The following is a 142,473-nucleotide window of genomic DNA, read 5'->3' on the forward strand; positions in this document are numbered from 1 at the left end:
GTTCTTTTGAGCTGAATTAAATTGCCAAAGCTGAGAAGTATAAGAAATCACTGCATATCAGCAGGATCTGGAAATAGCTTGGAATGGTTAGAATTTGAGATATATGTGAGGAGTGGGGAAAAGGAGGTTTCAGAGGCAAGGGTCAGATCATGAAAGGCCTAAGATGCCAAACCAAGGAGTTTACAGCTTACTCTATTGCAGCAAGCTGGAGATATTGTAGCAAACTTGAAGGTTTCAAGGAAAGGAGTGACACATCAGATTTGTATTTTACAAGATCCTGTTGGCTGCCGTTACAAGGGGGAGGAGGCCACACAGGAGGCCAGGAGATTGTCTGGTTAGGACAAGGGCTTGGAGTAATGGTGGCACATGAGTGCCAACGGACACGAGGGACAGATTCAGAGACAGTGAACTTGAGAGTGATGAGAAAGGATCTGTCTCATATTCCAAGGAGTGAATAGGGAGATTTCGGGGTGTTGTGTGACATACCCAAAGAGTTATCCAACGATTCAGGAAGAGTCAGACCTGGACATAAGGTCTTATTTTTTTTTTTCCTTCTTTTTTTTGTTTTGTTAATCCTCACCTGAGGGTATTTTGTCATTGCCTTTCAGAGAGAGTGGAAATGGAAGGGATAGGGGAGGAGAGAGAGAGAGGAAGAGAGAGAGAGAGAAACATCGATGTAAAAGAGACTCATCAACTGGTTGCCTGCCCTGACTGGGAGCAGGGAGCAAACCCACAACCCAAGCACATGCTCTTGACTGGTTATTGAACCCCCGACCCTTCAGTGTGTGGGCTGACACTCTAACCACTGAGCAACACAGGCCAGGGCCATAAATCTTCCCATCAATGCTCTGTTCTGAGGATTTAAGCATTTCTTTGTCTTTATGTTGGAAGTATTACAGATGTCCCCTTTGTTTTCTGTTTCTTCATTGACTCCTTACACCCTGCACCCGCCCCTCCCACCCTTCACCACGTTACTGTCTGTGTCCAGGGGCTATGCATCCAAGTTCCCCGGTTCTCTCTGTTCTGAGGAATTCTGAAGGGAAAGGAAACAGGTGGGTTGGATAGTTACTTGGCAGTCTTTTATCCAAGAGGCTTGGGTCTGCATTTTCAGGGAAACCCTTTTGCCCCTTTCTCCCCAGTACCGCCTATACACAACCATCTTTCCACCTGAGCAGAGCCACCTCCCAGCTCTAACCGCTCTCGAGCCCCCCATCTCTCTGAGGACAGGGAGGCAGTCACATTGTCTGGGGCCCCTCACCGTGCATCCTGCCGGGCTCTTCGGCCACTCCTCAGTGAGAATTAACAGGCCCCCAACCTTCGAGGCGGAGACGTAGTGAAAGGCGAGCAGGGCCCCTCAGCCACCAGCCTCTTTCCCTCTTTTCTATTTGCTTGTGGATTGAGATTCCTTTGAGGCTGTTGAGAGGGGACTGGCATGTTTCAAGCTATTGTACGCCTTGAGCGTCCGTAGACGCAAGCGGCGGACCTTCCCCACCCGCCACGTGCATCTATTTATAAAAATAAAATATATGTTTTCCCTAAGTGGCAGCCCTGACCAACTTTAAACTCATTTTTTCGTGAGAATTTTCAGCTGAAAATATTCAAGAACACCCGAATTGTGAGTAATATATTTATTTTCATAATATTCACTGCAAATTGATTTTTTTAAAATTGAATTCAAAATATCGTGGCGTGTGGGGATGGTTTCCGTCTTGGACGCGTGGCAGGTAACTGGTGAAGCAGTTTTAATTACTCCGCGATATTAAATGTCCTCTGTGCCAGGCACAGTGCGGGGCACACGCTGGTGTTCTCTCATCTGAGGGCAGGGGTGCAGGGGGAGGAGCGGCTGTGCGCGTTTCTCTCCGCCAGCCCCCTACACCGTGCCTTCCCCACGGTGCCTGAGCACACGTGCAGTCGTATGGAACCCGTGTCTCCACGCCGGACACATCCAGTCACTCTGCTTAAAACAAACGGCGCCGATGTTCTTGGATAAGACCAAGTTCAAGAGGGGGCTGGGATCACAGAATTCCCATGAAAAACCCTTCGACCTGTTCCTATTATTAACCCCCTGACACCCCTCTCCCACCCGCTAAGGAAAAGGAACACGTGGCCAGGGTCCATTTTGAACAACTTTTATTATATGTTTAGTGTTCTCTATACAAAAGAAATCAGTTTTTTTACAGTGATTCAAAAAAAATTCCGATAATTTTGGCCTTTTCGTTGCTCATGCAGTCAGTTTATAAGTCCGTGTATTAGATGGCCCTCCATGGCCCAGACGCCTTCCCTGCTGAAGGTCGTGCGTGACACCCTCCGTCGCATCTGTCGCTGACAGAGGTGGTTAATGCAAAGTAACTCACAAAAAGGAAAGGACACGGTGTGAGAGGGGTTAAAACAAGGTCTGCCATGGCGAGTTAAATCTTTAACCCATGGGAAAAAAAGACCAGGCAATTGGTGGGCGTGTGCATGTGAGAAGGGATGGAGACATGGGGGAAACGTTTTCCCGCCGAAAGGAACAAACTGGGATGGTCCAGCGCGGGTCGGAGGTGGGACCGGGACCCTGGCGACTGATGCTCAGCTCAGAGGGGTGTGAGGTTGGCAGAGAGCTGGAAGCCGGGTGGAGGGACAACACTGACTGGAGATGTTGCATTTGAGGATCAGAAAGAAAGAGTGGGGCAGGGTCATCTGATCTGCATCATTTTGGGGGAGAGAAAAGAGAGTGCACAAAATCCTGGATTCCTTTTCCCAGATTTTTGTGTTTATTGCTTCGCTGAAGTCTTCACATGTGCTGCAGCCCAGCCAATCCCAGGGCGGCAGAGCTCCCCAGGGCCCCGCTGCCCCGTGGCACCTCGGGGCCAGGGGTGGGGTGGACAGAGCCCTTGACACCCTCGCTTCCGAGGGACACAGCGTGCTGGGGGTCGATGTGCTACGAGCAAGAGGCAAGTCCGGGCTTCACAGTGACAAACGCCAGTCACCTCGTCCCCCTTCTCCCGGCCTGGGTCCGCCCTCACCACCACAGGCTGGCACACACGGCCTGGTCTTGGACTCAGAAAAATCCTTTGCGTCTTTCACTGTGGGGGGTGTGGGAGAACAGGAAAGGGGTACAGAGGGTGACTAGCAGGGCGGAGCTAAGTAACACCCCCGTTTCCAAGGAGGCAGCTGGCGGGGAGATGCAAGAACACTGGACAGGGAGTTCGAGGGCCCGAGCTCAAGCCCTAACCTCCCCATGGATTACTGGCTGTGTGGTCCCGGGCAAACCCCTCCACCTCCCCGGATGTTAGTGTCCTTGGCTGTACGACGAGTCATTTCATTGAGATCAGCTCTGATGCCTTCACACTCGGAGATCTGAGCCCCATCCTGCACCTATTTCACGTCCACCCTTATTTCGAAACACCATTTAATACTAATTTACTGACGGAGGAGCACTGGTTTGGGGTGTGTCTTGAGACACTGGTTGGTGGGGGCTGTGGCTTCCCTGGAGGGTGGCATCTCCCTCGGACCGGCCTCTGACCCTGTCTCAGAGAAGCCTGCTTATGAGGGGAGGGGACGGAGGTGCTGCTCAGGCTGCGGGCGGCCCAGGAGCGGGGCTCTGCCCAGAACCCCGCGTCTCCTGTCATTTCAAACTGTTTCACTTGTTTGACTCTGATTAAAAAAACCCCCCACAAAACCCAGACACCTCCTACACGCTACTCCCAAGTCACCGTGCGAAGCCCAGCCGGGATCTGTGGGGCGTTTTCTTTCTAGTGGACCCGTGCTTGGCAGGGCCCCCCCGGATTCGTGATCACGGTGTCACGAGTGGGGAGCGCTCTGTGCCTATACTGCGGGCACTTGCCACCCTCGCCCTGAGGAGTGGTTCCTTGGCACCAGCCCCTGCAGGGCAAGTCCCCCCTCCGTCCGTCACCGCTGTTTGCTACGCTCTGTGACTTTGGCTCTGACCTTGCGAAGGGCTCCCGGCGCCTTAAAGGGCCACTGCCTGCGCTGTGCCTGGGGCTGGCTCACTCTCCTTTGCATCAGACTTGTTCTCGCTTGGTTTTGCCCTCTGCAGTGGCCCAGAGGGGGCCCGGGCCGGGCAGCCTTTCTTCTGCCCCAGATCGCACACTGCACCCCACACAGCCCTTCACATCTCATCTCACGCGAGCCTGGGTCTGGACCCAGCCTCTCCGAGACGATGTCATAAACTGCATTCTTCCTCCCGAGGAGCTGCCCGCCATGTGGCCTCGGTCTGCCGTTTGTGTCCGTGTGAGGGTGCTGGGTGGGGATGGGGGAGCAGTCCCTTAGCTGGGAAACCCACAGATACTCCTGGGTCTGTTTCCACCCCTTTGCTAAGGCCAGCTGCTCAGGGAAACGATGAACTATTTGCCGGCAGCGGACACCCCTCGCAGGGCGAGCAGTATTGGCACTGGCTGCCGCGCAGGCAGGTGGAATCTGCTCTGGACCTTGGGGCTCGGGGGAAGGGAGTGGACCCGATATTTCCAACCTCGCAGGCAAAGGCAGTGGACAAGGGAAGGAGCCAGTCTGATCTTTGGCTTAAACTCAGCCCTCTCCTCAAAAGCCAGGCAAGAGAGAACCGGTCCCATTCTCCGGAAGCTAGGCAGGGTGGGGGGCAGCTGTCCCCTGGCCCTACAGCGGGTGCTCCTCCGACACGGGCCTCCTTGCTCCCCAGGTGGGCCCACGCCCCCCATGTAGGGGGAGGTATTCAACAGGGGACTGACTAGGGGAGACCGAGGCACCAAAATACACTTGCCCGAGGGGCAGGGCTCAGGAGGCGGGCTGCTCCTCAGCTCCCCCGGGGGTGTGGATGCCCTGTCTTGCCCAGCCTTGCAGACCAAGGTCTCTCTCTAAAGCTTCTCCCTTCGAGCCTGGGCCACTGGCAGCTCACACGCTCAGAGGGCTCCCAATCAATGCCATTCTGTCCCAAGCGAGGCCAGGCGGGGGGGCAGCTGTCTCCTGGCCCTACAGCAGGATGCTCACCGGACACTGGCCGGCAGCCCCGAGAAGGCAGGGGCCATACCTGACTTCACCATGGTATTCACGGCTCAGAGCCCGGCTCACAGTCGATGTTCAAGAGGCGATGCCAGTGTGGCTCAGCTGGTTGAGCGTTGGCCCATGCACCGAGAGTTGCCGGTTCGATTCCCGGTCAGGGCACATGCCCAGGTTGTAGGCTAGATCCCCAGTGGGGGATGTGCAGGAGGCAGCTGATTGATGGATCTCTCTCTCTCTCTAAATCAATAAAAACATAAAAGAGTAGATGCTGAGCGATCATCGCAGCACAGGCAATAAACTTGTAGTCACGGTGAGATGACCTACACTTCTCCCCACTCCGGGCCCCCCAGCCAGACAGGCCGAAGCACCAATGGTATCGCCCTCTCCCGGCATGGTTGTTGGGTGTTTTGGGGTGACTGTTTGAGAGCCCTGGCTGGCAGGGAGTGGGGACAATACTTTTCTCCTGAGCTGGGTGGGTTCTGGCACCGTGCCATGAAAAATGGACGTTCTTCTCCCTGGAAGGGCTGCCTCCCTAACCTTGACCCTGACCCTGACCCACATCTCTCTCTAAGCACCTGCCACCTGTGCTTGGGGAAAACTTGGTTCTTCAGGCCCAGGTTTGCTCTTGCCTGCCATGATGGCATGGTGGTGTGGGCGAGGGGGTAGGATAGAGCCGAGCAGGGCGTAAACGGGGAGTGAAGACAGGCTGAGGAACCACTGCTCCCCAAGACCCAGTGGTAGCGGGGCCCTCCCCTGGCCACCAGCTGTGCAGCAGACTCTGTAGAAGTAGGGGGATGGGCCCGATGACTTCTCACAGTCCTGCTTGCCCTAAGAGACTGTTTCCGGTGCAGTAAGTTCATCAGTGTGTGTGGTGCAACATGGACGCAGGGCCTGAGAAACGATCTTGCTCAGACAGAGTGTTTTCTGAAAAGGCCGGTCCTTTCATTCAGGCCACAGGCTCTCTTCCCTGGCACTCCCTTCAGGGGCCCGGGGTCCAGGCTGCAGGAATACCCGGCTGTGTCCGGGCAGATGTCAGAGGAAGGCCAGGGGAGGGGACCCCTGAGCTCACTCCCCAGCCCCCTGCTATCCACCCTGTCCCTGTCCCCATGAGAGAGCTGCCCCTTGGGCTTCTAGGTAGCAAACCTGCCCGTGATTCCCAGGTTCAAACAAACAACTGGCTCAGCTCTGGGCTATGGTTTCTTACCTACAGACAGAGAATGTGTATCTGTGGGCTTGGCCTTCACCGACTGGTCACTAAGTGATGCAGGCAGAGCTAATACCTTTGCGGCTTATACACGTGGCAAATGCTGCTTCCATAAAGTCTCTGAAGGACACAGCCCCGTTCCTGCCCAGGTCCCTGTCCAGCAGCTGGAGGCTCAACTCAGAGGCTGTGTCTGTGGCAGGTGGCCCATCACAGGGTCAGCGTCCCCCTCCTGAACCCGACGCTAGCTGCAGCGACAGCTAAAGATTCCTCTCGGGCTCAAGCTCTCTCCTCGGAGACTAGGTACCTTTGGTTTTGAGAGCGGGTTAGTGGGGTGGACGAAGGCAGGGCCTTGGGTCTCGGAGCCCTGCAGGCAGGTCTGCGAATGTCTCCTCTGGGCCACGGGCCGCAGGGCATGTGTGAAGTGGTTGCTTCTGGTTCTGCTGTGATGCTTGCATAGGCCGCCCGCTCTCCTTGAGACAGACCTTGCTGGAGGCTTGCAGGGAGGGCTGGCGCCCGGGACCGCAGGGACACGGCAGAGTTGCGTAAGGCATACGAAGAGAGGCGCCCCGAGTCCTCCAGCCAGGCTCCACAGCATGGCTCGGGTGCTGTCCCGCGGGGTGCCGACAGGGAAACCCCCTACGGGAAGGACACCCCATCTGTACAGTTGCAATGTTATAGAGAACCGACCGAAGAGATGACAGCTTCAGAGGTGAAGGGGGAGCAGTGCTTTACACCCACCGCCCCACCAGCCAAGCTTCTGCACCACAAGGCCCCATCTCCTGGAGGGCACGGCGCAGACCCTGGCCCGGTGGGGGGCACCCTCTCCTCTGGGAGACAGTGGGCGTGGCCCTCACGCCTAGTCCGGGGTGTCCCTGATGGGGAGGAAGGAGTCCAAACCCAGTCTTTTTCTCCTCTCTCGAGGTGAGCACGGCTCCCCAGGGACCGGGGGCCTGGTTTTCTGCTGCTTGAGGTCCCCAGTCACTGGAGTGGAAGTTCTTTCCATCAGGGCCCGCGCCTGCTCCTCACACGCCTCCATCAGTCAGGGCAGCTCTTGTCCCGGACACTCTGGAGGATCGGGCAGGGTAACAGGGAGGAGCAGGAGGTAGCCCACCTCCCGGCTGAGCCAGAGCCAGGCAAGCAGCCCTGTCCGCCCTCTCCCTGCCAACAATACTGTCATTTTTCCGGAAAGGAGCCAAGCCCAGCTCAGCAACTGACAAGGCCGAGGCGATGGGTTGCGGGCACGGGGAGGCATACGGAGAGAAAGGCATCTCTCGAAATCACTGGCCCGCGCGGTTGGAATACTACGGCTTTTCTGTATGTTCCTTTATGGACCAAAGCTTTTTTACCCATCGTTGCAGTTTTTTGGGGGGGTTGGAGGGGCGGGGAGAGCATCCACCTATTCTTTCTTTTCCCAGGGATACTTCAGAAGGAAAGAAAAGTGGAGACATTGGGTCTGAAGGGGAAGATGCATAAAGCAAAATAAAGGCAATGAAAAGTACCAGAACCGACAGGGAGTGGTGAGTGTATGCCGAGGTCAAGGGCAGGCAGTGCGGGGGGAAGGCTCAGGGCGGCTGTGAGGCTGAGCAGGGGCCCGGGTGCCCTCCAGCTGAGCTCGGCCGTGGCTCGAGCTCTCCCCGACCGATGGCACCTGGTGTGTGGGTCATTGGGAGGGGGCTTATGGTTGGCTGGGTGGTCAGTAGTCCTCACAGCTTGGCAGACCCCCACATGGTTGTACCCTTGTCCATGAGGGTAGCGGCGGCTCTGTCGCCCCCGCGCCTCTCCCCCCACTTGGAAAGCAGTGGCTGTGCCTGGGCTCCGCTAGGCCAGAGAGTAGATGGCGTTGACGGGCGACGTGGCCTCCGAGCTCTCGTTGCCTTCGGTCTCCTCCTTGTCCTTTTTGACCGTGTACTGGCCGATGAAGGAGCCGTCCTCGTTGAACTGGCCCTCGCCGCCCTCGCCATAGTCCACCAGGCTGTCGTCACTCTCCTGCTGCTTGATGGTGCCGTCCAGCGACGTCTGGCTCCCCTGCAGGGGCTTGTTGTCCTCGTCACTGGCCGGAGAGAGACGGGGAATCAGAGCTGGCCCAGCCCAGTCTGCCCACACCCTGGGGCGGGGCAGGGCTGGCCTCTTGCCACGCACAGGCACTATGGGCTACACAGCGCCGAGAGGACCGGTCCTCAGGGACCACCCAGTCCAGACAGTTCCACAGACGGGAAACTATGGCCCGGAGGCCAAGCAGCTTCTCCCAGTGAGGGGGAAAGCTGGTGCAGAGCTGGCTCAGGAGCCCACACTTGACTCCTGGTCTGGGGTCCTCTCCATGGGGCTGGGCCACTCTCTGGGATGGGAGGGAGCAGGCAGAGGACTGTCACCCTGGATGAGGCAGAGCCAGCTGCTGGGAGACCAGGCGGATGGGGAGTCAGGATGGGCGAGCCCTTCTCTTAGCCCAGTGGTCGGCAAACTCATTAGTCAACAGAGCCAAATATCAACAGTACAACGATTGAAATTTCTTTTGAGAGCCAAATTTTTTAAACTTACTACTATAGTTACCTACTATATAGGTAGGTAACTTAATTAGGGGACTCCTAAGCTGGCCTTTGCTAAAAACTCAAGGGGCCAAAGAGCTGCATGTGGCTCGCGAGCCGCAGTTTGCCGACCACTGCTCTAACTGAGCTACCGGCCAGGGCTGATGTGTGACTTTGGAAAGGCTCTGCCCTTGACAGAAAGCCAGGGTCTGGGCCTTAAAGAAACAAACCTCTGCCCTGCCCCTCCCCTTCTCAGCCCAGGTGTTGTTTCTCTCCCCCCGCCTCTCTCCTCTCTCTTGTTTATCTACAAACAGATGCTGTTGTTTCAGGCTAGCAAGTGAAAGAGGGCGTGACATGCTGATTAACAGGTGAGACCAGAAACACCGCTCAAAGGATCCTGTAGCTCCGAGGCCCCTCTGTGCAGGGCGGGCTGGGAGGCTGGTGGTGAGAGTGGCAGCTGCCCACTGTGCCTGCGGTCCCCCAGCAGGTGAGGCACCCGAGTGGGCCAGCATCTGCTCAGGCACCACATCCCCTCTCGCGGCTGGGAAACTGCCCTTTAGGTTCAGAGGGTGGCTGGGTGCTGCTGGCTGCGCTTCAGAGGGGAACCAGCTCCCAGGCAGGAGGCAGTGGGACCAGCAATGAGGATCTGGGTCCCGGTAGGCGGGACCATAGCGATGCCAGGTGGTCTGAGCAGACACACACCCTCCCCTCCCTCCGCAGATCCCAAGCCACACTCAACACTCCTTCCTGGGTGGGCGGGGAAACAGGCCGAGTGGCCATTATCCTGGGGAGTGCGGTCTGGCCTCTAACAGCAGTGCTGGGCGAAGGCAGCTGTCGGGAAGGCGCGAGTGAAAGCGGAGGTGCTGGGCATTGGCAGATGGAAGGCTATCAGCCCACTCCCCCCACGCTACGAGTGATCGCGGCCCCATTCACAGCCCCACTGTGTTCTCTGAGGCTGAGCTGCGGGAGAGGGGCCGAGTGAGGGAAGCGGGGCTCACCTTTTGAGACCTAGCAGAGTTTTTTAAAATTCGAAGATCTAAATTGGTTTTATTAAGCGATTCATAAATTGGGCTGCATCCCATCTAGCAACTAGATTCTAACTACCTGGCCCCTTTCCCCGCCGGCCAGGCTCTTTCACAGGCATTCCCTCCCCAGAGCTCTCCCCCACCCGCAGAAACACGAGGCTGCGTCTGTGACGAGGGAATTGCAGGCACCGAAGGAACACGTGACCACTGGACAGGAAAGGGAGGCCCTCTCCGGGGGGGAGGCAGGGAAGAGGACCCAGGTCTGGAAGGGACAGACCTCTCGGAGGGAAGATGAGGGAAGCCAGAATGACGGGGGACCCTGCTCTAGCCTCTGTCAGCCTTCCTTCCAAGAACCCTTCGAGGGCAGGTAGACAAGGGAGGAGGAGGCAGAGGGAGCCCCAGCGAGAGGTGCTCCCCTTGGGCATTAGCAGATGGGCCTGTGCGCCTAGAAACTTGTCTTTTCCTCTGATGTATTCATTTCGGCCCTTGGTCCGTTTAGGACTCTTGGACTCATCCCAGTAGGGGCTCTAGGATGAATGCTGCAGACCCCACCCCCTCCCCAGCCAAAGCTGAGGGGGGTGTGTGTGCACGTGGGGGTGCATGGTCCGTGCATGCGGCAGGAGTGGGTGGGGAGGAGGCAGGGGTTTTGCCCACCAGCTTTGGCGTCTGGGGGAGGAGAGGTGCCTGTGCAAACACGTGTTCCCAAACACATTCTCCCAGCACAGGCTGCCTGGTCCGGTGTCTGGGGGCCTCACCCCCCCTCGGTGGCTACACTGAGGGTCTGGGGGAGAGAACGCCCCACAGCCTTGGGAACTGATGACCAGGGAACAGCTTATGGAGGAGCCGGGCCCCACCCGGGTCCTGAGGACCGTCGGGAGGGGCCTCTCCTGCCTGCCCCCTTGGGAGGCTTGCGGGGATGTTGGATGGACGTGGTCCTTAAGCCGCCAGACAGGCTCCAGTGTGGGCAGTGACTCTGCTGCCCATTGATCTGCTCTGCTTGCCAGGCTGCTGACGGGCAGAGTGGCGGAGGCCCAGGAAGGGATAAGGAGGTCAGAGGAGGACAGGGATGACCTGGCCCCAGAGAGGGACTGGCTGGGGTGGGGAAGGAGGGCTCTGATGAGAGCATGTCCTCCTGCCCCCACTTGGTCTGGGAATGACCCACCAACACACTGTTCCTCAACTCAAAATACACTCGCCGTCAAAACAGGCAGATTGCCACTCTGCTAAGCCAGATACGAAGGCCTGGGGACAGTCACTGGGCCAGATGCTTCTCTAAGGCCTATTTCAGCCTCCAGCCCAGATATATTGTTCAAGTTCATGAGGAAAAGGCCTAGGACACCCCGCCCCACTACCACCCGTGCCCTTTCCCCCTCACCTAGCCCACCCTTCAGGACAATCCAGCTTCCCCGGGGCATTGTCTTCAGGGTTGGAATGGGGTGTAGGCAGCGAGGAAGCCGAGAGCCCAGCTCACTTCATAGCACAGAGGATCCCGGGCTTGTTTTCGGAGTAAAAAGCTGGGAACACGTGTAAAGAGCCCGATCGATCTTAGCTGCGCAGCTGACCGATAAGGGGCCGTGCACGTGTGTCGGGCAGCGTGGGGGCAGCCGTGTTCGGCACAATCAGGACGAGCAGGTGCTGCTGGGGACAGAGGTGACCGCCCAGTGGGCGATGGGGGAGGACCTAGGTCCAGTGGCCGTCAGCCAGGCCCCGCTGCCGAGGGGAGGGCCCTGCTCAGGGCAGCGAGGACAGCCACCCGACAGGGGCCACTGCGTGCCTACAGGAGCCAAGGAGACCACCCACCTGTAGTCGAATGAGCCATCCTCTTCTTTGGGGTCTTCGGGGCCAAGGGGAACATCCTTCTTTTCTCGCACTTGGTCAGCAAGAGAAGCAAAGACACAGACATGAGGACCGAGTGTGTCTCTCTCTGCAGGGCCCTGACCGCCGAGCCAGGAGACACCACCTTTGGGTTCATTCTCCCTTTCAACAGGGCGTCAGCGATGCCTCCCTTGTTCTTGCTTCCACATTGAATCAGCTGCCAAGTTGATTCTGTCTCCTCCTCCTCCTTCCCCCCCCCGCCCCGCCTGCCTCCCCAGGGTAGTGGTCGGCAAACTCATTAGTCCACAGAGCCAAAAATCAACAGTACAACGATTGAAATTTCTTTTGAGAGCCAAATTTTTTAAACTTCTTCTAACGTCACTTCTTCAAAATAGACTCGCCCAGGCCGTGGTATTCTGTGGAAGAGCCACACTCAAGGGGCCAAAGAGCCACATGTGGCTCACGAGCCGCAGTTTGCCGACCACTGCCCCGGGGGCTTCTTACATCTCCACCCACAACTAAATGCTCCTCCCCACTGGCCCCCACACCTCTCCCCAAGGTCTTCCCTAAACACCAAATGGGTGAAATCCTCTCTTTGGCACCTTCCTTACTATGTGTTGTAGTTGAGTGTGTGTTTCTTACGCCGGTGACAGAATGCCAGTTCTGTCCCTGAGCGTGGGGCACCATGTGCTTCTCCAAAGCTCCTCGCCACGTGCTGTGGCCTCAGGTGTTTGCATGGCTCCCTCCCCCCACCTCTGCGATTTGAAAACATCCACCAAGGCCCTGTCTTGTGCTGTGCTCCTCCTGTGCCCGCTGACATGTCCTTGAGGGGGAGATGTCTTTCCTTCTAGAATCCTTAGCACCCAGCAGGTCATGAAGGAATGACTCTTTATGTATCCTTTTTGGGGCATAAAGAAGGATAATCACCCCCATTTTAGGGGAGGAAAACAGGCGTTAAGAGGTGAGGAACATGTCACATAAATTGGCAACAAACTGAGTCTAGAGTGAAGACGAGGGCCCAGATGTCATGGCTCCTGGTGCCCTCAGCTTTCTAAGGGGGCCCCTTTCTCATGGACAAAGGAAGGCTCGGCATCCGCCTGAGGCGTTCTTCAGGGGGTCCAGTTCCATTTGGACCAGGGACGTGAACTCAGTAAGGCCGCCCACCTCCCTAACTCTGGCTTTCTCTCTTACAGAAGAAAAACAGTCCCAACACAGCACAACAGCGTGAAAGAAGCATCCTTCACTGGAACAAGAATGAGGATTTCCTGCCCTGCCTCACTTCAAGGAGGGACACAACTCTTCAGAGTCCTAGGGTCTGCGGGTAAGGGGGCAGGGGAAGGAGGAAGTCTCCGCTCTCTGAGTCTGGAGGAGGATGTGTTCCCCAGGATGGAGACAAGCAGGCACTGGGAGCATGGGGCGTGTGTGGCCACCGGGGCTATGGGGGCAAGGGACAGTTTCACTCTGCAACTGGGCAGGGTTTTCACTCTCACGGTCATCCATTACCCTGACTCCTGTCACCCTGCCCAATCCATCGCAGACAGAGGGCTGTCTTGCCCATTTGAAAACAGTATTTCCAGAAACAAGAAAGCCAGAGGTCCTTGTTCTTTGACCTTGGTTTGTCTGGGCTGGAGGATCTTGAGGCCCACAGAAGAGAAATGCCCCCTTGGACTCTAGGGAAGCCCAAAGCCCTTGAAGGGCCAGGAGGGACCCTGTCAGTGCGCCCTGCCCCTCAGCCTCTGCCTGCTCCTCACGTGGGAGCTGCTGTCCTGTTAGGGTGTCTGCCATGGCGTCCTAACTGTGCTGAGAGCCCAACGCTGCAGCCTCTCTCCTGGCTATGCTGCTTCTGTCCAGACCCTCCTCACTACACTCTCTCTCACGATTGGAGCATATACCTCTCTTCCTTCTTCTTGGACACAGGGTTCTAATGAGATTCGGTCTGAAAAAAGCCCATTTACTGAGCAGATGGATGGTGAGTCAAGGGAAGGAGGGTCATGCTTAACAGAGACCAGGGCTCCTCCCATGCCCTCTCTGGAGCTGCCTGGACCGCTCCATCCGCCCAACTCAAGCAACTTAATTAACTCAAGAGCTTTCCGGCAGGTCTAAGATGCACAGAACAGGCAAGAGGATTGTTTCTTGGCTAGCGTTAGGCTCACTGAGAACAGAGCCCCCCGATTTGGCAGGGGACCTGGTGACGCACAGGAAAGCTTGCTGGCCAGTCCCCAAGCCCCCTCCTCTGACACATCCTACCTGGGTACTTGCCACCACGGCTCCTCTTGATGAAACAGACGATGAGCAGGATCAGCACCAGGAGGGCTATGGCGCACATGAGCCCAATGAACCAGCCCTGGGTGGCGATGTCGGCCCGGTTGTTGGTGTAAGCTGCGGGGAGGCCAGAAGCAAACACATGAAGGACTTTGCATGGGCGAAGGTGAGGAGGGAGAGGTGAGGAAAGAACTTCAGCTATTTCACATCGGTGTCATTCCTAGAGCCTCATGCTACCATCTAGCAGCCCTCTGGCCCGAACTATGCGATACAGAGACAACGAAAAAATAATTAAGGAGCCAAGGTCAAAAGGTTGGAAAAGAGGCCAAGGAAGGGGGAGCAGGGAGCAGAATAAGCGGCAGAAGGCTGGCAGGCCCTTTAGGAAGGAAGGTTTCCTAAGGAGGAAGCATGGCATTTGTGCAAACCACATGCTGGTCACAGCCTGGCAGGGGTTGAGGGAGGCCAGGGATGGGCCCGGACAGGCCACAGAGGTACGATTCCCATGAGTGAGCCTGGGGGAGGAAACGAAGCCTGGGTGCCACCCATCAGGGAACAGGGCGTGGTCACGATGCAAACCCCCCTTATACGAACACAGGCCCAGAGCAGCGGGTCGGGCAGGGTGCAGTGCCAGGACACCCTTGCTTTCTCAGGTCTCCCCAACTGGATCGCGTGCTCCCTGACAGCAAAGACCGTCCTGCATCGGTACCCCAGATGGCTGGCGGCGAGGTTGGGGCCATGCGTTCAGCGCACTCCAAACTACTTCCACACGTGAAGACCGCCCCCCCCACCCCACTAGCTGTGACTTGCCCCCTGCCTTCCCCTGTGACAGGGAGTCTCCCTCTGTCCCTGCCTGGAGTACGGAGAGACCTGTCTCCAGGTGGACAGACTCCTGTGTGATTGGAGGCCCATGTGGTTGATAGGCGTTGAGGCAGGTGATGGTGTCCTGAGGGCCCCATGGCTACGGCTAGGAGGGGGTATGGGTTGGGCAGGAGCCACTGGCCATTCTCCTTTCTATGGAATGGAGAGCAAAAGCGACCCCTCCTGAGATGCAGCCTACATGGAAACCAAGATGCAGAGGAGAGGAAGGATCTGAGAGCCTGCGGAGTCAGAGCCCAGGCTTGGGGCCTCCTGGCGAGGAGCACAGGGAGCAGGGAGAGTGCTCCAAAATCTATCAAGTGCTCTTCTGTGCAGCAGGCACCTGGATGCAATCGCACCCTTTGCTCCTCTTGGGCTGAGAACTGTCTTCTCAGCACCGTGCCAAGGACATTGTGCCAAGAGGGTCTCAACCAATGGTGAAGACCTATAATCGACTGCTGCCATGCCCTCTGAGCCCTGGCTGCCGGGGGAGAAGCAGGTGAGTGCCGTCGAACATGGCTCATTACCCTGACCTATGCACACTGTGGGGGAAACTCCCATCCCTGCTTCCACTCCTATCCTACAGGCCAACCCCACAGTGTCAGAGAGACCTAGACCTTCCCCATGTCCCCATAGGACCAAATCACCTCCTGCTTAGCCTCCAATACGTCTCATTCCTGGGGAAAGTCCCATTCCTTATCCGGACCCGTCAGGTCCCATCCAGCTGGCCCTGGCCGCCTCTCTAGACCTAGTTCCTACCACGCTCTCCTCACTCTATACTCCAGCCACACCGGGCGCTCTCATTCCTGCCCAGGGCCTTTGCTCGGTCTTCAGATCTATCTGTGCCAATGTCATCTTCTCAGAAAGGCCTTCCTGCATCTTCCAGCTAAAGCAAGTCCCTCCGCCTGACCCAGGCACGCGGAGCACTCTAACTTACCTCCTTCGTAGCACTTATAACCGTTTGATAGTCACACACAAGTCCCTCTTATCAGCAGGAGATACGTTCCAAGACCCCCAGTGGATGCCCGAAACGATGGATAGAACCAAACCCTACGGTCTTTCCTATCTATACATAACCTATGATAAAGCTTAATTTATAAATTATACACAATAAGACATTGACAACAACTAATAAATAGAACAATTATAACATACTATTATAAAAGTTATGTGAGTGTGGTCTCTCTCAAAGTATCTTATTGTATTGCACTCACCTTTTTCGTGATGATGTGAGATGATAAATGCCTCCTTGAGACGGAGGGGAACGTCGTAGGCATCGTGACTTAACGTCAGGCTCTACTGACCTTCTGACAACATGTCAGGAGGAGGATCATCTACTCTGGGCGATCCTGGAGCATCGAGCCATGATGCTGTGGATGGTGGGATGTCAGGAGCAGGTGTTGCCGATGGTTGGGGAAATTTAATATTTCCAGATTGCAGTTGACTTCACATAAGGGGGGACTACTATATTACTACCACTCACAGCTTTCACTTGTAAGCACTTCCCGTGGGCTAAGCTCTACGTACTTTCCCAGACACACTCTGCTATAACCCTCACAACAACCCATAAAGTGGGTTTGCATTATTATCCCTACTTTATAGGTGAGGACTGAGGCCCCGAGGTTAGTGATTTACTCAAGGTCACGGAGCTAGTAAGTGGTAGAGTTGAGAAGTGACCCCAGTCTGTGCTCTTTCCCGCTCTAGTCCTTCCCCCCCCCCAGAAGGTAAGCTCCTTGCAGGAGGGACTGTCAGGTTCAGTGCTGTCTCCCCAGTGCTAGGACAGAGCCTTACACACAGGAGGCATGCGATTCACCACCCACCTCCACTTCTTCCCTGCATTCAGCCCACTCACCCTCTCTGGGCCTGTGCTAACCTTAAACTCCTCTATCCTTCCTTTTGCCACCCATTCTAGCACCAACTCAATTCCAGATGTGGGTCTCCTTGGTCATTTCTGCATTTTTTCTGCTCCTGCCATGCACCCTGCTGGAGAAAGAGGCAGGCCCAAGTCCATCTCAGATTCACTGTGTCATGTTTCAACGGGGCCTTCACTGCTGCCTGGCAATCCCTTTACTCATCTCCCACTGCTCCTCCCAAGCTGTTCCCCTGACATCACCCCCCAACCCGGTCAGCGTTGACCCCACTTACTCCACCCTGGAGGCCGGTGAAATCTCCCAGCCTCCACCACCGTCCCTGCTCCTGTGTCAGACAGGGCTCTCTCTCTTTCCTCTGAAGCTACTCCCCCGTCAGCTGTGGGACCCATGCCTCACTTCCTTGGCAGCTCAATCCTGAAAGGATTGCTGAAAACTCTGACATTTTCAATTTCCTCTTCTTTGCTCTCTCTCTCTCCTCCCTTCTGCTGTTACCAGTAAGTACGTTGAAGCTTCCTGTATCTTAAAATAAAAAACCCTGAGGGACCTGCCAAGCCTTTCAGCTCATGCACTGCCCTTTTATAGGTAAACTCAATCCTCCCTTGTCTCCAGTTCCTGCCAACTCCTTTTCCCACCCCCAACAAGCTAACTTCAAGTCCCTCTATGCTCGGCGCTTCATCTGCCACCGTGGAGTGGCTCTTTCCCAAACCTACCTCTCCATCCTTGACTTGTACCTTCACTGGCAATCCTTCTATTCATCTCTCTCATTGTCCCTCCAGCCAGTTCCACCCCATAAACCCAGCACTTCCTCCTAACAGCTCCTTGAATGGTCCATCTGCTTGAAATTCAGCATGTCTCCTGCCCCTCCCTGCTCCTTGCTTCTGCCAGTGGCTTCACTATTCTCCCTATCTCTACGGGCTATCATTTCTCCTTCCAGTGTCTCTCATATTCCCCTCACTGCTCCATTCCAGAGGGTCCCCTCACCCTCTGCCTGTCAGATCCCGAGGATCTGATGACGATTATGTTGTATGTTCCTAGGACACTCCCATGAGGCCTGGCCTTCCAAGTGCTCTGGTCTTCCCTCCCTGCATCTTTCCCACCCTGCCCAAGTGCATCTGCACTGCCATCCCTCTTGCTCTCCTTCATTCTACCCTCCTTCCAGCTAACGCCAGTCTCTGAACTCCATTTACTTCGGGCATTTAACATTTAATTGCCCTATTTCCTGGGTCCTGCTTTCCAAGGATACTATGAAAAGTTTGGGAACAGAGGGGTTCTTTGAGCCCCCTAATACTTAGCATGATGCTGCTCATATAACAAGTAGTCAGTGACTACTTATTGATTAATGACCCATTTAACCCTAATATGACATGATGAACGGCTTTCGTTTCTGCCCTGATACCGCCAGGGGTCACAGGGATATTGGCTGGACCGAGAGCCACACCTGGGCGCTGGGATGAAGGAATCACGTCTGCCTGCGTTTGGATGAAGTCCCCACCTTCTGCAGGGAAGCTGGTTTGCATGTCTGCAGTGGCCTGTTTGCTCCGCCATCGTCCTGATGCTTGTTTGGATACAAGCTGAGAGCCGTCTCTACAAGACCCCCTTTCCATGGGGAGAAAAAGTCACCGTTCCAGGGCAAGTGGCCATATGGGCAAGGTGGAAAGCAAATGCAGCTTTTCATTCCTGACTTCACCTTGCAAAGCTCAAATGTTACCTTTAGTCCTTACGAAAACGGTCAAAGAATTTTCTATGAAGTTTGGACACAGAAGGCTGTTCAAAACTAAGTGGGTTTTGTAACTATGTGTGGTGATGGATGTTAATTAAACACTGCGGTAGTCATTATGCAATATATACATGTAACAGATCATTATGTTGTACACCTAAAACTAAGTAATCAATGTTATGTGCCAATGACATCTCCATTAGAAAAAACAAACCCAAGCCAAGTGGGATCTGGGGTGAGGTGGGCTTCACCCGGCCAACACAGGCCCCAATGCCCCTTACCGTGGACCAGAGACCATATGCTGTGTCTTCCACACCACACCCTGCAACCCCACTCAGAACGAGCACGTCAGCTGCAAGGTAGACCATTCCCATGACTCCCAACAGACCGGGAGGAGTTTGGTTTGGCCACGGAAGAGAGGGCAGCCACTCAAGGACGGCAGGAGAATTGAGTTTCAGAAATAAGGATAGATGAACAAATATGATAGGGATGGACTGTCTTCAAATGCAATTTCGCTTGGCTGCTTTCACTGAAACATCGGCTTACACCTCTCCATTCCCACCTCGTCCTGTCCTGGGTCTCTCCCAAACACAGCAGAGATGAGGAAGACTACAGTTAGGGCCCCTAATGTCCCTCCTTCCCTGACATCAGCGGTGGATGCTGTCTGTCCTGCTGACCCAGCATCAGCATCCACCGCGCTGCTGCCTCACCCCATGCCCGCCCCCGCCGCCCCCCATGATGGAAGAGCTGACTGGCCTCTTAGAGTCCAGGGCTGTGTGTCGGTAGCCCCTCGGGCCTCTTTGACTTCAAGAGCTCCAAGGAGGTGACTGACTTCCCACGTGGGATCTTGTGGTGAGGCTCAGGGAGCCTGTCACACCCAAGGGGTCTTCCTCCACCTCCTTCCTGAACCACCAGAGCATGTTTGAATCTGTGGACGAAAGTGATGGCCTGCGGTTGCCTAAGTGACCAGTGGTCAGGTCCAGAGATGCGCACAAACTGTCGCTGTGATGAGACACAGGCGCCTGGGGGACTGTGTGGACGGGGCTCTGGAGTCCACCCACAGGAAACACTATATTTTCAAAGGACCTGGACACACAGGCACACACAAACTTCAGAAAGTGACAGTATTCTCCTCCCATGTAATTTCCACATAGTGACTCCCAGCCGGCCAGGGAGGTACATGAGCACTCTGCTCAGAGCTAGGGTCCTGCATTTCCGACTCCAGCTAAAAGGGAGCCACTGGGGAAACGTGTAGGGGCCGAGTTTCTCACTCGCTCTGAAAGCAAGCTATCGGGACCAGCCTCTTCCGGCCAACCGCAGGAAAAGAGAAACGAACATCCGAGTCAATGCTCAGAAGTGGATTATCAATCATCTTTTTTTTCTGTCCTATGAGTTTAATACCCCAAAGCCAGACTGGGACATCCCTGAGGACAGAGCCTGGTCCTTTTCCCTGCTCTCCCAACCCTCCCCCACAGCACGGAGAGCCTCACTCTGAAGCAGGCTGTGCAGGTGTCTGCAGCATCCCCAGGACAGAACCCAATCCTCGAGTCTCATCTTTGCTTCCTGCCTCTGTGCGGGACTCAATTTCATAATGAAGCCACATCAATGCATGCACTGGTGGGCAACAGCTTGGGACCCCGACTGGGCCAGAGTCCAGCCACCTGCTCCACTTGGTCAACTGTCCAGTTCCCTGGTCTGTCTCCAGGACAGCCTGGCCGCTCCCAGACATCCTGCCTGAGTTGGCCTGACAAACTTCAAGCGGACAGCTGGACTCTCAGACTCCCTGGATCTTTTTTTTTTTTTTTTAATATATTTTCATTGATGAGAGAGAGAGAGAGAGAGAGAGAGAGAGAGAGAGAGAGAGAGAGAGAAACACTGATGTGAGAGAGAAACATCAATTGGTTGTCTCCCATATGCACCCCAACCAGGGATCGAACCCACAACCTGAGTATATGCTCTGACTGGGAATGGAACCGTCAACCTTCTGGTGCTGGGATGATGCTCAACCAAATGAGCCACATGGGCCAGGATGACTCTCTGAGTCTTGATGGCACAAACATATGCAGGACAGGCGGAGACACAGGGAGGATGACAGGACACCCAGACCAGAAGGGACCGGGCTGGAAAGGGTGGAGCCAGACATTGATACAGATCGGCAATGACCCACAGACGCAAGCTGCCAGGAACAGCCTCACCAGCCAGGCCCGGGAAGAGTAATGAATATTTAAGTCAACGTGCAGAGTTCATATAAATCATCGTGGCATCTTTTCCTCTGTCCTCGTGTCTACTAACCTGCATCTGATTAGGGCATCCCTGGGGGCAGAGACGGGTCCTTTCATCTCTGTCTCCCCACCCCCACGCACCTTGCCCCAGCAGGGCTTAGCATACCACCTGCCTGTCTGGTTTTAAAGATATACACAGACAAGCAAGTGCCCTCACGACTCCAGACTGCAGCTACCTGCCTCGCAGAGATGTCTGAGCCTCCGGCCCTTTCCTGAGCCCCGCCAGCCTGCTCATGGGCCCAATGAAGACACTTCTCCATCCCCGGCTGACTGACGCCCCTTTACAGCCAGGAGGATCCTAATCCTGGGAAGCGTCTTCCCTGCCCCCAGCAGGACAAACGGCCAATCGCTTTTAAGCCACAACAAACTTAGGACCAAAATTAAACCAAAACGAACCCAAACAACCTGGGTCACCAACACATTTTGGAATTTTTAACAACAGATGACAGTGGCAGGGCGATAACACACATGCTCAGCCTTGGTTCGGTTCTTGGAGAGATTTCTGGGTCAAGGCCGCTGGATGACCCTGTCCCCTAATCCCACGGGCAGGAAGCAAGCCCGTGCCCACGGGACAGGGTCTAGCACGCTCCAGCAGCCCCACACCCACCGCGGAGACCAAGTGTGCACACCCCCCGGCCCTTTTGTTTGGAGCACAGGGAAACAAAGGTGGCGCCTCGTCCCTCAGGCTGTTTCCTGGACTCCCCACTGGTCCCCACAGGGTCCGAAGCGCGGCTGCCTCTCCACTGTGCATGCACTTCTGGCTCCTCCTGTCTTGCTGGGAGCTGCAAAGTGTAAGAGCTGAGACACGCCATGCAAGGTGGGGGATGGTGGGGAGGGTCTTCTTCCCGAGAGAGGAGAGGATGAGAATGAAATGCCCATGCTGGCAGGGGACGGCCGGGCCAGATCCCCTCTCACCTGTCACAAAGGTGATGATGGTACTGCTGATGCCCTCGTTGTCCCGGGAATAAACTCGCAATGTGTATGTCATCCCGGGATAGAGGTCTGTCAGCTGTATAGGCTGGGCCTGGGCCTTAACAGGGACAGTTTTTTTCGTATGGTTGCCTGGGGAACAGAAACCTCAGTCAGCCTAGGGCCAGGCATGAGGAGCTGGGGAGGCAGTGCTAGGCACCTGCCACCTCTCGAAGGTAGAAGCCTGGGAAGGGGCCAGGGGCCAGCAGGGCCAGGCCATTGTGCAGACCGGGAGGTCCCCAGGCAGCTCCGATGCCAGCCTTCCACACAGTGCTGACTCCTACATGACGGCCCTTCGGCAGGGAACCCTGTCCCCTCTCCTGGGGTTTTCCTTCTTCACAGCCTACACACTAAAAATATCTGACCTACTTCTGAAGAGGGTCAGAGGGCCAGATAGCATCTCACCGTGTGGAGAATTCAGGAGAAGTGAGTGCCGGGTACCTGGGGTGTAGGGTGGAATGTGGTGGTAGGAAGCTGAAAAAATATGGACCGAACGCGGGATCCTGGATCCTGTGAATGTGAATCCCCTCCGACCACAGAGAAGTCAGGGTTGCTTGTTTTCCCCTCAGAGATCTTTACGTGGCCAGCCCAGTGGGTTAGTTGGCTTACGTGCTTGAAGCACATGCCATAGAAGCCTACATGGTGGGCTGACCCTCCCCCACCCCCCAAACAGGGGACTTCACTCAGAGGCGGCAGATATTCTGATCGCTCTGCAGTTTAACAGATCTGCACATGGTCTCCAGTGGGAACACCTCGGCTCAGGCCACCAGCTCCCTGAGACTAATGACCCTGGTCTGTGTCTGACTATGGCCACTGGCATCCGTCTGAGCAAAGCACAGCTGTACCCCAAGTCTGAACCGGCCCCACCTGTCTCGTGGAGACACCAAGAAACATGGATTCGGAGCTAAGGAGACCCATGCAGAGGTGAGGCCTTAGAGGCTCTTCAGAACCCTCATCCTGGACGGGAGGCGGATCGAGGGCCCCATTACCCAGAGCCTCCCCAGCACATGCAACCCTAGACCTCACTAATGACTGCAGAAGCCCCTTCTCTCTCCTCAGCCTGCTCCTCCCACCTCATTGCCATCTGAGCACAAATCAACTTCATTGTCACAATTAAGCCAGGCTGAAAGGCCTCCGGGCCTGGGGAGTTCCCAGGACCTCTGTAACGGCATCTACACTCCCCGCCACCACCACCCGCACAGCAATGCTTACTGTCAATGTACTCAACCACAAAGTCAGTTCCGGGCCCGAGATTGTGCTTCCAGGTGACGTTGGCCCATTTACTGTTGGGGAGCACCGTGATGTTCCATATGGACTGCTCAGCGGGGGCTGAAGGGCGGGTTAGAAGAGGAGTTAGTGGTGAGGAGGGAGGCAGCGCTGGAGATAGAGAGACAAACAGACAGACAGACATGAGCAGCCAGGAAAGGACAGAGTCAGAGTGGCTGTGCACAGGGCCTGACTGAGCTCTTAGCTGCAGCCTTGGTGGCCAGGCCAGAGGACGCCATCCAGGTACGAGCAGTGCAGTCGGAAGGACCCATATGCAAGGAGGGCTGGAAACTGTGTCCGCATAGAGGGGGCAGCTCACTCCCTTTTCAGGTCACCGCCGTGGATGTGAGCGGTGCAGAGAAAGGGGCCAGGAAAATGCAAGTTGACATTGAGTGCAGACAGAGGGTCAGAAGGGTGCCCATCTCTTTCCCTCCAGCTCTGACGCTCTATAGGAAGGAGAGAGGGTATCTTTTAAAGTCACTCAAGAGTTATGGTGAGATTTGCAGGAAGGACAGGACCAAGAATGGGAAAACCTTTACGGGCTCCTAAAACTGGAGGAGAGTGGGAACCAGACAGGTGACTCTGGTCTGAGGAGCCCCCTGGCGTCATTCTTAGTCACCAAATCCCTGGACCATGTGGAGAATGGCCTCAGGTTGACTCAGGGGGCTTGGGGTTTCAAGTAGAGATAGTCTGAACCCTTCCTCTTCTCTCGTGGGCAAGGTGGGACCAAGAAAAGATAACTCCTTCACCCCCAACCCACAGTGGTCGACACCAGAAGAATCCTGTTCTGTTGGCTTCTCAGCACCACAGTCTTGGAAGCTCGATCTCCATGCAACACAGAGACATTAATTATCTAGTTCCTGTGAGTTACTTTATCAAAGCCATCGTGCTGTCTGAAACCATAGCCTGTGGACAGGAGAAGGGTGCTAATCTTCACACATAATCATTTTTCAGGAGTCCCAGCAGTGTGATTACCCCATTTCAGAGCAAAGATTTAACAGTGGAGTAACTAGCATGAGGCCTTGTATTTCAAAGACTTTACAAGTGTGTCTGCTGTATATTTTATTAGCAGGCAAGGGGGCCCTGTCACCAGCTCACTTGTCAAAAGGAAATGCATAGAGCACATGGGTGATGCATTTATTCATTATCTGTGTGACACGTGACTGAGTCTGCAGGGCTGGGAAGTGATAAAAGGTCTGGTCTTCAAAGAAGTGCCTTCTCCACTACAAGCTTGTCAGCCGCCAGCTGTCCCAGGTAAATAGGATTCATGTCAGGTGAGAGACCAAGAAAGAGATTTCACTGATGGTCCCATTGGGCATTCTCCATGGGGGGAGGGCAGAAGGTAGGCTGCTTTATTATCTTCCAGATGTTTCCTTTGTACTGGCTGCTATAGGCCACCCCAACCCCAGCTCCGTGGAATCTCACGGCTCTTGCTAGTGGGAATGAATTATGATTAGGGGACTTGAATTTCCTCCTCCTCAACTCTGGGCCCTGGAAATAGCCAGAGAATTGGGTTTAACAGCTTGGCCACCGATACAACATTGACACAAACCTCACGGCCTTAAAGGTCAATTAGACTGGAGCACTATTGGAGAAGGCCAAGGGATGGGAAACCAACACAATTTAGAGGTGGGAGCTAGAGGAAGGCATGGCCATATAGAGAGAACAAGATGGTGACCCCTGAAGAACTGAAAAGCTCAGAGAGAAAGACCAAGAAGGAGAGCGATCCATTGCTAACGAAACAAGAAGGTAAGGGAGGTGGAGCATGGATTGTTCTGCCGATGCCCAGAATGTGAGAATGAGGGAGAATCCCTTGAAATCTGAAGGAGACGATACAAAGTCCCATGTTAGCCTGAAAAAAGTAAGCGCCTGGTCCTAAGATGAAAGACTTGATAAGGATGAGAATTTATTTTACAAATCCTGGACATCGGAGCCACTCTGCTGCATTAAGGGAAGTGAGGACGCTGGAGGGCTGTCCCCAAGCTCCAAGGATAAGATCGGGGGCATGGCCAGGCCCTCCGCGGCGTCCCTGGCAGTTAGAAGTCGGGCAGTAGGAGTCCCAGAGGCAAGGTTCTGCTGGACAATGAGACCCACTCCCCTTCCTCATCCTTATCTACCGATTCTGTGAACGCAAAGCTTTCAAGTGGGACACGAAGCCCCACTTTAATGCAAAAGACACCTCATTGTGGGGCCCCAAAGAATATCCATCACCAAACGCTGCTGGCAGCTTCTAACAGTCTAGCAGGTTTCTCCTCAGCCAACTACTTCCTAAAGTGTATGTCTGTTGCTTAAATTCTGGGTCCTGCGCCTTTAAAGTCAGTGTTTTCAAGGTCTGGGGGCATGTCAGCTACGAACCGCTTGCCTCCCCTTACAGTTCACATCACTCCCTGTAATTGAATTAAAGAAAACATACATGGGTGAGGCCCCCAGCTCACACTAAGAGAAGTGGGCAAGGTGGGAGGCAGGCCTCAGCAGGGGAAGGGAACTGCCCAGGAAACAGCTGCTGGGAAGGGTCTGGGTGCTTCCCGCCAGCCCTCCGGCGGCATCACATGACTTTACAGTGGCCCAAGGGCTCTGCAAGCTAGAGGCCCTCCCCTCCGTGGTAAGAAGAGTGTTTGATGCTCGGTTCTTAGAAATATTGCCGGATTCCCAAGGGGTCTCCTCGTGTGGGAAGAACAGAGCTGCCGGCCTGGCTCTGTGATGCGGGAACAGCACATATCCGGGCCCAGCAGGCCAGCCTGGGATCGATCCTTACCGGGGCCCCTGGAGAGGCTGTTCTCCCCTCCCCCTGCCCCATATGTGTCTGTGGAGGCACCGGGAGTGTGAGTGGGAAGAGCAGAGCACCTTGCGGCAATACCGTTTCCTGGAAGCTCTGACGTTTTAGGAGAAGAGTGTGTAAGTGTGACCTGGGGGTAGAGGGGCCAGGCAGGAGCAGGGCTGTGGGAACAGCTCCCTGGCATGGCCAGCCACTGCCCGCTCCTTGGCCCTCGCTGCTGCAAGGCTGGCTGCGACACGGCCAGGGCAGGGAGCCTTTTTGGGACAGCTGTCCAGTGTCAGGCCCCTGTCCTTCCCCACACTCTCTCCCTCCTGGAGCGGCTCAGCCCTGAGCTGACTGCTTGGCATATGGTTGGAGGGACCCCGACCATTTGGGACCCGGGGGTCCTGCCTGAGAAGTGTGGCCCTCTGTTCGAGGACAGGGATCGGAGGCTAGGGCGAGGGGTACCCTGTGCCACTAGGCTACCAGACTGACAATCCGGCTGTGTGTGTTTTCAAAGGAGAAACCAAGGGAGGTGCTGGCCACCACATCCCAGACCCCACCTGTCCGGGAGGCCTGTGGGCAGAGGAACGGGAGCATGGACAACGGGCAGTACCGGATTCATGTGTCTTAATCCCGGTGGTGGGAGGACTCTCCATGGTGGCGGCGGCAGTGGTGGTGGTAGTTGTGGCGACGGTGGTGGCGATGGTGGTAGGTGCGACAGTTGGGATGATGGGGACTGTTGTGGCTTCGGTGGCGGCAGCAGTGGCAGTAGCATCGGTACTGCTCACGGCGCCCGTGGCACCCACCGTGGTCGGGGGCAACGTGGGAGGAGCTGAGAGGAAAATGTAAAACAGCCGAGTCTGGTTGGTTTGGCCGTCGCCGCCTGGACACACGGCCCCCGCGTGCAAGGCAGGCAGCCCCGCGACGGGATGGAGCTCAGGGATCAGCGTGCGCACGGACCGGGTCACCCGGGTCCCAGGGGAAGGACACAGCCATGTGGCAGGAAGAGAATGAAGCCCCGTGCGTTTCATTTTCTTCTCATGGTCTGTGTGGCTCAAAGCATCCAGCATGCATCCAGCCAAGGGCAGGGAAGAGGATGGGAAGGGACACGTACGAATCGCTCAGACCTCAAGGACGACGGCATGGGGTCCCAGGCCGGCGCCACCCATAACAGGCCAAGCAGCACCATGTCGATCCAGACCCGGAGCCTGGCCTTGGAGCGGGGCAGACGGCTGGTTCCTGTCCTACAGGAGCACCGGAAGCCGGCCATTCCCAACCACTCACCCCAAATTACCTGTGTCCCCCCCCCCCCCACACACACCTGCTGAGTTCCAATGCCGCCAGAGGATACACTCCCCTCTGCGAAGCCTGCGCCGTGCCTCTCCCCGTCTCCGCTGTTGACCCTCCCGGCCTCTCCTCCCTCCTCCGCCAGTGACTGTCCCCCCTGCAGTTACCCCATTCCACCCTGGACGGCAATAACTGCCTTTCTCTCTAGGACATTTGGGGTCCAGGCACCCCAAGTCCTTTCCCTTTGCATTAGAACAAGAGAAAGGGCACGGATGGAAGCACCTCCCCCCAGCCCACAGCAGACACAAATAGAATCGCAAGCGAGATACATGCTGTGTCTTCTTTTTTGCACAAGTCGTCAGGGGCTTTCCATCTGTGCTAACTCATCCTCTCATCTTCCATCCAAAGCTAACCTTCCCTGGAGGTCAGCCCTTGGGGCTCAGTGTATGTGTGGCCACATTTCCAAAAGCCCTCTCCCTCTACGAAGGGTCCTGGAAGCTAACAGAGGACCGCCCTACTGCCCTTTAGGTCCAATCCTGCTATGGCTTGAGGGTCTGAGAAGACGGATGGGGCAAGTCAGAGACAGAGCCGCACCTCCATCTCTGTGGTCTGATCACAGTCCACCTGCTGGTGTGGATGCTAATGGGGCAGGAGGCCGGAAGTTAAGACATTAGTAGGTAGCTCTAACTCCCAAAGCATAGAGGTCCTGCCGCAAATCTCCATACTATCCCCACCCCTGTAAAAGGGGGCCAGGCCAGGGAGGGAGCCAGAAAGAAAACGGCCAGAGTGCTTTTCTCGGGGGGAGAATGGAGATCCTAAGCTTTCTCAGCGAGAGCCCACCAACAAGAGCCCTTTCATGCCCTGGGCCTCCAATATTACAAGCGCCCCACAGAGGAGGGATTGTTCCTGAATCCCTTGTCACTTCCCTATTTGTAGCATCAGAGGCATTGCTGGGCCCCGAGGGTGCTGACCACAGAAGCCACACTGGGCAGCTGACTCTAACACATTCCGGGGATTCCTGGGCAGAGGCCAGGCTGACGGTGGGATGTCCCTCAAGCCCCGCTCAACCCACAGACATCAGGAAGGTGTGTGTGTGGGTGGGTGGGTGGGTGGGGTCATCTCCCTCTCACAGGCATTATTCAAGGATATATTCAGTGCCAGGTAGCCCCAGGGCTGGAAGGCTCAGTGCTATAAAAGCTCAGCAGAAGGGATTTCATCTACCCCACCCACCAAGACAGACAGACACATCCATGGAAGAGCCTGAGACCCACCAGGCAAAGGTCGGCTCTCTCCCAGGCGGGGTCCTGGCAGCTCCCACGGCCATGGAAACCCAGGGGCCACGGACACACAACCGCTCCTGCTGTTGGGAGGGGCCTCGAGAGGCATGGACTGCCCTGGCCAGGACTGCTCTAATTTGGTTCCTTAATAGTGTATTTTCTAAAAGTTTCTGGCAAATACAATGTTCACAGGCCTCCCTTTTCTATAATTATTTAAAAGGTGTCATTAAATGACTCCCTTTTAACTTAAATCATCCCACTCTGTGTAGCTCAGAGACCTGGGCCTCCCTGCCCACCCACAGTGGAGTTACATTTCCCACGCTCTCCATACTCTCACGTGCCCCTTGGTCCTCGTGCGAGCAGAGTACACACGCTCACACTCACACAGCCAGGCTCACGCATGCGGCCCTGTGTGCCCCCGGGAGCGGCCTTAGGGGTGGAGAGGCTGAGAGAGGCGGGTTAGAGCGAGTTCTCCCTGGGCCTGCTGGTCAGAGACAAGAATGACAAAGGGCTTGAGGGTGCTTCCACATGGTCCTGCCCCTCCGTCTGATGGTCCCTTTGCCAAGAGGGACGGAAAGGAAGTGACTCCCTCTGATGATGGTTACCTGGTTGCCTTTGCTGGGCTCAGCGGCAACAGTCTCAGTATCAGTGAGAGGGGACCCCGAGGGGCGTGAGAGGAAAGGAATGATGTGTTTCCCAGGCATCACGGGAGTCACCTTGGCGGTTGCAACCTTAGCTGTCTGAGGTCACAACTGGCAAATAAGCACTCTGACCACCCACTAGCTGTGTCTCCGTTCCCATGGCTGGACAGGCCGGAGAGACAGGGAGCACAGAGGCAAGGAGGGGCTCTGAGGGAAGGGCCGGAGGGTTAGGTGAGTTTAGAGGAGTGACAGAGGGTCAGGTGAGTGAGTTTAGAGGAGTGACAGAGGGTCAGGTGAGTGAGTTTAGAGGAACAACAGAGGGTCAGGTGAGTGAGTTTAGAGGAGTGACAGAGGGTCAGGTGAGTGAGTTTAGAGGAGTGACAGAGGGTCAGGTGAGAAAGTTTAGGGGTGTGTACAGGGGAAAGGAGAAGGAGGGAGGAGAAGGAAGAAGGTTTCCCCTGGGGAACATGTCCAGTGCTCAGGTCAACGGGGGTTCAGGTGGTGCCATGCCCTGGGGCAGGGGCGGGGTAGAGGACAGAAGGGAAATAAAGCCCAGGAGCGGGGCTTAAGGACAGAGTGGCCCCCAGTCTGGACAGACTAGTTGCTAGGATGTCACCTCCGGCCACAGCGGGCACTATGGGCCGGAGAACCACCTGGTCAGTGCTCAGTGGCGACCACCGGCCTGGCAACTGAGAAGAAGGGGGATGGAGAACTGGGAGCCCAGGACCCCGACCTGAAGGCAGTGTCTACCTAACGGGGGGCCTGATGCACCCTGGAGGCAGCTCAGCCGTGGCCGAAGGTTTTCCTCCAGGTTCGGGAACAAACACCACGTAGGAGACGGAGAAAACTGAGCCCAGGCCCCAGGCCTGTCATGGCCGCCTACCCAACAATTACAGATCTCAGCTGAGTCAGAGATGAGGACAGCAGTTTCCAGACATTTCCAGGTGGAAGGTGCAGTCCAAAAATGCCCACATGGTGCACGGCCCGCCTGGCCAAACCACAGATGGCCAGGACCGATGGGCAGCAGTCCTGAGGGGCAGCAGGTAGGGGGGAACGAGAGGGATCATCTTCACCGGGTGGGACACCAACAGATCCGTTTGGGGAAAACCACCCAGGTTTGGGGAGGATGAGAGGAAGGGAACAGTGGGCTGGGAATCAGGTCCGCGTCAGAAACATGGACTGGGCTCCATTGCCTGCCGCCTGCAGGTTATGCAGAGGTCCTCACGCATGGAAAGCGGCGAACAGCTGGAGAGCCCAGCACGGCTCCTTACAAAGGGCAGGGTCTCTCCGACCACGTCCCACAGAAGCTGGAGCCTGGAAACACACTGACTGACGGACAGAGACCCTGCACCCACTCTGCACACCAGGAGCGTGGACCTTCTCTAGACAGAAGTGCAAAATGGGGCGTTTGGAACGCACCCATCCTCCTTGCAACTGCCACTCTGGACAGGGGCAGCACAGGCTGGCATGGATGCCCTGTGAGCAAGGCAGACGCCCTGCCGCCAGGCCCACCTGCCTCGGGTCCCCGGGTGCCAGAGTGGGGTAGATGGGCCAGGAGCTGCTTGACCAATGAGCTTCTAGCTGGTTCTCCGGGCGCCCTCCCTGTCTCAGCCTCACTCAGCCTGCTCAGGCTGCCCTGTGCACCTGCCGAAACAGGCCCAGAAGACTCCTCTGCAACTGTGAATTGAGAAGTCAGAGCAACCCCCAGAGAACTGCAGGCGGGGAGCGGGGTGGGGTGGGAGCACACCACCCCCAGATCTGGCTGACAAAACAAAGGCAAACTGAAGGAAGCAGGGTGTGCAACAGAAATAGAATCAACCTAAAATGGAGGCGGGGGGAAAGGCGTGAAGGTGGGCAGGAAACCAAATCGGGCAAGGTGGCAGTCTCTTCATAAACCAACCCTCAGATTCCTCACGTTCTCAGCTCTCCCTGCTGCCCGGAGCCTGAGGAGGCTCTGGCAAGCCCTTTGCTCTGCCAGGTGAGCCTTGTTCTCAGCCTCAGAGGCAGGGGAACGCACCTGGGTCCCTGCCTAGTGTCTCCAGCTGAGGGGAGGCCTTCTGCGCTGAAGCCCCCTCTGATGTGCCTCAAGCCCACACAGGAGGACGGGAGAGGAGGAACTTGGTTAGCAGGTCAGCTTCTAAGCTGGGACCTGCCTGCCCAGCGCCTCACTTGTGCGCACCAGCCTCCCAGGACGAGAGTGGAGGCTGTTCTTAACGCTGAACACTCCTGGAAGCTGGGTTGTGAAGGGTGAGGGCACCGTCAGCCCATGGCGCCCAGAGACTCCAGATCCTGGAGCACCTGCCTCTGTCCAAAGATACGCTCACTTGGTTCTCACTGACCAGAACCCACGGGAGGTGGCCGAGCTGGTGCCGGGCCCCCATGCAGCATGCAAGGCCAGCATGCACAGTGTCACCCTTTCAGGGCATGCAGCCTGACCAGAGGACAGGAGCTAGCTGTGCGCACCCGGGGTGCAGCATGCCTTCTCGGGGCACAGGGGCCCCCTGGAGACCGTGACCCTCTCTCTGGGCTCTGAGATGTCAAGGGCCCAGGCGGTGCAAGGAAGCCGTCACTCAGCTTCAGAGAAGGCTGCGGCCCAGAGAACAGGTCTGGGGCCCATGTGTGGGGGGCGGGGGGGGGCCTGGCCTTCTAAGTCATCCCCCTTCGCAATAGGGGGCAGATAAACAGTAAGTGGAGGGATGAGGATGTGTTTGACTCCGGCTCCATCCTCTACACACATCCTCCTTGACAGTCTGGCTGCCCGACCCCGAAAGGGTGAGTCTGGAGCATGCTTTCTTCCGAGCCTCTCCCTCCTCCTCCGCCTTGGCTGGCCTCCACCTGCGACACCCCTGCCATGCCCATTACCTCCGCGGCTGGTACGGTACCTGCGGTTGGAGTAGCTTCAGAGCACAGCGCCCAAGATGGCCAGAGAGAGGGAGAAAGGATAAGAGAGGGAAGAGAAAACAGAATACAGGTGAAACCACAGGACAACAGGCAGAGAAGGCTCTGGCTCAAACCTGACCAGACAGCGTGGTCAGGTGCTGGCCACTGCCCTGCGGAGGCCGGCTAGTGTTCGGGGCTCATGTTCAACTCCAATGGGCTCTGGTTCGTTTCTACAGAAAACGTTCCACCTGGCTTTTGGAGGCTTTTCCAATACACTCCGGTTCTACCTCTTCTCAAGGACTATCACCTGAGAGGTGGTGACAGGCACAGGCCACCTAGAGAGCCATGTTCCTAGGCCTTTCACCGAGAGGATGTCCCGCCCTGGCTGGCTGGCCTGGAGGCAGCAGGCTGGGTGATTGATTCTCCCAGATGCCAGGAATTGAGGGTGCAGGTGGTGTAGGAGGACACCATCCCCAGACAAAGGAATGGTCCTGGGATCTTAGCGGGGAGACGTTGGATAATGCTGAGGTGGATGGGAGAAGGGGGAACATATTGGCTGAGCCCTCCCACACTCTCTCAAGCCGGGGAAGGGCTGGGAGCGGGGACAGACCAGAGCCCCGAGGCCCCCGTCCTGCCCTGCTGCCCCGTTCTTTCCCACCAGCTGTACTTTGTGAAACCAGAAACCCAACTGTGGACGGAGCCCTAAAAGGAATCCCTGACTTTGCTGCAAATCCCTGGCTTGAGAAGAAAGTCTTTGTCCTCCTGTCGCCGGGGGCTGTGGAACTTTCCCTGGTGGTCACTGGGCTGGACAATGGGTCTTTATCGGAGTTCCATCCCGGGGTGGAGATGGGAGGAGAAGAGGCTCTCCTTATGTATCTCCTTCGAGCTAAGTAAGCAAGTGAGATCACCTCTGGTCAGGCCAGGCCTTGGATTACAGCACCTACGGTATCACTTACCCAAAGTCCCCCGGCCCCAATAAACCACCCAATGGGGTTGGAAGGTCACAAGAGGAGGGGACTTATGGTGTGACTCACTCCTGGTTTATGAGACCAGAGAGGACAACAGAAAGGACTGCAAGCCCTTCTCCAGCTCCTGCCGCCCACCTCCACCCGCCCCCCGAATCCCCACCCCGGTGCTGGCCGCTGGCCAGGGAAGCAGGGGCTGTGAAGGGGTGCAGGGCTGCTTATGAAGCTGAGTTGGGAGCCCCAGGCTAAGGCAGCAGAAGCAGCAGGGCCTGGCAGCTCCGGGAGTGAGGGGCTGGTGCTCTCCTGGGTGGGGTAGGGTTCTCTGGAGGTCCGATCTGGGCCAGGATCGGGCTGCCGAACCTCAGCCTTCTGGAGAAAGCACGAGACACGATAGATAACCTGCTGCCAGCCTCAAGGACCCCCACTCACACCACCTCTCCTCTGGAGCCTCCCCTTGCAGCCTCAACGCCCCAGCCCCCGCACAACCACGGCACCTGCCCCATCTGAACATAACATTCCTCGTGTTAAACTGCAACTGGGCATTCTCATGGATGTCGCCCTTCTAGACGGTGTGAGCTTCCTACCTAGTGCCCCCCACTTCTGGCACAGTGCCTAGCACCTCACAGTGTGGGGGCTCAAGAAATGGGCTTGTGAATGGACCACTGTGCCTCTGGAGAGGCAGTGGGGTCCCCCCCTTTCATACGGGATCTGCTGATATCAAAGCTTCCATAGTCACAAACCGGAAAGAGGCTCCTTGATACCAGTCAGCGTGTGCCGGTGGGCCCGGAGCCCCCTCTAGTGGAGCTCTCTGGCAGTTCAGCTCTGGCGGGGATTGCTAGGCTCCTGGAAGACGCCAGGACCCAGGAGATGAACCCATTTGCTCTTTGTGAAGCCGGTTTGGCAAATGGCTGTTTCTCAACCCCCCTTCCTCCTCGCAGCCTGACAACTCACTCAGTTCAGGCTGCAAGGAGGGACTATATCGACTCGGCTTCCGGGCAGGTAGCTGCAGGCAGGGCTCTCTCCCCTCCCTCCTTGAACCCACGTGCCCTTGGGAAAAGAAGGGGTGTCCCCAGAGCTGGGGTGGGCATTCTCAACATGCAGGCCAAGTTCAAGGTGCAGAGAGCAGACCCCGTTTCAAATGTAGTAATACTCCCGTCCCTAAACAGGTGAGCACTTTCACTGTTCCTTGGGGTTCATTAGCCTGTTTACTTCCAACACACTCTCTCATCTCTTCCGTATCCCCCGCCAGGCCAAGTGGGGACCCGCGTCTGATGACAAGTCTAAGGGACCTACATCGCCAGCACCTACCTACTTGCCAGCACACAAGACGGGTTCCCTGCTTCCCTTGAAGGACCTGTAGCCTCCTTTCCCCTCCATCCCAGGAGGCCGGGCAGCCAGGGGGCAGGTCAGAGTGTTTCTCTGGGCGTCTGAGTTAGCTGGGCCCCGTCATCCCGAGGCTCGCACAATGCACCTACCTTCATTCGGGGATGCCGGCGACTCCTCCGTGACTGCCTCCCCAGAGCCCACCTGCGTCCTGGCACTCAGGGTGAAGCGGTAGCGTGACACGGGGTCTGCTCTCTGCACCGTGAACTTGGTCTGGTTGGGAGAGAAGTTCTCCACCATCTGCTTTCCTAGTTTGGTTCCATTAACTGGGGAGAGACAGGCACGTGGAATTGAACTTCGGCAGGGCTGACGGCGATCAGTTATATAACCTGCAGCTGCAAACCTTCCCGGCTCAGCTGTAAGGGATACGGTGAAACCCGCCCCGTGTGAGCACCTGACGGCTCGGGGGATGGGAGATTCGGGCAAAGGCAGCGTGCAGGGCAGGGGCTCCTTTCTGCTGTTGGAGGACACACCAGGGTTGCTACTTTTCACTCATCCTGTGATCTGGGGCTCACTGCAAAGTTACGCGGCTGATTCTGAACGACTCCGTGTACCATCCCCAAGCCTTTTCAACGGGACAAAGCTTATGGGTTTCTTTCCTTCCTTTCAAACAGGACTAGGGCAAACCCTCTAGGCCAGTGGTCGGCAAGCTCATTAGTCAACAGAGCCAAATATCAACAGTACAACGATTGAAATTTCTTTTGAGAGCCAAATTTTTTAAACTTAAACTTCTTCTAACGCCACTTCTTCAAAATAGACTTGCCCAGGCCGTGGTATTTTGTGGAAGAGCCACACTCAAGGGGCCAAAGAGCCGCATGTGGCTCACAAGCCACAGTTTGCCGACCACGGAGCTAGAGCAAGCATGTCAAACTCGCGGCCCGTGGGCCACAGGCCTCGTTTTATTTGGCTCGTGTTGGCCTTTGAGTTTGACATGCTTGCTCTAGAGCGTCTACTTAATGCTTCCTTTGTAAAAAGCCTGTTCAGTGTACCTGGAAGGTACATCTCTGGCCACTCCAGGCTGGATCTGGGGCAGCACACAGCACACAGCTGGGTACTGACCCATTGCGGACCAATAGCGTTATTGCTAGCTTTACCCAGTGGCCAGATAAGTTTCTATTGAACGAGTACAAAAAACGTTTTACATAAATGTTAAAGGCACGCTTTAAAATTGAATACCCATTGCATGTTGAAGTTATTACATGTTCCTACAAGCTAATATCCTTTTAAAGAATTATTGTGATTGGCCACAAGCCTTAGAACAGGAAACACGAGAATTCTCGTGATCCGTCCGCAATGAGTTAAAATCGTTAACAATGTCCAGCCCTTAGACGCTAAGGCTTAGAGCGTCCCACTGAGCGGCAACATCGCCTACTTTAGAGGGCAGAGGGCTTCACGTTTTTCAAATGCAAGGACACTCCTGTCCCTGCAGGGTGACCCTGAACTCCTGAGGCGAGGTCCTGATGGGGTCACTCCAAGTTCTCGACAGGTCTCCATTCAGCCGCCTTCCCATAACTGACCCCTTGTTGAGTGGCCGAGTGCTGTGTGGACTCCATGCGGGCAGGAGCCCTCTTCTAGACTTGTAGATGTTGGGACTATAGGATCCCCAAGGACTGGGGTCGGACCCCTCATTAGACCAGAAGTTCCCTATGTCTCACAGGCGACTAGAAGCTCCCTGCTGGAGGGACCTGTGTTAGGAAAGCAGGGCTGGGTCTCAACTGCCTCCCCTAATTCTGGGGGAACTGTTCCCCTGGCAGTGCCCTCTATCTACACCCCAGGGCCCCTGGGGTCCTCAGGCAAAGTGGTGAGCATAGGGCTCCTGACTCCCAGATTAGAGCAAGCAGAGCAGAACGTACAGGGCACGTATCGGAGAGAATATCCAGTCAGGATGCCGTTGGGGTGTTCCGGGTGGTCCCACTCCAGGTTGATTGTCTGCAGGTTGGGCTGCCGGACTCGGAAGCGCCTGGGGGCGCTGGGTACTTGGGGAAGGAGAAGAGAGTGGGGGAGGTGAGGGGAGCGGGAGGGGGCGGGCAGGATGAGGAAAACAAAACAAAGCACAAGTATGAAGGCACTGATCCGGCAACCACTATGCTAGGCAGCTGCCAAGCCAGAGCCCACGGCCCATCCAGGATGGGCGCCCCCAGTTCAGGACAAGCCTGGCTCCGACTCTGTTTAAATGGGAGAAGTAAATCGAGGGTTCCTGTAGCAACTGCCGTGGATTGAGCACGTTAGGTCCGATGCTGCAAAGATACCTCCAAGAGGGGCAGAGCACGCCGCAGGCAGGGAAACGACTGTCACTGTTTCCTATGAAGGCCAAGGCCCAGGCTCCTTGTCCTCAGACAAGGGTTCTCACCTGCAGGTCCCAGCAGCAGGCCCACGCGTCTGAGCTGAGGGTGCTGGGCTCAGGGGGAGAGGAAAGAAAGCCCAGATGGAGCACGTGGACAGGTGAGGGGCAGGAGAAATGGGGGGAGGCTGATGATCAAAACCAAGACAAGACTGGCCAGTGTGGCTCAGTGGTTGAGCATTGACCCGTGAACCAGGAGGTCACGGTTTGATTCCTGGTCAGGGCACATGCCCGGGTTGCAGGCTTGATCCCCACTGTGGGGTGTGCAGGAGGCAGATCAATGATTCTCTTTCATCGTTGATGTTTCTCTCTCTCTTCCTTTCCCTGAAAACATATTTAACACACACACACACACACACACACACACACACACACACACACACAAACAAGGTGGAGGGAAAGACAGGAATAAAGATAGCAAGAGGGGCCCGGGCCGGTTAGCTCAGTTGGTTAGAGCGTCGTCCCAATACACCAAGGTTGTGGGTTGATTCCCAGTAGAGCACATACAAGAATCAACAATGAATGCATAAATAAGTGCAACAAAAAAATCAATGTTTCTCTCTCTTTCTCCCTCTAACTCTAAAATTAATAGATTTTTTTAAAAAGCAAGAGGGAAGAACAAAGGAGAGTCGAGAGAGGAGGAAGAGAAGAGGAAAATAACAGCTGAGAAGGGAAAAAGGAGAAACAGAAACGGGCGAAGAAAGCGCCAAGCTGACGAGAAAAGATTGGCTAGAACAGGAGATGGACTGGGGACTTCGTACGGGTCTGCCTCCCAGGACCAGGGCAACCATGAACCTGCAGTCGGCAGGCGCCCCTCTGCAGGGCCAATGCACCCGCGGGCCAATGACTCAGCGAAAGCTTCTTGATTGCAGTGGTGAGAGCTGTGCAGGTCCTGGCTGCTGGTCCACTGACCGATGCCTCTAGGGGGTCAGGGTGACTGACCGCTTCAGCCTCAGGTGGCAGGCAGCCCGGGCTCCCGCAGTGCCCTGGGCGTCCGTCTGTATGCCCGTCTGGAATTACGTCATCAGACCACACAAGTGTTCTCTGGAGGTACAACCTCATCAGGGCGGGCCAGATAGGTGACACGGTGCTGTGTGGGGATGGTAGGAGCTGCTCAGCTCACAGGTCATCAGCTCCTTGAGGTCATGCAGAGGTCAACTGGTGCTGTCCGTGCCACGCCACAGCGGGGCCGCTCCATGTCCACCTGAAGGTGGTGCCGTGACCTGCCCCACCCTGAAGCGCTGCAGGTCAGACCTACCTCCTTCCGGGGTGGTGAACTCCTTGGTTTCACTGCGAGGCCCATCGCCTCTCCCATTGACCACAACCATCTCCAGCTTGTAGTTGCTGTAGGGAAAGAGGCGGGACACCACGCCCCGGAGGCGGTCACCAGGGAAGCCGGCTTGCTGTCTCTTCTGAGACACCCACAGGCTCTTCAGTAAGCTGCTCTCCCGCCAGTAGTAGGCCTTCAGGACAGAAGCAGGCCGGTGAGGGGGCGCCAGGCAGAGCTGGGTTAGTGGTTAGTGGTGGTGGGAGTGACCGGTCTTCCCTTTGCTGCCACAGGCTCCAAATCCCAAACGAACTCATCAGCGCCACACAGGGCCGGGGAGGTGGCCGGCAGTCCCCATTCGTTAGCCACCAGCCGGTCTGAACCGATGTCAAACAAGCAACAGGGTGTTTGGTTTCAACCGCCTCTCCGGAGAAGAGGCAAGCTGGCCAGGCTCACAGCCGCGCTGCTCCACCGTGAGCCTTATTTCGAAGCTGGGGACCAGGTGGCTCAGGGAGTCTGTGCCAAAACCGCAAATACCGGCCAAGGGTCCAAGCGTGGCAAGCTCTGTCCTGTGCTCAGAGGCCGAGTCCCCTGAGCGGGATTAGTACGGTTTAAGCCTGGCGGCAGGAGGAGTTGAAAAAGAGCGGGTTACCCCCACAAGTCTGACTATGAGAAAGGGTTGTTTTAACCCTTTGAAGTCAAATGTTGCTTTTAATATTGTCTGAAGACCTTTAGAATCGGTGTCCAAGTCAGTGACATGCCAGGCAGCCTGGTGGCAAGAGCTGGGACGGGGTGGCCTATGGGAGGTGGCAGTGTCACAGGTAAGGCTGAGAGCGTGTGTGACACAAGGTCTGATTAGCAGCGGGTAGGAAGCGCCAGGTCAGGCTGCCACACCCGCGCCACCTAGGCCTCCATCGGCAAGATAAGGAGGAAGTCCAGACTTAAGAGGGCACCCAATGGGACCTTTAGCCAGAAAAACCTCCAGGCAAGGAGGTTAAAGGTACAAGCCAACTGTTAGGGGAGAGCTCGTTCAAGTGTGTACATCATCTTGCCTGCCTTCCCCCACTTACAAATTCATTCCCCTCCGTTCTGCCCCCGATTGTCCACCAGCCAACGCTCCACCAATGACCTCTGAGGTCACAGAACCTGTGTGAGCATCCCGTGGCTACAGCCTCCCTCGCTTCCCAGGCCACTTTCAAACAGAGCCATTCCTAGGAAGAGCCTTGCCTATCCTGGGTTTTCTCTCCCTTTCCCGCAACTCAGCTCACTCTTTCAAAGAAGAGAGAAGACTGAGCAGAAACCGCTCCCAGGCAGGAAGACCAGAAGCCAAGAGCCGGGATGACCCCTGTGCTGGGTCACCTGGCGTTGGCTGCGACCACAGGGAAGGCCTTTGCACCCTTTTAGCGGTTATACCTGTTAGTTGGGGCTTCACAAAATCAGACCAGGAGAGGCATGCAGCCCAGCGGGGACCATTAGGAGCAGGCAGGGTGTAGCTCAGAGGTGCTTCAACAGAGCTTCCGGGAATGTGCGTGTATCCACTCACGCCTTACAGGCATGGCGTGCGATGCAACATCCACCCAAGCCACCGCCCTTCACGTGATTTCCTGCTGAGCAGCCTCTCTCAGCATATCCATTGCAGGACACACCTGGGGGTGTGTGTCCATGTATATATATGAGTATAATTTTGAGGGGCTAACCCTAGACATCATCTTCTTGAATCAACTCTGGGTTCCATAGCTACCCCGAGGCCCCCTTCCAAACATCTCCTGGCCTGCACCGGCTACCCCTTGCCCTGGTTATGGAGCGGGTGGTTAGGCGGGGCTGGGAGCTGGCTTCCTCACTCGGTACTCTCTGAGCTGGCCCTGCACCGTGTCGGAGTAGACGCGGTTCCACTGAAGGCTGATGGCTGTGCTGTTCAGGACTCGGATTTTAACGTCAGTGGGTGCAGCCCTGGGATCTGCAATGTGTTGGGACAGAGAGCAGGTTATGCTGGCAGGCCCCAGGACCCCAAGTTCCCCTCGACTTTTCTCTGCTGCCCATACCCTCTACCCCGCTCTGGACCCTGAGGGCAGGGGCTCTGTCTCCTCCATCCGACTGCACTTGGAGGAGTGGGGAAAGGCTCAGAACAAAAGGGTGGCAGCCCAGGTAGGAGGGCAGGGATTTGCTACCCTCACGTGCCGGGTAGTCTCCGTTTGCCCTCCACTGCATTCTCCGCCCTTCCCCACCCTGCTCCATGTCCCAGGAGGCTGCCCTTCCTGGACCAAGTCAGCTGGGCTCCCTTGTTCTCAGGTTTCCAGATGGGTTTGCCCAATAGGGGGCGCCTACAGGAGATCCTGGGGCAGGAGATGCCCCTTGCCGCCTGTTTGTGGGGCTGACGGCTGACAGCGTTGCATTCTTCTGCCCAAGGCCATGGCTCCCGTGGGTGGCCCTCGATGGCATGGTGACTCACCCACCCGCTGCCCCTTCAAGGCTCAGGGTCAGCCCCTAGCCCTCCAGGTGGTCACCATACTGTGCTGTTTCCCCTCGGGCCCTGTGCTTACATTAGAAATAGTCCGCCTTGAGTGGTATTTGCTTCCTGCCAGGGAACATTACCACCAGAATAAAGGCACCTTATCCATGACCACCTGGAATGGGAGGGCCACTCCCTCCCCCATGACTGATCCCCGCCCCCTTTCTCCATTCTGCTGCAGAAGCAGTTCGGCCTCATCCCCTCTACTCCATCAGAGCAGAGGCCACAGAGCGGACAGGTGCAATGGAGACTATGGGGCGGTCCATGAAGTTCATGACCAGATGCTGCCCATTCCATACTTGCCATCCAGTAGTCTCCTGTCCAGAAGTGTCTGCTACCATGGAGATGAGAAGTGGGATGGACAGAGGGCCTGCTGACCTGTCCCGCCCCGCCCCTTCCCCCCCCCCCCCCCGGCTTATCTCCCAAGTGGGTTCAATCCACAATCACCTCCAGGAAAGTGGAGCACAGGGCCCAACCCTCACTTCTTCCCATCTCACTGTTCAAACATTGCTGGCCCGGCTCCTGACTCCAGCGTTGCCCCTGTGACTCCACTCCTCCCTAAGACTCTCCCCAGCCCCGCTCCCTTCCAGTCACCCCATGATCTCTTCTTAGATCAGACCCAGACCCACTGGGGTACAAATCATCCTGATCTGGGGGGCGGGGGGCGGTGCTCCACTGCCTCTCCTGCCTTGCTCAGCTGTCTATCGGACTGATGTGCTGGGGACAAAGAAGCCACCACCGCCTGGGAAGCCAGGCACCTGCTTCCACATATATGCCCAGAATCTCATTGATTCACCCCGTGCAAGCCCCTAAGGGACTTCTCTTTTTATGCTCAGTTCTGAGGTCCAAGAGCATCCTGGGAATGCTGGCAGGAGGCTGGTCTGGGTGGCTCCAGTCTGAGGCTCTGCAGACCTTCTCCATCCCTGAAGGCTGCCCGGGGGAGCTGGGGGAGGAGTCTGGCCCGTGGCCCTGCTTCCTGGGCGGAGCTAATGGTTCCTCCGGATACACAGTCCTGAAGTCTTTCTTGGTGCAGCGAGGACTGGCAATAGGCAGACCAGAGGGTCTGGGTTCGATTTTCATACCCAGCACTTGCTGTTGTGTAATATGGCCCACATTTTCCTCGCGGGATATGTGTTCACATCCATAACATAGAGTACTGGACCAGGTGATGACGCGGAGTAATTTTAACTGGTGTCCAGATGATACACTTCCACTCCCGACACTAGGGGGCCCATCTGTTGCTAAAAGTTTCCTCTTTCCCGGGAACTAGCTGTCCTCCCAGTTCTGGGAAGTCCCACGACCCACCCCGAGGTTCCTAGTTTGTGAGCGTGGCCCTTATGCAGCCCAGCCAGAAGGGTCCTGGGTGGGGGCCAGGGGGAAGGTACTCACAATCTTCTCCAGAGTAACCGATGACCGTGTCTGGCTCAGGGCCCTTCCCAAAGTCATTCTCGGCCTGCACTCGGATCTCATAGGGCACGTAGACAGGGGTCTGCCCTACCACGTAGCGGGAGCCCCACACGGTGGCGTTGTTCCAGGTCTCTCGAGTCTCTCTCCGCCGCCACTTGACGATGTAGCGCAGGTTGGGGCCAAAGGCGGAGGTGGCATTCATGGGCTGGGCCGGGAGAGACAGAGGGCAGAGGTGGAGGGGCAGGTGGGGGGCCCAGACCCACCCACAGCTCATCTCTTTCTCCCCCAGGCACCCCTCCAGATCTGCCCAACACTGCCCAGCCCCCACCCTCACTGAGTCCTCCAAGAGCTGAGTCCCATGAACCCAGCAGCCCATAGATTTTCTGTGACAAAGGCGTCTCCCAAGACCTCATCACTGTGACTCCCACATGTGCAAGTGCATAGGGAGCAAAAGCCTTATTTTGGACAGGACCCTCTCCTATGGTGGAGCAACAAGAAAAAATATGGATGATAATATAATATTCTCCAAAGTCAGAAAGGCATGAGCTCTGGGTTAGCCACTGCATGCCTCCTGCCCGTGAACTCAGAGTTACAGAGCCGACTTCAGCTCTCCCGAGTGCAGGCAGGTCTGCTCTGTCCTCCCGACAGGTCCCAGCCTTCTCAAAGTGGGCGGAGCTCTGCCCTCTGTTCCCTAAGGGCCTGCCCCCGCAGGCAGTCCCAGAGCACAGGATGGAGCGTGGACCTCGAGCAGACCCTGCACAGCCCCGCGGATGTGCTGGCGTCTGGGATCGGCCAGGCCCCGTTGCTGGGGCTGCTGGGAGACCAGGCCCTCAGCAGGATGGGGATGGTCTGGACGCCCAACACTGTGTGCCCTGTTCCCATGACGCATGGCCACAGCACAGAAGGGCATTTCAGCAGCCAAGTTTGCCTCTCTCAGACTAGGACGTGGTTTGAAAACAAGTCATTCTGATGCCTGGCCGGCGTGGCTCAGTGAGCGCCGACCTATGAACCAGGAGGTCACGGTTCGATTTCTGGTCAGGGCACATGCCCAGGTTGCAAACTCAAGCCCCAGTATGGGGCATGCAGGAGGCAGCCCACCTCTGATTCTCTCTCATCATTGATGTTTCTATCTCTCTCCCTCCCCCTTCCTCTCTGAAATCAATAAAAATATTTTTTTAAAGAAGTCATTTTGAGGTGACACATCCAATTCTGATTTGGAAATGTAGTCAGTGAACCAAAGTGAAGATGGGGTTCTTCAAACCTGGCCTGGAATTCTCTGGTCCTGACTGCGAGAAGGTCTACGCTGACAACGCCAGCCGCCGCCTCTCCTCACGCCCAGCAATCTCGTGAAAGGACCCAGAACACCAATGCGAGCCCAGTGTTTATGCCCAATCGTCCCCAGTCCAACCTCAGCCCCTCCTCCTTCTTCTTTTTTTAACCCTCACCCGAGGATATTTTAAAATGTACATATATTTTATTGATTTTTTTACAGAGAGGAAGGGAGAGGGATAGAGAGTTAGAAACATCGATGAGAGAGAAACATCGATCAGCTGCCTCCTGCACACTCCCTACTGGGGATGTGCCTGCAACCAGGGTACATGTCCTTGACTGGAATTGAACCTGGGACCCTTGAGTCCGCAGGCTGACACTCTATCCACTGAGCCAAACTGAGGGCCCCTGAGGATATTTTTTTCCATTGATTTTTAGAGTGGAAGAGGAAGGGAAAGACAGAGAAATATCAATGTGAGAGAATCACATTGATTGATTGCCTCCTGCACACGCCCTGACCTGGGCCTGGGCTGGGAAGGAGCCTGCAACCGAGGTACGTCCCCTTGGCCGGAATTGAACCCAGGACCCTTCAGTCTGTAGGCCGATGCTCTATCCACTGAGCCAAATGGGCTAGGCCTCAACCCCTCCTTCTTCTGAAGAGAGAAGCCCATTTTATTTTGCTGGTTCTCTATGGTTTTGCCAGACTGCCCCCAGCCACCTCTGCTCCTCTCTCCTGTCTTAAATCTTATCTAGACACGCTCCCGCTTGGTTTCTGGATGCCCAACGCAGACGAGTGGCCACCACACCAGCCAGGCCGTCTGAGCCACCTGGGGCCTTGGGGCGTCAAAGGCATGAAGGGCGAGGGGTCCCAGGTGCATGCTGCTGCCTTCGAGGCTGGGCTGGGGGACACTCACCGTCCATGTGATCTCCATGTTGTTCTTTCTGGTCCCCTCTCCTTTCACGTCGCTGGGATTGGACTCAGGGGCTGGAACCCAAATTGACACGAAGTTCAAGTCCAAGGTGTCCAGAGAGTGGTGAGCACCTCGCTCCCTCCCCCCGCCTGGTCTCTCCTACACTGTTCCTCTGTGTCTCTCTGCACTCCCATCTCATGGGCAACAGAACACGCTCTGCCATGTCTCACGTGTGTGACGTGCCTGCCTAGCTCGTTAACCCCTCTCCATTGCAATGCCTCTCAGACAGACTTGTCATGAGGCTTTTCACACTTCGGATGCCCATAGAGCCAACACGTGGATCATCCCCTTCGTGGATTAGCGGCTAAATATGTTTAATAGCAGGCGGGTTTATCCCAGCATTTGACATTTTGGGGATGTCAACGAGCCAGTGTGATTTCAGAATGCCAAATATTACCCAGGAAAAGAAATCTCATAAAATACCGGGTTACACATTCCTGCTGCAAGTGTTTGCCGCAGCTCTTCCCTTTCAAGCAGACCATCGACGTTATTAATGACATCCTAATATATAAAAATCAAGGGCCATCACGACCGAAACAACCAGACAGACTACCAAACAACAGGCTGCGTGGGGCGACCAGACTGGCAGGGGGGTTAGTGAGGGATGACCAAACGACTGAACAGCAGGCTGTGTGGGGCAACCAGGCCGGCAGGGGAGTTAGTGAGGGATGACCAAATGACTGAACAGCAGGCTGCATGGGGTGACCAGGCTGGCGGGAGGGGGGGGGCAGTTGGGGACAACCAGGCCAGCAGGGGGGGCAGTTGGGGGTGACCAGGCTGGCGGGGGTGGGCTGTTGGGGGTGACCCGGCCGGCAGGCAGAGGCAGTTAGGGGCAATCAGGCAGGCAGACAGGTGAGCAGTTAGGAGCCAGTGGTCCTGGATTGTGAGAAGGATGTCTGACTGCCGGTTTAGGCCTGATCCCCCGAGGGGTCCTGGATTGGAAAGGGTACAGGCTGGGATGAGGGGGATCCCCTCCCCCATGCATGAATTTCATGCACTGAGCCTCTAGTTAGTAATAATAAAAATGACAGTTAACATGAGTGCTCGCATTTCACATGGAATCCTCACAGCAGCCCCTCTGGCACCGTGCTGATATTACAGATGAGGGACCAAGCCTTGGAGACGTTAAGAAACTTGCCCAAATCCGCACGGCTGGGGGCTGGGGGCACCCAGTGGGAGCTCAGGGCGCCTGTCCCAGCGCCGTGGGTGAGCCCTCGGGTACTCACGGGCCCCGCTGGTTCTGTAGCGCTCGGACGGGAGGCTGGGGTGGCTGCTGCCGACCTCGTTGACAGCAATGACCCGGAACTGGTAGTTGACGTACGGGGACAGCTGCAGGACGGCCGAGTTGACGCTGCCTGGGAACTTGGAATGGTCGTGCCAGACCCCCGGCTGGAACTGGTCCTCTTCGAACTGGACCACATAGTCTGAGGGCAAGGGAGACAGTCAGCTGCTTCAGGGGCTGAGTCCGCTGCCTTCTTCCGGAAAGCATCCCCCACGGTTTTCATTCTCTCCATAACCTCCCTCGGTAGAGAGAGGCACAGGGAGGATTCCTATCAAGACACTGAAAGGGAGACATGGCTTCCGTGGGGTCTGCAAACAGCCCAGGGCACGGGCCAAGTGAGGCGGACGGGGACCGACACCAGGGCCAGGCCTCCGAGCTCCCAGCTGCCCCCACCCTCTTCTCTGGCCCGCAGCACAGGGCCCTGGCTGACCTGTGATGGGGCTGTTGTTATCGTCCCCTGGGATCCAGGTCAGCCTCACACTCCTCTCGGCCAGGTCGGTGAGCTCCAGGTCCCGGGGTCTGTCCGGCCGTCCTGGCAGCAGAGGGAGAAGACACCGCGCAGGACTCCCGAGTTAGAGCCGGCCCGTCCTCGTGCTGGCCCCACCCCCGGCCACACCCATGGACAGGTCCCTGGAGGGCGGAGGCCACCACAGCAGGGCCCACCCCCAGCCTGCCCTGGAGGGTCAGCACAGGGACCACCCCCTTCCCTCAGGGGGTCAAGGGAGAACCAAGAGGAGACTCCAGTTCCACCTCCCTCTCCGAGAGTATCCAAGGATGCAGGGCACAGAGAGAGGCGGACCGGCCAGCCCATCCCTGCAGGTATCTTGGAGTGCAAGCACTTGGCAATGCTTTTCACTAGACGCGTGTTCACGTTTAAGAAAGCCAGCGAGGAAGGAAGTGTGGCCATTGTCTCGTTTTCTCAGGATTATCATTTTCTACTCTGTACGCCACGGCTCTGAGGGGCAGGAGCCGGAGGGTGTGTGGGTGCTGAGCGAGGCAGACAGGCTCAGGGGATGGGAGGGAGGAAGGGGACCAGGCCAGGGAGGAGATGGGGACGTGGTCAAGAAGTTCCAGGGACGGACGGGACAGGAGCCCAGCAGGCTTCCTACCAGCGGGAAGGCAGCACCGTTTGGGGGCTCCAGTCTCACTGGGCTGCCTTAGTGGGGGTGAGTGCTATCCAGGGTCGGGGATAAAGCCATGCCACCACGGACTGGTGGGGTAGCATAATTTCCCCCTCTATGGCTCCTCAAACCAGCCATTTCCACATGTTGGCTGATCGCTGGAAGAATCTGGAAGGTGAGCCCCCATTCGTGTGTGCAGACTGTTTGTGGGGTACATAGTGCTGGACATGGAGAGGCTGCAGGAAACGTGGGCCCACAGATGGTTCGAAGCAAGTGGGCCACAGGCATGTCCGAGGCCAAAGAAGAGAACAGGCCTCCCGCATGGGCATGGTGAGAGGTCAGAGGTCAGGGACGCAGCAGAAAAGGCAGCCAAGGATGTCTAAGCTCAACCTGCACCTGGAGCAGGAAGCCAGGGCTGTGATGCTCGGGGAGGGAGCGGATTGGACAGGGCGTGGGGGTGACGCATCGCCCACACAGCACCTCCTGGGCAGTGCTTTTCTCTGAGACCCCACCCTCCCCGGCCTAGCGAGGGCTTGGCGAGGGTCCCGATTAGTATGAATTACCTTTGGGGAGGGCAGCCAAACGGTTAGTTGGAGTGGTCTGATCAGCTGCAAAGGTAAGACGGTTAACCCGGTTAGCTGGTTATCTGCGGTTAGAGGTGTTCCAAAAGGGTGGGAACAGGCAGCCGAGGCTGGGAGAGCTGCCCCTGCAACCTGTTTCCCCACGGCTTCCCCCTCCTTCCACAGAGCCCTCACTCCTAGAGGCTCCTGGGCCCCATCTCCCTCCTGTCCCAGGGCCACCATCACCCTGGGCCCCATCGCCCTCCTGTCCCAGGGCCACCATCACCCTCCTGTCCCAGGGCCACCATCACCCTGGGCCCCATCTCCCTCCTGTCCCAGGGCCACCATCACCCTCCTGTCCCAGGGCCACCATCACCCTGGGCCCCATCTCCCTCCTGTCCCAAAGCCACCATCACCCTGGGCCCCATCTCCCTCCTGTCCCATCACCCAGGGCCCCATCGCCCTCCTGTCCCAGGGCCACCATCACCCAGGGCCCCATCTCCCTCCTGTCCCAAAGCCACCATCACCCTGGGCCCCATCTCCCTCCTGTCCCAAAACCACCATCACCCTGGGCCCCATCTCCCTCCTGTCCCAAAGCCACCATCACCCTGGGCCCCATCTCCCTCCTGTCCCAAAGCCACCATCACCCTCCTGTCCCAGGGCCACCATCACCCTGGGCCCCATCTCCCTCCTGTCCCAGGGCCACCATCACCCTCCTGTCCCAGGGCCACCATCACCCTGGGCCCCATCTCCCTCCTGTCCCAGGGCCACCATCGCCCCTCCTGTCCCTGGGCCCCATCGCCCTCCTGTCCCAGGGCCACCATCACCCTGGGCCCCATCTCCCTCCTGTCCCAGGGCCACCATCACCCTGGGCCCCATCGCCCTCCTGTCCCAGGGCCACCATCACCCTGGGCCCCATCTCCCTCCTGTCCCAGGGCCACCATCACTCGAGCCCCATCTCCTGGGCCCGTGTGCCTCCACTGGGGAAGGGACCAGAGGGCACTAAGAGAAAGGGCAGCGGGGCCCAGAAGAGGACAGAGGTGATGAGGGACAACGGGCACTTTGCCTCCCTGACGGGACCGGCCCCCTCCCCAGGTTTGGGATGGCTTCGTATGTCCAGCGCGGCCTGGACGAGGTGGGGTCACCCCGCTGAGTGCACGGCGCCCTGTGAAACCCCATGGGGAAGCGGGGAGGGAGGAAGGCCAGCAGAGGTGTTGGAAGGACAAACACAAAGTTCAGTCTTGCTTCAATGATGGATCGTTTTAATGAACTTAGTGGTTTAGAGTTAGCTGTAAAGTTGGTGAGAATGACCCCCACAGGAACCCCTGTCCACCTTCCCGCTCTCATTCGGGTGAGAACACGGGGAGTTAATAGCTCTACTTAGGAGGCAAGTCATCGAACACAGCTTCTCTCGAAAGGAGCAGCCCCTAACCCGTAGGTCAAAGGGCAGGAGACTGCCACAGCTGGCGGGCTCGCGGACCACAGAACTGTGCCGGCCCCCGGCCTCTGCAGCTGCAGGAAGGGCGAGGAGGTCAGTGCCACGGGCAGCGGCAGTTACCTAGCACGGTGAGGTAGGCCTTGGCCCGGTCTTGGTCCAGCTCCGTGCTGGCGACGCACGTGTAGCTGCCCTGGTCCCGCTCGGCCACACCGAAGATGGTCAGGGAGTCGTCCTCCTTCTTCATCCTGCAAAGGCACCGAGGGTTGGGAGGAGGGCGAGTCGGGGAAATGGGAGAGACAAGGGGAGTGCCAGGCACCGCCTGCTGCTTTCTCCCTGGATGGGGGGCGAGTCAGAGGGGGAGGGGAGCCCCAGGCTGGGCTGGGCAGCCACAGCCCCTCCTGGGGGACATGAGCCCCATCGCGATGCCCGGGAGAGACAGGGTGCTCACCAGCACTTACGGTGCTCAATAAAGGGGAGAAGGAACACGGGAGAGGCCCACGTGGCCCTGAGCTATGCTCAGTCCTCAAACGACACCTGCTCTCTGTGCCTTCCTGTGCTGCGCTCCCTCCCAACTTAGACCCACCCCCAAAAGGCAGTTGGAGACCCCTCCCCTCCCCATTCTCCAGCTCTGTCTCCAGCCCAGACTGGTCTCTGCACCCGGGCTTAGCCGGGTGCCAGGCTCCTCTGAACTGTCTCCCATAGAGGGCGGGCACCAAAGAGCAGGCAGGCGTGAGCAGCAAGTGAGTGCCAGGATGTGCCTGCCCTCGGGGGCGGGGGCACCCCCACAAAAAACCAGGTGGTCCTTGAAAACAGCTGTTGCCTAAGGCAACCTCAGGGCCCTGAGGTGAAAGAAGGTGCAGCAAAGGGCCCTGCGGAGGGAGGCTCGGACCTTGACTGCACAACAGAGACACCGCGGGCAGGTGTAGACACTGCTGGTGCCAGCCCTCCCCCACACCCATTAAATCCGAATTTGGTACCAGGAAGGGGGCAGGCTTGGGGCTAGGAAAAGCATCCCAGTGGTCCTCGTGGGCTCGGGCCAACCCTGCCCTCTGCTGGAGAACAGGGGCGCTGCGGGCAGGGCGGATGTTGGGGGGAGTGGGGGGCTCCTGGCTGTGATGCAGAAGAGGAGGAGGGGAGGAGTCACAATAAAGGAAGGAGGAAAAGAGAAGGAGCGAGGGGAGAAAAGTGAAGAGAGAAAGGAGTTGAAAGAGAGGAGAAGGAAAGGGAAGCGGGGAGCTGATGGGAGAGAGGGAGAGGGTGCAGGGTGGGGGTCTCCCCTGAGGCCATCCTGCCCAACTCGGCAGCTCCTCGGGGACAGGCGGGATACAGGCTCCCTACCCCTGGGTTCTGCAGGGCCCCAGAAGGGAAAGGAAAGGGCCCCGGACCAGCACCAGGAAGGGGCTAGGGCGGAGCGGAGACCTGTTCCCGATGTAGAGCGGCTGGTCGTCCTTCAGCCAGGAGACCGTGAGCTTCAGGGAGGGGTCGTGCTTGACCCGACACTCCAGCTGCACGGTGGTGCCCCGTTTGACAGCCTGGTCCTCAGGCATCCGGAAGATCCGGGTGGGGTCTGCGGAGAAACCCAGGTGCTCGGCGCTGACACGCTCTCTGCCCCGCATCCCAGCACGGACCCAGTGTGACATGCACGACCTCAAGGTTAGACCGGTCAAGGGAGGTGGCAGAAACAGTCTCCCATTGCATGAACGGGGGAAGCCTGGTGTGGGTGATCCCCCAATAGTAAACCACCCCAAATCCTCTCTGTCTGGCTCGGGAAGATCTGATGCAATTCCTGGGGTGGCGGTGGAAGCCAGGTGGGTAGGCTTTCCTTCCTAATGCCATGGGGACCAGGCGAACAGGACTCCGTATCCCAGCACCCAGGCCAGCCCCACTGGGAGTGTCCCGCTAGGGATCAAGCATTAGGCGTGTGCATTTCCAAAGTGCAAAACACGTGGCTAACCTGGAGAGGACAGCTTCCTTCCCCAGCTCCACCCCCGCCCCCCACCCTCCACCTACCAACCCCCTTCTTTACCTTTGACCTCCAGGCGGACCTGGTTTTCGGCTTTGCCCAGGATGTTGGTGGCGACACAGGTGTAGATGCCTTGGTCCTCTTTGCGGATCATCTTGATCTCCAGGCTGCCGTTCTCGTAGACGTGGTAGTTGCCACCATCCAGGTTGCTCCCTTGCCCATTCTTAAACCTCACAACACAGCAGCAGAACACACCACACACTGAGAAAGGACTGGCCCCGGGGCGCCGGGCCAACCACGCGAGAGAGACGGTGTGGGCAGTGGGAGGACCCCCACGCTGGGAACCCGGAGCCCTCATCCTGCAGGGTCCGCCTCCAGCCACGGAGTAGCCCCGGCAAGTGTCTGCCCCTCCCCGGGCCTTGGTGTCCTTCTGTGCACAACACGGGGGTTGGCCCAGCTGATCTGCCAACTTTCTCCCAGCGTTGCCCCTTTAAGGTGCCCAGGCCTTGCTCAATACTTATGGGCAGATGGGGATGACAAAGGGTGAGACAGATGACCCCTGCAGGGGAGGCCTGGGCTCCTGGGACTTACCATCGGAGTGTGGGGATGGGGGACCCGAAGAAGGGACAGTCCAGCCGTGTGCGGTTGTACAGGATCACCCGAATGAGCTGGTTCCGTGGCGACATCATGCGAGGCGGCACGTCTGCAAGTCCCAGACAAGGGGTCTTGGGTGGGGGTCTCACTCTCCCATCCCTTTCCCGCTGGTCTCATCTCTACGTGCTCCCTCCGAACAGCAGCTTTCCAAGCGCCAGCCCTGCCCCTCCCCACGTGGCTCCTCTAGAAAGCCTCGAAGGGGTAGGCGAGGGAGGAGGGAGCTTTTCCGTTCCCGACCTACCCTCTTTCCAATCCAGCTTCTGCCCACGGTGTCTGTCCCCAAATTATCCAGCAGGCTCTGCACCTGCCCCTCCCACCGCCCCTCCCTGCCCCGGGAGTGCTGCAAACATCTCAGAACCACTCCGGCTCTGCGACCCGCTGAGACCCCAGGAGGGTCAGCATGGATACCCCAAGACGACGAGACAGAGACAGGCCCGCTGGGTGACACCAGGGGAAGGAGGGACCAAGGCTGACTTCCGGCAGGGAAGTCACTCTGGCTGCACACCTGGCTCTGTGGGTTTTAAGCCCTCCCTCCTCCCCACACATCTCATCTCCAGTCTCCACGTTTCCCCCGCCAGCCTGGCCGGTCTCCGGAGAGGAACGTGAGCCCACGCGTGACATGACCACCCGGAGAAGCGGCGCTGCAGGGGCGCGGGGGGTGGGGAGGGACGGGGACACGCACCCAGCACGCTGACGAAGGCGTTGGCCAGCAGGTAGCCGTGCTCGTTGGAGGTGTTGCACTGGTACACGGCCCTGCTGCTGATCTGCGTGTCCCGGAAGATGATGGTGTCCCCGGCCACCTCTCGGTTTGGGTTGGGTGGTGCCGCTACAGAGAGGAAAGATGCCTCTTGTGAGAAACGGGGGAGGGCAGGCGAGGGGTGTCACGGAGGCAGCAGCGCTGGAAGGCTGGCAGGAGACCCCGCTCCGGCCCCACCGCTGCGTGGCTGGGTGACGTGGGGCCCATCGTCGAACCTTCTGGAGTTTATTTCTCAGCCTGTCCAACGGGGATATGAATGCCTGCTCACCCTGCGTAGCAGCTGGGCAGGTGGGGCTTGACGCATAAGCTGAGGCAACAGAAAGGGGTCTGAATTCCAACCAGATTCCTGCAGCATCCGTTTCCTTGTCGGCAGAAGGGGGCTAACTACCACCTTGTGGGGCTTTTAGGAGGATGACCTGAGCTTTTAGGCAGGTGTCAAGTCGCTGGCAGAGGGCCCGGCCCGTACTGATGATCACTGTTGTTAATATTTGAATCCAACGAGCATACACTTAAGTCTGTTCGGAAAAGGACCGAAGCACTAAGGAACCGGGTAGGCCTGCCACTGGCCCATCCTCAGAGCAGAGCTCTCTGCAGACATTCACCACGTTACTCCTGCTGAAGACCGCACAGTCCTTCTGTCCGCCAAAGCTACCCCCCGGTCCCAGGCAAGGTTTCCCACGCGCAGAGGGAACATTCCACGCGTGCCGGTGCATCCGGCTGGGAATCCGGGGCAGATCCAGTCTTTCTGGGCCTCATTTCCTTCACCTGCCAAATGGGAAGGAAGTACTCCCACCGCTCCCCTGTCTAAGGAGGGTCAGGAGAAGAGAAAGGTAACGGGCTGTACAATAAACGTTTTCTAGAAATGTGAGAACTGCCGCTTTTCTCATCTTTCATCACCAGAAGGCGACGTTCGCCTGTAAGATTTCTGGACTGGGCCAGAGGACTTGGCTTCCTCGATCCGTGAACTCATCCGGGATCGCTCAGACCGACCGTGGCAGTCGGCCGAGGAGGACCCAGGGTCTGGCCCGTGGGCGCCACTCCACAGATAGCGAGTCTGAGCCGGAACTGGGGAATCAGCAGGCGGTAAGTGAAGTCAAGGTCAGCATCCTTATCACCCTTCCCCACTCAGCAAAAAGGCCCAAAGCAGGCAATGCTAGGGACTTGAACGCCTTGCCCGGCAATTCTCATGGCCCCACCTTTCCCTCAGTCACTCCCCGTAAGTGACGGGTGCTCTACAGCAGCGGTTCGTGACCCACAGGTTGAGAACCACTAGCAGGGTCGCCTAAGACCATCGGAAAACACAGATATTTACATTACAATTCATTAACAGTAGCAAAATTACAGTTATGAAGTAGCAACGAAAATAATGTTATGGTTGGGGGTCACCACAACATGAGGAACTGTATTAAAGGGTCGTGGCATTAGAAAGGTTGAGAACCACTGCTTTAGAGAAAGTAATAACAGGACATTTAAAAAAGGAAATGCACCTGGAAAGAATGATGGGAAATCTTGACCAAGCCCTCTGGCTGGAAGGGGCCTTGGACTCCCCTACTCCAGTCATCCTCGCAGGACAACCTCTCCCCAGAGTCTGTGTACACTGAACCCTGCACAGGCGCATCTGTTCTCCTGGGGAGGTGCTTTCTCATATCCGACCAGATCGTTCACATTGTCCCGCCACCCTGCCTCCTGGTTTGCCCTCAGCAGAAAGCGGACCTGGGCAGCCAACCACAAAGGGTTACTGAGCTCTACACTCTCTCCTGAGCTCCAGACATCACTCAGAGCCCAGACTCTCAGGAGGTGCAGCCGCAGACCCCAAACCTTGAACTGGGCTCTGTAGTTGTTAAGGGCACAGAGCAGAGGCTGATGAAAACCCCAAGGGAACAGAAACGCCCTCAACATAGAGAGAACCCCAGGCTCCTGCCCTCTCACACAGACACGAGGCAGGGTTCCTGCCTCTGGAGGTGTCCGAAGAGGTGGCTGCTCCCTCACCTCTGGAACAACCAGGGGCACCACAGGGACAAGATCAGGAGCCTTTGCTGGCAGACAGAGCAGTCAGGGGAGACGATGGCTAGTTACTCACATTGCAAAGGTTCCCCATTCACCATCCACTGGACAGTGGGCTTCGGGTTCCCATTGGCTCGACACACCAGCCTCCCATCCTCGCCAGGAGCCAGGATAAGGTTCTTGGGCTCGTCCAGCCAGTAGGGAGCAGCTGGAAGACAAGGGCAGCACAGGCAGGAGTTAGATGGTGCAGACGGGCTTCCTCTAGGAAGACAGGAGCCTCTGAGCGCCAGCCCAGCCCCGCAGCGCCCGCCCCGGGCTCATCCTCAGGGATGGCTCAGTCCAGCCTGCCTTTGGCCGGCTCAGCACCAGAGATGCCGACCTGCCTATTTCGAGTTCACAGAACAGGAGTTCCAAACTGGGGCTGCTCATGAGCGTCTCCTGAAGAGCTTTTAACCAACACGGATGCCAGGGCCCATCTCAGACCCACTGAATCGGAATCCTCAGGGGAGGCTATGGGGGCAAACGCTTTAAGAGGTCCTGGTGTTCATGATGGGCACCCAAGGGCCCAGCCAGGGATGGTGGGAAGGCGGGCACTGGGTTGGCCCCTCTGGGTTTCTGTTGTTGCTGCTGCAAGATGAGACCTTTCAGGAAAGACCTGCTACTTACACTGACTCTCTTAGGCACTGAGCTTTGGTTAGAGCAGAAGCTCAGAGCTGGCCACCCCTTTTCAACTGTTTGGAAAACTTCACAAATATATGGATACTAGAGACCTGGTGCATGAATTCGTGCATGGATGGGGTCTGGCTGGCCCACCCCACCCCTGATTGGGATGTGTGGGGGCCGCTCGGGAGTGTGGGGGGGCCGATCGGGGTCACAGTGTGCATCAAAACATCCAGTCATTCTGGTCGCTGCAGTGTTCTATATATATATATATAAATATATGTGGATTTTTCTGAGAACAGGGTTCTTTGTACCAAAGCTCTTGATACCCCCTAAAACAGTGATGGGCAACCTTTTGAGCTTGGTGTTTCAAACTTCGCCAAAAAACTGAGCATAACTCGGGTAGTGTGTCCCTTTGAGGAAAAAACATTATTTCGCGATATTTATAGTTTAAATAACATAAATGTTTCATCCTCGGCATGCGGCCGCCTCAGCGGCCACGTGTCATCAGAAATGGCACTGACATGCGTGTCAGAGGTTCGCCATCACTGCCCTAAAAGATTAAGAACCTCTGGTCTGAGTGGAGTGCTGAAACCAAGGTCACAAGTTCAACTGAGTGTGTGCTAAGCAAGTTCTCGCACTGTGGGATCAGACTTCATCACCCCAGTCACCCGTCCAGCCCAGTGAGAAGTGACTAGTGTCCTCCCGTGGCACCCGTGGCTGGAATCCACAGAGGCACGTGTTCTGTTGTTTACCTGCGCTCAGGTGGGCCAGCTACGCTTGTACGGGAGGGGCGTGACTTTTAAAAAAAACAGTGTGGGCCATGATATTTAGAAAGAAACAAACACAGTACACAGGTCCCCATATTTAGAAAGAAACAAGCACAGTACACAGACAGCACAGGCAGAAGAAGACACACGGTGAACAGGAATGCAAAACGAATAAGGAGAAGGCTCTGGGTGTGAATCAAACAGACCATGACATTCACCTGCTGAGGGAGCCCCGGGAGAGTTGCGCGATAGTCAGATCTTCCCTCAATACCCACCACACACACACACACACACACACACACACACACACACACACTCTCACTTCCAGGGTGACAATCCCTGAGAGGTCACTATTGCCACCGATCCAGTGTGTTGAGTTTCCACCCACTCACCCTGCCCCAGCCACCCTCAGAGGGAAGGGCGGTCGTGGCGTGTAGGGCTGGCAAAACCATCATAATGAGAAATACACACAACGTACCCTTTACTCTCACCGAGATCGTGTGCCGGATGCTGCCCATCTTGTTGGAGGCCAGGCAGAAGTACTCCCCCGAGTCCTCCTCAGACACGCTGCCGATGCGCAGCGCCTTGTTGAAGTTCTCAAACTTGGCCTTGTCCGCCGGGAGGTCCCCACCTTTCTTGTACCAGGCGATGTCTGGGGTTGGGCTAGGAGAGGGACCGGGCAGGAAAGAGGGGTTTATTATAAACTGTGGCTCCGCAATTCTTCTCCGGAGCCCAGGGGTCCTTAAAGGTACGTGGGCCCAGGGATACCTGTCCTCCGACAGCTGTTCTCATACAGAGGGCGGCTCAGCACAGCATCTGAGGGACGTGTCTAAGGCCACAGAGATTCTAACCTGCACAGCATGCCCGCCCGCCTCCTTTCCTCACCATCCAAAGAGGGATGGCCAGAATGGGATGGAGGGCTGTCTGCTTCTCTGTCTGTACCCCGAAACGTGGCAGACAGAGCACGCACAAGCTCCCTCCCCAGCCTCCTGAGGAGGGCGGCCAGAAGTGGGGTGAAGTGGTACGTACACCCCGGAGGCGATGCACTCCAGCAGCAGGTCCATGCCGCGCAGCACCATCTGACTGCTCGCGGTGCCCTGCGGGTACATGAAGCTGGGCGTTCTTTCTGCAACTCCTCGGGCTGAAATAGGACAGAACAAGCTGGCTGAGCCTCCTGCCCTGGGGGCTGGCCCAGATAGGCCAAGGCTGTCGGGCTAGGAAGAGATGTCATCTCGCCTGGCTGTCCCCTTCCCTCAGAGGCCCCAGGGCCCGCACCCTCCCAGCCGAAACCACCCGAGGGCTGGGCATCATTAAGAGAGTGAGTTAGGAAGCTCGGGGCTCCTGGGCCCCTCGGGCACATGTGTGAGCAGCTCTGCTTCTGAAAGGACCTGCCAAGAGGAGCCGCTTCCCTCCCCGTTCCCTGGAAAGTGGGTGGGGCCGCCTGAGCTGCGAGTGGTATGTTCCCTGGGCATCTTGTGTTGGGACCCCAGAGGCCAGTGGGGTGGACCCTGGGGGGGCCATCTCAGCAGCAGTGGGAGAAAGGGGAAGGCACACGTTGGGGCCACAGGGCAGACAAGCTGCTCTTGCGGACCCCGGAGACAGGAAGCTGAGATGAAGCCACGAGACCCCGATGAACAGTCAGAGATGCGGGGAGCGTTACTCATGGGTTAGCAAAGACATGGGGAGAATTAATGAGCAGAGATGACAGGAAATCACTTTGGGGCCAAGACCATTCGGCTGCGGCTGCGTCACTCATGACTTCGGAAGTGGGATGGGGGGTGGGCAAGAGGGTGTGGATTGCATGTGAGGTGTCAGGGGAGGTGATCTGCAATTCAAGGAGCCGGAGCAGCCACAGGCTGTGAAGTTAATGACGTGCACAGGTGTGAAGCCAAGTGGCCCGCACAGACGGACACTGTCAGGGTGGCCGTTTCCCAGTGGAGGGGTCGGGCGAGTCTGGGCACACCCCAGCAGAGTGGAGCCCGCCCGCCTGAGCTCAGGGCTCCCTCAGGGCTCTGTGTAGTTCTGTTAGGTGGATATGATGGAAGGAAGAGGAACCGGGAGTTTCCAACCAGGAGCCCAAAGCACGGGAGGCCTGAAGAGGCGCCTGTGCCCAAAGGCGTACAGACAGACATACACGTGAGCCTACTCATGGGCTTACTGGGTCTCCGCCCCAGCGGACAGGGGAGCGGTGGGAGGAGGGCAGAGCTGCCAGGAGCTGGGAGCCCTCAGAGTGCCCGCACAGGGAACAAAGGCGTTTTCCTGGGCGGAGCCTGTGAATGGAGGCTGGCAGAGAGAGGACAGCGTGGCCGCGGCCCTCTCTGACCCTGGGGCCTCCTAAAGGAGCTTGCTGGACTAGCTGGTGCCTGGCTGGATCAGCAGAGTCTAGTCCCAGGGGCACTCAGCTCCTCTCCGTTAGCCATTTCGTAGAGTTTGCGCCTTTGTCAGGGGGAGAAATGATGAAACGCATGCAAAGGTAGTTAGGCCGCTGGAACAGCACAGGGCATACAGCAAGTGCTCAGTAAACACCGGTGGGATGAATGCATTCAAGGGGAGAAGAGAACAAAAAGAAGGCAGCAAGCAACCCCCCCCCCCGCCATGTTATTTCTCCCCCTGTAGATGTCCTCATCTGTCCACCCAGCACACACATTTACCACAGTGGCTACTGAAGGGGTTAATCCATTATGCGGTTAATTGGTTACCGTCCTTACATCTATAACTCGTGTAGCATCCAGCTCTCGGTACCCAGGAAGCCTGATACCCAAGCAGCAGCTTCCTCCCACCCATCGTCATGGGATCACCAAAACAGACAACACAAGGTCAAGGGCACCACGAGGAGAGGGGGAGTTCAAGCAGGAGGCTCTGGTGTCAGGAACCGTAGGATTACGTAGAAGAGGTCCCAGCTCAGTGGGCATACTCCTTCCTGCAGGGACACCATCTGCAGAAACCAACCTGTGACCCCGTGGACACGTAAGTCACACCACCGCACACAGCACCACGAGCACACATGACCGGCAAAGCATTAAGTGTGGGAAGGAGGAGGAGAGAGCACAGAGTCCCGCTGTGGGTGTCTTGACACGCTGCAGCTGTGACTATAAAAGGTGACAGTGCCCGGCCAGAGGGGCTCAGTTAGTTGAGCGTCATCCCATACACCAAAGGGTTGCCGGTTTGATTCCTGGTCAGGGCACATACCTGGGTTGCAGGTTTGATCCCCAGTTGGGGAGCATACGGAAGGCAACCGATCAATGTTTCTCTCTCTCTCTCTCTCTCTCTCTCTCTCTCTCTCTCTCTCTCTCAGCATGTCCTTGGGTGAAGATTAAAAACAAAGGTGGGCTAGCAACCACAGAATTATCCTAAAAGGGGAGAAGCTACTGGGAAATAAGCCAACGTTCAACAATACAGGGAAGAGTGTCCTAGAAGTCAGAGGTAATCGCTGGGGCCGCCAATGGGCGAGCCTTCACATGGACCAAGCGCTGTGCCAGCACCTCCATCTACATCATCGTGGTCAATCCTCACAACAAACCTGGGGACATCACCCCCATTTTCAGCAGAGAAAAAACGGAGGCTCAGCAAAGTCAACAGACTTGCCAAGGTCACAAGCAGTTATGTTTTGGATGCTGGACCATTTAGCACCAAAGCTTTTGTTCTGACCTCTGCTCTATACTGCCTCTCTCTTTAAAGGTGGACACCTCACTTATCCCCACAGCTTTGGGAATATGTTTCATGTTCAAAGAAAAACAAAATTCAAGGGCAAAAGAGGTGAAGGAGGAAGGTGTTTTCGTCTTAGTTTTGGTGGTGAGCCTCTTCCAGTATGTTTTCCTCAGATATTGTTCCCACTGTCTCAGGTAAGATGCCACCTCTCCTCGGTGACTAGTAAGTACACTCAGGCCCGAGCGGGGAAAGAAGCTGGGCTGGGAACTAAGAGGCTCCAAAGGCATCTCAACTGGATTCTTAAGGCCATGAAAAGCTTGGAGAGGCGTCAGGGTGACACGTGATATCATACGGGACAAGAAGGCTGGACCCCAGGGGAGGTTGTGAAGAGATGGGGTCCGCTGCAGCAGGAGGGGTTTACGTACAAATTTGTGAAGCACTGGCCCTGGCCAGGTGGCTCAGTCGGTTGGAGCTTTGTCCCGTACACCAAAAGGCTGTGGGTTCGATTCCTGGTTAGGGCACATCTAGGAGGCAACCAATCGATGTTTCTCTCTCACAATGATGTTTTTCTCTCTCTCTAAAAAATAATAAAAATAGTTCCTCAGGCGAGGATTTTTTAAAAAATGGATAAAAGATAATCCAGCTGCTAGAGAAGTAGACCCAGGAAGAATCTCTGAGACAAAGGTGCTTACTGCATGACACGCTACGAGACGCTAATGGAAGATGACAGTTTCCAAGGGTGACATAGGACCCCCTCTTTCACCACGGAGGCGGGGACCCCTGTCCAGCTGATGATGCTTCCCTTACGCTCCCTGATTTTCAGGGCTGGGTCGACCCAATACCTGATCGAATTCAGAACCCAGAAGCCCATTTAGGAAGATCTCCCATGTGGGCCCATCTGACCTTTAGCCCAAGGGCAGTCTCTGCTCTCCTGCTCTCACAACGGTGGCTCACGAGTGGGCACACGGGTTTCCAGAGGAACCCGGTCAGCCGGGGGCATTAGGCGATGGCACTGCCTCAAACACCTTGGCTTCAGAGGGCCAACAAAAAATGCCTGCATTGTCTCCTGCAAGAGGCAAGGTCGAGGCTGCGGAACACCCGTGCTGCTCCCCTCTGTCAAGGGCTGTCTGTTAGCAGAAGAGAGGTCAATGGGTCAGATGTACCCAAGAACCTTTGCCAAAAGCAGCTTTCGGGGCAGCCGGGTCCTCGGTTTGCTGCTTTCAGTTCTCAGAATTGAGGACTCGTGGGCTGGATCCCTGGCATCTCACCCACTCTCTGGCTCTAGGAACAGCTGACCAACCACCCAGAGGACAAGAAAACTCCTTATCCGGTAACATCTGCTTCTCCCACTGCCGGGAAGTCCCTTTGCAAGTCTAACCCCAACCTCCCAGGCAGCAGTGAGGGCTTTTTCTTCCCCAGCTCTGAGCACTACTGAGATCCGAACAGCTTTTGTCTTTACATCCTGCCCTGAAGCTTCTCCCTCCACAGTCCTTTCTTCCCATGACTGTGCCTACCTTCCTCCCCTTGGCTTGCCTTCAAGCACTTGAAGTTCTTCCTAATGTCAGAAGCGTAGGACAGTTATACTTCAGACAGTCAACACTAACCATTCCCTTCAATATCACTGGTGTGTCTGACACCATGCCAGGAACCACATGCATGTAACCCTATTTAATCTTCACAACAAAAGGATGGGGCAGGTAATAGACCCGTTTTGCAGACGAAAAGGTCTGACACGCTAAATGACTTGCCCTGTGTCAATCAATGGTGCATCCCGGAGCCCGAGTTTAACTCATGGCAGTCTCCTTCAGCGTGCACACTCTCATCTTCCTCGTCTCCTGGTCTGGGCAAGTCAGGGGGCATCTGGCATACATTCAGAGGATACCAAACCACTGCAGAAATCACTAGAACGGAATGTAATGATGGCGGGGGGTGGGGGGGTGGGGGGGTGGGGGGAGGACGGGGGCGGGAATGGCCCCACTGCTACAAAAGGGACCTGCCATGTTTCACAGCCAAACACAGTGACGCACTGGACATTTTTCACTGCACAGTCTCTCTGCCACGCCTCTCACTCAGGAAGGGCCTTATCTCCTTTCCTTTCTTTTCACTTTCTCTTTCTTTCTAGAAGCATCCAACACAGCTGTCCTTTGTTCAGCACGGGCCTCACTTTGACTTTACAACCTTCCTAGCTGCCGTCATGCTTGGTCAGCCATTCTCCCTTGACTTCAAGAGAAGGGGTCCCTCTCATGTTGAGGCAGGATAGCAAGAAGCCAGGAAAATTCCTTGGCGAGTGGAATGGGGAAACTGAGACCGACAGCTGGACAGACTGGTCGAGCAATTTACAGTCAGATAGAGACGGTCCCCGGGGCAGAAAGCAAAACTGGCAACAGGCAAAACTGGTGCTGAACCTTACCCCCAGGGTGCCCTTTCCTCCCCTGGCATATCGCTGGCCATGCTGTTTGGACGCCCTGACCTTTCCTCCCTAGAGAGAGCATTTGTGTTTCCTCCCTAGAGAGGCCTCAGTTGTGTTTCAGCTCCAGGCCCAGAAAGGCAGCTAGGCCAGGTGGCGATGCCAGGCCCAGCTGCAATGACTAACGATCCCTTCCCTGGTGTCCATCAGTCAACGAAGACCACGGCCCTGAAAGGGCACATCTGGAAAGGTGATGAATATTCTACTGCGATCCTCCTCCTGAGACCTCCCCTAAAATCCCTGCCTTCAGAAAGCAGATAAAACCCCTCAAGACAAAGAAGCCAGTGCTCAGTTGAATCTCCTTTTTGAGTGAATTATCTTTCTCTTAAACTCTAAGTGTCCCAATGAGACTTACAACCAGGGGAGCAAGGAGCAGCGGCAGCTCGTCCCAGGTTAACCCCCCGAATCTGTCTCCAGGGTCCCCTTTTCTCTGACTCTCCAGTGAGCTGGCCACACTGGAGCCTAGGCACACTTCTTTCCTATAACATTTCTAGAGAGACACAGCAGCCCGGCCTAGAATTTCGTCTGTAGCTTCTTCTATCCTAGCCCTTCCTGTTCCACTGACCCCAGCTCAAAATCACCTGGACTCTGCCCTGGCCGGTGTGGTTTAGTTGGTTGTGTGTCATCCCTCGTAGGTGCGATTCCCAGTCAAGGGCACATTCCTGGGCTCAATCCCTGGTAGGGGGCGTGCAGGAGCCAGCCCAGCGATGTTGTACTCTCACATCAAGTTTCTCTCTCTTTTCCTTTCCCTCTAAAAATCAATAAACGATTCTTAAAAAAAAAAAAAAAGAATCACCTGGACTCGTGTTGTGAAGTCAAGAACCCACACACCACAGGCCGGCCTCAGGCAGACCTGCTCTGGGCTTGGTCCCTCTCTGGTAACAATGTGAGTACTTGTGAGTTTTGCTTGTTTTCATAGCCCTTGGTTCTTACAACTCCCACTCATTCACTTGTAATACTAAACTGGTTTAAGCGGCTGGAATCACCCAAGCCTACGCCATTGATAAAACAACTCCATATGCTTATGCCCTGAACTGTTTATCTTCCATAAAGCGAGGAGCTGGGACCAGACGGTCTCTAAGGGACCGTCTGGCTCTGAAGTTCTCCAGCTTTAAGAATACTTCTATAATAGATTACCCGAAATCCAATTTAGAAAAAGGCACATTCCACACCAGTGCGCTGGGGCTCTGGACACCATGGCGGTGGCCCCATCGTTTAGAAAACAAATAACACCCAGAATCCAGCAAAGATCCCCTGCTTCCTCAGGCAGTAAATCTCCTTGGCAGGATCTCAGTGTGGCTCTAGCTGCTTGGTGCCAAATTAGAGCCTTTGCCCCTCACCCCTCTTCCCATCCCCCACTCATTGTTTACATTAGCACATCACAATACAGACACTTCCTGTCTAGTGGAGCCCACAACGCCCCCCCCTGGGGACCTGCAGTCCCAGCTTCGGAGTCGAGGCTGATGATGGGGGCCAGCTGTCTTGGCAGAAAAGGACGATTCTTCTGGCTGCTCGGGAAATAGGGCATCTTGAGCCATGGTGGGAGTAACCCAGGTGTGGAAGGAGCCAATTACTCCACTAATCAGCTTGAGCAACCCGTTGTATGAAGTTAGTTATGCCTCATGGAAACTGTTCTGTGACCTGCAAACGTGTGGACGGGTGGGCATTGGATTTGTGCGCACGCCCCGAGGAGAGAGGAGGGCCAGGGACAGCACAACTTCATCCATATTCACCTTGAAACAGAACTCAGAGCTGGACTCTAACTATTTCCCAGGTGGGTTTTAAAGAGGCCAGGGGCCTGTGATATGGTATCCCCACTAGCTATGGCTAGGCCGCAAGGCAGGCAATTCACACCCAGACACTTAAAGAGTTAACAAAACACACACTGCGAGGCTTCCTGTGCTCCTTAAACCACTCTAGTCCAGACTTACTCCTGCTTCCTCACCCTCAGTTACCCTCCCCCCACCTACCACCGATGCCTAAGTCTCTACTGAACCCTCCAAGAAGCTCCTTTGAAGTCCTCCCCTGGTTTGACCAACGTGTGCAGAATTTACCGACTGGAGGCCTGCCTGTAGGAGGAGACCAAGCCACATCAGCCACTTCAAACCCCCAAACTGGCCGCTGTCTTCCTGGCAAGCAGCGTTCTGCAGGCGGCGCCTTGGCACCTCGGCCTGGCCGGCTGTCAGACCTGCCACTCAGCATGAGTTAATGACGCGGTATCAGTCAAAGTTAGGCAAACTGGGGTTGGTTAGGACAGGCAAGGTTACTCCCAAGGTTACCACAGCGACTCACCACTGTACATGTCAGGGTGGTTTCTTAAGGACGAGTCATTATAGGGGTGGTCTGCAATAAACAAAAGAGGGTGAGCAAACAGGGGGCCACGGAGCGGTCACAGAGGCGTAAACGGGAGAGAACAAACAGAAATGCGAAGCCACAAAACAACCGGAGCGCGCCGTGGCCTTTGGCAAAGAAAGGACACGGCGAACTTGGAAAGGAAATACACTTTGGTGAAGAACAAGCAGCACAAGACAGCCCAAAAAAGAAAGAAACGGTTAACTCCTGCAAAAGAAGGCAATAAAAAAAAAAAAAAGTTTCTTTTTAAATTAAAAAAAAAAAAATTAGGCGTGGCCCTTAACTGCTTGGTCCTACTATATTTTCAAACAAATGAGATAAGGGTTAGTGATACCCCGTGGCCGTCTTTGAACAAACTGCGTCCCATCAAAATCCCCAGTTGCCAGGCCTCCGGGTCAAGCCAGCTCTTGGGGGCTAAAGAGAAAGGGGTGTTCGTGAGCCCCGGGAAAGGGCCGCGTCCTGTCTGAGCAGAAGCCAGGTTGCAAGGGGTGGGCGTAAAGGAGCAGACAAAACCGTCCAGAGAAACATTCGTCAGCAGAGGGGGAGAGAGGGACCCTGGGCAGCAGCCGACAATGCGTGCTGACCAGCAACACGCACCTCCACCCTGACGAGTGGGCGCCACCCTGGTCTCCGAGATGTGTCTGTGGGCAGAAAGGCCTCCTTCTGAGGAGGCGAGGAGTGGTCCAGGGAGCAGGCAGAGCTAGGCTGAGGCTCAGATTTTAGGATTAGAAAGAGGATTTGGAAGGAGGGGGAAAGAGGAAGAGGGGGCGAAAGAGAGAGAGGCGGGTACGGGAGTGCTTTGAGTTCTACACTGTGGACTGGGAGAGGCCTGCTGATGCCTAAGCCGAGACTCAGAAGCGAAGCCATTCCTTCAGGAGCGAGACCAGAGGCCTCGCTCCAACATTAGGCGAGTAAACCCTTGGGCCTGAAGCCTCCGTGAGAGAGCATTTTGAAGTAGGGCACATGATCATGCCCCGATCGTTAAGTCGCTTTTCACTGTTGCAGCGCCATCCCTTCCAGCCACGGGGTTCAGGTTCTGTCGGTAGCACAGGCTGGGGGTAGAGCAGCTGACTGGCAGCCAGGCAGACAGCCCTGAGAAGCCGGAACTGCTCCCTCTCTTCTCCCCGCCGCCCGCTCCCCCCACCCCCGGCCTGAGGGAGGAGAGGGGCCTGCCAGGACGTTGGCCTATTGGAGGACAGCTCAACCCTGTCACAGCTGACGGGAGACTGGCCCTCTCTGGGGCTGCATCCCAGCAGGAAGATGCTCAGGACTTAAGCACTAGCCCTTAAGGCAGGTTTGTGTAAAAGGCCTGGCCTGTGTTTGGAAGCCAGCGTGGGTTTCCCTGGAGCTACGGGGTGGACTTGACCTGCAGGGAAAGAAGAGGCGGAGTGGCAAAGGGCAGGCCTGGCTGTGGCTGGACTCCTGGGGGAGGGGACGGGGACACGCAGGGGACAGGCCCTTGTTCTGTGCTCCCACCCAGGGAGGAGACCCACGCTCAGGCTGCGCCTGCGTTTGTGGAGCCTGGGAGCACATCTGAGGCGTTCAGGGAGGCCTCTGACTCCTCGGAGAGTGTCACGTAGACACAGATGTTAGAGGGAGGCGGTGAGTGCTCCCGCGTCTCCTCGGGGAGACCGCTTCCCTCGCCGCGGCTGCCTCTCGCTGTCCAGAGACACCGGGTGGACGGGGCCCGCTCTGCGTGGGACCGCACCCCAAACAAAGTTTACAACTGATTCCAGATCGCGGTGCTGTGTGTCAGGTGCCCCTTCCTTTACTGCAGGAACTACAAAACCCACGGTGGTGAGGTTCATTCCTTCCTGGTGGGCGAGCTGGGACAGAGCCCTGGAGGGCTGAGTCTCGACGCTGTCCCACCTCGGCCTCCCACCGGCCTGGTCCTGAAGGCAGAGGAAAAAGCCTGCGTCCTTGCCAGGCAGGGAAGGGGAGAGAGCACATGTGGGCTGCGCGGGTGCCCGGAGCTTGCTCCCGGCCAAAGCTGCCCCCCGAGACGCCAGGAAGCCGGCAGCGCCCGGGGCCCCTCGGCATTTGGAGGCGTTTTCAGTGGCACAGGAGACCCATGAATGGAGCAGAAACAGACATCCCTTTTCTCAGAGAAAAGGATGCTTCTGGAAAGACCAACTTGTAAATGTGGCTGAAATCTCTAACTGCTTAATGCCACAGAGGAAGGCTCTTCGCCACCTCCATCCCCCGCCTCTGCCTTGTGGGACAGCGGAGGCCTCTGCCAGGACCACGGACGGTCACCTGACCCAGCCCTCAAACAGCAGGCTGACTTCCAGCCTGTCCCGGGCAGGGAGAGAGGGACCCGGGGATGGCACTGCAGGCGTCCAGGGATGGGCTCAGTGAGCAGCTCCTGACCTCCCTTCCCGGCCCCCCACCTAACACGGCCAGCCGCGTCCTGGCCCCGGAGGCCGCTGAGGTCCTGGGCAGACCACGCTGTCCTCCCGGCTCGGCCAGCTGGCAGGCAGTCACCCCTGGCGTGCACCGAGGAGACACCTCAGACAACCCATTTCTTGTCTAGAATAGGAACGCCAGGGAGGGGCAGCAGACAGCCTGAAGCTGGGTGACCCTGCCAGGAACATGCAGGGCTTGTCCCTGGGTTTCTGGCCATCCTGTTGCTCAGAACAGAGTGTGGGGACCTGCAGAGGCACAAGGTGTGTGTGTGGGGGAGATTAGAGGTGGGTAAAACTGGGTCAAAGAGCGAGAGCAGATGAGAGAGGGGGAAAGAAGAAAGTAAGAAAGAGGAAAGAGAAATAGAGAGGAAGGAAGTGAAAAAGAAAAGGGGAGGAAATGAAGAGAAAGGAAAAAAAGAAAGAGGGGAATAAAAGCAGGGGAAGCTGCTTCTTGTGGCTCCACCTGGAGGCCACGTGGGAACAGCGGGGCCGGGCTGACTCTTGGCACAGCAGGTCTCCATCGCGGGCAGGGACTGGCGAGGAAAGGGGAGCGCTGAGGGTCGCCCCACTTGTCCTGAGTGAGGAGTGAGCTCACCCAAGCCTCTCCCCGCCTCCCACGTCCCTCCAGGAGGCATCGCCAGCCACCTGCACGTGTGGGCTCCAGGCAGCCAGGGTTCAGCCTCTTTTCTCCGACCTGAGAAAGCTTCGTCTGGCTTCCCTCACCATCGCCACTGTCCCCAGTGTTGGGAACACCATTCACAGCTGAGTCAGGCAGACTGAGGTCTTTGGGGCGGGGGGGCCCCTCCATGGAAGGCATGTTATAAACCCACGGAGACAACCCACACAGCCTCGGTCAACGTCCCGAGCAGGCTGAGGACTCGCAGCCAAAGCTCCGAGCCAGTGAGTCCCGGCAAGCAGTGTGCCCGGAGCTGATCAGCTTCTCTCTCCTCCGTGCAGGGCCAGCAAAACGCTACCGTGGGTCAGGAAATGCCGATCTGCCTTGGTGCCCGTCGGACAGAATCAGGGGATAAAGATGAAAACAAACAAGGCTAACCATAAACCTGCAACCTGCAAACACAGCGATTCCATATGGTCCAATATACACATGTCCCAGAATCAAATGCAACCCATGGAGGTGTACCCACCCACTCATGTGGATGTTCTGTGCTGTGGCTTATGCTGGAAATAAAGATGAGCAAACAATGACGGAACATAAAAGAGGTAACCAAGCTGAGGACACGAGAGGGGTGTGGATGAGCTCCTAAAACAATGCTTCTCAAATCCCGGCGTGTCCAAATCCCCCGGGAGCTGACGAAGCGCAGAGAGGCGCCACCGGGCTGGGCCCGGGGACCGTGCCAAGTCCCCCAGGGCATTCTGATTCCCAGCCGAGTCTGAGAAGCACTGACTCAGGGCAGGACCAAGCTGAGCTCGAGGCTCCCGATCAGGAGGTGTCTGAGAGAAGCTGAGGTAGCTCAGGCACAGTGAGCTGGAAAGGTTTCTAGGTCAGCCTCAGGGATGTGTCTCCCCCAGGCCCAGGCACCCGGGGCTGCTCGGCTGGGTGGGCTGCCGCCCCCGGCCCCCAGCCCCCCGGCCGGCAGGGCCTGCACTTACTGGTGAGGACCTTGAGGGTGAATGGGTTCTTCTGCTGGATGGTGTGAGTGAAGTGGAAGCGGGCGTTGCAGCTGTAGTCGGTCTGCATGTCCTGCACCATCACGTTAGAGAAATACAGGTCCCCGTTATGGCCCTGGGAGACCCGCTTGTCTTGGGTGATGGGCTCCATGGCTATAAGAAAGCAGAGGTACGGGGAGGTGAGCAGAAATGATAACAGTTACAATGATCATGATGTTTCTGGCGAGTGGGCACCTACGGAGGGCCAGCCGGGCCTGGTGCTCCACATTATTTGACCTAACTTCACTCTCAACTCTGAGGGGTGCTTATTCCCATTTCACAGATAAGAAAGCAGAGGACGTAACTGTTCTGTTGCATAAGCAGTGAGGGAGAGGGGGAGTTAGACTCAGACCTGCCTGCCCACCACGTCCATGCTTCTATGACCATACTTTCTGTCTCCCGTTCATGCCACAAAAGATCAGACAGGCCTGGAGGCCAGAGGGAGGGGACACGATCCTTCAGATGCTCCCAAATCAGGAGTCAAATTCACTTGTTTTATTTTTTTATACCCCGCCCCCCGTCCAGTCCCCAGGAAAGCGAAAAGCACTACCAAACATAATTGTAAGATGCATACCAACCAGTGATGCACGCCATCAATTTTAGGATGCTTCTCAGTTTAGGAGATGGGAAAACATGAAAATGTGTGCTTTTTAGAATTAACGGCATCATGGGAGTGGCAGAGAATGCTGACTACAGTGTCCATCCATGTATTTTTCAAGCACTGCGTCTGATGTAAATGCAAGCAGCCAGGTCTCCCAGGCTATCTGGGTTGTAAAAGTCTACTTCCAGGGCTGACTACTCATAGCAAACTCCTTCCTATCCCCACGAGTGTTCTCTAAGCCACCATTTCTTCAAGCACCAGGTTAATGATGCCAACTCTCCCACAATGGGATGGTCAGCTCTTCAATTGTCAAAGGTTTCCTGTAGGCCTACTATGTGCAGGCACTGTGCGAGGTGCTGGGGAAAGAGAGATGAGTAAGAAAGCCAAAGGGCCTGCCGTCTGGTAGGAGAGACAGGGGATGAATAACTGACTGCAATGCAGTGTGGTGAGTGGGCAGCCCGGACAAGAGGGGATGAGCTGAGAGAAGGAGCAGCCCATCCATTCTAGGGGCTTGAGCTGTGGCTTGAAGGCTGCGTAACATTTATAAGGCATCAGAGGAAGGAGCTAAGACAGGGACGGTGTGTGTTAAAGCAGAGAGCCCCTGAGAAGGAGGGCGGGGTGGGGAGGGGCTGAGGGTGGGAGGAGGGCTGGAGAGGCAGAAGGGACCGGATCAGGAGGGAACTGTGTGCCAGGGAACAGAGTCCAGACTGTGTCCGAGGTGATGGAGGAGCGATGAAGGGTTTTGAGCCTATGAATGAACGGTCACATGTATGTTTTCAGAAAGACCAGGAAGGCCAGGGATGGGTAATTACTGTAACCCAGGGAAACGTGGGTGGGGACATGTCAGTGGGGATGGAAAGACAAAGAAGGCCATGAGATCTGCTCAGAGATACGAGTGTTGTGAGGCAGTGTGAGAGTATGACGCAGGGGCTGAGAGAGGAGGCTCTGACCTGTTAGCTCACAGACCAACGCCCAGTCTGTGGCCAGGCAGCCTTCCCCACGGATGTGCTCGGTGGCGAGGGAAGAGATGGACAATGATTGGGCACAAAGCCACTCGCCCTCTGCAAAACAACTCACCCGCTGGCTCGTTGACAAGGCGGCCTCTTTGGTAAGAATTCAGGAATGGAGAGCATGGATGACAGGCAGGAAGGCGGGAGGGGGTTTAGACTGACAGATGGATGCATACATAGGGAAGAAGGAATGGAAGGCAGGGGAAGGGGGAGAGAAGGGGAGGGAGAGAGGGAGGGCAGCTAGGAAGATAGATAGCAGTCCTCTATGCACCCTTGTAATGCCCCCCCACCCCGCCCCAATTTTAGTTTGAAAACAGAGGAAGACACTGAGGTCCAGAGTGATTAAATGAGCCTCAGTCCAAAACAGAGCTTGGACAATCTCTGAATGACGGTGCACTGTCCCCTGCTCCAGAGATTCTACCTCCCATCACCCTCCGCCAGAGGTTTCATTCACGCATGTTCCACTTCTGTCCTAACAGGAAGCACGAGTCCAGACCAACCAAGGGTTGAAAGAGGCTCGGTACCAATCCACCTTCAATTGGCATATTAAAAAATAGTTTCTGCTCTGGCCGGTTTGCTCAGTGGTTAGGGTGTTGGACTGAAGGGTCATGGGTTCAATTCCCAGTCAAGGGCATGTACCTCAGTTGCAGGCTTGATCCTTGGCCCCAGTCAGGGTGAGGCAACCAATCGATGTGTCTCTCTCACATCAATGCTTCTCTCTTTCTCTCCCTTTCTCCCTCCCCTCCACTCTCTCTCTAAAAAAAAAAAAAAAATCAATGGAAAAAAAATACCCTCGGATAAGGATTAAAAAAACACAGTTAATCCTCTTTCATATTCTTTTTACTTTTGCTCACAAATATTACCAAGTACTTACTGTGTGTCTGGCCCTGTTATAAGTACTTTGGATGCATTAACTTATCTATCCTTATAATAATTCTATTAGATAAGTACAATTATCAGCCCCATTTTCAAGAGAGGAAACCGAGGCCCAGAGATGTTAAGCAACTTGCTCAAGATCACACAGCAAATAGCAGCCGGCCTTAGGAAATGAACCCAATCAGCCTCTCCACAGAGCCAGTTCTTAGCCACGTGGCCACCTTACATCTGCTTCTCACAAGGCAAGCCCCCCCCCCCCCCCCCCCATTTAACACTCCCACCCTACTCCCTAAGATTAACATGGACATAAAACACCAATCCCCAAGACTTACAGCTGCTCATCCAGAAGATGACGGGGGACGGAAGTCCGGGCGGCGGGTTGCACTGGAGTGTCAAGGGGGCGCCTTCTTGAACCACCACGGGGTCTAGATTCTCCTTGGGCCACAGGGGAGATTCTGGGAGGAACACAGAGGAGGAGGAAATGCGGGTGATGCTGGGGCCGGGCAAGGAGGGGGTTAGGGGCCGGCATGTGAGGAGGGGAAGAGGAAGCAACAGGACAAGCGAGACAGGGGAGAGGGCCAGGCCCCCGGTCCAAGCGAGGCAGAGGAGAGAGGAGAGAGGCCTTTGTCTGAATGGGTGCATGTCTTCAAAGGCTCCTCTCCTTCCCCTCCTCCTGTGCCCAGAGTGGCTGGTGAAATTGTTCAAGATTCTAGCTTAGAAGCTTCCTTCCCAAGGAATCGTTTTGAGTTGGGGTGGTGCGCTTTGCTCAGAGGCAGAAAAGCAAGCAGGACCTGCAGGGCCCCAAAGCACCAACAGGCCAAGGGCAGGGGCGGCCCTTCTAGAATGACCGTCCATGTCCCCCTCCACCCTGCCGCCCTCCGCCGGCCCTACTCACTGGACACCTGCAGGCGGATCCTATTGGACAGGGCTGTGCCGAATTTGTTGCGGGCGAAGCACTGGTACTCGCCCTCGTACTCCTCTGGCCGCCCTCCGCTGCGGAAGTCGATCACCAGGGTCCCGGACCGCCTCCTCATCGACACCCGGGGGTCCTTGGCGACATTGAAGAACCTGCTGTTCCGAGTCCAGTGGAAGCTGTGGACAATGGGGGGAGGGGGGTAAGGCAGGAGCCACAAACGGGAACAGGGTGGGTTCCGGGCTCCAGGTGACCATCTCAGGACCCCAGTCCCTGGCTCAGTCACAAAACCACACCTTCATACCAACGGGCCCAGCCGGACACAGTGGCAGAACCACCTGGGCATCCTGAATGCAGCGTCTGCCCCTCCCCCGCAGGTGAATCTGGGGAGCAGGTCCCCGACAGCTCTCGCACCAGCCAAGGCTGGGAGTCATGCTTCCACACGGTGCACACCGCGCAGCCCCTGGGGACTGTTCTTTGGAGGAGTGGGCAGTGATTTTTATTTTTTAAAATCCAGAGTCAGCGGCCCCCTACCCCCACCCCCAGGGCTTCCCACCCTCCAGCTAGGAATGCAAACCCAAGTCCCCATTTCCCCCAGGAGGCTGGCTTGCTCCACCTGCCTCCTCATTTCATAACAGCCTTTAAAGCAGGCGTCCTCAAACTACGGCCCGCGGGCCACATGCGGGTGTTTTTGCCGTTTTGTTTTTTTACTTCAAAACAAGATATGTGCAGTGTGCATAGGAATTTGTTCATAGTTTTTTTTAAACTATAGTCCGGCCCTCCAATGGTCTGAGGGACAGTGAACTGGCCCCCTGTTTAAAAAGTTTGAGGACCTCTGCTCTAAAGGGAAGTGAGGTGGCTCAGGTTACCTGGGCCCCTGCTCAGTGGGTGGGATGTATGGCAGTGGCTGCGCTTGATGGCCCAGAAGGGGCTGCATTGAGAGAGAAAAAGCCTCCATCAACCTGAGCCCGGTTAGAAGCATGTCCCTCTGCTTCTCCTGGGGGGACGCGTGTCTAGCTGCCCAGGATATAACCTTAAAGAAGCAGCGTTCGTCGTTGTCCCCACAAAGGAACATGGGGCAGCCCAGACCTCCGAAGCAAGGTCACCCAAGCCCTGCCTGACCCTTCGGGACGATCCTGCTTCTCCCACCGTGGGCAAGGAGGCTCTGCTGTTCCAGGCCCACAGGCTCATGCAAACTTGGGGGGGGGGCAGGGCGGGGAAAGAAAGCTGCCACACACCTGAGGCTGCTGCACCCTGCCTGCTTTCTCCTGCTGACCGCCCCCCGCCTCCCCCCAACCCCCCGCACACACACACACACACACACACACACACACACACACGGGGTCAGGTCATGTCTGGGTCTGAATCTGGCATGAGCTCCTGAAAGCTCCGGCCTGTGGAAGCTGCTTTGTCACCAGTGCTTGCCGTCCAACTGAAACACACCTGGCCTGGGTGACCTTGGAAAGGCACTGCGTGACCTTGGAAAGGCACTGAATGTCTCTGTGCCTCCATCTCACTTCCCTTCACGAGGACGTAGGCCCTTCCCCTACACAACTCTGTGTGTGAGGAACAACGCGGACACACAGCCTGGCACGCGGCAGGCTTTCAACTCGAGTCTGCTGATCCATGTGATGCCGACGTGTGCACGTGCACACACACACACACACACACACACACACACACACACACACGAGCAGGGACGAGCTCAGAACTCACTCAGTGAGCTAGGGAGAGGGACTGCCTTTGGGGCCCTGCAGGTCCTGCTTGCTTTTCTGCCTCTGAGCAAAGCTCACCACCCCAACTCAAAACGATTCCTTGGGAAGGAAGCTTCTAAGCCAGAATCATGGCAGCCCAGGCAGTGTTACGCTGGAAGCCAGAAAGCGTATCTAGTCCTGGCACTGGTGTGACCTTAAGCCTCTTAGTTTCTGGTCCCAAGTTTCCTCATCAGCCAAATTTCCTAATTTTCCAAACTGTACTTTCTGCCTAGTGCGGGCTGAACGGGTAAATGCAATCTCTCGGAGGCCAGCTGTCATGGAGGAGCTGAAATGGCCTCCTGTGGCCCCTTCCCTCGCCCAGCGGGGTTTTCCTGCCCGTGCGCTCACCTGGGGGCCGGGTTCCCCTTTGCTTCGCACTCGATCAGGATGTTATCGCGGGGATCCACAATGTGGTCCTTCACGGACTGCTTGGTGATGGTCGGGGGCTGGGACACTGCAACAGGGCAGACGGCAGGCGGTCAGGCGGCGGGAACCTGCCGGGTCCCTGGCTCGGAGAAGGGCTGGAAGTAAGAGCTTCGGAAACCACACAGAAAAGCAAGCCAGCAGGGTGGGCAGGGCCCCATCCAGAGAGCGCGGGGAAGGGATGCGGGTCAGACACCCATTAAGAAGAATCCCTTTATGATGTCCCCGTATCCCCGTGAGAAACTGAAGGCCAGGCTTCTGTTGGACCCACTCTTCTGTCCAATGCTTAGGACAATGTCAATGTTTGTTGAATGAATATAGGAACAAAAAGCAGCTAGATTTTCAGAACTTGGTGGCTGTGATGGTTCTGAGCCCTGGAGGGTCAACAGATGGCCAACCTGTGGCCAGGATGGAGCTGAAAGAGGCTTTAGTCCCCAGAGAATTTCCCAGGGACTTGTCTGCAGGCCAGAGAGCATCTCCTCCCTCCCGGTCCTGAGCTGCACTTCTCCGGGGGCTCCCGTGCCAGCCGCCCGAGGACAGGAAGCACGGCCCTTCTCACCCGCCTGCCTTTCGTAGGCTGAGCCTCTCCCCTTCCCGGGTGGTGAGGGGCCTCACCACAGAGCGCTGGTGTCAGGAAGCCGCAGCAGGCAGGGCGGAGAGGCCAAGGATCCCGGCGTGCCCTCACCTGGCCTCCGCCCGCCCACCTTCCTGCCCTCCTACCCCCCAGAGGCAAAGGTGCAGAGAGGCGCCCGGGACTTACGCTCGTTCTGAATGCTGGCTGTTAGTCCGGTGGGTTAGCATTGTGCGGGGAGAGAAGAAGACATCAGTTATCACACAGGACCAGTCGCCAGGTGTCCTCAGGGCCCAGCACGCAGGGAGGAGGGAGACGCGGGGGCGGGGTGTGGGGGGGGAGGGCACTGTGCCCGGGTTCTCTCCTGCCAGCTGCAGAGCTCAGTGGAGGAGCCACGCTGGAGTGCGGGCACCCAGCAGGTGCTTCATGGGGAAGGCGATGCCTCCCCCGAGACCAAACCACGCAGCGGAGCAGAAAGACCCGCTTCTGACAAATGACGGTGCCACCAGGTGAGGCCAAACGTCAAGAGTGGCAGCTGCTCCTAAGAGGCTGGGCTCCGGAGATGCCACCCGCCACCTCTAGGTGCTCCTCGGCCAACCGTGCCAGGGTGAGGCCGCGTGCCAGGGAAGGGGTGGAACCCCTGCTACAGGACAGAGCCCCCAGGGACCCACTCCCCCACTGCCCCTCGCTCTCTCTCACACATGAAAGCACCGTCTTCCCTCATCGTCTCCTCCTTTGCCGGCCTCTGGACCTCTCTAGGGACGGATGAATGGTGAGTGCCCTGCTCCCGGCAGAAGCCCCCTGCCCTGCGGAAATCCCGCTTCTGAACCACTGCGGGTGAAGCAGGGCCCAGCATGCCCCCCCTGCTTTTTATGAAAGAGACAAAAGGGCCGGTGGCCACCCCTGAGATGCCCGTGTACAGGCGTGTGTGTTTCTCACACGTTGACAAGCACTGGGGGGGATGTTAACATGCAGGTTCTGATTTGGTAGATCTTGCATTTCTCCCCAGCAGCCAAGTGGTGGGCTGTGGACCGCGATTTATTATTTTTTTTTAAAAATATATTTTATTGATTTTTTACAGAGAGGAAGAGAGAGGGATAGAGAGTCAGAAACATCGATGAGAGAGAAACTTCGATCAGCTGCCTCTTGCACACCCCCCACTGGGGATGTGCCCGCAACCAAGGTACATGCCCTTGACCGGAATCGAACCTGGGACCCTTGAGTCCGCAGGCCGACGCTCTATCCACTGAGCCAAACCGGTTTCGGCTGGACTGTGATTTAAATACAGGGTTTTAGATGGTATATTCTTGGCGGGGACAAGGTCTTGGTTGAAATTTGTCTGCAGAAAGCAGCACCCCTGTCGCTGTAACTTTTAGAGAGAACTTTTACATCAGAAATGACTACGCCTGTCCCACTGCACACGGGTGTGGATGTCAGCGTGGTGCTGACTCGTTCCGAGGGCGTGCTTCCTGGGAGAAGCGGAGGCGGCTGCTGAGCCATGGTGACCATATGAGACGGGGACGAGGAGTTCGGGGACTCAGAAGGGGGCAGTCGCTCAGAGAGGCAGAGGCAGAGTTAAGACGGGACCAAGAGCTGCAGAAAGAGTCACAGGAGAGAAGATAGGCACCAGAGAGGGGAGGTGGTGGGTAGCAGGAACGGTGGCCTACTGCACACGCTATCAGGGAGTGGAAGTCTTGAGAGCAAGACCCACGAAAAGGTTCAGAGTAATTCTTTCAAGTGGCCCGGGTTTGTGCGGCCTGCTCGGGCACAGAAGAGGAATTCCGTCTGGCCCCCTGGGTAGGAAACAATAAGAAATGAAACACCTGGCGGAGGAGGCGGGGGTGGGGGACAGAAGTCTATGGATTCTAAATGTGTGCTCCGTGGAGCTCCCCCTGAGCAGCTTCACCTGCAGGGGGTGTTCTGGAAGGACTGAAAGCAGTGGGGCTGGTTTTGGACGGTGTGTCCTCTCACGGGGGTGTGGGAAGTTGGGAGAAGGGGCCACTTTCAGGAGAAGCAGGGCTGACACTTGACCCACCCCTTTGACCTCAGCCCAGGCCCCTGGTTTATCATCTCAAGAGACAGTTGGTGTCTCCTGGGTCCTCACTCACAGGTGAAGGCTCTGGCCTCACCCAGGATGGGAAGCTGATCTTTAAAGGCTCTGCTTTGCCCGGTGGGCTTCGCGCCTCTCTTATCAACTCCAATGCTGGTTCAGTGGGAAGACCCCTAGACGTTCTCCAGGGAGTCAAATCCAGGGGAGGGAAGTCCTTGGTCAAGATCCCCCAGGAAGTCTGTCTCAGGACGGGGGGTGAGAACCAGCTCTTCTGCTGCCTGACCCAGAGCTCCTGGCACAGACCCAGCCTTGGCCCGATGGGGCCTTGGCCTCCGTTCTCCTTGACATTCTGGACAAAGGTAAGTCAGAGGGAAGACCTTGAGGGAGAAGAGACTCACGGGGCAGTTAGAGCTGCCGGGATACGGAGACCGGGCAGCTCTACTGTGCCCCGGCCCCACACTGAAATCAGGCCAGGGCCTTCTTGAGAAGCTACTGGCCTCAAGAGGTAATGACATCTGCGGCCACACTGTGCCACCAAGGACTTTATGACAGGGACACAACCGACCCAGAAGACAAGCTGCCACAGGGAGAAGACAGTGGGGACCGCCTGCCTAGTCCTGTCCCTCCCCGCCCCCCCTGCCCCGTTCTCCATCCTGTGTCACGTCACCTGCCCTTCTCTCCTACAGAACTTGCTGATGACGAATGTAGAGTGGAGAATACATTTGTTCTTTTGGCTCCCAAGACGGAGGAAAATCTTCCAACAGACTCTGCAGCGGGGGAGGCAGATGCGGCCCAGTATTCATGCACCCCTTGTCTTTCCCTGACTCTGATCTGTGACCTCTGGGCTCATCCCTCGGAGGATGGAGTGAGTGTGAGTGAGTGTGAGTGTTGAGCCCTCCTGCAGCACCGTTTGGGATGATGGTGAGGAGTACCACGCCACTGCCCTCCTCCGCGGGTTCCGGGGAGAAAAACGCTGAGTCCCCTGATGTGGGGAGGGAGACGGGGAAGCTGCCAGCAGACTCACTTTTTGGCAAGCCCTCTTTGGCTGTGAGGTGACTCCTTGCTTTCTTCAAAGGTCACACTGTCCTTGAGGCTGGGGAGGGGAGGGTGTGTGTGTGACTCCGCTGGCAGAGTGGTGGTGACTGGAGGCTGGGCACTTCAATGAGGGGCTGTGTAGCAGCCCAGGGCTCTGTTCCTGGAAGCCTGCTGCACCCAAACCCCCAGAGCAGAAGCAATGCCCTATCCTCCTGCACAGAAAATGCCGCCGAAGGGGCAAGGGTACAGAAGGGCACACCTGGCGGGGCAGCCTCTGGCCTGAACCCCCTCACTTCTCCTACCCCCAACTCACAGGGAAAGTGAAGTGCCTAATCTTAGGCCAGTGATGGGCAACCTTTTGAGCTTGGTGTGTCAAACTTCGCCAAAAAACTGAGCATAACTCGGGTAGTGTGTCACTTTGAGGCAAAAACTAACTCCTAGACTCTAGTCGCAAATGTTTCATCCTCAGGAGCAGCAAATGTTTCATCCTCGGCATGCGGCCGCGTGTCATCAGAAATGGCTACGCGTGTCAGTGCTGACACACGTGTCATAGGTTCGCCATCACTGTCTTAGGCTGTCCCCATGTCCTGGCTATTGGGAAGAATGCCACAAGGAAGAGGGGGTGCTGATATCTTCTGCCTTAAGCCACAACATAGATGGGCCTGGAGGGCATTATGCTAAGTGGAAGAAGCCAGACGAGAAAGACACATCCTGTATGTTCTCACTTATATGTGGAATCTAAAAAAGTCAAACTCAAGGAACAGAATAGAATGGTGGCTGCCAAGGTCTAGGGGGTGAGCGATATTGGTCAGAAGGTACAGACCTCCAGCTATAAGACGAATACATTCTGGGAATCTAATTTACAGCATGGCAACTCTAATGAACAATATAGGCATACCTCGGAGGTGGTTCATTCCAGACCACCACGAAAAAGCCAATATTGCAATAAAGTGAATCAAAGGAAGTTTTTGGTTTCCTAGTGCATATAAAAAGTGACTACACTATTCTAGAGTCTAAGTGTGCAATAGCATTATGTCTAAAAACAATGTACATAGCTTAATTTAAAAATAACATGTTGCTGAAAAAATGCAAACCATCACCGGAGCCTTCAAGGGTCCTCTTGCCTTGACGTTGATGGCTGCCGAATGATCAAGGTGGTGTTTGCTGTAGGTTGGGTGACTGTGGGAATTTCTTAAAATAAGACGACAATAAAGTCTGCCGCATCGATGGATTCTTCTTTTCACTAACCATTTCTCGTAGCATGCGATGCTGTTTGATAGCATTTTACCCACAGAACTGCTTTCAAAACTGGAGTCAGTCCTCTCAACCCCTGCTGCTGCTTTAGCAACAGGTTTATGTGACATTCTAAATCCTGTGTTGTCGTTTCAACAATCTTCATAGCACCGTCACCAGGAGTAGATTCCATCTCAGAAAATCCCTTTCCTTGCTCATCCATGAGAAGCAAATCCTCACCCTTTAAAGTTTGATCATGAGATTGCAGCAATTCAGTCACACCTTCAGGTTCTACTTCTAATTCTAGTTCTTTGTTGTTTCCACCCCACCCACAGGTACATCCTCCACTGAAGCCTTGAACCCCTCAAAGTCATCCAGGAGGGGTGGAATCAACTTCTTCCAAACTCCTGTTCATGTTGATATTCTGACCTCTTCCCACGAATCATGAATGTCCTTAATAACTTCTAGAATGATGAATCGATTTACTTTGCCCAGATCCACCAGAGAATCACTATGTATGGGATCTATAGCCTTACAAAATGCATCCCTTAAATAGTAAGAGTTGAAAGTGAAAAGCATTCCTTGATCCATGGGCTGCAGAATGGATGATGTATTAGCAGTCATGAAAATAACATTAATCTCCTTGTACATCTCCATCAGGGCTCTTGGGTTCATTGTCAATGAGCAGTAATATTTCGAAAGGAATCTTTATTTTGTAAACCATGCTATAAAGAGATGTGCTGTCACTAAGTATTTGTTGCCCCATTTATGGAGCGCAGTCCGGGTAGATTTGGTGTAATTCTTAATGGCCCTAGGATTTTTGGAAGAGCAAATGAGCACTGGCTTCACCTTAAAGTCACCAGCTGCATTAGCCCCTAACAAGAGAGCCAGCCTGTCCTTTGAAGCTTTTAAGCCAGGCATTTACTTCTCCCCTCTAGTTATAAAAGTCCTGGGTGATAGTGTCTTCCAATAGCAGGCTGCTTAATCTACACGGAAGATCTGTTGTTTAGTGCAACCATCTTTGTTCGTTATCTTGGCTAGGTCTCCTGGATAACTTCTACATCCGCACCTGCTGCTTCACCTTGCGCTTTTATATTATGAAGACAGTCTTTCCTTAAAACGTATGAACCTAACTGTGCTAGTTCCAAACGTGTTGTCTGCAGCTTCCTCACCTCTCTCAGCCTTCATAGAATTGGACAGAGTCAGGGACTTGCTCTGCATTAGGCTTTGACTTAAGGGAATGTGGCTGGTTTGATCTTCCAGCCAGGCCACCAAGACATGCTCCACATCAGCGAGAGGCTGTTTTGCGTTCTTATCATACGTGTGTTCACGGGAGTAGCACTTTTCCTTTCCTTCAAGAATCTTTCCTTTGCATCCACAACTTGGCTCTGCAGCACAAGAGGCCCCGCTTTCGGCCTGTCTTGACTTTGGATGTGCCTTCCTCACTGAGCTCAATTATTTCTAGCTTTTGATGTGAAGTGAGAGACGTGCGACTCTTCCTTTCACTTGAACACATTGAGGCCACAGTAAGGTTACTGATTGGCCTAATTTAAACACTGTTGTGTCTCAGGGAAGCCGTGGAGCAGTCAGAGCACATGCAACATTTATCAATTAAGTTTGCCATGGAATATGGGCATGATTTGTGGTGCCCCAAGACGGCTTCCATAGTAACACCAAAGGTCACTAATCACAGATCACCATAACAAACATAACAATAATGGAAAAGTTTGAAATACTGCAAGAATGACCATAATGGGACTCAGAGGCCCAAAGTGAACAAATGCTGTTGGAAAAATGGTGCCAGCAGACTTGTTCAAGGCGGGGTTGCCACACACCTTCGATCTGTAAGGAACGCAGCATCTGTGAAGCACAATAAATGAGGTTGCCTGTACTACATTATACTTGAAAGTTGTTAAGAGAGTGGACCTTATAAGTCATCGCCACACACACACACACACACACACACACACACACACACACAATGGTAATCACATGAGGGGATGGATGTGTTAACTAACCCTACTGTGGCCATCATTTCATCATTTACACATGTAGCAGATCATCAAGTTGTACTTCTTAAACTTACAGATGTTATATATTAATTAGAGGCCCAGTGCACAAAAATTCGTGCACTGGGGGTGGGGGGGTTCCCTCAGCCCAGCCTGCCCCCTCTCACAGTCCGGGAGCCCTCAGGGGATGTCCCATGGGGAGCAGGCCTAAGCCACAGTCTGGCCTCCCTCTGTGAGAGGTGACCGGTCAATCAGGGGAAGGCACTGCCCCCCATCACCTCCTCACTGCTGCTGCCTCTGGCCTCCCTCTGCAGGAGGTGACCTGGCTGATCAGGAGAAGGCGACACCTCCATCACACCGCTGCTGCTGCCACTGCCGGCCGCCGCGGCTGCCTGAGCCTCGGCCCTTGCAGCCACCATGGCTGCCTGAGCCTCAGCCTGACCTCGCAGCAGCAGCAGCAGCAGCAGCCGCCATCCACAGCTGCGGCTTTGTCCAGTCTAATTAGCATATTACCCTTTTATTAGCATAGATAATACCTCAATAAAGCTGGGTGGGAAAAGGAATAACTGATCTTTCCCCAGCCTCTTCCACTGGGCAAGAAGGAAGGATGAACGCAGATCATCTGGGAAGGGGGAGGGGGAAAAAGGGCTGTAGGGGACCTCTCCCCAGGGCAACTGGAGGGCTTGCCTTTCTCTTGTCTTGTGTTCAGCTTTTGTAGACTCATTCTGGAGAATTCACTATGGCAACTGTGCCCGAAGTTACCAGGGAGGTGCATGAGGCAGCGAGTTTCCTGAGACAGCCTGGCGCCCAGAATGTGTCGCGATGGACTCACCTCCTGGTTCAGAGGGGCGCTGTGGTCACTTGCTGGCTCTGCCACTTACGAGCTGGAGAAACAGCTCTATTTCTCCCTACCTCAGACTTCTCACCTGTCAGCTAAGGACAACACATACTTCATGGATTAGCTGTGAGAATCACAGGACTCGATGCTGGAAGGTACTCAGCTCTCTGCTGTGCACTGCTACTCCGGGAAGTTCTTAGAACTGAAAGGAGGCAGGTTTGCTAGAGGTCAGTGTGGGGCATGTGCAGCGCCAAATTGGGGGTCGTTAAAGAGACCTGGGTTCTTCTTGCGACTCCATTACCCATCTGCTGTGTGACCCTGACCACGCGAGGGCCTGAGTTTCTATGAACGGAACACAGAGAGGATGGACCCTCCAGGCTGGGGAGGGCAGGGCACTCCAGCTCTGGGCTCCGTTGGTGGTACTGGAAGAGACTGACAGCTCGGTCACCTGCCTGTGGCTAGGCAGAGCTCTAGGAACCCAGAGTCCTCGCCCAGATGTCAAGGCCATCTATTTATGGGTTCCCCTTGCAGGAACTCCTCACCTACCAGCCCCAGGGATCAAAGTGGCAGGTGAGGGAGGGAGGAGAAGCGGTGGAAGAGAAATGAGCCTTCAACACTTCCTTGATAACCAATTTCCTCAGCAGCCCCTCGTCTCCAGGGGGAGGGAGGGCCTATCGTGCTCCTTATTAGATTGTCTGCCGGGCCTGTTAATGAGAATCTCCTTGAGCCAGCTGTACAGATGGTCTCCATGGAACAGTTCCTCTCACAACTCCCCTGCCCCCATCCCTGAGTGTCTGTGTGTATGTGTGTGTACCGCCCGCCAACCCCCTCCCTCCCGCCGCCACACATACTTGGGGCTACCGGGAGGACAGCAGGGGCCTTGTCCATCTTACTTCCGGGCCTACCCTATAGTTTCTCTGGCCTGCTCTTACCCAAAGTGCCCACTCCTCGGGGGCAGCTCCTGTTGGTGAAGTGGGTGGGAGGGGCTGAGACACCTGCAACTCTTCTCGAAGCTCTGCTACCTCCAGGCCCCAGGGCCTGGGTCCGGAGAGCTCCGAGGAGATTTCTTGGAGGCTGTGTAACTCTCCCACCCCTCCCCAGACATCTGTCACCTGGAGAGAGCCCAAGTCAACATTGGCATCATGCGGGCTCCATCTATTCCTGGAATCAGGGGACAGGGCACGGAGGTGGTGTGCCCACGTCTCAGCACGGGGATGCAAGACGTCCTGATAGGAGTGTCAGGGCTGTGGCAAAGGCGGTGGGTGCACCTGGAAATGCAGGGCCGAGGAGCATGGCTGCCAGTCAGTGGGCCATCAAGAACGTACCACAGATACGGCTGGTGGCGACATGGTGAGTTCAGCACGCCAAGCCCCTGACTTTGTGATTCTGAGGGCCAAGTGATGCCCCGCTCATAAGGAAGCAGAACGGCATGGATTTTACTTTTCAACTCTGCTGTGGGAGAGCTGGACGCAGCAGGAATCAGTGCCTGGTTCTCCCACAGTGGCATTCTAATGGGCTCTATTTCAATGTCTCATGCAGCCACCGTCGTCTGCAAAATAATCCCCTCCCCAACCCGCTCCCAGCCACCCGTCCTCCTGGCCAGTCCAGCCAAGAGGACCTGGAGGATCCAGCTCAGGAATGAGGCAAATAACCACCCTTTGATGGGCAAGTGAAGACCACAGAGGACACTCAGATGTCCAAACTCTGCCACTTCTAGTCCTGCTCAGCAGGCTCCAGGCAGTGCAGACAGTGGAGACGGCTGCAGACTCACAGTCTCACTCTCCAAAGCACCAGCCCGCCTGCTTCCATTTTTGGGAAACCCAGCTCTTTCCCTCTTACCCCCCAACCTTCTGCAGAAGTGGGTCTTAACTTCCCTCTGCCCCAAATCGGAAGATTGAAAGAGGAAGGAGAACTTACGATCCATAGGAATCTCGATGGCCCCGCCAAGGCCGAGGAGGCAGAGGAGGACGGCTGCGTGGACCCAGGGTGGTGGCTGCGGCCTGGCCATCCTCAGCGCTGAGCCCCGCTCCCCGTTCCCCGGCCGGCGGGGTCTTGCTGCTTCCAGCTGCTCTGACTCAGCCTCCCAGACAGAGCTCAGCTGTGGAAAGAAATACGACAAGTGAGTTATTTCTTAAACTCATGGTTTGTTCTAGCAATCCTACAGGGCCGGAAGGATGCAAAGGTCCCCTTGGTCACAGACCACTGTTCTAAAATAGGGCTTCTTGCCCTAACCAGTTTGGCTCAGTGGATAGAGCGTCGGCCTGTGGACTGAAGGGTCCCAGGTTCGATTCCGGTCAAGGGCATGTACCTTGGTTGCAGGCACATCCTCAGTAGAGAGTGTCCAGGAGGCAGCTGATCGATGTTTCTCTCCCATCGATGTTTCTAACTCTATATCCCTCTCCCCTCCTCTCTGTAAAAAATCAATAAAATATATTAAAAATAAACAAATAAAATAGGGCTTCTTAACCTTGCACTTTTGGCATTTGGGACCCAATAATTCTTTGTGTGGGGAACAGTCTTAGGTACTGTAAGATGTATAGCAGCATCCCGGCCTCTACCCAAGAGATGCCAGCAGAGCCCACTTCTCCCACCAATCAAAAATGTCTCTAGACATTGCCAAGTGTCCCCTGGGGGACAAAACCACCCCGAGTTGAGAACCATTGTTCTAGAAGGAAGGGCAACTCTGGATAGAACGGTCCTGAAAACAAGGACCCAGAGTCCTAGCACAGATGTCGAGGCCCTCTATTTCCTAGTATGGGTTCACCTTGCAGGAACTCCTCACCTCCAGTACCACCGGTGGAGCCCAGAGCTGGAGTGCCCTGCCCTCCCCAGCCTGGAGGGTCCATCCTCTCTGTGTTCCGTACACGGAAACTCAGGCCCTCGCGTGGTCAGGGTCACATAGCAGGTAGGTAAATGAGTCGCAAGAAGAACCCAGGTCTCTGGACAACCCCCAATTTGGCGCTGCACATGCCCCACACTAGCAAACCTGCCTCACTTAACAGGCCTGGCAGCAGAATCCCATTGGCCCAGCACCTGGAAAATGCCATAAACCTGTCCAGCAATAAACGCACCAATCTCACAGCTCCTCTGAACCACCTGGGCTGAGTGGGTCTGTGTTTGAGTGTTTGGGGTAGCGGCCCAGCGATAAGGTCACACTGATGTCCTGTGATCCAGAGAGGGGGACAAGGTGAAGGTGACAGCCATGGGGGTCAGGGGTTAGATAGGTGAAACTTGGTTGCTCAAAGGACTTTTTTTTATTGTTGTTAATTCTCACCCAAGGACATTTTTTTCTCTCATTGATTTTTCAGAGAGAGTGGAAGGAAGGGAAGTAGGGGGGGGTTGGCGGGGAGAGAGAGAAATATCAATGTGAGAAAGACACATTGGTTGGTTGCCTCCTGCACATGCCCCGACCAAGGCTGGGGATGGAACCTGCAACCCGGGTATGTGCCCTTGACCAGGAATCAAACCTGAGACCCTTCAGTGCATGAGCCGACACCCTAACCACTGAGTCACACTGGCCAGGGCGCCCAAAGGACTTTTAAAAAAGTGCATGCTTTCTGCAGATATTGTGTGCAGCTGAGGTGTGGCAGCCCCTGACGTGTCCCTTGAGAGGAACTGGCAGTGCTGAGGTGATGGCCCAGGAAAAGGGGGTCCAGGGGGCTGGTAGAATGAGCAACATTACGCTAGCCCAAGGTTTACATCCTCAAACAAGAAATCATTCCAGAGCCGAGAGGGGCCGGGGGTGAACGTGGCGGCCCGAGGAGCCTGGAGTGGGTCCTTAAAGAGACAAACCTTCTCCTTCCTCCTGAGGGATAAGATCAAGAACGGCCTACAGCTGACCCTCAGTCGCAGAGCTTTAAGATTACCGAGGTTTTGAAAGACGAGTCTTAAAAAACTGGCCCAGTTTGCTGTTCCTCCATGAGGTCGGGTCAAACAGGATGAGAGCAGGTTTCCGCAGAATGCTTCCTGCTTTCGTGGACCAACAGCCACCTCTCAAAATGGATACACTCCTGTCCTCCTATTTGGCAGCAACTTGAAGCCTGCTCTCATCTGTGTGCCCACCATCTCCCACCTCCCCCCACTGAGGGTGTTGGGGGAGGAGCGGGGGGCAGGGCCCCAGGGCTTCTCCCGGGAGACAAGGTCACGTTTCTGAAGACCAGGAGGCTGAGGTGCCCCCGCTGTGCCAGAACTGGGGTGGGGGTGGCGGTGGGGTGGGGAGCTAAAGGATCCTGACTCGGATTTCAGCAGTTTCTCTCCTGGAAGCTGGGCCAGCACCAGCCCCAACCTCAGGTATATTTCCGGGCTCCCTCCCTCTCCCCCCTCCCCATTGCTTCCCCCTTAGTGTTGGTCACCATCGTTTCATGCCAGTCACTGCAGAGAGACATCAGCGGTCTCCCCGCTTCTACCCTTGCCCCTCTGACTCATCCTCCACCCACACCCAGAGTGGTCATCGCTCAAGGGCAAATGTAAATCCTCTGCCACTCCCCTAGTCAAACTCACTGGCTCACGACTGCCTGAAAGTTAGAGCGGGAGTCCCTGGCATGGCTCAGAGGCCCAGAATGACAGCCCCCGCGGCACTCTCATCTCTCACCTCCTCCCCTGCGTCTACGGGGCTTCTACCAGGTCTCCGCGGGCATCGCGCTCTGTCGTGCTGACAGACTGCTGCACAGATTAACGTCTGTCTAGACTGCCCTTCGAACCTGCCCTCTCTCAGTAGGATTTGCCAGGTATGACTTATGTGCCCCTTGTCCGCACCCCTGAACGCCACTTACGCGCCCCTCCCCCCACCCCATCAAAGCACTTGTCACTTAGTATTCTTTCCAGAAGCCACTCTGTATCCCCCATAAAAAGGCGCTATAAGAGCCGAGACCGGTTTGGCTCAGTGGATAGAGCATCGGTCTGCGGACCAAAAGGTCCCAGGTTCGGTTCCGGTCAAGGGCATGTACATGGGTTGCGGGCACATCCCCAGTAGGGGGTGTGCAGGAGGCAGCTGATCAATGTTTCTCTCTCATTAATGTTTCTAACTCTCTATCCCTCTCCCTTCCTCTCTGTAAAAAATCAATAAAATATATATTTTTTAAAAAAGGCTCTATAAGGGAGGTGCCTGGTCTTGGTTATTCCAAGATGCTCATGTAGTGCCTAAACCAGTGATGGGCAACCTGTTGAGCTTGGTGTGTCAAACTTTGCCAAAAAACTGAGCATAACTCGGGTAGTGTGTCACTTTGAGGAAAAAACATTATTTCGCAAATGTTTCATCCTCAGGAGCAGCAAGTGTTTCATCCTCGGCATGCGGCCGCCTCAGCGGCCGCGTGTCATCAGAAATGGCTACGCGTGTCAGTGCTGACACGCGTGTCATAGGTTCGCCATCACTGGCCTAAACCATAGCGGGCACTAAAAATATGTGATGGATGGATGGAGGAAAAATGGACACATGACTGACGGATGAAGTAAACCACTTAGATCATGCGTGTTTTAGAAACCTCATGTTCCCCCAGAAAACCACCAGGTGGTACAGGAGAGCACATACTGTGGGCCCTTGCAGCATCCTGTGGAGGAAGACTCTCCCTCCCTACACAGGCATGCGCTCTGGCTGGGGAGCCACTCAGCTGGAGGAGGGCAAAGGAAGCAGAAAGTCTCCCAGGGAGGGACCCTCTGGCTAAGAGGCATCTCAGGAGGTCTCCCGTTCTTCCTCCTGACTCTCTCAGACGGTCCTTTTGCCGTCTCAGAAAGTCTGCTGCCTCCTCTCTTGACTCCCACCTCTCCGAAGGCCAGGCCCAGGTTACCCAGCTGAAACCTCAGTGCTGGGCGAAGCAGCCCGGGCAGGCGCAGCCCACCTTCAGGGAGGACAGTGGGATGGCTCCAGCCTCGGCTCCGTGACCGCCAGGGAGCTGCCAAGCAGTCGGAGTGATGGGGAGAGGGATACCTTGTCCTGGGAATCTCCATGGAAAAAGGAACCCAGAAGCTATTCATTAACGAGAAACACATTGGTGGTGGTGGTGGGGGGAAAAGCCCAATTATTTATGGTGCTTTTAACTCACAATTTAAAATCACAGCAGAAAAAGAACAGAGTCAATCACCTTTAGCTGTTTGACAATTCTCCCTGGGATCCATTTTCTCCCAATAAATTCTTAAAAGTGGAGAGAATTTAAGAATTATTTAGCTTTACGCTTTTCAGATGAGGAAACGGGAGTCCGGAAAGGGACAGGGTTTGCTCAAGGTTACACAGCTGGTTAGTGAAAAAGCGAGGAAAAGAACCCAGGTCTCCTGACTTCTACCCAGAGTCCACCCTCCCCCCCCCCCACACACACAATTTTCCTAGTAAAGTTACTATTTAAAAAAGAAATATATATTTTGGCAGTTCCTCAAAATATTAATTACCATATGAGCCTGTATTTCTACTCCTAGGCATATACCCCCAAAGAATTAAAACCAGGTTCTCAAACAAATCTGTGTGCACACATGTTCACGCCAGCATCATTCACAATAGCCAAAGGGTGGGAACAGCCCAAAGACCCATCGAGGGGAGAATAAATCAACACAATGCATTATATATGTAGCGTGACATAGTACTCAGACATAGAAAAAAACGTCCTGATACATGCTACCATGTGGATGACCCCTGAGGGCATGATGCTCTCTGAGAGAATGATTTCATTTATATGAAATATCCAAAACAGGTAAATCCATAGAGACGGGACACAGAGTGGTGGTTACCAGAGGCAGAGGGGAGGAGGTGGGTAGGTACAGGGTTTCCTTTTGGCATTAGGATAATGTTTGGAACCAGACAGAGGTGATGGCTGCACACATTGTGAATATACTAGAGGCCCGGTGCACGAAATCGTGCATGGATAGGGTCCCTAGGCCTAGCCTGTGATTAGGGCCATCTTTCCCCACTAGTCGGTCCCCAGTCCCACCCCGCCGCCACCACCCACCCCGGTTCCCTGTTCGCCATCCAGCAATCAGAGCCTGCAGGCTGGGGGGAGGAGGGTAGGGAGGGACTGAAGGGTGGTCAATGCACCTCATAGCGACTGGTTGAGCGATTGTTCTGGTTGTTATGCCATTATGGTCGCTGGGCTTTTATTACATAGGATATCCCTGAATTGTTCACTTTAAAATGGTTAATTTTATGTGAATTTTGCCTTAATAATAAAGAAATATGTATATAGCATTGATCTCCAAAATGTGCTCATAAAGATGAAGGAACAGAGGATGAAGAGGGTGGCTTATTCCATGCTGTCATATAGGCACCCTCAGTGCCCCAAGCCGGGTCCGCTCAGCCTATCTTGTACGTAGCTTGCAGTCCTTCCTATACATTCTAAGGAAATTTCCTTTTAGGTTGAGAAAGGGAGAGTCAACAGCTGTCTGGGCACAGGGGTTCTGGGGCTGTGCACAAAGAACCCAATGCAGAGTGGGGACCCTTTGGGTATTTATTTCTCAGGCCATACAAAATGATCAACTTAAACATTAGCCGGCTATATTGGGTCAAGCATTTAATTAACTCACCCCCAATGCCTTGGCAGGGCCAGACCCAATGATTTGGAGGGTCTTATACAGCCCGAGGGCCGGATGTTTCCCACCCCTGCCCTGGAACCTCTGTTATCTTACACGAGGATGCTTCTCACACTCAGGCAACCTCCTTGAACTGAAGGCCTTTAACACTGTGAGAGATTCAAATGCGAAATGGCCAAGATGGGACCCAGAGAAGCCTGGGTGATGACCAACCATTGGTGGGGCCCTGTCAAGTCTGAGAGCACTGGCTGAGCAGCAAGGTGGCCTGGGTCTGAATCTGCTCCCCACCTAAGAGGTGGAGGCCTCGTATCGGACCTTAGGACGCCTGTATTTCTCCCTGGAAACTGCGGGTACCACAGCACTATTGCAGAGGGCTGCTGTGATGACGTAGAATACAATTTCTATAGACATCACTCAGCAAAGCATGGGGTGCAGAGTAAAGGCTTAATAAGTGCTCACTGTTGCCAGTGAGTGGGCTTTGAACTTGCAGGGATGAAGGAAGGTTCTGGCTACTAAGATGTCATGACCAATAGCAACAGCAAGTTATAATCACCCATCCATCCCAGCCTACCTTTCTGTTTTTCCTTTTGTGGGGTCCTGGCTTTCTTTCTTTCCCTAGATTGGGGGCCCCTGGTGTTGATTCCACAAGCTGTCCCTGGTAGATGGACAGCAGGCCCACAGCTCCCATGAACTGTTGCCATCGGGAGCTCCCCACAGCCCCATTCTGGGCAGGCCACACTGGTAGTCACAGCACACCTGAAGGGATGGGGCGAAAGGGCTGGTGGCCCAGAGAGTGGCTCAGCTGCCAGCTCCATGTCCCCTGGAGCAGAACCGCCTTGGACTTTGGGGTGGCAGTCAGCGCACCATTCATAACCTAACAGATGTGGCAGCAGGCACTAGTCTAGAGCAGCAGTCGCCAACCAGTGGTCCGCGGACCACTGGTGGTCCGTGAGGTCCGAAAGGTTGGCAACCACTGGTCTAGAGAACACACACGGGGACAGCAGATGTTTCTTTGGTCCAATGGAGTGCCAGGGTTCTTGTTCCGGCATTACTCCAGATTGCTGAACCCTTCTTAATGCCGGGTTCAGCAACCTGGAGAAAGGTTGTGTGTAACTTAAGTAAGAGTCCAGAGATGAAAGATAATTTTGAAAGGCATTTGGGATCAGAGGAGCCTAGCTAAAGAAACTCTAAGTTCTCCTTGTCTCAGGACCCCTTGCTTTTTATTAACACAAATTGTCCTAAGGCAAGGTGGAGACATACACTTCAAAGGGTAGGGTTTTGTCTACAGAGTCCATTGTCAGATTGGGGAATTGACTTTGGCTGTTCAGGTGTTTGGCCAGTAGGAGGCAATAACATGTAGAGTAAGATGCCCTGAGCTGTCTGGCAGTAAACAATCATCCTTTTCAGGTTTGGGGAAATGCCTTTAGCCATTCCAGCAGGGGATAACATATGTGACTCAGCCCTTGTTGAGTCCCCAAATTCCATCAACCTTTTTTTTTCTTTTTCTTTTTTTAAATTTTATTGATTTTTTACAGAGAGGAAGAGAGAGGGATAGAGAGTTAGAAACATCGATGAGAGAGATACATCGATCAGCTGCCTCTTGCACACCCCCTACTGGGGATGTGCCCGCAACCAAGGTACATGCCCTTGACCGGAATCGAACCCGGGACCTTTGAGTCCGCAGGCCGACGCTCTATCCACTGAGCCAAACCGGTTTCGGCCATCAACCTTTTGATGAAACTCTTGCAATTATGACATGCTGGAATTGGCTTTTGGCAATGGAGCTCACATGCCATCGGGGGAAGTCAGGAAAACAAACACTGAATGAAAAAATCAGGCAATCGGTGCAACGAAGAACCCACGATCCCCCTGCACATGGATGTTCATAGCAGCATTCTCCATAGTTGCTGGAATTTGGAAGTAACAAGATGTCCTTCAGTAGGTGAGTGGATAGGTAAATAAACTGTGGTGCATCACACAACGGAATATTATTCAGCACTAAAATGAAATGAGCTATCAAGCCATGGAGGAACCTTACATGCATATGACTAAATGAAAGAAGGCAACCTGAGCCAGCCGGAGTGGCTCAGTTGGTTGAGCGTCCTCCTGTGCACTGAAAGGTTGCTGGTTCAATTCCCGCTCAGGGCACACACCTGGGTTGTGGGTTTGCGAATGGGAGGCAACTGATCGATGCTTCTCTCACATCGTTGACTCTCTCTCCTTTCCTCTCTCTAAGCATGAACTTGAGTGAGGATTTTAAAAGAAGGCAATTTGGAAAGGCTACATGCTGTATGATTCCAGCTGTATGACATTCTGCAAAAGGCAAAACTATGCAGACAGTAAAAGACCAGTGGTTGCCAAGGGCTGGGAGGATGGAGGAATAGCAGAATACAGAGATTTTTAGGGCAGTGGAACTCTTCTGTATGATACCATAATGAAGGATGCATGTCGTTATACTGGTACGTTTGTCCAAACCCATAGAATGTACAATACCAAGAGTGAACCGTAACGTAAACTATGGTCTCCAGGTGATAATGGAGGGTCAGTGTAGGTTTATCAACTTAACAAGTGTACCACTTGGATGGGGATATTGATAATGACTCAGCATGTGTGGGGTGGGAGGATATGGGAAATCTCTCAATTTTGCTGAAAGTGCTCTAAATAATCACATCTATTTAAAAAGAAAGAAAAGAAACCACAATAGGGTGATGTGATAAAGGGAAGTGAATGGTTAAGGAAGGCCCCTGTGAGAAGGTGACCAGGAAGGAGCCATTGTGAAGATGGCTCAGAAAACCATGCCAGGCAGGGAACCATGCTTATGCAGAGGCCGGGCGACAGGAAGCAGACGGAAACGAGCAAGGACCTGAAGCCAGTGTGGCTGGAGCGTGGAGGGCTCGGGGCAAGTCAGGATCAGAGAGGGAGGCAGGGGCGGATCACAGAGGGCTTTGAGGGCCAATGTAAGGAGTTTAATTATATGCTAAGCAGGGTGTAAGCAGTGCGGTGTCTGTTTGGCTGCTCGATGGAGAGGGGGATGTGGGGGGCGGGCAGTGGAAGCAGGGGGCCCTTCAGGAGGCTCTGCAGACTCTGGGTTGAGGCCAGACCCTTAGCTTCCAATCCCAGAAATGTTTCCACCACGTCAGTGAAATCACTCAATGCTGCAGCCTCCTGGCCACCCTGGGCTGCACACAGTGTTCAGGGCGATGAGGAGGGAGCCGGAGGACTTCTTAAGAGTCTTTAGTGCTGGGTTTTCACACTCGGTCCGGGAAGCAAGCAGGTGGGTTCTAGGAAGTGCCTCAGGGGTTTCCCCACTGGTGGGGGGGAGTTCTAGGAGGTGCCTCAGGGGAAGGAGGATTTGGGGAGGGAGGAGCAGGTGGGACTTAGGCCTCTCTGTCCCACTTCTCACCAGAGCTGCTCCACAGCCCCTGCTTTTACATTGGGGTTTTGCAGACAGTTTTATTTTGAAGGATTCTATTAGTAAAACAAAACTGAAAACCATTGTACAACAGTCTAAATTTTCCCATGCAGACCCTGCGCCCCAAGGCAATCATGCAACAACAAGGCAGGGTGTGAGGAAGAGCACCCAGGCTCTTCTGATGAGGACACCAGCCCTATTGGATCAGGTTCCACCCCTCTGGTCTCATTTAACCTTAATCGACTCATTAAAGCCCTATTTCCAAACATAGTCACATTGCAGGTTAGAGCTTCAACACAGGGCTTTGGGGAGATCCAATTCAATCAATAATTCTGCTGGGACTGCGGGAAAGTTGACCCTCTCTTCTGAAAAAGCCCCAGTAAGGAACTCCCATAAGGGGAGAGGATGGTGGGAGGCGGGGTCTCCATAAGCAATGGGAGGACGATCCAACGCTGCGAAGGCAGAGGAGACAGAGGAAGCCAGATCCTGCCTGTCGCTGAGTTACCGGTCTCTACCAGGCCACCAGTTCCCGAGCCACGCCGTACCGGTGGACTTTTAAATCACATATGTGTTTACATTAACAATGCCCTTTGCTTTTTAAGCCGGTTGCAGTTGAGTTTTCTATCACTTGCAACTGATTGCAACCTTGGCCATATCAGGACGACACTCTAACCAACTGAGCTACCTGACCAGGGCGAAAGTTTGTGATTTTACTCATCTAATTCCCATTCCCTCCTCATCCAACCACACTCCAGCCCTGTCATTGGCCCCCTGACGGCCAAACCCAGTGTTCTTAGCTTTCATCCCACCAGACCTCTTAGAGGCACTAACAGCTGGCAACCACTCCATCCACCCCTCCTAGCGCTGTTTCCTCCTGGGCCTCTGACACACCACTCGGGGGCCTCCTCTTCGCTCTGGCTCTTCCAGCCGCCATGGCAGCCCTGGTCACAATGGATCCTCTTCTTCTGCCCGCTGTTCTCAGTGGCTCTGCAGGGGTCCGGTCCCCCCATCTCTATTCCCCAGCTCTGTTGGTGGCACTCACCCTGGTAATTTAAGGCAGATGTAGGGAATCTCTCCGAAATCCCACCTCTTCTCATCCCCAGGCACCAAGGCCCTTGACTTCCCAGTGTCTCTCATTCCCCCTCCCCACGCTCCCACCCGTCTAACCCTTGATATGTATCGAGTCGCATGGGCTACTGCCATCACTTCCCATCTGGTCTCCTTCCTACCCATTCTCTGTGTTGCCATTACAGCGATTTTTCTAAAGCCCCATCTGATCATGTCAGGGCCCCGCTGAAAGCTCTTTCATTATCACCCCATCAATCTGTGAAGATCAAACCCAAGCTCCCACGTGGACCATCAAAGGCTCTTGGAGATCAGGCTCCTGCAGGCCTCTCCAGCCCCATCCAAACCCCAAATGCTCCCTAATTGAATGGCATGTCATTTTCTAAGCAGGCCACTCCATTAACTATCTCCATACTTTACATGTGCCCACAAAGGCCTTCTCTCCTTGTCATGTGATTAGTTCCTACTCAATCTTCAAGACACCGCTGTTCAGACATCTTCTGCTCAGTGAGGAATTCCCCGTGCTCCTCATGCCCACCCCACCCCAGCGGAGCTGAGTCCATCCCCACTTGTACCTTAAACCTGCCTCCACACCCGGGGCTCTCAGCGCACTGTGATAAGACCGATGCCTAACGTAAGGATCAAAGCCCTTTTACATAACTATTTTAGGCCTGTGAGACATACCGTGTCTGTCACAACTACTGGACTTTATGACTGTAAAGTGAGAGCGGCCATGGACAGGCAGTGGGACTGCATACGTTCCAGCAACACTTTATTTACAAAGCAGGCCGTGGGCTGGAGTGACTCCGTTTGCTTACCACTGGCTTGAACTCCCTCCCTCTTTGTGGAACCCTTGGGGCTCAGACCAGGCCCTGGTCATCCTTGTGTCCCCAGTGCTGGGCGTGGTCCTTGGCAGGGAATATGGATGGAACGGAAGATCCAAGTGAAGGTCTCAATCCTGCCACTCACTTTTTGTAAATTACTTGCTTTCCAAGCGGTTTGGTGTTTGTTTGTTTGTTTGTTTTTGAAACCTCAAAAATGAAACAAGTATTCCTGTTTTGCCTGCTTCAGGTGGATAAAATGGATAATGACGAGGTAAAGACAGATAAAGACGAGATCAAATGGTAACGCACAGGAACAGGAAGCATGAAACAAATGCAGGCTTGACTATTCTGAGTGTAGTCCTTCCTGCGGAGCCCAAGTGACTCCACCCAGACTTTATGTTTGTTCCGAACGGCGCGTAAACGTAAGCCCAAGAGTGGAGTTAGCCACAGGCCACCCTGCCCTACAGCATCCTCCTGCTCTGGAAGCGAAGTGCAGGGGTGACCATGTCTCCTCTCACTGCTACGCCTCTCGCCTTCTCCCAGATTCCAGATCTACAGCTGCCCTTGCACAGGTGTGAGAGAGCGTGTGTGAGACAGAAGGACGGCTTAACGGTCTCCGGGGGCTGGGATTTGAGGGGAATTTCTGGGTTAGAACCAACAGGATCTGATGACTGACAGGCAGTGGATGAGAAGGATGGCATCAACATTTCTAGGTTGGGCAAGTGAGTTAGGATGATGCTAATAATTAACATAAAAACACAGAAAGGGGCCCAGCTGGCGTCGTGCCTCAGCGGTTGAGCATCAACCTTATGAACCAAGAGGTCACGGTTCGATTCCTGTCAGGGCACATGCCCAAGTTTCAGGCTCAATCCCCAGTGTGGGGCGTGCAGGAGGCAGCTGATGCTCTCTCATCATTGATGTTTCTATTGCTCTCTCCCGCTCCCTTTCTCTCTGAAATCAATAAAAAATACATTTTAAAAAATACAGAAAGGGGACGGACTCTGGTGGTGGTTGAGGTACAGGGAGATCATAACCCTGGAACTAAACGGGTTCAGTTTAAAATGCTCAGAGCCATGAACAGAACAGTTCTGCGGGTCCTCCGAGGCTGTGCTCCTGAACGAACGCCCAAGGACACAGCAGATGAGCCCGGGGGAGCCACATGCCAGCAATTAGTTCTCAGAATAAATAAACGACCAAGCGCCTGGAATAGTACTACAGGCCCAACTAAGAAACACATTCACACATCACTGCCACAGGGCATTGTGGGGGAACGGAGATCCTAAAAGCCCAACGGAGCCAACGCAAAACGCAGGCCTTCTGCAAGACAAGAACAAAGCACCAACAACACGGCAGGGCTGCTGCTGAGAGCTGCCTGGAAGCAACCTGCTCAGAAATCAGAGAGGAGCTGAGACAAAGGAGGGCAGAGAGGGACATCAAAATGAGGAGTGGGGAAGGGCCAGGCGGGGAGATCTGAACAGCTCAGATGTGTCCCCCACGGGGCACACAGGCAGGAACAAACCCAGGACTCGGGTGTAAGGTATTTTTCAAGTAATCTGTTCCCAACACAAGCCGATTAACAGTAGCAAATGGTTTATACCAGTGGTCGGCAAACTCATTAGTCAACAGAGCCAAATATCAACAGTACAACGATTGAAATTTCTTGTGAGAGCCAATTTTTTTAAACTTAAACTTCTTCTAACGCCACTTCTTCAAAACAGACTCGCCCAGGCCGTGGTATTTTGTGGAAGAGCCACACTCAAGGGGCCAAAGAGCCGCATGTGGCTCGAGAGCCGCAGTTTGCCAACCACTGATTTATACGTAACTGGAAGTCAGAGTGGCTCAGGCTACCTCCATAATAGTCACACTCACTCACTTTCCATTTTCTTTCTTGAAGACTAGAGGAAGAGCAGTGTGCCCTGGCGTGGCCACCCTCTATCCTATTCGTCCTGCAGAAAAGGGGAGCTGGCGCAAACTCCAGTCTCTGCTCCCGCCTGTGACCAGGTGACCTGGCTCCCACCCCCTGCGGCCCGTCTCCCGCAGCATCTGCACGCGTGTTTCAGCCTCCCATCACTCCCCAAACAGGCCACCTCCCCTTTGACCATCTTTGCTCCCCCTTTGCCTGGGCTGGAAATGTGAGTCCCTTCCTTCTCCACTGTGCCAGTTCCCTTCCTCGCCAAGACCCTAAGCGGCGATCCTCCTGTGGCTGACCCAGCGCGCCCACACCCTCTGTCCCGGTGGTCATTTCCTTCTCCTGTGGGATTAGTTGTTCTCATGCCGTCTCCTGCCTCAGACTCTGAATTTCTTGAGCTCAGAGTCTGTGTCTTGTCTCTCTCTGTAGTGAGAAAGCATAATAAATATTCATGGGATGAGTGAACAGCCATCTCATCAGACACTTCCCATTACTGGGAGATATTTAGCCCATCAACAAATCAGTATATTAGGAGCCCTTGGTTAATAACGCACATGATAGAACTGTTGTTACAGTACAAGCATGAGGAGTAAACACAGCAGTAACCTACACTGACAATATCTATTCAGCATCCTCTGGCGCAAACCCCGATCCTGCCCGGCAGACACACTCCTCTCCTCTTCCTGAAATCCCTCCCTCGCTCCCTCTCTGACCTTCCTGTCTAACCAGGTCAGGGCCACCCAGTTTTCTCACCCTGCAGGCGGCTTCTCAGAATCCAGGGATTCGGCTGCTCCTGGCACTGCCCCAGAACTGCCATCACCTCATTTCCCCCTCCCCTGTCCCTCATCCTGAGGGTCTCCCTTAGCTGCTCTGGGTTGTGAAATTCACTTTCAGAAGAGGGATTGTCTAGGCACGGGCACTATGGGGGGCCCTCCTCCCTCACCCTCCTCTTGCCCTCCGGCACCCCTGCCACCTCCCTCTGTCTCTCATGCCGAGGAAGGATGCAACAGATGCTGACCCGAGCCTCCTCCACTGCCTCCACTCACAGGCATCTGAAGGTGGGGGAAGAGGGTGTTTCCTTGGAAACTTGAAATGCCTCCTATTGATGACCATTAGCCTGCCCCAAAGAGACCGAGTGCCAAGCAAGGAGGAGAAAGACAGGGATCTCCGGAAGAGGGTAAGACCAGGACAAGAAGCAGCCAGGAGCTCCCTGAATTTCCCTTCCGAGAGCACCTGCCAGAGAATTACGTCTCCCCAACCTCCCCTTCACCCCCATGAAATGAGCCGTGTCTCAGCATCTTTAAGAAAGTCTGTCTGCCCATGCAATCCTCCCACCTCTGCCCTCAAAGAGCCGTAACGGCACCGGCACCGAAAGAATCTCCAGGGCACAAGGACTTGACAGCCAGGGAAGCACTCACCAGCCTGTGTCTAGTCCCTGCCCATGGAGACCCAGGAGGACACCCAGCTTCCTCGCCTGTGTGGGTGCGACCAGTTGTCTTCCGGGATTTTCCGAGAGCCAAGGAAACCTCGCGTAGGGGGTTTAACTCTCCCTTCCCCCTCCTCCCTTCTCAGGGTTGGAAGAGGGTGGTCTCCATCTGCTCTGTGGCTGTGCTTCAAGCTTGGCTCCTTTTCACTGCCATGGGGAGGGATCTGGGAGGAGTGAGGGGCTGTGTGTAACCAGTGATAGCAATCTGCTTGGTGGTGGTGGCAGGGGCACCCGGCAGGCCTGGCTCCTCCGCTCCGGCTCAGCTAAGTTGGGGGGTCTCAGGAGTATGGGTGTATGTTGGGGGGGCGGGGGGATGATAATATCAGGTGGCCCTGATTCCCACCTGAGGAGGAGGTGGAGGGGGGATTAGAGATTTGGCTGAAAACAGCTGTTTCCCCCCTCAATACCCAGAACTAATCTCTAGGTTGAAACCTGAGCCACTAGGCTATTGAGTTGAAGGTAAAGGGCAAGGAGGGAGGGGGTGGGGAAGAAGAAAGGGAAGGAGACCTTTCTATCAAGGTGATCACCAAGAATATCTAGTGTCCGGTCCTGGCTCTCTAGGGGCACAAAACACTCAGAGTGGCCAGGTATTCAAGACACAGGGCGGGCTGAGACCCCACACGAAGGCAGCACCCATCGAAAAGTGCTGCCACTTCAGGGGTGGGAGGTCACGTGTCTCTGCCACGGCACAGAGCTGGACGCAGGGACACGCGCGCCCTTTTTCCTAACTGCGTGTGTGGGTCTACCGCGAGGCTGCCAGCCATCGGCTTGCAGTGCGCCGCCGGGCTGTTTCTTTACTTTTCCGCATTACAACACGGCTGCGATGCACACCCTGTGGGCACAGCCTGATGCAGGGGGGGAGTGGGTTGTTGCATCGCTCAGTCTCTCTGACCGCAGGCCAACTGGAGCCTGGCACATCTTATCCTGGCATAGCAAGGGAGCCTGCAGTATACAGGTGGCCTGGTCCACAGCCTGGCCCTGGGCACGCTGCGAAGGACATGTCAGTGCACGATCCAGCCAGATTTCTAGGGTTCTTGGGGCTGTGCATTTCCTCATTACTATTGTTTGTTTGTTTGTTTTTAATATATTTTATTGATTTTTTTACAGAGAGGAAGGGAGAGGGATAGAGAGTCAGAAACATCGATGAGAGAAACATCGATCAGCTACTTCCTGCACATCCCCCTACTGGGGATGTTCTAGCAACCAAGGTACATGCCCTTGACCAGAATCAAACCTGGGACCCTTGAGTCCGCAGGCCGACGCTCTATCCACTGAGCCAAACCGGTTAGGGCCTCATTACTATTGTTTAATCATTCATCCCCCGAGGGGCAGGACGAGGAAACAGACAAGGAATGGAGACTCTCACATGTAGTCGGTGCGGCTACTGCTTGGCTGATCTGACAGGCTGTGCAGGGCTGGCTTCAACTCCGTGCACGTCTGTGAATTTTCATTACTCAGGCTCCACTCAGAGGCCCTGCTCGTGATTAACTGAGTTCTCACCAGTCTCATTCCTGAGAAAGATGCGCAGGTAAGGATGACTGGAAAACACACACACCGGCCGTTAACGTGTAGGGTGTGCAGACAGCTTCCGCCTCAAAGTCATCAGCGAAAATGAAGCAGACAGAAACAGACACAGGGAAAACCGGTCTGAGAGGAGGAGCAGGAAACGACCCCCCACTTCCGGAGGAACTGTGGCCCCCGTGGGAAAAGGGGAGCCCCACCTCCAGCTCAAGATCCTCGCTTCTCCCCTGAGGGAGGAAGTTTCACAGTAATTACACGCATCTTTCTTCACAGCTGGGAGAGAGGGTGGTGACGGCTCCCGCCCCTCTTCAAGGGGGTGGGAAAGACACCGGGTAGCAGCAGCTGCCTCCCAGGGCCGTCATTAAAGGGAAATGGCTCAGAGGAGCTGGAGGGGAAGTGACCATAATTCTCTGTGACGTGAAGGGCCTCCAGGGGTGCGGCCCAAGAGTTGGGAAGGGTCAGAAGGAGGGACCCCGGAAGAGAGAAAGTGGAGACTGAAGGCAGAAGACCAGGAACGGAAGCTTGGATCTCGTATGAAAAGAGCGAGGAGCCCTCAAAAGGTGGCCCCCGGAGTTATCCCAGGGCCCACAACCCCACTCCTGCGTATTTACCCAAGAGAACTTATTAGCAACCATATGTCCACATGAAAACTTGTACACGAGTGTTCACAGCAGCATAATCGATAACAGCCCCAAAGTGGAAGCAACCCAATGCCCATCGATGGATGGATGAATAAATAAAATGTGACCTATCTAAATATTGGAATATCATCCAGCCATAAAAAGAATGAAATACTGCACCTGCTACAACATGTATGATCTTGAAAACATCGCGCTTAAGTGATGACACTGGATGATTCCATCTATGTAAAGGGTGAGGAGTAGGCAGGTCTGTAGAGCTAGAGAGCAGATTAGTGACTGCCTAGGGCTAGAGGAGACCAGGGTGGGCGAGGAGGGACTGCTAAAGGGAATGGGTTTTTGAGGGGGGAAGGTAAAGAAAATGTTCTAAAATTAAGTGTAGTGATGAATATGCTAAAAATCACAGAGTTGCACACTTAAATAGGTGAACTGTATGTGAATTATACCTCAATAAAGCTGTGGTTTAAAATATTAACGAGAAAAAAAAAAAGAATTACATTAGGACTTGGAAGACTTTGTCACGAAATTGTAAAACTTCAAACAGGGAAGTGAATTTCTTCCGCCACGGCAGCCGTTCAAGAGCAGCAGCCACGGCTCTGTGCCCTCATGGCCGTGGCCTCAACAAGGGCCACAGGGACCAAGAAGGTGAGCAAGCCAGGCAGAGAGAGAGAGGGAGGGAGAGAGAGAGAGAGAGAGAGAGAGAGAGAGAGAGAGAGAGAGAGAGAGAGAAGAAAAGAATGATAAAGGAAGACAAAACCAAAAGAATGGGGACACACATCCCAGCCCAGAGGAAGGGAGAGGAGCTGACCAGGGTCCTGGCGGCCTGAGGGAGGGAGGCAGCAGCTGCTGAGCCCCATCCCCTCTGTGGGTAATAAAACCTTCTCAGGTAAAAAGGGAAAGTGAATGATTACATTCATACATGCGGTTTCAAACGTTCAAAGGAATTTATGAACCCAGTTTAGTAATGGAATCAAACAAGTGATGGTTAAAATGTACGCGATTTATGAAGAGAATTGAAAAATCTGTCAGTTTAAATGAAAAGGTTTTGGGGTTTATTACTTTAATATATTGAATATTGATTTTTTTTTAAAGGCCCAGGGCTAAGTTCTCGTATGCCACCTGAGTAAGTCGCAAACTATACACGTCAGAATGCTGCAGGAAGCACAGCCCGAGACCACGGTCTCTGGGCCTCCGCAGCTTCCTGATAAAGACGCCTGTGCTAACCCCAGCCATCTTTCTTTCAAACCAGCTTCCTCACCCCAGGCACCAACCAAGGGGTTTTCAGGCCCCCTGAATGAGGCGTCCACTTAGAGTCAGGCCACTGTCCATCTGCTCACGATGTCACTCACGCTAAGCTGCTTATTCCAGCCTCTATTTGTGGGATTCCAAGCCTGGTTTCAATAGACTAAGGTTCTAAAGCCATTTGAAAACCATCCACTGAGCTAAAGCAGGAAAAAAATGAGGGGCAAGACTATAGGAGAAGCTTGGAGTGGGGGAGAGATGACCTTTACCCCTTACCCAGACCATGAACTTCTTTTATTTAAAGAAAGAATTTTTCTTTAAATATATATATATATATATTATTGAGGGAGAGGGAGAGAAAAATAGAAAAATCAATGGTGAGAGAGAATCACTGACTGGCTGCCTCCTGCACACTCCACACTAGGGATCAAGCCCACAACCCAGGCATGTGCCTTGGCTGAGAATCAAACCGTGACCTCTTGGTTCATAGGTCGGTGCTCAGCCACTGAGCTATGCTGGCCGGGCGACCATGAGCTTCTCAAAGGTGAGTGTCTTCTACCTTTTTTCTGCGTCCTTCACAGGAGCAAACACCAGCTCAGAGCAGAACAGGGCTGGGCTTAATAGAGGTGAATAACAAACCAGCTAGGAAGCCACACAGACCAGGGGAATCACCAGACGTGGATTCAGGGATGAAGTTCCAAGAGGAAGTGGCGTATAATCCCTCTGGCACATGGAAAGGGCAAGGACTTGGGGCCAAACACCCGAGTTTCAGTCCCACCTCAGCCATTTCTACCTACTGTGTGGTCTGCAGCAATTTGTTTACTCTCTTAGAGCCTCAGTTTTCTGCTCTTTGAGTGGGACAGACACACATATTACAAGGTTGTTGTGATGATTAGTAATTAATTTGAATTAATTGATTTTATCTTCTGAGTTAGTTTCTCTTAAATGAATGGGCTAATGTATACATATGGCATCTAACCCAAGACTTGACACAAACTTGGCATTCAAAAACCATTGGTCCTTACCCTTTCCCCCAAGTTACAGCTGCTGTAACTGCTTCGCTAAATGCTGTTGGACAAGCTCGGCTTTCGGATCTACAAATCTACTTTGTAGATCTACAGAATACACAATGCCTGTGCAAATAACTGTATGCTGGCTCTGGGCCCAAGGAGTCATTATTCACTCTTAGAGCCAACACATGGTTATCTGCACAGGCGCCAGAGGACAGGGGGCTCCTGCAAGATCCCAGGCCAGCCAGAGCAGCTCTGGGCTCCCCTCTCCCCTGCCTCTGCCAGGGTCTCCTTAACCAAAGCCCTTCACATCCCCTTATTCATGCCAGCTTCTTCCACCAATGCCCCTTGACCTATGACCTTAACTGCACCTGCCTGGAGGTGGTCCCAGAGAGAAGCCGGGTCAGTTCTTCAGGGGTGACTCTATCTTCAGGGGCAATGTTGATCTAGCTGCCGATATTCCCAGGATAGCATATCCCCAGTTGCATCTTCAAAATTCCTTTCTGACATGATGGGGGGGGGGGGGGAGGGGGGAAGGGCTGAGGCAGCAGGAGGAAGCAGCATCTGTTCCCCCCTCCTCCCTCTGCATTTACATCCAACACAGACATCAGTCTGGGTCCAACCGCCAGCCCAGCAGGCTGCTACAGACCGGGGGAGATGTGAAAATACAGGAGCCTGGAGGGGGGAGGTGGAACCCACAGGGAAGGCTGCTTCCTGCATTACAAGACGCACCATTTGTCTAGGAGTCTGGTGCAAAGTGCTGGCAGCCACGATACTTACACCAGACACTGTGGGCTCCAGTGGCAGAGGAGAGCTTTGTGTCTCACGCCCTGAGTAAGCTGGACATCAGCGTGCAGAGGGGTCTCCCTCTGCTATAGTCTATGGTCCTCCTGAGAGACCGAAATTCAGAGGGTGACATGCTATCCCAAACCCATCAGCCCAGCCTCCAGTGCAAAGATGGGTTTAGCCCTGCTGGTGTTGATAAGTGGTTAGAGCACCAGAGGGTCCTGGGTTCAATTCTGGTCAAGGGCACGTAACTCAATTGCAGGTTCAATCCCCAGCCCAGGTCGGGGTGCATGAGGGAGGCAACCAATCAATTTGTCTCTTTCACATCGATGTTTCCCTCCCTTCCACTCTCTCTAAAAAAATCAATGGAAAAAATATTCTCGGGTAAGGGTTAACAAAACAAACATATTAACTAACAAACAAACAAAGATGGGTAGAAGCAGGTGGTAACACCAGCTACTGAGGGGAATAGATTTCACTGCTGCCGCTCACAGCCCCTCACCTAGTCCTGCGGATCTCTGCGCTCACCAAAACAGTGGCCAAGCTTGGGTGCTGTTTCAGGGGCCTGGACTCGGTCCTGGGCAGGGGGTGCGGAGCAACTCAGACCATTCCTAATGCAGCTCCATGGGCCCTCCCCCAACCAACAGACAGCTGCCCTGAGACCATGCTGCCTGTGATGGCCTGTGGTCATGTTTCTGGAGAGACGAGGTCCCTGTTCTCACCAACAGGCAGCGGGGGCTTAGGAGTGTGAATGCAATCAACCAAATGCATCCATTCGGGGGAATTGAAGGCCTGGAGGACAGGAGCTGAAGCACTGGGGGTGGGGAGAGGAGGGTGGGGGATTAGCCTGAGTGCAGGAAGGTGCTTGCCTGGAACTGGGGGGTGGGGGAAAAGTGGGAGGAGTCCGCTCCTGAGCAGATGCCTGGGGCGGCTCCAGATGGCAGCGCCTCCCAACAAAAGGACAAGAGCCAGAGGGAAGGAGGAGCACTAAACCGAGGACTCGATTTTTGGGGCTTCCTCCAAGGAGGGGCAAATCAGAGTCCCACCGGGAGCTACCGGGAGCTGCCCAGAGGCCTGCTCAGAAACAGTGAAGCAGAGTTTCCAGGGAGACCTGGAACAAGCCGCTGAAAATACACCGCAGCCCAACCCAAATGGGGGTCCCAGGGTGCGCGGTTGGAGTCGAATGCAGGTGCTGCACTTGCTTAGATATGAACTTCGAGCATCTTCCTTAGTCTTTCTGTATTTGTCACAGGAAAATGTGGGTAATGATGGGCCCTATTTCACCGGGTCGTTGTGAGGAGAATTCTAAGGAAAACACATGTGGAGCACAGGACACCGTGCCTAGTGCGTGGGGAGCACCCACCATGCTGATTATTGTAATGATGGTGATCATCCTCCAAAGAAAGCTGGATCAGCTCCCCTTCTCTCAGAACGTATTGTCCCCTCAAAAGCCGCAGGTCCCTGCTTTGCATCTTCTCTGCATTCTTTCTCCTTTTCTTTTTCTTTTTTAAAAAAAATATATTTTATTGATTTTTTTACAGAGAGGAAGGGAGAGGGATAGAGAGTTAGAAACATCGATGAGAGAGAAACATTGATCAGCTGCCTCCTGCACACCTCCTACTGGGGATGTGCCCGCAACCAAGGTACATGCCCTTGACGGGAATGGAACCTGGGACCCTTCAGTCTGCAGGCCGACGCTCTATCCACTGAGCCAAACCAGTTAGGGCTCTTTTTTCTTTCTTAAGGCTTTCTCTGAGTGCCTCCAAGTCCTTTGACCTCTCAGGAGCGGATGCCTCAGACCCGAGGAGGCAGTGTGGGGTCACAGCAGGGAACACAGTCCACTAAGTTCTCCTGCGGCCCCAGTTGCTAATGAATGCTGTGAGCCTCGGAGAGAGAACTCTGTGAGCCTCAGTTTACTCGATGACACCAGCGTTGCTCACATCACAGAACTGGCGTGAAAGTGAAATGGCACAATGAATGTAAACAGACACGCGGTAAAGGCACAGCTCTGCACCAACATTGGGTTTGCTGATTAGAGTAAAATGCCCAGAGGTGCGAGGGGAGAACAAGTTAGCTCCAGCGGCCAGCAGATGTGCCGCTGGGCAGTGCTGCTGCCGCCGTCAGAGGAGGGCGTGGCTGCGGGTTCCGCAGGCAGGGATCTGGTTAGGCAAGCGGAGTGTGTGTGCCCAGGGAGGGCGGTGGAGGGGTTTGGGGGGTGGGCATAGGGGTAGAAAGTAGGGAGGGTACATGAAAAAGTGCCAGGAGAGGGGGCACACTGACACAAAGCTGGACTGACTCCCGGTTCTGTCACAAACTGGGGAATCTGTCCCCACACTGTTGTACACATCTTCGCATGGCCATTAAAATAACCTGGTAGACCACGTTTGCAAGCAGAGTCCTCCAAATACAGCAAAACTAAAGAGTGGGGCCCCTCCCCACCACGGTCAGTCAGCACATTCATGCTCAGAATCCAGTAACAATGACCAGGAGAAAAGCCCTGTGGGTGGATGGGTTTCCCGCTGGTCCTAAAGCCCGGCTCTACGTGAGCCGTGGCCCTCACAGGGCCCCACAGAAGCTACCCTGATAGACAAGTACATCCGAGCTGCTGCTGATATTGCTGCTGATACGATAAGTAACAGTAACTCCCATTTACTGACCACCTACTATATGCGAGCATTGTGCAGGGCTCTCTCCACGTTTAATCTTAATTTAATCCTTACAACAAGATGTTCCTTGTTAACCCCATTGGATAAGCCAGAAACTTCAGGCCTGGAGTCATCAGAAACTCTCCTGTGGTCACAAAGCAAGTCGAGCGGGATTTGGTCCAGATCCCAAATCCACGTCATCAGCATTTCTGCTCCCACCTTTCAGCCTCCTTCCTGCAACCTCCCAGCTCCACCTCCAACTCTTTCTGGGAGAACAGAAGTCATCGGAAAGGGAGCTGGAGCGAGAAAGACAAACTGCAAAGAGGCCCAAACTCAAGAATATGGAAACCTTTCTCTGTTCAGACCCCGGGTAGACCCCCCCGCCCCCCCGCCCCAGGTAGATCCCCCAGCCTGCAGCCTCCAGGCCGCTAACGCGGGGCCCACTGTCAGTTACTCCTTGGTTAAAATTGTAGCCCTTGAAGCATCCATCTTATATAAAAACTGCTGTTTGAAATGTTAACCCTGCTATTGTGGCTTCTGTAAATGCTTGCTTGCTTAAATAATAAGGAAAATAAGACTACTCCAGAGAGGCCATAAACATTCCCCAGACGAAGTTATCAGTGCTGGCGCCAGGCCAAGCCTTTGGTTGAGATCTCAAAGCCCCAGCACATAGGGGCTCTTTAAGAACTTGCAAAGGGGACCAGAAACACCCCATATTTGGGAGACAAAGAGGGTAAAAACATATAAATAGGGAAAGTTCCTCCATGTTGGGGCCGGAATTTGAAATACAGTTTCTCTCAGCCCGCGCGTAATAATAACGTGTAACTCCATCTCTCTAAGCGTTGCTTGGTTCTTCTCTGGTCTTCTGTAACACCCTCACTTCTTGCACATCCTCCCCTGGCTGAGACTAAAACAGGAGATGCTGGGAGCAGCAGGAAGCTGTAACCCACATGGGAACAATGCAAACCCTGGACACAGAGTGTGGCTTCAGTGACGTGGGCCTCGGCCTCTTACTGCTCCCTGGACAGCTGTCCATCTGCTGGGGCCCAAAGCTCCGCCCAGGGGAGGGGTCCTCAGACTGCCCCCCATATGCCAGGGCTCCGCCCAGGGGAGGGGTCCTCAGACTGCCCCCCATATAACAGGGCTGTCACTCAGGAAGCTCCCAGGTTGTGGAGGCCAGGCTAAGGAGGAGAGGGGTACAGGGCACAAACAAAGCTGTTTCCAGACTTTTCCATTAAGGTGGGCAGTCGTGACAATGGCAAGACTAAGCCAGCTGACAGCACCTGCTGGAGAAAAAGGAGCAAACGCTCTCCCAACACCAGCCTCCTTGCAAAGAAGTCTCGAGGTCTGGCTCTGTGTCCTACTCCGGGGAGAATGAACACGTCCCCTCGGAAGATTCGGGGGTGGGGGGCAGGCAAAGAACCTCCTCTCATCAAAGAGCAGGAGCAAGAGTCAAGAACTGCCCCCAGCCGAAGCCGGTTTGGCTCAGTGGATAGAGCATCAGTCTGCAGACTGAAAGGTCCCAGGTTCGATTCCGGTCAAGGGCATGTACATTGGTTGCGGGCACATCCCCGGTAGGGGGTGTGCAGGAGGCAGCTGGTCGATGTTTCTCTCTCATCGATGTTTCTAGCTCTCTATCCCTCTCCCTTCCTCTCTGTAAAAAAAAAATCAATAAAATATATTTAAAAAAAAAAAAAAAAGAACTGCCCCCACCCTCACCCCTCCCAGACCAGCCCCAGGCCCAAGCCCCACTCACCGTCTCTGCCTCATGCAGCCTCCTTCTCACAGCTCCAGAGGAGGTGGCGGGAAGGAAACCTCCAGTGTCCCAAACTGCACATGCGTCAATCAACGTCGCAAAGCACACACAAAGAAGACCCCAGGGTCACTCTAGGAAGAAAAAGAACAGGCTTTGTGGTTTGCGGCTTGTCCATCCGCTGGGAAATGACATCTTGGCCCACTTATTTGGAAGATTCTGCGCAGCATAACTGCATCTTTGCTCGATGTTCAGAGCACTCTGCAGAGACGGAGAGGTTCTGCCAGGTGCCTGCACGTTAGCCTCTGGGGGTGAGGGTATCTCTTCACCTAGAAGATCATTATTATGCCCTGACACCATAACCTGATTGCTGATTCCCTGTTCACCTAAAGGAGCTAAGGCCTATCTGGAAGAATCCCTCCTCCACCCAGGGGAGAATTTACCCTTAATCATCGCATTCATTTTCTTAGCTTACTTAGGAGAACTATTATGTTTCTCTTCCCCATCTACAGATAATCAAACGAGTTCACCATAAATGATAACATGTTGAAAGGAGATTTAATTTAGTGTCAGGCGACATGGATTTTAAGTTCTAGCTTGTTATGTCATACTAGAGACCCGGTGCACGAATTCATGCACCAGTGGGGTCCGTCGGCCTGGCCTGCAGGATCGGGCTGAAACTGGCTCTCCAACATCCCCCAAGGGGTCCTGGGTTGTGAGAGGGTACAGGCCAAGCCGAGGGGCCCCACTGGAGCATGACCGGGGCTGGGGAGGGATGCGGGAGGTTGGCCAGCCGGAGAGGGATGCAGGAGGGCTCCAGGGTGTGTCTGGCCTTTCTCACTCAGTCCCTATCAACTGGACCCCAGCAGCAAGCAAACCTACCGGTCAGAGCGTCTGCCCTCTGGTGGTCAGTGTACATCATAGTGAGCAGTTGAGCGGCCTTAACATATCATTAGCATATTACGCTTTGATTGGTTGAACAGCCGACTGGTCAACTGGACACTTAGCATATTAGGCTTTTATTATATAGGACTAGAGGCCCATTGCATGAAAATTCATGCACTGGAGGGGAGTCCCTCAGCCCGGCCTGCCCCCTCTCACAGTCCGGGAGCCCTCGGGGGCAGGAGGTGACCTGGCTATCAGAGGAAGGCAAAGCCCCCATCACACCTCTGCTGCTACCACTGCCGGCAGCTCAAGCCTTGGCCGGCCCTGATGACCTGAGCCTCGGGCGGCCCTTGGTGGCTGGGCAGCTGCCATCCAAGGCTTGCCTGCTCCTCAGGCCCGCCCTGGGTGGCTGGACAGCCAACATCCAAGGCTTGCCTGCACCTCGGGCCAGCCCTAGGCGGCTGGGCAGCCGACAACTGAGGTTTGCCTGTGCCTTGGGCTGGCCCTGGGCGGCTGCGGGGCTGAGGGGACTGGGGGACTCTGGAGGCAGGCTCATGGAATGCCCGGACCCACCTGGGGACGAGCCCGGCCATGCCACACACCTGCCGTCCCGGCGGGGCTGAGGGGACTGGGCGCCGACATCTTTGAGGGTGTGACAGTCAATTAGCATATTCCTTTCTTATTGGCTGTGGGCCCCGCCATCTTTGTGAGGGTGTGGTGGTCAATTAGCATATTCCCTCTTTATTAGATAAGATAGGGTGGACCACTTTCCTACATTTGTCTCAGATTCTTCACCTGTGCATTGGGGAGAAGGTACAGTAGGGAGGGTCAGACCACTGGGCCTTTAGTGAGGATTCTGCAGGCTCAAGTCCCGGCTCCAGTCCTCCTGGGCAATCATTTAACCTTTCTCAGTACAGATAACATACCTCATTTAATTATTTGCTTTAACATTACAACGTACCTGCAGGAAATGGTAAAATCCATCTTTGTAGAGGAGAGCATGGCATTATCTAGCAAAATAAGTATGCACTTACTTGTTGACCCAGAAATCCTAGCTCTAGGAATCTATTTGAAATATATACTATATGCTTCTGTTGTAATCTCCAGGATTATTGTTAAGTGAAAAAAAAAAAAAGGAAAAGTGTGTTTAATGTGCTAACATTTATTTAAGAAAAGGGGAAAGAAAAAAAATGTATATATGTATTTGCTTATATTTTTAATAAGACAACAAAAGGTAAAGCATAAAATAAATTTCAAAGGCCTATAGGGAGGGGTCTGAATGAGGTGGAGGGGATAAGGGAGAGAAGCTGGATATTCCTTGTTTTGTGGATTTGCTTTGGAATGTGTATCTGCCATAATTATAAAATACAATTAATAATATTTTTAAAAGAAATCTCTAAAATTAAAATAAAATGCAACAAACGAGTTCATGTGTCCAATTGGTTGTTACAATTACACACACAGAAATTAAAACACAGTAATTGGACTGCATATCCTTATAGGCAAATGCCATAAGGATAAAAAGAACTGCCCCCCACTCCCCAGTCTTAAACTGTTTTCAATAATGTATTATGATATTATGGTATTATTATTATTATTATTATTGAGACTTATGTATGTGATTTTGGGATAAATTAAATATATAGTTATAAAAGAGTAAGATGCTAATTAGACCGGACACCCTTCCAGATGCCCTTCCTTTCAGACAAAGCTGCAGCAGGCGGGGGCTGAGGCAGAGGCGGCGGCAGCAGGGGCCAAGGCCCTTGCATGAATTTCGTGCATTGGGCCTCTAGTGAGTAAATAATATTGATGTTGCTGAGAAACAAGTTTCTTATTGAAAGAAGATATAAATGTAAGATTGATGAGATCAGACAATAATTCTGTAGCCCTGATTGTGAACTGGAAGTATCAGTATGTTTTATCTTTCTCTTTCTCTCTCTGTTTCTCTCTCTCTTTCTCTTCTCTCTCTCTCTCTCTCTCTCTCTCTCTCTCTCTCTCTCTCTCTCTCTCTCTCTCTCTTATATACACACATACACACACTCTTCCTAGCTCTGTAAGGCCTAGAAACAAGGATTATTCTAGTGGAAATGAACACCCCTATTAATCAGATTATAATTACCACCCCCCACAAAGAAATCAGGCTTCCTTGGAGAAATGAAATGTCTGATGCAGTAAATGTACAAGATGAGCCTAAAACATCTTGTCACACAAACAAGTGTCAAAGACTACTACAGTCATGCTGAGAGGACTCAGAGCCAACCAGAAGAAGGTTTCTCTTGTCAAGTTGAGCATCAATGAGGATCATAAGTGCAATAGAATGAAGCACAACAAATGTGTTTAAATCTTACAAATCCTTAATAATATTTTTAAAACTCCAAACAACTCATGAGTCACCTTTTGGAGACGTTAGGGAAATAGTTCATTATTTTGAAAACTGGTTGAATAAAGAAAAAAAAGGAGTGGGTAGGGGTATAGCTGAGACAAGATTGGCCTTGGATCAATAATGGGTACATTGGGTTCACTATATTATTCTCTCTTCTTTTGTAAAACATTTAAAAAATGTCTTGAAATCATTAGAATGCTAATTCTTGCATAGTCATTTAATGTGAAGGATGATGCCATCAACCCATGAGGATGACAAAGGATATTGAGATTATTGTCCCCAGTTTACACCAGAGGGAAATAGTGTAAAGAATCCACTGAGCCAGGATCCGGTCCCACGTGTTCTTACCTCCAAAGGCCCACTAGTTAGTTCACAGTTGCCTTTTCAATATCCTCATTTGTACATCTGGGTTAATAAAATTTCTCTGCCTATACGACGGTGTTGAGGGATTGCAAAGAGATAATGTATGGGAAAGTACTTGGAAAACAATTCTTTGTACATATATTTACGATTTTTGAAAACTGGGGATCAGATCCGTCCTTTGGGGTTGCTGTGAGGATCAAACGGGAGCTATGATTTGCAGGAAGACAGACAGACAGACAGAGAGCCCTTAACGATGAGTGAGATTACAATCACCACCAATGCCGTTATGGGCTAAATGAGCCCAGGGTATAGACCCTCCCTCTGACCCAGGGATAGGAAGGTTCCAGGAAGGATGCCGGATGCTCTGGGGAGAAACAGGGATCAAGCCAGATCCCTGCTATCCCGAAGGCTGCGAGAAGAGCGGCTCTTAGTCACAGACGGGTGGGCACCGGGGCCAGGTTGCTGGGCACCTTGGGCACTGCCTGTAGATTCCAGAGGCCAGACACCCACTGGGTTCCTCTGAATGAGGCCTGGGCGGGAGGGTAGGTATGGCAGGGGAAGGCGCTCACCCAGGACAAGAGGAGGCACAGCACCAGCCTGACGACAGGAAGGAGGGCTGGGCTGCTCCCCGGTCCCCAAGCTGCTCTCTCAGTGCTCACGGCTAATGTCTGCCCCGGAGTATTTACAGGTTTCTTCTCAGCAAATGTGTGTTCTCGGATTGTTTTTCCCTCTGCCACACGATAAACGCGGGTCCGGGGGATCTGTAACACAGGGGTGGGGGACGTCTGGTCCGTGGGCCGTGTAAGACCCACAAAAACATTTGGCCTGGCCCTGCCGAGGCATCAGGGGTGAGTTAATGAAATGTCTGACCAAATACAGCAGGCTAATTTTTAAGTTGATCATTTTGTATGGCCCATGAATGATGTTATAAATACCCAAATGGCCCTTGGCAGGAAAAAGGTTCCCCACCCCTGCTCCTCGTGAAATCCTTTGATCCTATCCACGCATATTTCTGAAGAAGTACAAAATTTAACTTCTCCTGGGCCCTGGGTCTTGTACTTCTGCCCCCTGGATATCCAGTCTCAGTCTCTCTCTCTCTCTCTCTCTCTCTCTCTCTCTCTCTCTCTCTCGGTTTTTACCTAAGCATTTAAAAATGAATTTATTGCTTTTTTTGAAGAGTTAATTTCTTCACATGATATGAAACTCAAAAGATACAAATGACTACGCAGTGAAAGTATATAGAAGTAAATCTCCCTCCCATGCTTCCCAGGCCCACTCAGCCCGCTCCTGCCCAGCCACTGTTACCAGGCTCTTGCGTGTCCTCCCAGAGACGGTCTACGCATACAGGGATACATTTAAATAACTAGAGCAAAACATGTACAGGACTTGCACGCTGAAAACTTCACAACACTGATGAAAGAAACTGGAGAGACATATTGCGTTCATGGAGTGGAAGACTCAACATAGTAAATATGTAAATTCTCCCCAAATGGATAGACTGGTTGAATGCAATCGCTATCAAAATCCCAGCAACATTTTTAGTAGATACAGATTATTCTAAAATAAAAACAGGAGAACCCGGCCAGCATGGCTCAGTGGTTGAGCGTCCACCTGTGAACTAGGACATCAAGGTTTGATTCCTGATCAGGGCATACGCCCGGGTTGCGGGCTCGATCCCAGCTGTGGGGAGTACAAGAGGCAGCCAATCAATGATCCTCTCTCATCACTGATGTTTCTGTCTCTCTCTCCCTCTCCCTTCCTCTCTGAAATCAATAAAAATATTATATTAAAATAAAATAAAACCAGGAGAAAATCTCTGAGATCCAGGGCTAAGCAGACAGTTTTAGATTTGATGACAAAAGCATGACCCTGAAAGGAAAAATTGATAAAAAGAACTTCATCGAAATTAAAAACTCAGCTCTGTGAAAGAGGAGGAAGAGTGAGAGCGACCACATGTCTGACAAAGAACCAGTTCTAGAACCTACAAATAGCTCTCAAAACTCGGCGGTAAAGATGCAAGCAGTTCAGCTAGAACCTGGCCGGAAGACACGAAAAGACATTTCGCCAAAGCAGATATCCAGGTGGCAGATAAGCACTTGAAAAGGTGTTCGACATCATTAGCCCTTAGGGGAATGCAGATTAAAACACACGGAAGAGAACCAACAAACAGTGAGATATCACACACACATACGCACACCTATCAGAATAGCCTAGAAAAAGTGACCTCGCTATGCCACTCTTACATATTTACCCAAGAGAAATGAAAATATATGCCCATACAAAATCCTACATGTGAATACCACATTTATTCATAATTGCTAAAAAGTAGAAACAAGCCAAATGCCTGTCCACAGGTGAGTAGATAAGGTTATTTTCTTCTATTGATTTTTTAGAGAGTGGAAGGGAAGGGGGGGGGGAGGGAAAGAAAGAGATAGAGAGAGAGGGAGAAAGACAGAAAGGAAAAATGACATTGATGTGAGAGACACATCAATTGGTTGCCTCCTGCATCTGAAGCATGTGCCCTGACTGGGAACCGAACCAGCAACTCTACAGGGTTGGCACCCAACCAACTGAGCCACACCAGCCAGGGCACAAAGCTGGATTTTATTTTATGTAAGGTATACCTCTATAAATCTACTTAGGAAAAAACCTTAAGGTACATGGCAAAGACATATTATAACCTAGGAGAAGATACTGAATATGCACACACCTGACAAAGGATTACTACCAAGAATATATATAAAGAATGACTATTATCAGAAGGACAAAGTGTTGGTGAGGATGTGGGGAAAAGGAACCCTTATGTACTGTTGATGGGATTGTGAACTGGTGTAGCCACTATGAAAAACAGTTTAGAAATTCCTTAAAAATGTAAAAATAGAACTACCTTATGACCCAGCAATCCAACTGCTGGGTATCCATCCAAAGAAGTAGAAAACACTAATTTGAAAAGACATATGCACCCCATGTTCACTGCAGCATTATTTACAATGGCAACTTAGGTGTCCATCGATAAGATGAGTGGATAAAGAAGCTGTGGTACACACAGGGGGCGGGGGAGGGGGGAAGTAGGTTGTGAGCATGCAAAACAGTTTATTCTTGTGTTATTACTTATTAACTATTGTATTATTTATTTGTATTACAACTGTAAACCTGCTTCTGCCCAATTCTGTATATACAATGGACTATTACCCAACCATAAAAAAGAATGAAATTTTGCCATTTGCGACAATATAGATGGACCTGGAGGGTGTAATGGTAGTGAAATAAGTCGGACAGAGAAATACAAATATCATATGATTTCACTTATATGTGGAATCTAAAAAAACAAAATAAATAAACAAACAAAACAAAACAGAAACTAACTCATAGATACAGAGAACAAACTGATGGTTGCCAGAAGGGGATGGGGAGTGCAGAATGGTGAAAAAGGTGAAAGGGATTAGAAAGTATAAACTTCCAGCTATAAAATTAGTCACAGGGATGTAAAGTACAGCATAGGGAATATAGTCAATAATATCGTAATAACGATGTGTGGTGCCAGATGGGTACTAGACTTATGGGGTGATAACTCTGTAAGGTATAAAAATGTCTAATTGCTCTGTTGTTTATCTGAAACGAATATAATACTGTATGTTAACTATAATTTAAAAATAAATAAATAATGCCCTAGCCAGTTTGGCTCAGTGGATAGAGCGTCGGACTGCAAACTGAAAAGTCCCAGGTTCGATTCCGGTTAAGGGCACATGCCTGGGTTGTGGGCTCGATCCCCAGGGGGGGGGTATGCAGGAGGCAGCCAATTAATGATTCTCTCTCATCATTGATGTTTCTATCCCTCTCTTCCTCTCCCTTCCTCTCTAAAATCAATAAAAAATATATTTTAAAAAAGAGTTAAATCTCAACCTTTAAATTAAAGAAAGAAAGAAAGAAAGAAAGAAGAAAGAAAGAAAGAAAGAAAGAGAAGAAAAGAAAAGAAAGAAAGGAAGAAAGGAAGAAAGAAAGAACTTCTTTACGTAAATAAACCAATCAAAATAAAAGCAGGAGAAAAACAGGAATACACAGTGGTGATCTGGGAAATACAAATCAAGGCCATAATGAGATATCAATTTATATTCATTCAATTGGCAAAAGTTATTAAGTCTGACTTATATCAAGTGCTGAAAGAGGTTGAAGATCCAGTCTCTTATGCATCTCTAAGGGTACAACCACGTTGGAAAAAGCTTTACATTACCTTGTAAATTGAATATTCGCAAACTATCATTTAGCAAATCTACTCCTAGATATACATCCATGAGCCACTCTTTACATGTACCAAATGTTCCTTGCAGCACTAGACACCACAGCAAAAACCTAGAAAAAGCCCCAAAGTTCATCAACAGAGACACTGGTAATTAAACGGCATTAGAGTCAAACAATGAAATATTATATTACACAGCAGGCAAAATAAGCAAATCTGCAATAAGACTATATAATTAGCAAAACCCACACCCCCTTTATGCCATATGTTCACAGCAATCCAGCAAAAAAACAACTCTGTGAAAGACCCTGTGGAAGATACAAAGATGAGCAAACTGCACAAGGGATTGCTTTAAAACGTTCTCTTTGTAATTATCTCAGAAAATTGTTATTATTCCCAAGTGGGGGGGCGGGAGAAGGTGCAACTATACTTAGTTTATATATCATATACGTCTTGGTTTAAAATATTCCACGAATCAGACACAATTGGTACTGAGAACAGGACCCAGGGAGAGAAATGTTTTGACGTATGCACTATCTCTTCTTGAGGAAAATAAGGCAGGTAACTGGACCCCGGTCCTGTGACTGGGACCTGAGCAGAAAGATGCAATGAAAGACAGGCTGCTTCAGGCGGAACAGTCTGGAAGGCCACGACCTGACGGCCAGGAGGGGCCGAGGGCGCACTCTACAGAGGCCGAGCTGCAATCAGGATGTGGGAGACACTGGTGTCATTAGATGCTGCTTGGATTCCCAACTGTATCGCAGTGACTTCCTCCACAGAACAAGCGAACAAGTGAGAACGGGGTTCTTCTGATGCAGAGAGAGGTGGAACATCACTCCTGTCCCAGCCACACGCACATGGGGAGCGGCCACTCAAACCAAGACTAGCCCTACCCAGGGCCAGAGGGGAGGAGCATGGGATGCAAGGCAACTGGAACCACTGCTATTCCCACCTTTTCTTTCTCTCATAGATACAGCCAAATTAACTCCACATTTATTCTGGCTCATATGAATCTCTTATATTTTAATAAACTTTTGTTTTCATGTATGACCCCTCTCTCCTCCCACCCCAATATTACCAGCACCACAACCCTGTGAGAGGAAAAGGGAAGGGTGTCTATCCATGTCCCCTTCAAATGTAACACTGTAAGAGTGACAGGAGCCTCATGATGGAGTGAGACGTCCCCTTTAAATCTACAACTAGTTAGACATCTACAACCCAACAAAGGTTCCTCTGCTCAACACACTAGCACACCTGAGAGATCCACACATCAGTGCCTCTGAAGGTGAGCAAATTGGAACGCATAGGGGAGGCAGGATGAGGGGAGGACAGGAATGGTGCCCACAGATTCAGTTCCCCAGCCCCTGTGGCTGTGCTTGTGGCCCCAGCTTATGCAGTAGCAGAGGGGAAGTTGGGATGTGGCCCCCACACTGATGAGCGGGGTAGAGGCAGTGTCAGCACCTGAGACTCTGTCTCCCTCCCCCAACTGCTAGCAGCAGAGCCTGGTAGCATCATCTATGGCCTCCCGGCTACACTAGGAGCCAGAGAGAATAAAGCAGCAGTGCAGAGGGCTTATGAACCAGCTTCCCCTCACCTGCCACATCCCCCAACCAACGTGGTGAGGACCCAAGGCCGAGGCAACTCAGACACGGCAAGGACACTCGCCACCCCAGTCACCCAGGCAGCACCTCCTCCATGACCACAGTGATGTTCCCTCCTCCCCCCAGGAGGTGCGAGTAGCCCAGGTAAGAGAAAACAAAAACTTGCACTATAGCACCATCTCCTGGAACACAAAAGAAGGACCTCGAATTAGCAGACTGCTGAATTGTTAAAATCAAAACAGTACCTAAGTAAGAAAAGCGTTCCCTACTTCAAATGTGCTGGCATATGAACAATTCATCAAGCACCACGAATAGCTAAGGTAAAACAACAACACAGAAAGAAAATGAAAATTCCCTAGAAACCAAATTCATGGAAGATTGTGATCTAAATGATAGAGAATTCAAAATAGCATTCATAAAAAAAAAAAATCTCAATGAAATACAAGAAAATTCAAAAAAGCAGATCAAAGAGCTCATGAATAAAATTAATGAACAGAAGAGATTGAAATTATTTTTAAAAAAAGAAAAGAACCGAACAGATTTTCTGGAATTGAAGAACTCAATAAATGAGATAAAGAATGCATTAGAGGCACTGGAAAGGGGGCAGACCGTATGAAAGACAGAATTAGAGAGCTTGAAGATAGACATCTAGCAATGATTCAGATGGAAGAAGAGAGAGAACCAAGATGTTTTAAAAATGAAAGAACTCTACAAGAACTACCTGACTCCACTAGAAAGGGCAACATAATGATACTGGGCATTCCAGATATAAAGAGCCTATTCAAAGACATATTTGATGAGAACTTTCCAACCTAGGGAAGGAACTGAACAATCAAATGTAAGAAGCTAGCAGAACACCTAATTATCTCAATGCAAAAAAATGACATTCTCCAAGAGACTGTCAAATGTTAATGATAAGCCCCGCTGGAGTGGCTCAGTTGATTGAGCATCATCTTGTGCACCAAGGGGTTGCTGGTTTGATTCCCGGTCAGGGTACATACCTGAGTTGCGTGTCTGATCCCTGGTTGGGATGCGTACAGAAAAAAATTGATTGATGTTTCTCTCTTACATCTATGTTTCTCTATCTCTGTCTCTCCCTTCTTCTCTTTAAGGATGTCCTCGGGTGAGGATTTTTTTTTAAAGTTAATGACAATTCTCAAGGCAGTAAAGGAAAAAATAAAAAACGACACTAATCCCATCAGATTTCTCACCAGAATTCTACAGGCCAAGAGAGAGTGCAATGATATATTCAAAATACTGAAAGATAGAAATCACCAGCCAAGAATAACATATCAATAAAGCCATCCTGCAGATATGGAGGAGAAATAAAGGCTTTCCCAGACAAACAAGAGCTGAGGGAATTTACTACCACAAGACCTGCACTGCAAAAAAATGTTGAAAGGCATTCTTCTACTGAAACCAAAGACAAAAATACACAAAACACTGAGTAATGAGACAGACAGACAGCAGCAGGGAAGTGTGACTCTATATCAAAACAGGATATTAAACACTTAACTATAACATTAAGGTTAAAGGGATAAAAGCATTAAATACAACTAGAGTTACTGCTTTTGATAATGAATGCAGATATAAAAAGGAATAATTTGTGACAGCAAGATATAAAAGGGGAAGAGGAAAAGAACAGAACTTGTATAGGTGAATGAAGATAAAATGCTGTCAGAAGAAAAAGAACTATTTTATCTATGAGACGTTTTATACAAACCTCATGGTAACCACAAAACAAAAACCCAGAGCTGAGATATGAAACAACAAACAAACAAACAAACAAACAAAAAAAAAGAAATGAGAAAAACATCAAAGAAAACCACCAAACTAAAATAGCAGACAGAAACGCAAGGGAAAATAAACAATGCAGCATAGAGCATCAGAAAGCAAAAGATAAAACGGCTATAGTAAGTCCTAACTGTAAATGGACTGAACTCACAAATCAAGATGCACAGAGTGGCTAGATGGATGAAAAACAAGACCAACTATATGTTGCCTGAAGGAGACTCATCTCAGCTCCAAAGATGAACACAGGCTCAACGTGAAGGGGTGGTAGATGACACTATAAGCAAATGATATCCAGAAAAAGTGGGGATAGCCATACTTATCCTATCTAATAATAGACAAATATGCAAATTGACCACACCTCCAACACACCCACAAGCCACGCCCACAAGCCACGCCCACCATCCAATCAGAGCGAGCATGCAAATTAACCCAAACCAAGATGGCTACAGCCACAGAGAGCAAGGTTTCCTAGGTAACAGAGGAAGCCAAGCTTTCTGCCTGCCCTTGCCAGGCCTAAGCCTCCACTCAAGCTACAAAGTTGCAATTATAGAAGGTAAACAAATTCAAACAAATGGCGGCAGAATGGAGCTTGAGAGAGCAGGCCAGGGTTGCCGCCGGCAACAGGGGAAGCAAAGCTTTCCGCACACCCTGGCCGGGCCCACCTGCTTAAAGCAACAAAGTTTCAATTATAACCCAAGCACAAATGGCTGCCGGCCTCTGAGTGAGTCCCAGGCTTGGCTCTGCTCCAGGCTACAAAGTTTCAATTGTAGAAGGAAAATAAATTCCAGATACCAGGGCCTCCACTTGGGTTGCCAGGGGCGTGGCCGGCCTGCAAACCACCACAGGCCTCTCGCTCAGGCCGCCCCACACCCCAAGGGAACCCCACCCTGATCAGGACACCCTTCAGGGCAAACCAGCTGGCCCCCACCCCTGTACCAGGCCTCTATCCTATCTAATAAAAGAGTAATATGCAGATTGATCATCACTGCAACACACAATATAGCTGCCCCCATGTGGTCAAAGATCCTGCCCCTATGTGGACACAAGATGGCCACCACAAGATGGCCAGCAGGAGAGGGCAGTTGGGAGGCACCAGGCCTGCAAGGGAGGGCAGTTGAGAGGGACCAAGCCTGCAAGGGAGGGCAGTTGGAGGTGATCAACCCTGCAGGAGAGGGCAGTTAGGGGTGACCAGGCTGGCAGAGGAGGGAAGTTGGGGGCAAACAGGCTGGCAGCGGAGTGGTTAGGGGGTGATCAGGCTGGCAGGCAGAAGCGGTTAGGGGCAATCAGGAAGGCAGGCAGGCAAGCAGTTGGGAGCCAATAGTCCTAGATTGTGAGAGGGATGTCCCATATTGGAGAGGGTACAGGCTGGGCTGAGGGACAACCCCCCTCCGTGCACCAATTTCATGCACCGGGCCTCTAGTATCAGATAAAATTGATTTCAAGATATAAAAGGTAATGAGAGACAATTATGGACATTTTATAATAATAAAGGGGACAATTAATAAAAAACCATAACATTTATTAATGTATATGCACCCAATTTGGTAGCACTAATATATATACAAAGCAATTATGAACAGATCTAAAAGGAGAAATAGACAGCAACACAATAATAGTAGAAGATTTTAACATCCCACTTACACCAATGAATAGAGCATCCAGACACAAAGTCAACAAAGCCTTAAACGACACATTAGACCAGATGGACTTAATAGATATATATACACAGAACTTTCCATCCCAAAGGGACAGAATACATTCTTCTCAAGTGCACATGGAACATTCTCAAGAATAAAGCATCTGTTGGGATACAATACAAGTCTCAATAAATTTAAGACTGAAATCACAACAAGCATCATTCCAACCACCTGGTATGAAATTAGAAATCAAGCCCTAGCTGGTTTGGCTCAGTGGTTATAGCGTCAGCTCGTGGACTGAAGGGTCCCGGGTTCTATTCTAGTCAAGGGCACGTATCTCGGTTGTAGGCTCGATCCTCGGCCCTGGTTGGGGTGCGTGCGGGAGGCAACCAATTGGTATATCTTTCTCACATTGATGTTTCTCTCTCTGTCTCTCCCCATCCTCTCCACTCGCTTGAAAAATCAATGGAAAAAATATGCTTGGGTGAGGATTAACAAACAAACAAAAAAGAGAAATGAGAAATCAACTACAAGAAGAAAGCTGGAAAAATCACAAAAATATGGACATTAAACAGCATGCTGCTGAATAACTATTGGGTCAACAAAGAAATAAAAGAAGAAATAAAAAGATACATAGAGACAAATGAAAATGAAAATATGACATACCAAAATCTTGGGGATGCAGCAAAAGCAGGACCAATAGGGAAGTTTATAGTAATACAGGCATAGCTCAAGAAACAAAACAAAAAAAAACTTAGATAAGCAATCTAACACCACACATTAAATAATTAGAAAAAGAAGAACAAACAAAGGCCAAAGTCAGTAAAAGAAATAAAATAACAAAAATCAGAGTGGAAATAAATGAATGGAGAATAAAGAGACAATAGAAAAAAATAAAATGATGAGCTTGTTCTTTGAAAAGATAAATAATTGATAATCATTTAACTAGACATACTAAGGAAGACAGAGAAAAGACTCAAATAAATGAAATCAGAAATAAAGGAGAGAAGTTACAATGGATACCACAGAAATACAAAGGATTATAAAAGAATATTGTGAAAGGCTACATGCCACCAAATTGGACAACCTAGGACAGTGATGGTGAACCTCTGACATGCGTGTCAGCACTGACACACGTAGACATTTCTGATGACAAGCGGCCGCTGAGGCGGCCGCATGCCGAGGATGAAACATTTGCTGCTCCTGAGGATGAAACATTTGCGACTCGAGTCTTGGAGTTAGACTCTATCTTGGAGTTAGACTCTAACTCCAAGACTCGAGTCACAAATGTTTCATCCTCCCCTATTAGACACTCTGTGCCGGAGGTCTGTAGGCCCAAACAACAGAAGTCCGGCACAGAGCGTCTAGTTCTGGGACTTCCGGTTAAGCTGGGATCTTTGCCCTCACTTCCACCGGCAGAGCAGGGAGCAGCGGAACGCAGCGGGGGACGCATCTCTGGGGGCCCTGCCATTACCAGTAGCCAAATAACAGTTAACCACAGCAACCATCATCTACTATTCTGGGGTGTCATGGATTTCTAATCCATCATTACTGAGATAAGTGAGGGGGAGGCTGGGAGAGGCGAGGGTTTGTGGCGTGCTATGGGTGCCATTTCCTACCATTAGAAATAGTGGCAGCCATTTTAATTCATGTAAGGAACACCATCTTGCTCCATAATGCAGACTCCATTTCACCACTATTACTATTGTGTATCCTTATTAACCCCTATTTCTGCTTATTAACCCTGCCCTTTCCTAAAAGACAGTTATATGCACCATTTTGTGGTTAGTTAGGCTAGTTAACCCCTAATTGCCTGCAGGCCTAACAAGCTATCTATAATTCTATCTTCTGTCACTGCCCCCCTGATGGAGAACCCCAAAAATAAAAAACTAAGGTTAAGTAAAGGAAGTGGTAGTAGCAGTGGCCGACCCTTTCAAGAGACATGGACCGAGATGTATGGCTTTATAGAAAAAAATGGCAGATCATTTTGCGTTCTATGTACTGAAACGGTAGTAAGCAGAACGTGGAATATAAATAGACATTTTGAAACTAATCATTCCCAGCTCTTGGAAAAAAGTGAGGATGAAAGGAAGGAATACATTTCCAGGCAGCTACACCTTTATAAGAGCCAATCTAATTCCATCCTTAAATTTATGAAAGGCTCTACAAATTTAACATCTGCAAGTTTGAGCATTGCTCACTCTATAGCTCAGCATGGAAAAGTGCTCAGTGAAGGAGAATTTATTAAAGAAACTCTCCTAAGATGTGCACCAGTTCTATTTCACAATATGCAGAATAAAGATGCAATTATTAAGAGAATATCTGAGTTACCACTCAGTAGAACTATCATAAAAGACCGAATAATGAGACTGAACACAAATGTACAACATCAATTAAAGAGAGACATAAGGAAGTGTAAATATTTTTTTATCTCTCTTGATGAAACTACTGATGTCACATCACATGCTCAGTTGGCCATTATTGGTCGATATTCTGATGGTCTCACAATGAGAGAAGAGTTGATAAAGTTAGTATCAGTGTCAACAAGTAAATCAGGAAGCGAAATATGTAAGGTTGTTATACAAACATTTCGTGACCTAAGCAATGATATCTCTAAAGTTGTGTCAGTGACGACAGATGGGGCACCAAATATGGTGGGGGGAAAAGTCGGATTTGTCAAATTGTTTACAGAAGCTATTGGATATCCAATTGTGCCTTTTCATTAGAAGGCTTTATGTGCCAAGGCAGGATTCACTGACTTAAACGACTTAATGTCAGTTGTTACAAAAATAGTTAATTTAATAGCTGCTTGCCCCCTTCACAAGAGAGAATTTTCGGCACTTTTACTGGAGGTTGATTCCACCTACAGTGGACTGCTGATGTACAATAATGTAAGATGGCTGAGCCGAGTCAAAGTTCTTGAGTGCTTTGTGGAGTGCTTTGAAGAAATTAAGGTATTTCTTGACGATAAGGATCTGGGAAACTTTCCTCAGCTTAATGATGATAAGTGGGTCAACACCCTGATGTTTTTTACAGATCTCTCTGTTCATATTAATGAACTGAACTTAAAGTTACAAGGTTTTGGCAAAAGTATTGACATTATGTTTGGATACATAAAAGCTTTTGAAAGTAATGTTAAAATTTTCAAGCGAGATGTAGAAATTAAAACTTATAAGTATTTTCCTCGAGTAACAAAGTATTTTGAGAAGGCCAGTGCAGCTGTTCAAAATGAAATGGAACTCTTGCATATGAAGTACCAGCATGTTTTAGACTTGTTACTTGACGAGTTTAGTGATAGATTTAGTCAATTTAGAAGTCTAGAACAGACCATAAAAATAATTAAGTATCCTGATGTAGTAGTCTACAGTAGTTTGGAATTAAATGGTTTCCAATGGATGCAAATTGGTGATTTGGAGATGCAACTTGCAGAATTTCAAGACAGTATCTGGGCTCAGGTGTTTGTTGACTTGAGGTCAAAGCTTGAGAATCTGGAAAGGTGCTGCTTGGAGAATCAAGAGGAGTGCCACTAAGAACAGGAAATTTGGAGTGCCTGGAACCGACTACCAGACACTTTTAGCACCCTGAAAAATATAGCAATGGCTTTACTCACAATTTTTCCCTCTACATACTTTTGTGAGGCCTTATTCTCAGTGTTAATATCAAAACCAACAAAAGAAACAGATTGACAGATGAAGTTAGTAGCACTTGCTTGGGCCTGAAGTGTACAAAATACCAACCTTCAATTGAAGATTTAGCCAATGAAATTCAGCAACAAAAAAGTCACTAATAGGCAGGTTAGTTAAAGAATTCCCCCTCCCCCTCACTTATCTTAGTTCACGGCACCCCACACAAGCTAAATAATATCAAGACCAACAAAAGAAACTGACTGACGGATGAACAAAGAAGTCACTAAGCAGGTAAGTTAAATATTTAGTTTTTGGTTTATTAAATACAATTATATATAACAATTATACATTTATGTTATTTAAACTATAAATATTGTGAAATAATGTTTTTTCCTCAAAGTGACACACTACCCGAGTTATGCTCAGTTTTTTGGCGAAGTTTGACACACCAAGCTCAAAAGGTTGCCCATCACTGACCTAGGTATTTGCAAATGATACTACTGATAAGGGATTAAAATATCCAAAATATAGTTTAAAAACTCATACAACTGAACAACAACAACAAACAATCTCATTTTAAAATGGGCAGAGCCCTGGCCACTGTGGCTCAGTTGGTTGCGAATCACCTGTATACCAAAAGGTTGGCAGTTCAATTCCTGGTCAGGGCACATGTGGGGGTTGTGGGATCAGTCGCCAGTAGGGGGCGTGCAGGAGGCAGATAATTGAAATTCCACTCTCACATCAATGTTTCTCTCTCCCTTTCCCCCTCCCTTTCTCTCTCTAAAAAAATCAATAACAAATATTTTAAAAATTAAATTAAAATAAATAAAATAAGAATCGGCAGATCCCTGCTTCTCATTTTGCAGGTGCGATGAGCACCTGCTGCTTCTGCGGCTGGTCGGGACACGGTAAGGAGGAGCGAGCGGACATATTCCAAAGTCCCCGGTGGCAGCGAGAAGCCAGGAGCGCTGTGGCCTTTTACGGCTTTGGTAACTCAGAGTCTAAGCTAGACAGACCACCGTGCTCTTCCTAGTCTATGGCTGCTGTCTCTCCTTGGGGCAGGCATGTTTCTCGCCTTCTGTCTGGACTTCATTAACCCGGGAGCTGTGGCTCCCCCGACCTTGGAGCTGTCTGAAGGCAGGAGCTGCGCCTCTCCCATTAGACTGGAAGCTCCCCAAGGTTAAAGGTCATACCTCCAATAGCTTTAGAATCCCCAAAGCCCCAGGGCTCCCATCTCCTCCTTTAACCTCCCCCAGCCCCGAGGTCAGGGTCTGCTTGCACTGCTCCCTGCAGTGGCTGGCCTGGCCAACCTGAGCTTAGAAATCAGTGAGCCACACAGGGCCTGGAGAGTCTCCTCGGAGGGGACTGGGCATCTCAGTTGATCCTCTGAGCTGGTGCCAGTGCCCAAATCTCACATGTGGACTGAGACGCAGAGCCACAGGCTGCGCTTGGTCTCCTGTGCTTCCCGGCCCCTCCCTCCTGCCCTCAGGCCCATGAGCTCTGCTGCCGGGTCACACCTGAGCAGATGGACTAGACCAGTGATGGGCAACCTTTTGAGCTTGGTGTGTCAAACTTCGCCAAAAAACTGAGCATAACTCGGGTAGTGTGTCACTTTGAGGAAAAAACTAACTCCAAGACTTTAGTTGCAAATGTTTCATCCTCAGGAGCAGCAAATGTTTCACCTCAGGAGCAGCAAATGTTTCATCCTCGGCATGTGGCCGCCTTAGCGACCACGTGTCATCAGAAATGGCTACGCGTGTCATAGGTTCGCCATCACTGGACTAGACGGTACCAGGCTCGCTCAGCCCCGCAGCGCAGGGAAGGAATCTGATTAAACACTAGCTTAATCAGAGTGCTTTATCCTCACAAGTAATCGCCCCATACTTCCTCTTGCAGTTTAATAACGGGAAAAAGAAAAAGGTTCTTTCTGAGAAAGGAGCCTACTTCATTTTTTCAGATAACCAGAGTTACCTACATAACTTATGGTGTCTCCTTTAATACGGTATCTCCTAAGAAACTCAGGGGGGACACGGCTCAGATGGAATATATATCACCTCTTGGTTCATTCATTTTATTGCAAATTTACTCCTCTTATTTTATTGAAGCCATTACATGATTCTTCAACTCCTAGATTATACAGAGATGCATTAAAACTGTATCTTCTTATATTTTATCTTCTTAATGTCCCGAGGCGACAAAATAATGTAGCGATTCAGAAAATGGGTCCTGGAACTAGAGACCTGGATATAATTCCAGCTCTTACTAGTTTACCAGAGAGTTACCAGCTAGCTGTGTGGCCTGAGCAATGGTTCCCTCCGCTACAAACTGGGGACAGTGCTGCTCTTCAGCCCATTCTCACTGGGTCTAAGTAGCCACCCCGGTCTGCGAGGCCTTCCCCCAGCGCCCGGCCTCCCCACGCTCGGCTGTCATCCTGGACTCACAGTCCCAGAGGCCCACAGGCTGCTCTGCGCCCCCATCATCTCCTTTCCTGCTGGGTCCGCATCACACCTCAGATAAAAAGCCACTGCCTTGGACAGGCCTTCCTTCCTCCTCTACTTCAGACCAAGCTAAATCCCAACTTCAATGTGCAGAGAAATACATCACCCACGAATCTCATTAAAATGCAGCACCTGGGCGGGGGGGGGAGGGGGGGGAGGGGCGGGGGGGCTCTCCATTGGTTACCTCCATTTATTATTTATTTCTAAGAAGTTCCAGGTGCCCTAGCCGGTTTGGCTCAGTGGATAGAGCAGTTCAGTCGGCCTGCAGACTGAAAGGTCCCAGGTTCAATTCCGGTCAAGGGCATGTACCTTGGTTGCAGGCACATCCCCAGTAGGAGGTGTGCAGGAGGCAGCTGATCGATGTTTCTCTCTCATCGATGTTTCTAACTCTCTATCCCTCTCCCTTCCTCTCTGTAAAAAAATCAATAAAATATATTTTTTTAAAAAAGAAGAAGTTCCAGGTGATGTGCTGCTGCTGAGAAGAGCATGCACCCTTGAGTGTGGCCAGGCACCCTTGCACACGTGTAATGACTTGTTCAATGTTACCTGTCTCTCCTGCCAGACTTAGCTCCCTACCCCAGCCCCTAGCACTGTGCCTAGACAAGAAGCACTCAAGAAATGTTTGATGCTTAAACTGAGTAATAGCTGTAGTGGCTCTGCCTGGTTTCCTGGTCAGAGTAAAGAAACCCCTTGTCAAAAAGACTCCTCAAGAATGGCTGACACATTAAGTAAGTGGTGTCAGCCATTATTATTCGTGATATTATTATATGCTGACTACAGATTGTTGAGGCCAGAACCATGCCTTTTACTTCTTTTCCACCCCACATAGTTCCCAGAATGGTCCTGGACACGCAACCAAGGCCTGGAACGTGTTTGCTGAGCGGATGTCTAGAGGAACAAAGGAAGGAGCGACCCTGATCCGTGGCCCTTCGTGAGTCCCACATAAGTAGAATGGCACCATGAATGCACCACCAGCCGTTCGTAGAAACCCAAAGTCTCCCTTCTACCAATCCCCACTGTGGCTGGGAGCGGACTCCAAACACAAACAACAGAGACCAAAGAGTTACTGAGAAATCCTCAGAGCAAACAAGCAAGTGACAGCCCAGGAAGGAGGGCATTGTTTTAAAAACTCTTTCCTGAGTCCTCAACGGACTGGAACAAGGCAGGATTGTGCTCCTGCCTCCGCCGCAGGAATTCACATTCTGGGCCTGTCTAAATGCCAGCCACATGCTGCTCAGAACACAATGACTGAACTCCACCAGCTGCAATGCTCCCCTCCCACTAATTTCGGGATGTCAGGCCTTGGACCTGGGTTCTCCGCATTCAGCTTTCCTGATCCCCGCTCTGGCCGTCCTGCCTCCGTTTCATTCCTTTTGGCCCACTCTATGTTCTCTCCTTCCGACCAGAGAGTGGGCAGAGGTGAGTGCAGTTCAGAAGCTTCTAAACAACATGACCTCAAGGGAACCAGTGACCGGGCCATTTCCAGGTGACCTGTCCCCTCTGCAGAACCCATCCCCTTCATCCCCAACCTCCTAGAGATGAGAGAGGAAACTGAAACCCGGAGAAGGCTCTTGAAGATGCTGTACCTCCATGCAGGTGACTATGGGCTCAGAGGAGTCAGTTGCATAAGGGGGGGGCTGAAAACATCAACCCTGAAATTCAAAGGTGGGGTCTGAAGTATTTAAAAAATGAGCAAGTCTGTGGGTGCTGTTTTGAAAATATAGCAACGAAGAAAATATAAGGAACTAGTATTAAAATCAAACCACCAGATATTTATTGAAAAATATATGATACTGTCTCATTTTTTTATAAAGATGGCATTTCTTTTTTATTTATTGATTGATTTTGAGAGAGAGAGAGAGAGAGAAGAGAGAGAGAGAAACAAACATCAATTTGTTGTTCCACTTATTTATGCATTCATTAGTTGATTCTTGTATGTGCCCTCACCAGAGATCAAACCCACAATCTTGGCGTATTGGGATGACTCTCTAATCAACTGAGCTACCAGGCCAGGGCCAATAATGTCCCTTTATTATCTTGTTATGAGGGTCTGATAAATAGGAAATAGTAACAATGTGGCATTTAAGTAATGCTTCTAGGCTCCAATATCAGAGATATTAGCAGGAAGTAAACATCTGAAAGCCAAATGAATAGTTCAGGTGTTCTAGTTGATAGGCAATGCATTTCTCACATCTTAAAGCCCATTTTGCGATGGAAATCCTGTCTCTGTCACCCCAGCCACATTTAGTGTCATCAGAAGAATCAGAGTGACTGAATAGAGGCAGTGGGAATGGATGCTCCATTCGGCAGCACCCAAAGAGCAGGCTGATGACACAAAGGGGCGGACGTGTTTGGAGACCTGGTGTACAACAGCAAGGTGCACCAGGAGCGCAGAGAAGGAAGAGCCCATAGGAGGTCTGTGGGGAGGTGTGGGGGCTGCAGGGGGTGAAATGGGTTGTTGGTAAGGCGTTCCAAGTTTAGGTCTTGGAAGCTCAGAGAAGGTGTAGCAATGAGGTGAGTCAGGACAGAAAGGCGTGTGTCATTTGATACTGGGTTTTAAGGAGCAATTCCAGGCTCTGGGACAGGAAGGATGCCAACTGGATGGAGAGGAAGGTTCATGTTGAATAGTGGGAGAGGAGCTGGAATGCGGAAAGTTCTGGATGCTAGGCTAAAAGCTTTTTGTTTTGTTTGTTTAATCATGCAAATAACACAATACATTCTTGCAGCGAAAGACTCAAGTAACAGAGCTGATGTTAATGGACCCCTCAACACCCTCTCTCACCCAGGTCACCTCTGCAGAGGCAACACTGTTAGTGGCTACGAAGACATCCCGTCAGGCCCGAGACTTCGTGCAGCAGGCATGGGGACTCACGGGAACTTTCTGAGCCAGGGACTGTGTCCATAGTGGGGACAGTCAGCAGAGGTGAACAGATGACTCCTGAAGAATGGAATAATGCAAGACACAAGGTGGGAGAGAGGGGTAGGGGGAAAAAAAGAGAGCACACAGAGGTAGCTACACCCACCAAAAACGGGAGGGAACTGACCGCAAGATCGGTTTAGAACTGAGCAGGACTTAGAGAGTTGGTCCAGTTTTCAAGCAGGAAAGACCTCTGTGGATAACAGAGGCCAACAGGAGGTGGTAGGAAGAGGATCTACTCACTTTAAAATTTGACCGGTGGTGAAATAACTGTTCTTGACATGTAGCAAGCACTCAATAAATGTTGAATTAAATGTTTGCAAACCCATGTTACAAGGACCAAAAATATGGGTATAGAAGACACCATTGGTTTGCTACCCAACAGCCATTCCCTCCTTCTTCCCTCATGTATAAGACCCCGGTTTCTTTTTGGTTGTTGGTGGTACCATGTTCAGGGAGATGGGTCTTCCTCCAGCTCCAAGGGATAAGCCATGACTTGGCTAAGCCAGCATGGTAATACCATTTCTCTTTGCCAGTGCTTGGTTTAGGGATGAGCGTATGGCCGAGTTGGTCAATTAAGCACAAGAGGAAGTGAGCTGGGGAAGCTTCTGACAAAGATTATTTTCTCTGTCAAAACACAGTACAGGCCCTGGCTGGGTGGGTCAGCTGGTTGGAGCATCGTACCTGTACACCAAAAAGCCTGTGGGTTCTATTCCCAGTTGGGCACATACCTAGGTTGCGGGTTCCATCCCTAGTTGGGGGTGCATATGGGAGGCAACCGATCGATGTTTTTTTCTCCCTTCTTCTCTCACTCTTAACAAAAACAAACATATATATCTTCAGATAAGGATAAAAAACAGAAAAACAAAAAAACACCAACCAACAGTATAGGCCTGACATTGTACTCCTACCAAGAACTTGGCTATTTCAGAACATGATATTTGGAAATATGGCTGCCATCTCATAACCATGAGGCGATAAATCTCGGGACTACGAGCTGATGGTCCACTGATTCACCAAAGTGGAAAGAGAAAAAAGCCGGGGTCCTTTGTAACTGCAGTCCTGCCCCGAACCCGGAACCACTGCCTTCAGAATGTTTATGACGAGAGGGAATGAAATGTCATTTGAAGCCTGTTATCTGGGCATTCTGCGCAGTCACCCGAAGGCAGGCAAATGGTAATTGGTGAGATCGTCTGCCCTGGCTTTTACGAAGACCCTGGAATGTGTAATTGGGCAACACAGTTCTTGCTGCATACTGGACTTAGTGAACAAGAGGAAGGAAGGGGCAGATGCTGGCAGAGGGGGCGAGGCCTAAAATGGCTGAGCAGCCCAGGAAGTAGTAGCTCCATGCGGCTCAAATCGGTGCCGTGCAACGTGGCCCACGCAACTTACAACCACCATTCGTGGCCTGTCCTCTCTGTTCAAGGACCTTTGGGGAATAAGATGATAAAAAGCACACGGCCCACTATGGTCTAGGAGTCTTCCTCCTTCTCTTTGGCAATTCCAGGTCGAGGCCCTGTTGCTAGATTACTTCTTGGTCTCCTTCAAAGATCCTGCTTCCTTTCCCTGCACTTCAAACACAGCCATTTCCCAGGGTCTCCCTCTCAGCAGTGCCCTCCTAGTCTCCACAGTCCCCCTGGAGAATCTTATCTCCACCAGTGGTTTCAACCACTTCCTACTGAATAGCGACTCCATGTCCACTTCTCTTGTCCTTCCTTCTCTCGCACAATTAAATCCTTATTTCCAGCTGTTTACTCGCCACCTTCACTTGGATCTCCCCAGGTGCCTTAAAAACACAAAGCCCAGGACATTCTCTGCCAACCCTGCCCCGCCCCTCCTCCCTCTGGTCACATGATCAGGGGACGGCACCATCATCCAGCATTCCTCTCTCTTTTGGCTCCTTAGTGTCTACTCACTCTGTTCCTTACTACTCGTGCTTTAGTTCAAGTCTCCACTGGATCACTACAAAACTGGTCGTTGTTTTCCTACTGCCCAGCTGTATTTATCTTTGAGCTTCTTTCTACAAGGTGTTGGTACAGTTTCTGCTTTGCTGTGGCCGCAGAAGCTGCAGACTTCCCGGGGCCTCGGAGCATTTGGGTCAAAAGGCTAGGTGGATGTGCTTTCGCCCAGCCCAGTGACGGTCCGGAACGACAGTCTTACTTCTCATTCCTGGTTCCAGGTTGGTGTGGGTGCCCTGCTCCAGTCTTGTCCCACCCGGTCAGGTTGGGTGAATGCACATCAGCCGATTCCAGCAGGATGTGGAGGAGCAGGACTCCGAGCTACTGCATCTGCTTCTGGTGCTTGGGGTTGAGTATCAAATGTCTGGCTGCCTGTGGCATGAAGGCATGGTATGTGTGATAGGGTCAGTGAAGGTTTTGGGGTGTCTGGAAAGAGGAAAGTACCTGAACTGGAGAAGCAGATGGTCCACTGATTCAACCGAGCATCAGTGAAGGGCATGAGCAGCACAGCCAAGCCCTGGGCAGCAGGAATCCTGGCTTCCAGTTCTCCCCAAGTCACCTAACCCCCGAGCTTTTGTTTCCCTCCTTTACACAACAAGAATGCTTCCAAACCCAGGCTCCCCCATCCTTAAATGATTCTAGATCCTTCTTCTATCAGAATGAAACGAATGGGCCAGAGGTGAAAGGTAGCGCCATAAGTCTATTTCATCTATTTCATCATTTTTATGTGTAAACGGTGAAAAATAAGCCATAGCTCCGCTTGTACTACAACTATATGTTTCATTCAGATGGTACAACACTATCCAATCCTATATAATAAAGAGGTAATATATAAATTAACCCTCACGCCTTCATAAGATGGCTGCCTATGACCAGGCCAGCAGGGGGGTTAGTGAGGGACGACCAAACGACTGAACAGCAGGCTGCGTGGGCAACCAGGCAGGCAGAGGGGGGCAGTTGGGGGTGACCAGGTCAGCAGGGTGGGCAGTAAGGGGTGACCTGGCTGGGGGGGGGAGCAGTTAGGGGTGATCAGGCCAGCATGCAGAGGCAGTGAGGGGTGATCAGGCCGGCAGGCAGGTAAGCGATTAGGAGCCAGCGGTACAGGATTGTGAGAGGGATGTCCGACTGCCAGTTTAGGCCCAATCCCCGGGATCGGGCCTAAACCGGCAGTTGGACATCCCCCAAGGGGTCCCGGATTGGAGAGGGTGCAGACTGGGCTGAGGGCCCCATCCCCCATGCACAAATTTTGTGCACCAGGCCTCTAGTAGAAATATAATAATGCAAGGCACATATATAATTTTTAAGTTTCTAATAGTCATAGTAAAAAACTAAAAAGCAAGTGAAATAAAAACAGGTGAAATTAACTTGAATATATTTTATTTAACCAAAATTCAAAATATTACCTATCAATATATATTAAAATTGCATTAGACATAGTTACTAAGTCTTTAGAATCCGGTGTGTATTTTACATTTACAACACATCTCAAATCAGGCCAACCACATTTCAAGTGTTCAGTAACCACACGTGGCTAGTTGCTAGCATGCTGGACAGCACAGCCTCGACCAAGCAGCTGACTGCAGCCCACGCCAGACGTCTGAGGCCATCATAGGCCACCCAGCCCCATTTGGGCCACCAGGTGACTGTAGCCACATAAGTGGCTCTAGGCATGACACCCAGAAGAATGTCCCGGTCAGGTCCGGCTTAAGTGATTGACCCATAGAATTATGCATAAGTGAAATGGCTGCTGTTTTAAGCCCCTAAATTTGGGGTGGCTTGTTGTATAGCAATAGATACAGTAGTAGACAGTGTTGCTACTTTTACTAAGGAACTGAACATCTGAAGAGTACAAGGAAGGAAGGGGTTAACTATTCAAGAGGGCAAAGCAATGTTCAAATGTGTAGTCAGTGTCAGAGAATTCACGCTTATTCAACACGTGTCAATTTTACCAACCCTGAGCCATCCTGTTATGCTTATACATTGCTTGCCACGGGTCTTGTTTATAAAAGCATCGCATGTCTACACCAATACAAGGCACACCCCTGGCGCTCAGTATTAACAGGGAAGGCCACAGAACGTTTCCCCTGGCCTGGACAGGTGCAGGGCTCCACGGAGGCCAGGACCAACGAAGAGAATGGTTTCTTCGTAGACTAGGGTAGTTTGACCAGAGGTTTGGCCGCAGCGGACTAAGTGGCAGCTGCTGTTGCTGACCTGGGCATCTTTCCCCTTCATCCCCATCCCCCATAAAAACCCAGTGGTGCTTCCTGATTCCCACCCCACCCAGCCCCCCACTCCCGCAGATATTAAAAGAAAAGCTATCTTGCCTCCTGCCCACTGCAGTGCATGCAGGTGTGAGGTCCAGTGCCTCCCGGCCACAACCGTCTCTGGGCCTGTGGCCTTTTCTTCCTTCCCCAGACGCTGCTGTCGTGACCAGCTCTGTGAGAGCTGCCCACTTCACAAGGCGCCACCGACAGTGCCCAGACCTACCCGGCTTCCTGTACCTCCTGCTTCCAGCGCGGGGAATTCCAATCCACACTGAGGGGTGAGACAAAGCAAGCCTATCCACGTGCAGCCAGATCGGCAGGGCACTAATGCCCAGTGGGACGGACCTGTGACTAACGGGAGAGGCAGCCCTTCCCCTCCCGACTGACTGTCCTGAGGAGCAGTCATTTCCTACAGCCCTACGAGCCCAAGCATGGGCTGGGCTCGACGCCAAGTGGCGGCCAGATCGACGCCGTATCCTCCCCGTGGCCCGCCCCTTCCTCACTCTGTTCTCTGGGGCTGAATCTCTAACAAGGTGGAGCACATGAGCCTCTGCACTCCGGGGACTCCGGGCCAAGACGCCAAGTGCTCTAGGATCCCCTCTGAGAGGAGAACTGTACCATCTTCCCTCCAAGATGACTTGAGGCGCCTTGTGTCTAGCTCAGTGATGGGCAACCTTTTGAGCTTGGTGTGTCAAACTTAGCCAAAAAAACTGAGCATAACTCGGGTAGTGTGTCACTTTGAGGAAAAAACATTATTTCGCAAATGTTCCATCCTTGGCATGCGGCCGCCTCAGCGGCCGCGTGTCATCAGAAATGGCTACGCGTGTCAGTGCTGACACGTGTGTCATAGGTTCACCATCAATGGTCTAACTGCTTCGACGGAGACCCAATTTCTTTTCTTTCACTCCCGATTGAGGTGATACCTCTGTGCCCATCCTACTATGCTTGCCCAAGAAGGCCGGCCCACGACTGGGCATCAGGCCACCTGGCCCACGACTGGGTAAGCCCCAGGGGGGGCCTGCACTGTTACTCCCTCTAACACCCCCCTTGGAAAAGACACACACATTGGGTTTTTTTTAAAGTATCTTTTCGGGAGGCTTAAAATGCTTCCCCGCTCCCCCTCTGCTGCCATTTTTTCATGCCTAGTTAAGGAGTAAGAGCTTGGGTTTCACCCATTCCCTTTGTTACCAAGGAGGGGCTGGTTGCCCTCAGGCCTGCCTTGTGCTGCTGCCCAGATGTTCAGTGGGACAGTGGTTTCAAGCACACCAAGGCCCCGAGAAGGCACACGCCAGGTCTCACAGCTCTGCCCCAGGCCCGCTGCCAGCACGAGCACACGCTTAGCAAACACCGCCTGGATGAATGGACGGAGGAGGGATGGATGGTACCAAGGAGCCGTCTCCTGGCCTCCATCTCGGAGGAGCTGAAGAGCTGAGTACCTTCCTGCCGGTCTAACGCCGGCGAGTCGGCCACATCTGCCTGGGTGCCCTGCCTCAGAGGAGGAGGGCAGCCCTCAGACAGGGAGCCCACCAAGACCTCGCTGGTCTCATCTGATCGGCCTTGAGCAAGAAACCTGCTCTCGCTTTTACACACAGAGCAGCAGGAACGGGTAGGCAGCTGCCGGAGGGGAACTGCCTTTTAAACAGCAGCATGATGCTGAGATAAGGCGGGGTCTGGTTACAATCAGCAAAAAGCACTGATGCTAACGGATTCCACCAATGTGTACTCGGAAGACCTGATGACAGCTCCCAGCAGCCAGCGAGGTATCACCAACTACCACCCGGGCATTCACCCTCCCGGGCTGTTCCTGGCACCTGGCACCTCTTAGATGCCTCTATTCCAACCTAAGGAAAGGAAACAAGGGTAATACACCTTGGAGGGGCCCTACCTACTTGGGGAAAACGACCTGGAGGAAGAGAAGCACAGAGTCCCTGGATCTGACAAGACATTTATTGTGTGTCGAGATGCTTGGATAAAGGTGAATCGTTAACCGTAAAACTCTATACAGAAAGGCGGCCTCATCTGCTGACACAAAATAAATAAAAACGTTGCTATTCTGAGTCAACGGGGATTCTGTGGATTAACCACCATCTGCTCCACTCTCCCCTCTGTTAACCTGGGTCATGGACCACTAGAACTAGGCCAAAAGAGTAATTTCTGGTGACATCAATAATGGGCATCTTACGGCTTTAAAACAGAAATAAAAAATGAGGTAACCTGGCCCCTCAGCTAACTGCCCCTGGGAAGACGGGTGGAAAAGTGATGTGGACACGTGCCTTTCGGGAATTCTACACCTGGCTGCCGTCGGTTTAACCTCACGGATAGAAGGGATTTGTACACCAACCAGGAAGAGAATGCGGTGTCGCCTTAGCTTCCCTTAAACTTAAAAGGATCATACATTTGGTTGTGGAGAGTCACACATCCTCCCGAGTCAGCTGAAGAGACACTGGGTTTGCAGAGGGCGGGAATGGCGATCTGGCGAATCCGGAGCCTGTTCTTTCTTCCCCTTCAGTTCCCCACACGCTGCTGATCTGGGAGCCGCAGCTCCGGACGCCTCCAAAGGAGGGCGGGTCCCATGGAAGACACATACTCCAACCCTCCAGCTGGCACCTACTTAGCAGCAGAAGGCACGAGGCTTCCCAGTGGGCCCCTCTAAGTCCAGGGCAGCACACAATTCCCTGGAGCTGGTGCAGCCCCAGAGGCTGCTGGGTAGTGGTAAAAACCAACCCAAGTAGTTGGTTATTTCTTGTGAAGCGCCAGCCCTAGGGCCCAGCCTGACAGCATTCTAGCCCTCTCATCGATTTCATTAATTCTGCATGTATTTCTAATCTCTACTCCATGTGAGGTCTTCCCTCTGCACCCCTGGCACGCTGTCCTCCCACCCCCCTACAGTGATGCTCCATAGACAGAATGAAGGTGCAGTGTAATGGGCTGGACCCATTGGCTCCAGACTTCATTCTGCAATGCATTAGGCCAGGGTGGGCGCTGTACGATTTGGTGGACGGGACGTCAGAGAAATGCCCAAAGACAAAGAGGAGATAAGTGTGGTGACTGGTGACAGCGAAGTCAGAGCAGAGCCAAGGAGGAGAAGAGAGCAAAGCCGGAGGCCATCAGCAGGCCCCAGGGCAGCTGACTCACCTTCCCACCTTAGCACCAGATGCGTAGGAGACTGGGACTGTTGGGGCTCTGTTTACCCACTATAGACAGTCCCCAGTCCCTGATTTGACTGACACGGTCGACTTAAGATTTTTCAACTGTATGGTGGTGAGAAAGCAGTGCGTGCTCAGTAGAAACCAGCCAGGCAGAGCTACGAGATTTGGTCGGTTAGATGCATTAAATACATTTTCAACTTAGGATATTTTCAACTTATTTGGGGTTTACTGGGTTCTAACTTCATCATAAGATCCATATTTCTAGCCTTAAACATTCAGAATCAAAAGTAAATCAGGTTCCTAAAAAAAATAAAAAATTGCCATATAATCCAGCAATCTCACTTCCGCGTATTTACACAAAAGAATTGAAAGAAGGGACTCAACAGGTATTTACACACCCATGTTCATAGCAGCATTATTCACACAACAGCCAAAAGATGGAAGCAACCCAAGTGTCCATCAACAGATGAATGGATAAACAATATGTGGTAAATTCATACAATGGAATATTATCTAGCTTTGAAAAGAAAGTAAATTCTGACACGTGGTACCACACAGATGAACCTTAAAGACATTATGCTAAGTGAAGTAAACCAGTCATAAAAGGACAAATATGTGGGATTCCACTTACATGAGGGACCTGGAGCAGTTAAATTCATAGACAGGAAGTGGAACAGGGGTAACCAAGGCCTCAGGGGAGGGGGTAGTGAGGAGTTATTGTTTTGTGGGCATAGAATTTCAATTGGGGAAGATGACCAAATTCTGGAGATAAATGGTGGTGATGGATGCACAGCAACTGACTGTACTTAATGCCACAGTCATTAAAACGGTTAAAATGGTAATTTTGGGGTCATATATATTTTATCATAATTTTTTAAAAGGCAAGTCAAGCATGAGCTATTCCCATGGTGATATAAAAATCATGACACAATTGTACTAAAGGGGTTAAGAGGCCAGGTTATTTGAAATCAGGAAGGTCCTGTAAAATCCTGAAAAGGTACAGTCCAGTTAACTGGACTAAAACTGTAAGTGCCTACCACCTGTGTTCTACGGATGCAGTTCTTGCTCCAACTAGACTGGGCAGTTTTGTCACTAAACTAGTTATGTAACACCTGGCAAGGGAGTTGCGTCTCCCTGTGCTTCCGTGGACCGATATGTACAATAAAAGGGTCAAATTAGATCGCCAAAGCCCCTTTCCTCCAGCCCCATCCCAGACTCACCAAGTCAGAAACTGCAAGAGCCCAGCCATCTAGGTTTGAGCTTTGAGAACCACCGAGATAGGACATTCTATGGTTTATAACTGATAATGACCTGGTTAGACCACACTTTTAAGAAAACAAATAGCACAAATATGCAAACACTTACGACAGATGCATTAGAATGACTAGGAATGAATAAGTTAATTACGTTTAAAAAACATAAGGTGTAAACATAAAGTAGCAAATTCACTTTTTAAAAATCCGAGTTAATGTATCTGAGTGATGGATATCCTTAAAATTATAAGCGCCTACAACCTGTGTTCTAAGGATGCGGTTCTTGCTCAAAATATTTTGGACATTTTATTTGGAACTGACTTCTGAGTCAGTTTAGAAGCCAGATGAGATCAGCTCCATTTGTTTGTAACTCACAGTATCTCCATCCAGCTTGACCATATACCTTCTGTCCTGATTAGGCCGCTTCCAAAACACAAATCCCCCCGAAAGGAAGAAGACTGCCCATCACTGAGGATACTGAAAAAATGTGCCACAGGCTTAAAGGCGAATTCCAAATGGGGGCCCAGACGTGTTTGGGAGAATGACCGAATTCTGTGTTTGGCATCCCAGGGTGCCCATCTGGAAGTGGGCAACACTCATTCATCCAGCCTCAGGCCGAGAGCCGGAGGTGGAACAGGAGACAAATGCCCCTCAGAGCGAGTAGAACCGTCATCGCCATTTCACAGGCGAAGCCATGAAGGCCAGCGGGGCTGAAGGCTTTGTGTATGGCGATGACACTCAGGTGGAACCAGGCACTACACTCCAGAACAAGCATGTCCAACTCACGGCCCACAGGATGCATACAGCCCATAACAAGTATTTTTGCAGCCCAGCCAATATAACGGTATGTAAGAAATGTTTTAATAAAAAATTTGTAACTTAATTTTTACAATATCCTGTTATACATAATTATTAATAACGAACTACAACGTTCGCTAATGACTGATTACTATAATCATGTTGCATCTACTTCCCTTATCCGCCTTCACGCAGGTGCACCATTTCTCTCCACTAATACTAGCAGTGAATACGTTAGCAGCCGATCGGACTGACTTGTTTGGTGTGCGCAACAGGAAATATTTCGCTTTCGGAGAACAAGAAAAATAGATTTATTTGCGTGACACTTAATAATTTGTGCAGTTATTCAGTGTCTGGTAAGTTAACGTTCAAGATAAAATATTAATTTTATTAAAATGTTCTATTACTTTATGTTAACGATGACTCATTTATTTCAGCCCTTTGTATTCAGCATGTCTCTATCGAAATAAACCTACGTTTCTATGAAAATTGAAGCTTTTGTTTTTTTGCGGCCCCCATAAGCTTAAACCTTGTTTACTTGGCCTGTGTTAGCCTTTGAGTTGGACAGGCTTGCTCTAGAACAAGCTAATTACCTTTGAGCCAGGGAGTGGACGAGGATGGGAGGCCCAACCCACCAGGCCGTGATGTCAGATCAGAAGAGGAGGCTCCAGCCCCGCCCCTTTCTCCATCACCCAACAAAAGGCTCCTTTGAATTAACTGAATATTTTGGCACCGGTCTTGGTCGATTCTTTCTCCTTCGGTGGGTTGGCACATATTTCTAGCATCCCACAGAGTCCGGGGAGAGCGAGGAGGGTGCAGAGGCCTCCTCATGTAGCCATGCAGACCTCTGGTTTTTGGAAGGCGGCCCCAGTGGGCTGCTGGCCCCAGAACTTCTGCCCTGCCCTGGGGGGGGGGGGGGGGGGGCGCGGAGGCCTCCCTCCTTGCTCCGCCCTGTGTTATTCTAAAGTGTTCACTTTGGGGGAGGGGCGAGGGGGAGATACTAAACGTGGAATATTATTTTGGAAATATATCAAGCTTTTTCCTAATCCCACCCTCAGCTCCTCAAAAGGCCTTTAACGTCATCTTCCTTTATGGCTGCCTCCCCAACACCCTACGGCCTAAACCTCGCATTTTATCCTTATACGGATGTTCTGCATTGCTCTCTATGTTGTGTGTAATTCTCTCTCTAGTCAGAGGACATGCCCAGTGGCTGATGTGTGAAATTCTCTTTATTTTCCGTAACATCCAGGATAGTGTCGGGCAGAGCAGACACTCAGCCATCACGCGGTGATGGTGACGATGCTAAGTCACATGACCGTGACTCCCTAGTGGTGTTGGGCACTGGCCTAAGTGCTCTGTTGATGGGTATCATCTCATGAGCTACACCAGTGATGGGCAACCTTTTGAGTTTGGTATGTCAAACTTCACCAAAAAACTGAGCATAACTCGGGTAGTGTGTCACTTTGAGGAAAAAACATTATTTCACGATATTTATAGTTTAAATAACATAAATGTTTCATCCTCGGCATGCGGCCGCCTCAGTGGCCGCGTGTCATCAGAAATGGCACTGGCACATGTGTCAGAGGTTCGTCATCACTGACACAGTTGTCCTCATCGCAGTACAATGTGTGAGTTGCTATTACCTCCACTTTTCAGATAAAAAAAGGTTAAATAACCTACTCAAGGTCAAGGGGGAAAGTTTGGTGCCAATCTATGTCTCCTGAACTCCAAAGGCAGAGCTCGTAACACTTTGTCACTGCTCTCTCCTCAAGATCCCAGACTACGGAGTGAGGACACCCCCGACCTTGTCGCCACCCCTGTGTCCGCCATGCCCCAGCCAGGCTCTCTTCTTTCTGCTGAACCTCCACATTCTCCAGGTCTCCAGGCTTGGGGGAGGCGCAGGAGGAAGGGAGCTCAAAACCAGGGGGTGATTTTAGGAACCATCACCAAGGCGACTGAGGCTGAAAGACGGGAGGGGGAGAGGGAAGCTGCCGGCCAGCCGAGGGCAGAGCCTTGCTGGGCACAGACCTCTTCTCCCTCGGGCCTGGCTGCCTTCCCATTTGGGGGCCACTCTATCCACACACATTACCCACAGGGCTGACAGCCCCCCAAACACGGTCCTGCCTGAAGCCCAATGCCTTCCATCCCCCCGACAGGGTGAGGGGGCCACATCATGGCCACGTGCCCACAGAGGATAACTGTCGCTCCAGCAGAAAGCGGGATACATTGATTTTAACCCCCAAAGCAGAACTCCGTGTTCTGAGTGAGAGGCATGGGTGGGCGCCGAGGTGCTGAGGACTCTGTTCATATCTCCCTGCCCATCTGGGTTCCTGTGGCAAACAGGACAGGGCAGAAGGAGCACTGAGGTGGGCGTTGGGATACCCGGGTTTGGGTCCCAGCCCTTCAGTAACTCTCTGGTCCTCAGGCACCTCACTCTTCCAGCTGGGGGGTCGCTGCACAGCTTATACAGGGCCTCCCAGCTGCCCGGTCTACAGCTCTGGGACCAGGCTGCGGAAGCCGCCCTGCCAGTCACATGCTCTGGCACCAGCCAGGCTGCAGACATGGAGAGCCGATGCGGAGATAGGCCCTTCTCCCGGCCCACTCCTGGGGAATTTGACCCCGCTCCCCCTCACCCACAAGCCGGCTCTGACAGTCTTCCAAGGAAAATGCTGACCTCTGGCCTGCTTGATTCCCAGTTAAACAAAGAACCGCAAGCTGGTGAGCTGGGACCGGCCTCCCGAGGCCGGGTCATCTTCCACCTGCCAGCTGACTCCGGCACTCCACACCCCAGCTGCACCGCCCCAGGAGGGGTCCAGAGCTCCCCGAGCGGCCACCGCCCCACGTGACTTCAGTGAGAGGTGAGGGATGGGTAGGGACCAGGAGGCAGAGTTTATGGGTCACCGCCTGCCCTGCACAGCTGTCACTCAAATCAGGCTTTCAGGGCGGGATGCCCTCGACTTCACCGCTTCAGCTTGTTGTAGCCAAGCTCAGACTCCATTTCGGCCAGGCGGGCTCGTCCCCAGTGGCCAGGAGGGCTTGCCCCGGGGTGCCTCTTGGCGTTACAGACGAGGCCTGCAAAGGGCGTGACCCAGGGCTCCTCTGTACGTGCTCCTTCCTTCCAACTCTGCTCCAGATCTGCTTTGCAGAGAGTCCTCCCTCCCAGTCCACCTTCGACGCACCACACCTCACCAGCCTCATGTACGTGATTTCAACAGCTACGTGGGTGTTTCTGAACTTGACGAATGTACAACATCTTGCAAGAGAAAAAAAAAAAAAAAGCATCCTCAAACTCCCATATGTGTATCCAAGAACCCCCAGGGGTCTGCATACCCCAGTATGAGAGAGACTGTCCTAAGAAACCAAAATCTAATTTTAGGGAAAGTGTCTTTTAATTGCAAATTAGAACTGCAAACGAGTTGTCTTTATAACTGGTAGACTAATAGAAAAGCATGTTGCAAACACTCTCACAGAGTCCAATGAGAACCAAGAGCTACACAGCTGTCACTCATTCATCCAATATTTATAGAGCCCTCCCGTGCGCCCGCCGATGGCCCTGGCCCTGGGACCCAGTGTGAACAAGACACTGTCCTCGCCCTGGAGGAGCTGCTCCCAGTGAGGGAGGCAGCACACAAGGAAGTAATGTAAGTGCTGACAGGGAAGAGCGCGGTGAAGAAGGCAGGCAGGGGACGAGGGGACGAGGGGACGTGAGGGTGTGGGAAGGGCGAGTCTGACGGAGGATGGTCAGGAAATGGGGCCACAGCAGAGGCCTGACTAAAGAAGGTGAAGAAGGGAGAGTGCGCTGGGAGGGATGGGGGGAGCAGCTCCAGGCAAGGGAATAGCCAGGAAGGGCCCCAGGGCAGGAGCAGCTGGGATCCTGAGGAAGAGCAGAGGGACCTGGGGGAAGAGCGGTCATCAGGGGTGAAGGGTGTGCCGGGCGTGTCACGAAGATGCGTCTGACTTTATGGCACGTGGGAAGGGAGGCCACTGGAGGTCGGAGACAAGAAGGGATGGGTTTTTCCTTTTCTGCCTCCGTCCACTCCCGGGCCTTTTGTGTGCATCTGGTGGCCCCATCAGACTGGGAGCTCACTGACGGCAGGAACGATGCCCCCTACCTTCCGACACCTTCCCGTTAGCCTCTGGCACAGGCCCACTCACAGTACAGCCTCGCAGATAGTGCCTCAATCCAGAAATGTGCTCCTGGGCTGGAGCGCGAGGAGCATGAGTTCCGGCAGAGGTGCCACAATGAAGAGAGGCCAGAACTGCGCATCTGTCCCAGACAGACAGGCCTGCCTGGAACTGCCCCCCACCAGCCACCTAAGGCAGCTCTGCACAGGCGTGGCCTACCTCGGTGACACACCCACAGGGATGGGCCACGTGGGGCCCTGAGGGGCCCAGGTGGAGGCTCAGGCAAGGCTGGTCCCCGCCCCCCAAGCTGAGGCTCCATCCTGGGGAATGACTGGTACCAGGCCCTGCATCAGCATCACTCCAACAAACAACCTCTCACCTCCAGTGCAGCCACAACCCCAGG

The 142,473-nt window shown here is 53.0% G+C and overlaps 1 protein-coding gene across 7 annotated transcripts; it reads right to left on the reverse strand.

Moving 5' to 3' along the window:
- Nucleotides 1-7,669: 7,669 nt before the first annotated feature.
- NFASC (neurofascin) lies at nucleotides 7,670-82,790 on the reverse strand. 7 transcript variants are annotated; one of them, XM_054711469.1, is made up of 30 exons: nucleotides 82,700-82,790; nucleotides 73,807-73,824; nucleotides 72,972-73,077; nucleotides 70,852-71,048; nucleotides 70,289-70,411; nucleotides 67,413-67,583; nucleotides 55,959-56,070; nucleotides 55,408-55,592; nucleotides 53,576-53,707; nucleotides 51,421-51,564; nucleotides 50,676-50,787; nucleotides 50,148-50,314; nucleotides 49,541-49,688; nucleotides 48,242-48,366; nucleotides 46,687-46,731; nucleotides 45,433-45,534; nucleotides 44,947-45,144; nucleotides 43,664-43,734; nucleotides 41,463-41,685; nucleotides 39,406-39,521; nucleotides 37,556-37,760; nucleotides 35,810-35,932; nucleotides 34,049-34,222; nucleotides 31,611-31,625; nucleotides 26,137-26,355; nucleotides 22,712-22,828; nucleotides 21,446-21,592; nucleotides 13,791-13,922; nucleotides 11,529-11,598; nucleotides 7,670-8,231 (listed from the first exon to the last, which is right to left on the reverse strand). In XM_054711469.1, exons 1-30 carry the CDS (start codon nucleotides 82,788-82,790, stop codon nucleotides 8,000-8,002), a joined length of 4,020 nt encoding a protein of 1,339 aa, XP_054567444.1. In that variant the 3' UTR covers nucleotides 7,670-7,999. The 7 variants fall into 7 exon arrangements, with proteins under 7 accessions (XP_054567444.1, XP_054567445.1, XP_054567446.1 ...); XM_054711470.1 differs by lacking the exons at nucleotides 37,556-37,760; nucleotides 39,406-39,521; XM_054711471.1 differs by lacking the exons at nucleotides 21,446-21,592; nucleotides 22,712-22,828; nucleotides 26,137-26,355; nucleotides 73,807-73,824 and adding an exon at nucleotides 63,337-63,387.
- Between the last annotated feature and the right edge of the window lie 59,683 nt (nucleotides 82,791-142,473).

The sequence above is a fragment of the Eptesicus fuscus genome, chromosome 22 (genome assembly GCF_027574615.1).
Source record: "Eptesicus fuscus isolate TK198812 chromosome 22, DD_ASM_mEF_20220401, whole genome shotgun sequence".
NCBI classification, from domain to species: domain Eukaryota; kingdom Metazoa; phylum Chordata; class Mammalia; order Chiroptera; family Vespertilionidae; genus Eptesicus; species Eptesicus fuscus.

Bases quoted from the DNA above. Each gene is read 5' to 3' on its own strand.
- NFASC (XM_054711469.1), bottom strand. From the start codon at position 82,790: ATGGCCAGGCCGCAGCCACCACCCTGGGTCCACGCAGCCGTCCTCCTC. The intron at 48,367-49,540 runs GTCTCCGCTCCG...GTGCCTTTGCAG, and splicing joins CCGCTCTACATCGGGAACAG to GATGAAGAAGGAGGACGACT. The intron at 46,732-48,241 runs GTAACTGCCGCT...TTACCTTTGCAG, and splicing joins GGCCTACCTCACCGTGCTAG to CTGATCAGACCACTCCAACT.